This window comes from Eublepharis macularius, chromosome 9 (genome assembly GCF_028583425.1).
Source record: "Eublepharis macularius isolate TG4126 chromosome 9, MPM_Emac_v1.0, whole genome shotgun sequence".
Classification (NCBI taxonomy): domain Eukaryota; kingdom Metazoa; phylum Chordata; class Lepidosauria; order Squamata; family Eublepharidae; genus Eublepharis; species Eublepharis macularius.
Genome location: NC_072798.1, coordinates 50,578,618 through 50,713,122, shown reverse-complemented (window position 1 = coordinate 50,713,122; position 134,505 = coordinate 50,578,618). Strand labels below are relative to the sequence as shown.

At 41.6% G+C, this 134,505-nt stretch overlaps 1 protein-coding gene across 3 annotated transcripts; it reads right to left on the bottom strand.

Annotated features, from left to right (window-relative positions):
• Positions 1 to 15,276: 15,276 nt before the first annotated feature.
• ATP2B1 (ATPase plasma membrane Ca2+ transporting 1) lies at positions 15,277 to 107,831 on the bottom strand. 3 transcript variants are annotated; one of them, XM_054987724.1, is made up of 22 exons: positions 107,748 to 107,831; positions 76,531 to 76,959; positions 73,050 to 73,247; positions 66,469 to 66,723; positions 66,260 to 66,385; positions 44,729 to 44,872; positions 37,966 to 38,004; positions 37,223 to 37,378; positions 36,306 to 36,520; positions 35,677 to 35,919; positions 31,198 to 31,439; positions 29,546 to 29,783; positions 28,015 to 28,194; positions 27,853 to 27,940; positions 27,238 to 27,344; positions 25,129 to 25,320; positions 24,705 to 24,918; positions 24,297 to 24,508; positions 22,790 to 22,897; positions 21,535 to 21,717; positions 21,136 to 21,222; positions 15,277 to 18,476 (listed from the first exon to the last, which is right to left on the bottom strand). In XM_054987724.1, the coding sequence occupies exons 2-22, from the start codon at positions 76,733 to 76,735 to the stop codon at positions 18,162 to 18,164; spliced, it is 3,747 nt and encodes a 1,248-aa protein (XP_054843699.1). In that variant the 5' UTR covers positions 76,736 to 76,959; positions 107,748 to 107,831; the 3' UTR covers positions 15,277 to 18,161. The 3 variants fall into 3 exon arrangements, with proteins under 3 accessions (XP_054843699.1, XP_054843698.1, XP_054843700.1); XM_054987723.1 differs by lacking the exon at positions 107,748 to 107,831 and adding an exon at positions 107,369 to 107,435; XM_054987725.1 differs by lacking the exons at positions 21,136 to 21,222; positions 107,748 to 107,831 and adding an exon at positions 107,369 to 107,435.
• Between the last annotated feature and the right edge of the window lie 26,674 nt (positions 107,832 to 134,505).

Here is a 134,505-nt window from a genome sequence, read left to right as displayed (position 1 = left end):
CTGGTGAAAATGACTGCTTTTCAGAGTGGACTGCTTGGCATTTTACACTGCTGAGATCTTTCCATTCCCAAAACCCAGCCATCCTCAAATCTCTAGGAACTTCTCAACCCAGAGTTGGCAACCCTAACTCAAACATAAAAACCAGCCGGCTATTATTTGAAACAATAGGTCACTCTATTCCACCTCTGAACAGTGCATTTAAAATACACTTTTTGCCCGATTAGGGTCTGCAAGGTGGGTAACAGTTAAAAAGAAGATACTAATCAACTTTTAAAACAACACGTATATAATAACTAACAACACACTCCCTCAAGATCTTCCCCTCAAGCATTCTGGAAGCTCCTAGGAAGTTCAGCATGCCCTGTTTTTTTTAATTCACAGCTGCTGTCAATATTTTATGCTCAGATCTGCCAGCTCAATATTCAACGGGATTTTGGATTTCTCATTATTATTATTATTACAGAGACATGTTTTTCTATATACCTAGGGAAGCCCCTGTGCATGTAAAGATCTTTGGGCTGTAGATGGCCCAGTTTTGCTGTTTTCATGGTGAATCTTTGGTGTTTCCCAACCCCTTAGGATTTTTACACTATAAATATGACCTTCTGGAAATTCCAGTAACTTTGCATATTTTCCCTGAAAACTAGACTCTGACACAGCAGGCTCCTTTTTAAAGTGTTCACTTAACTAGCAAACTTTATCTCAAAATCCAGAATCTGAGACGTACAACCTGAGAAAGGTTTTCTTCCTACCTACTCCTCTGAAAATAGTCACTGCTTTAGCCTGCTTTCTCTCAAACCATGATCCCTCCAGTCTCTCTCTCAAGGCTCAGGTCCTGACAAGATCTGACAGTGGAAGAGAGGTTTTTTCCTTTCATTTCCCCCCTTTCATTTGGCTCCTTCAGCCATTCATGGGGCCTAATTGGCTGTTACCTCTAGGCAGGGCTTTTTTTCTGGGAAAAGAGGTGGTGGAACTCAGTGGATTGCCCTAGGAGAAAATGGTCACATGGCTGGTGGCCCCTCCCCCTGATCTCCAGACAGAGGGGAGTTTAAACTGCCCTCCGTGCTGCCGAGCGGCGCGGAGGGCAATCTAAACTCTCCTCTGGAGATCAGGGGGCGGGCCACCAGCCATGTGACCATTTTCAAGAGGTTCCGGAACTCTGTTCTACCGTGTTCCAGCTGAAAAAAAGCCCTGCCTCTAGGGTTGCCAGGCCCCCTCAACCTCCCAGCAGGGAATTGGGCCCTGGCACTTACCTGTTTTTTGGGGGGGTGCATGCGCTCTCACACGCACCCCCCACAAGCATGATGACGTCACTGAAGTGACGTCATCTCGCAACCTGTGCGTGTGTGCCTACGCTACACAAGGCCCCAAAATGCGCCAATTTCGGCCCAGATCAGGCTCATTTCGGGCCTGTTTTGGTGTGGTTCGGGCCTGTTTTGAGCCGCTTCGGAGTGCGGGAGCGCTCACAGCGGCTTGAAATGGGTCCAATCCAGGCAAAATGGGCACATTTTGGGCCACTGCAGAGCTCAGGAGCACTCCTGCACTCTGCAGCAGCTCAAAATGGGCCCAATCTGTGCCAAAACGGGCACGAAACAAGGCTGATCTGGGCCGAAACGGGCACGTTTTGGGCCCCTGCAGAGGGCAGGAGGACTCTGCAGTGGCCCCGATCTGGGCCAAAACAGGCCTGATCCAGGTGGCAGCAGTGCATGGGAGTGCACAGCACCACAGGGGAACGCGCATGGAAGGCGCACTCCCCCCTTCTGGCCAGGTAAGCAGGGGTGGGGGTGGGGCAGGGGATTCCCCCACCCCCAGTGGGGGTCTGGCATCCCTATTTACCCCTTCTGTTACCCCCGACAGGAATACGGGATTGGTGATTGAAAGAGGGAGCAGGACCTTTGCCCATTCATCCCAGCTGTGCAGGCAGATGCTTGGGAAGGTTTTGATCCACTGCTGGTGTAGACAGAATGGAGCTGACATTTGCAGAGCAGCTTAAGAGCTTGGGTAATCACAGACCCAGCCCTTCACTTTGAAAAGGTGGCTTGCTGGATAACCAAGGGTGCCTTCTGGCCACTGTTCTCTCAACAGCTCTCTCACTTCCCAGGTTCAGCCATGCTTTTGTAACATCATGCTTGGGCTACTGTAACGTACATTGCCTTTGAAGGCAATCTAGAAGTTACAGCTGGCTCAGGATGTGGCAGCTTAACATCATGAACACACACATGCCAATTTTAAAACAGCTTCACTGGGTACCAATTTATTTCTGAATTCAATTTAAAGTCTTTCATATTATCTTTAACCGTCTTTGTGGCCTGGGATCCATATATCAAAAGGACCATTTCTCCCCATATTCCCTGCGCATCACTTGTGATTTTCAGATTGCCACCTCCTGGTTGTTCCCTCCGTAAGTACCGTGCATTCGGCATCAGTAACAAAGGCCTATGCTTTCTTGTTCTCACACTATGAAATGGATTCCCCAAGGATCTGAGAGGAGCATGTTTCTTGGAAATGTTTAGGAGCTGCAGCTTTATTCACCAAAACCTTTAATGGAGTGCCGGTTGCTGGGATTTTATTAGTTTAGGGAGAATTTGGAGGTTAATGGATTCAATTATACCCCACCTTTCTCCATGGCTCAAGTTGGCTTATATAATAAATTATTTTAAAGAAATAATTAGAAGCATGATTTTGTTGAATGTGATCCACAGAAAGTACCACCCTGCCTTACCATCTTCAAATAGTATCTGTCATATGATAACAGATATTTACATAGCCTGTCCTACAAAATACATATACTGATATTGAACTTGATGTAGTACAATGGGCAGGAGACAAAGAATTTAAACCATAGAAAGGTCACAGTTGTTTGTATGTACTGAATCTGTAAGTCAGCATTTGATTTGTTGTTACTATGCAATAACACTCAAAACATCAGTGCAGTTAGCACAGTGCTAGCTTGCTTTTGAATTAAACTGTCACATGCATATATATTCAGAAGTAAATCACTGCAGTATTTAGTAAAGTGAATATCCCAAAGTACAGAGCATGTGAATAGTCTCCACAATGGGGACTTCTTGCCAAGTAAATGTGCCTGCAGTCAGTCTGCACAGGATAACATTTGCAGGATTTATTTCTAGTTTCCTTATGGCATAATGCAGCTTAGGTGGTGTCATTTTTATTACAATTCACAAAACGCATTTCATTTCACTTGATGCCTTACTACAGAAAGATGACCTTTAAATTTGTTTGAGAAATAGCCATTCCCAAGACTCATTAAGATTGTCTGTATGCCGATTCGGTTTCGTTTTCCCGGCCATGTTGGACACTCCTCTCCACAGGTCCGGGAGGAAGCGCCCAAGCAGCCTGACCGGGCGGTTGACCTGCGAGGGTTAACCCCCAGGACTCCCAGTGAGGGGGTCAGGGTCTGGAGCGCTGCGGGAAGAGCCCCCTGAGGTCGATGCAGGGGGTAAATTGCCCGTTTGCTCCTACGGAGGCCGGCAGACTTGCGCAGCACATCACGTGCTGCCGGGCCATGGAGAGGAAAGGAGAGTCTCTTGAAGAGGTGGTTAAACGGTCGGTCGCTGAAGCTATGAAGCCCTTTGTTGATAAGCTAAATGAAATTGGTCAAAGGGTTGGCTCAGTTGAGAACGAAGTGAAAACCATTAAAGACGTAGCGTCTGGGGCAGAGCAGTTTGCTCGGGAAAACGCAGTACTCATGAAAGCAACAAACAAAGAAGTAAAGCTTTTGGAGAATCAATTGATAGGGTTACAAGTGGATCGTGCTCAGATGGTATTGCGTCTTCAGAATGTGAAGGAGGAGGAAAGTGAAAATTTAAAGGATTTGGTGTCGGAGCTTTTGGCGTCATTCGCAAAGGCAACTAAAGAGGAGTTAAAAAGCGATATTCTGGAAGTCCGCCGGACATCTTCAAAATATGCAACGAAGCGTTAGCTGCCTCGCGAGATTATTATCAATTTTTCATCTACGAAGACTCGGGACACCATCTTATATAATTCATACAATGTGGACTTGGACTTTCTGGGTAACAAGGTTAAGATATTGAAGGATGTTCCATTTTTAGCTCGGAAAAGAAGATTCAAATATAAAAGGTTTGCAACTCTTCTGAGGAAGCGTGAAATAAAATACAAATAGCTATTTCCAGAAGGTATCTGGTTCAGTTATAAAGACCAAGCCTACAAGATAACATCGGAAGTACAGCTGAGGGACTTTGTGTTTAATCATCAAGAGTTTCAGCAAGGAGAGGATTTAGAATCTGAAGGGGGGAATGGGGAGGAGTGAGTGAGCACAGCCACTGTAGCTGTTCAGAGAGAGCTGCGACCGAGATGCAGGGGGGGGGGGGATAAGACCTGATCCTGACTGTAGTTCGTATTTTATAAGATCTACCAATCTAATAGCATATTAGAAAGTTTAACTCTAAATAATTGTATTATGAAGGGAATGCAATACTTGTAGATGTAGTGTGTGTTTTTCATATGTTGTTTCTTTCATTTCCCCGTGTTCCCTTTTTCCCTTTTGTAGTTTTTGATGTTAGTAATTAAAAATAAAATAAAAAAAATTTTAAAAAAAGATTGTCTGTATGCCCTTGTAATGTTTCTAATTGGCATGAGCCACGGTTTAAATTGAATGATACTGAATCCACACCCTGCTTGTATGATTGTTCTGCAATCTGCAGTAAGAAACATACATGCTTCAGTAAAGATCTTATTGTAAAGAACATGAACAAGAAATAAAAGAGATAGTGTACTGTTTATTTATTATTATATATATGTCAGTGTTTGATATTTTGCACTTGTGTAACTCAGGAAGGTATCTATGATGTTCTTGAAAACGATGGTTGTTTGAAACAGGATAAGAGCTAGCAACCTGTTGAACATGATGGATATTTAATGTGGGAGACAGCATTCTGACGGCTGAAGCACAGTTCTTTGGAATTTCTTTGAAATTCATCTGGTCAATCCGGAAAACCATATGAATGGGGAACCTGAAGGGATAAATACATAATAAGGAAAGTGCTGAAGTTTTGAAGGAAATGCAAATTACTGTTGAACTTACCTTTAAATTTGATGTGGTATATTTATGCTGATCTGTTGAACATGCTTCCGGATTCATGAAGACAAGCACAGAATGTTATGGACATAGGCGGAGTTTCTCTTACCTATATGGTTGCTTCTAAAGAGTTTTTTGAAGATACAGAGGATGTGAATATATATATTGATATTTATTGTAGTATTTATAGTAGTGTTTAAGAAATAGGATTATTTATTCACTGTGAGCACTCTGCATAAATTAGATAATAAATTACTACTGGTTTTTTTCCCCATGGAAGATCTGTATCTTATAACTGGCAGCTTGAATCTGGGGAACCCCTTGATTGTATGTTACCTGTATTCATTCTCAAGCAAGATGACAGAAGCACATGAGCTAGGCTGGCAGTCAAATCATGCCCACTTTTGACAGAAATTCCAATAATAAAAGATGTGATGTAGTGTTGGTGGCTGAACATTGTTTCTAGAAGCCCAGCAGAAAGCTTCATACATGATTATGTGGAACCTACAGTAAGGATGTGGCAACAACAGTTCATATAACTGTCTTTTAGAAGAATTATGTCTCTTCCCCATCCCACCATTTTTCTACCCACACAATTCCCATTCATCTTCCTTGCAAGCTCCATTTCCAAAATATTTAGTACTTCAAACTCAATGAGTCATTGACTTTTTTCATACAAACTTTCTAGACTAGTGGCTCTTAAACTTTTTGCCACCTGAGGACCAATTTTTTTATTTTTTCATGAATTCCTAGACTTCCTCCCCTCTTTCTCTCAGCATACCACATTCTAGACAACCTTTTTTGAAAGCATGTATAGCAAGCCACATATGTGCCTTGGAGGCTTCCATCTTCCAAACAATATAGTGACCCTTATCATTTACACTTTAAAAGCAACCTCATAGAAATGTTTGTGTTGACTGTGCATAGCCTATAAATTCAGATGTCTGGGAGTAGATGATTCTATAGGGCCACAACTCAAATGAGCCTGACCAAACTTCAAAGCACTCTTACTCTCTGATTGGAAGCAATTTTGTGCTGGAGACACCAAGATACTTCCTTATTGATTAATGTCAAGATATTCCAGCTGCATAGGACTCAGGTGAGTCCTGGAAAATGTTTCAAAGCTGCTCGTAATAACAGAAAAAGGTCAGCAGCTCATAAAACCTTTAATTGAAAACAGCCATTAGCTATCATTTTGTATAGAAACAGAGTGGCCTCTGTTTCTCTCTGCTGAAATCCTCTGCACTGGAAATACAAAAAGCAAAAGCCAGTTCAGTTGTACAATGGAAATAACTATGACAACTGCATTAGAACTGTTGCACCTTGGTGCCGGTCATGTAGAATTCTCAGGGCTGAGCGATTCATTCTGGCAACAAAACAGCATGTTTTCTGCCTATTGCGCTGAGGTGGTACGTAAGCTATGTGACTACAAGCTCTATGAAACTTCCAGTCTTTGAAAGATGGAGAAGCAGTTTGTCTCTTAACCAAGGTAGATGGTCCCAGCCTACATTCTGAGAAGACGGAGTGCTCTGATTCCATGTTGCCAGATGGCATGACAAAATCCTTGTATAACTCTCAGAACCCACCCTACCACCCCCAGCATACTTACAGATCCACAGCAGCTCTGAAGTAATTTGTGAAAAGCTATTCTAGGATGAACGCAGATAATTGCTCCCAAGCAAGAGATGTAGATTGATCCAGCTGTCTTCTACCCCAAAACTACGTATTCAGATCCTGAAAATGACCATATACCACAAAGTAGTTAGGGTTAGATAGCCTTTGGAGAAAGCCAAGATCAACATCAAACACCTCAGGACTGAGAAACACAAATTTGGTTGTTGATGTGCCCTTGTGTCTTTCTATAATGATAATCTGGGAACTGCATCTTATCTGTGATGGGGAGGGGGAGGCTGAGGGATAGTTTACTCAAATAAAAATTAAAGCAGTGATAAAAGCAGACAGATATACTCCATAATGCCAATCCAGTCATATTAATTCTTGACCATAGTTCAGAGGGTGATTGCACCATATGTGCTCATTAGAATGCTTCCAATTTTGCTAACATTTGTTTGCAATCATTAATGAGCAAACTTATTATTTAGAAAATTTATATATCACCTCTCCAGAGACCTGCTTGGGAAGTGTCAAATCAAAATATGATAAAATCATAAAAACAGCATACAAATAATAAACATTACCAAACCAGAAAAATCCACCTGGAACATAACAAAGTACAAAAAACTATTTGAGGGTGGCTAACTAGCCCAAATCTGTACTTTACAGTTCAAACTTCTAGATCAAATGTTGCTATTAATATCTTATACCATACCATCTAAGTTTGTTATGTATGAACCACATCTGCACTCCTCTCCCACTCAGAAAATGACGACAAGGGACAAACTACAAAGTCAATAGGGGGAAAAAAGTATTTGTATTAATCTACTGAGATCATAACTTTACTTTGCTTACAATACATTGAATGGGAAAGTGTTTCCAAAAAAACAGTAGGACAGTTGATGTGTAAATTTTATTATTTTGACATACAGCAAAGAATGGTGGTTATTAGTTAAACCCAATAACAATCCCATATAAAGTAAATGGCAAACATGGATTTGACAAAACACGGAAATCCTATCAGTTGCCATGCTATCAGTTTCTACCAAGATCAGTGATCTTACAAAAACAAATCCAGTTTCAAGTAAGACTGGAATTTTGACCAAAGAAAGCATATTTATGGAATTTCAAGGATTCAAGGGAGCATTTGCTAAGAATTATGATAGCAAAAGAAGAAAAAAACAAAACTTGGGGGAAAAGCTAGTGAGGTAGAATCAAAGAATTGATGGTTGCACTCAAAAATACATGTTGATTTTACGAAAGGAATAGTTGTGTAATAAATTTAGGGGAGTAAAAGCACTTTTACCGTAATATTTCACTAATGACAAATCTGAATTAAAACACCATGTTGTGAGGGACTGCTCTGTTTAATAACTGGTTTTGGAGTCAAAGTTTCCTTTACACAAGTGTAAGGCAACTCTAATTAGAGACTACAAATGAGTGAAGGCCCAGAAAGTATACAGAAAAAAAATCTTATCCCAGGACTTTCCCATTTTCCCAATGAAATAATTAGAAATTTGGGAGAGCACTAAGAATGAAAGTCCTCTGTTTTGGAATGAGTAAAATACTTTTTCAGATGACAAAGGGAGCCCTGTCTCTCAAAAGTTCATACCCTGGAAATCTGGTTGGTCTTTAAGGTGCTACTGGACCCGAATCTCTCTGCTACTACAGATGAACACGATTACCCACCTGAAACTATTTTCAGATGACTTACTTATTCAGCACATACAATATGAAGATTTTAATGCAGGACAATATACAGCATCAGTGAATAGTAATTCCTATATACATGTACTACAATCTATTATTTCCTCTTAGAGGCTGCTGCTGTCTTCACGAGAGCCTTTGGTGCCTTTTTTGCTTATGAATTGTGTGCCTTCCTCTAATTACCTGTTGAATAGCATTGAGCGTAATGGTTTGCAACTCCCTAGAAGTGTGGATATATTTTGGATTTTGCATGTAGAAAATTCATAAATATGCCTAAGCATGATTTTATAAGTCATGATATAAATGATTTTGTGTTGTTAAAGGAGTAAGGTAAAATTTGGAAAGAAAACAAGTACTGTATTTTCCCAGTTTTCATAAAAAAACAAGACAAGAAACTTTCCTCCACAGCTTCAACATTTCTGGACATTTAATCTCTCTACTTCTGTGTACTTTCAGGAGCTCACATGGCCTATTTTGACCAAGTTCTCTTACCTGCAGCACACATGCTCCATCACACTATTGTGGATTGTACACCAACATGCAGCAAGAGCTTTTCAGCAGCACGCAAGGGCAGCAGCGGGATTACTTCATTGTACAGGCAGCTCATTGGATCTAAACCACTAGTTACTCACAAATCCTTTCAAGTTAAAAGGTGATAAAAATTCATGGACACAGCTGTTATAATCCTAGATGGTTCTCTAGAGATCCACAGGCATTTCAAACAAGTACTACATGATAGGCAACAAAAACGAAGGAGACACTGGGTGGCATGAAGAGGGCTAGGAGACCTCTAGAACAGTGGTGGCAGACAACTGGTACAGAAACTGACAGTGTATGGTTTAGCATTCATTGGAAGACCTACAAAGGAGTGATGACAGCAGCAGAAAAATATTTCTCTGCTACCGCTGCACCAGCTAGTTCACAATCATCCCAACTGTAGCTGCTGTAGAGTAGTGGTAAGTGGTTGGGTTGCAAGTCAGCATTCTGTTAGTTTGAATTCCACAACTACCATGAGCCCAACAGGTGGCCTTGGGTAAGCCACTCGTCTCAGCCCCAGCTCCTCCACTATATTGGGAATTGCACAAACTGGGTTCCCCCAATCTCCTAATTTTGGGCTCTGATAATAGCCACAGCAATCAGGCGGAGAGGTGTACCTGTTCATTTATGAGACTTTTCAGTCTCTGGGTTCAAACTGAGGTGTACCCGTGTGCAAGCTATGAATCCAGACACAGGCTTAAATAAAAGTTATGTTTATTGACTTAAGTAAAGTTGGAAAGCATAAAGTACTCAGACACAGGTAACAGATACAAAACAAACTTTATTGTTGCTTGCTAAAATTTGCCTATCTAAAACTTATAGAGCTTCCTACCTAAACATCTCTGGTTGGCATTCTTGGTTACTTATCTCACCTGTTTGTTAACGTGTGAGCCCTCTTCCATGCCAGGCTGTGTAGAACATGCTGAATGAGCAGCATGGAGCTTCCAGCTTCTCTCTTACATGATGGCATTGAATTGAGCATAGAACAGGAATAAGGGATTGGAAGGGGCTGGGTGAGCTGAGAAGCTATGTTTTCAGGACTCAGTACATCACCTTACCAGCCAAGAGCCAATCAGGGCAAAGCTGTTAATTGGTGTTCCGGCTGTATGGAAAACTGGGGAGTGTAGATAGTGTTTCTGTGAGAGCAGTCTCCCAAGGTCGAATCACTAGGGAACAGAGACTGCGCTGCAGGTGTTTTCAATAAGCTTAGCCAGCACATTCTGAACTAGGCAAGAATCCCACCAACACAATTTCTGAACCAAGGTCCAGCCCTCTTACCAGGATTTAAGCTTTGCATGTAGGACATCTTTACAGGAATAATAACAACACTGGCTAGCACTCTGAGTAGGCATAAATCTCTCTAGAATAGTGGTTTACAAGCACCCTGTTGTTGTTATTAAAATATCTCAGCCATCTGATGACTTGTAAGTCTGAGTCTCAGAACAGGTGAGCAGTTGTGATGCTTTTGTAAATTTTTTTGCTGATAAAATCTCTAGAATATATTCTGATTTGGATGCTGATTGTAACAGCTCAGAAAGAAGATATGGCTAATGTATTGTCCGGTCCATTTATGGACCATTTTAGCCCAATGGATGTTGACAGAATCTTGGGATCTATGAAGGCCTCCACTTGTACTCTGGATCCTCCTACATCCTGGCTATTGAAATCATGTAAAGATCACATTAACAAACCTTTGGTGTCCATCATAAATCAGTCACTGACTCAGGGCGCCTTCCCTTGGCAACTTGCAGATGTTTATCCACCTACTAATTTCAAAAATCACTAAAGAAATATGATGTAGCCAATTGTCACCATGTCTTGAATTTGCTTTTTCAGGGCACAGTGATTGAGAACAGTGTCAGACCAACTCCAGGCCTTTTTAGATCCTAAAAAGGATATGTTGTATCCTTTTTAGTCTGGTTCCAGGCCAGGTTATGGGATGGAGACAGCACTGGTGGCCTTAGTAGATCTCTATCTGAAGGTGGATAAAGGTCACCTCTTTGTTGCTCCTTGTGGATTTACTGCAGCCTTTGATACAGTGGTTCATGCCTTCTTGTTGAGAGTTTTGGAGGCATAAGTAGATATCAGGGGATGTATTTGGACTCGTTCAAATCATTCCTTACAAAACAGTCTCAAAAGGTCGCTATTGGAGGCCAGTTTTCATGAGTGTGAGAATTGTCCTACAGGTTCTTCAGGGCACAGTGCTGTCCTCTTTATTATTCAAATTTTATGTAAAGCCCTAAGAAGTAATTCATAGTTTTGGAACTGGTTCTCATCAATATGCTAACGACACTGAGCTTCATCTCTTATTTATATCTCCGGCACCATGTTGGAGTTCATGAAGCACAATGTCATGTCTCTGTATATCTATGCCATGTTTGTTTGTTTGTTCTGTCACTGATGCCACAGTACATTGAATGTCTAATGTTTAACCTGCTGTATTCTCTCCCAGTAGCCATATTCTTTTCATATTATCAGGGTTTTTTTTCAAGGGGAACGCGGGGGAATGGAGTTCCGGCACCTCTTGAAAATACTCGGCAATAGTGCTTGAAAATAATAGGAATTCAAAGAATCCCATGTGTTTCTTCCTCATTTTTCTCTTCAGAGTTCCGCCACCTCTTTTCCCAGAAACGCTCCCCTGCATATTTTAACTGTTGTTCCTCCAGCCAGGATGGGCCTCATGTTATCTTACAGAACTATGCATCTCCAAGCTAGAAACATCCTTGGAGATTCCAGACACTTAAGAACATAAGAACATAAGCAAAGCCATGTTGGATCAGGCCAGTGGCCCATCCAGTCCAACATTCTGTCACACACAGTGGCTAGAAATCCAGTGCCATCTAAAGGACTGTCAGTGAGGCCAGGACACCAGAAGCCCTCCCACTGCCTTCCTTCCAGCATCAAGACAACAGAGCACCACCTCCCCACAAAGAGAATACCATCTATCTCCTGTGGCTAATAGCCACTGATGGACCTCTGCTCCATATATTTGTCCAGTCCCCTCTTGAAGCTGGCAATGCTTGTAGCTGCCACCACCTCCTGTGGCAACGAATTCCATGTGTTTATCACCCTTTGTGTAAAGTAGTATTTTCTTCTATCTGTTCTAACCCGACTGCTCAATAATTTCATAGAGTGCCCACGAGTTCTTGTATTGTGAGAAAGGGAGAAAAACACATCTTTCTCTACCTTCTCTAACCCGTGCATTATCTTGTAAACCTGACACTTGCCTTTGCTACTTTGCCCAGATGCTGGGAATTCATTGTGTACTCTCACTTTAGCCATAACTATAATGGGTTCTCACAGAACCAGAGTAACCCTGCGTGCCAAAACATAACCGTTACTGGAATGTGGGAAAACTCAAGTATAATATTGACCTGTTGTTTTGAATTGCCACTTCTACCAAGATCCGTGATGAAGTTCAGATCTGAATTGTAAAATCCTGAATAAAGCCTTTTCTATTGGAACCAGTGTGTGTTCACTGGAGAGGGACAGAGGGATCTACCTGGCAGGAACTGGCACACAGCCTAGTTGCTTTGGTTAAATAACTAACAGCGAACAAAATGAAACAATCCTGAGAAGACAGAAGTAATGCTGCTTGGGAAGGCTGAGGTGCTGAAGGCCATTTGTGATTAGGGGTTATAATAGATTCAGCATTACTACTGGAGAAACATGTAGCCGCTAAACATGCTTTCTTCCAACTTTAACCTGAAGATGTCATTGACTCGGTCTAGCAGACATCTAGATCCATGTTACATTAACTTTGAGACTTGAAATACACTCTGCAAGAGCGTAGAGCAAGCAAGCATATTACTCCCATTCTGTAGTCACTTTGTCAGCTGCCCATCAGTTACCAGGTTCAATTCAAGGCACTGGCTATCATATAGAAAACTTTACATAGTCTTGAACCTACATATCTGCAGTCTTCTCTCTCCTCCTATTACCTGCCATGACAGGGCCTTTTGTGGGTGGTGGTAGAAAATGCAGCCAAGTCATAGCTGACTTATGACGTCCGCTGCTGGGGTTTTTAGGAAAAGAGACTAACAGAAGTGATGCTTATACCCTGGAAATCTAGTTTGTCTTTACTTTAAGATGCTACTGGATCTGAATCTTCCTCTTCTACTACAGAGCAACACGTCAACCTTCCTGAAACCCATACACATGCATTCTTAGTAAGGCTTCCAAGCTTCTGTCATTCCACAGGCTATGGAAGACAGGATTGTTCAGGACAGCATTTCTATAAAGGTAACAGTGCTATATTGTCAAAGAACGGTTCATAAACATGTTTCATATAGGAAAAGGGGCTACTAATTAAACTACTACTGATTAAACTTAACTGTGTATAGGAAGTATTACCTATTTGTTGTATATATTATACTGCTGCCTCTGCATTATTTTCTAGTGATACAACACCATTTTGCATTGAATCTGAATCCTGTCTAATATTCTAGGCTTGTTTCAGTATGTTGCTCATTAAGATGTCTCATCTAATTGGCCGCATCAATTTACACTGTGTAATCCCCCTTCAGACTAAGTGAGAAATGCAGACTATAAACATAGTAAGAAATTTTATTTTTAAAAAATCCTTGCATCTTTTGAAATAATGCAACCAAAGACTGCGATAACCAAGAAATCAGACTCGTTTGCTGACTGTATTATAGCCACTAAAATGTAATATTGTTTGCATCCTACAAGTAACACTGGAGGATACTGGAACCTCAGCTAACCATAACTGTTGAGATATGGAAAGTTTCTCAACTAATGTTATGGTATTACTATTGCTAACATTTGGCAAGATGTATAGGAATTGTAGAATGTAGCAAAAGGGTAAAAGCATCTATAACATTTTTAATCAATATGCAAAATGGATGCTGGCCCAGAGAAAACACTGAAACCTTGAGATTCAGTTTTATTCAAGCCAGTTCACACGTAGCTGTTTAAACAGTAAAAGCTTCTCTTGCTTACTGGCTATAATAAGAACCTATATATTTCAAAAGTAAATAGATGCTTAGCAATTTCTGGAAAAAGCACTTGGATAAGGAAGGATAAAGATAGGACATAGAAAACAAATGCAGGTGGGTGACTGGGAGAAAAAGGCATTGCCATGCAAGGTCCATCTTTAGAACTGGTTTGTATTCTTGACCATTAAGTTACATCCCTTTCTCATAAAAACAAAACTTGGCTCATTAGAGCACAGCTGAATTAGAGCAAAAAATACAGCATACTGGAGGGGAGCACCACAACATTCCAGAGCTCACATTTGAATAATCATACTACTACAATCAGGCCACAGGATGCAACATTCAGCTGGAGCCATTTTTTCCTGACCACTTCTCTTCAGATAATTTGCTACTTGTTATATTTATTTTTACAGATGTCTTCTGTTTTTATTCCAGTGACAGAAAGTGGCTCCAGCAAAAATCCTATGCCTTTAAAGATCTTATACTTTAGATTCCTAGGATATCAACTTGTTCTGGTGAGAGCACTTGTTCTTTCATTTGTGGTATCAAGCATAAGTGCACTCAGTTGATCAAAACCCTGGTTGGTGTCTCAGAAAAAGAGAACTTTCTACTTGAATAAACCACTGACTTGCCTTGAACAAAAATCTCCTTAATGCAGGATTTTAGAGACACTGACATTCTAGAGAATTTAGGCAAGGTATGATTAACAATTATCGGTAGTGGTCATCTGCTGTAGTGTCCTGATGAGACCATGCTAATCTCTTCAAACTGTGTGCCAGACCCAGCATCTCAAACTGGTGCTTCAGTGACTGTAAGCTAGTAAGTACAGTTTTTTCAAACTCTTAAGGCTACAACTTAAGCACATTACTACTACTACAACGCCAATGTTTTAAGATTCTATACATGTTCAAAACTGCAACAAAGAGCAACTTCATCCTTAATATCTTGCTGCTCTGTAGATCCATGGGGAGATATTACAAAAATTCTGTGCTTACCACCTAGCTGAAGGAAATTAACAGAACAGTAGAAATATCAGAACAATGCTGGGAATGATCAGAAAACTCGTAAAACTAAGTCACCCATGTGTCCAGTTCTATGTTTAGTTCTGTATGTCTGTGTGTATGTACCTAAACCAGAACAAAATTAAGAAAGAGCCAGTAATTAATATGGAGATTAATTTCAAAAAGACTAAGAGGAAAAAGGAGAATATTCATAAAGAATATTTCATTTTGGAGAAACCAGTTATCAAGCAGAACCAAAATGGGGTTGGTAATAAATTCACAATCCTTTATATCCCTGTAGGATTGCTTTGGAACCAGAGATCTGGGGTTTTATTACCTCGTCTGAGCCCTTTCACTCAACCCACATCTTTAAAGTTTACATTCAATAAACTCACAATAAAATGCCTAAAAGAGCCAGTTCAGTACAAGTATACATTATCCAGCCAGTACAATACATATTAGACACACAATTCTTTAAAAAAAATGCAGAGAAGACTGCTTATGTAAAACAAAGTTATGTATTTCAAATAAAATAACTCTTCCAAAAATTTCAGTCCCCATTCAGAGACAGATAAACAGCACATTTATTTATTTAAGTTACAATGAGCAAAGTAAGTATGCTTTACAACCAGAAAAAGCAATGTGGGGCTCAGCAAGTAAAAAGCAGTAATTATTATTGATTTTATAACTCTCATGATGCCAAGGTTTGTTGCTTTCACAGTAGTGAAGTGTTAGAACAAGTATTCCTGATTTGAATATCATTTAACACTTGTTATTAAGACTCAATGTACTGCTGGTCAACAGGATCAAAAAAGAATAATTTGTACAAACATCTACATTCATGTTCCCTTCAAAGGTCTGAAATGTAGAATTCACAGTAGATTTTGACATTCAAATGTAGTTATGACTACTATTAAGACAGAAGGGGAAATAAACACAAGTTTGTGTTCAAATTTCAAGGTAAAGGTAACAAAAGTATTAATACACTGATTCTCAAAGATGTATAGTTAAGATCCACTCATCTCTAGATCTTGCCTACCTATAAATGTGCTTTGTTTCCCAAAATACAGTTCTTCGCAATTAGAGTGAGTAGCAGACAGTGAGACACAGTGCATAAAAACCTTGATGGCTCATTTATTGCCCAATGAAGCGTGGCTCAATTACAACAATCTTTAGTAGCTTTTGACAACTAATTTTGATGTGTCTGAATCATGTGTTACCATCTGGAAGTGCATCTCATACTTGAGATGTTAAATTCTACATCCTATGAAAGCAATTTTTCCAGTGTTACCTTTTCCCCAGCAATTCTTCTGACCTAGCCCCTGAAAAGTTAATGCTGGAAGTCACAGAAGTGCAGTGAGAAGTGGGAACAGGCAGCATCCACTACCGGGTTGTGTCAGTAGGATATAACCTGATTTTAATGGTGCATTTTCCCCTTCTCCTTTGTTAACATAGTTTCCCCAGAACTTTTCTCCTCCAACTGGGGCAAGTCAAGGCCTAACTTCATGGCTAAAATACATTCTAGTTTCCCTTGTGAGAAAGGCACAGCTCTTACAAAAGGAGTTTAAAATAAAAAAAAGATCATTCCCTGGGTGTCTTCAGCCATGGCTCTATACACAAAGGAGTTACTGTTAAGGATGTCCTTTCATTTTTCCACTTGGCAGTACTTTCAAACTATTTGAACTAGGTTTCTTCAGTATTCTTTCTCCTTGTTTGGCTCCGCTGGCAAAAGAAAAGTATCTAGTACCTTCAGGAAGAGAAAAGGTTAAAAAGGCAAAGAGAAAAGGAGGAATAAACTGTAAAAGACAGCTGCTTTAAAGAAGTCAGTTTGCAGATCCTCAACTGTGTTCATTTTCTTGCTGTTTTGGGACCCCCCAGAAGGTTATGCACAAGGACCATCAGTATTTGCCATTTAAATACAAGTCGAATTACTGATTTTTTAGAAAAATGCAAGTCAAAAATAACTTTATAGGAGAACAAAGTTTGCTATTAAGTCCTTTATGCTGGATAAGATCTCCAGCCTGACCTATTTAATGCAAACCTTTCATTTTATCAATGAGGAAACAGACAATTGCAAAATATTTTCTAAACATTCACCCTAAATGAACTCACCAAAATCGAAGCAATATTTTAAAGTTCTTAATCTTGTAAAGGTACTGAGTCCTGCAAAAACCATTGGTGCATAATTATTTTAATAAAAAGGGCTGATTTATTTATTTTACAAATGAGTTTCAAAACAAAAGAAAACAAGTATGCTACCTATTCATAATGTTCCAAATGCCAACAGCCTTCATGCTGTAAGGATACTAGATAAGAAAAATAAACAGCTCCACTCACAGTTCACCAAGACAGCACTAAGCTACTGAGTTTAGACAAAAACCAAAAGGACTAAGGTTCTGATGTATTTTGATTTAATCCATTTTGCCTGAGATAACAAAAGTATTTCAAGCAAGTTCCATCACATTGTCCTGCATTAAACAATCCTCTACTAAATTCTGAACAGAAGTTATTCATCAAGTTTCTCAGTTTTTAAAAATTCAACAGTTGTTTCAAAACCATTAAGTAGTAAATGTTTAAGAAACTAATTAGGACAGAGGCCATAACTTCATTAGAACACCACTGCTCATGGTTTTTACAAAGCATTAGTGTTACCTATTTGGCTATTAGTAGTAGCAATTTTATCTACAATATTTAACAAGGTAAATTGCAGGCAAAAATTTAGTACAGTTTCAATAGAAACACCCTTTTCCTGAAAATACAGCAGTATTCGATGGACTAATTTTTTTTCTTCTGCATCATTTATAAGGAAGCTTCCCATCTATGAACAGGAACAAAAAGTATCTACAAACCTTGTAAACAGATCTGTATCATTTATAAACATAAATAATCCAAATTATTAACAGCCAACAGCAGAAATTAAAAGTTATCAATTCAGTGATCCAGGGCTCCTTTGCCCTTCCCAGCCCTCTCTTCAAAAAGGAACAAAAAACTAAAGCTCTGCTTAACGCATTCGTAAGGGCCATTCTTAAGTACAGCTGATGATCCACAGGTCACTTATGCCAAGTTACTGTTTATCTGTCAGAGTTCATTATTACTCCCCCGCCCCAGCACCCTCAAGTCTGGCAGAAAGCTCTTTTTAAAAAAATAAATCTACATTCGTACAAGTGTGTATCTTCTTGTTGAAGTCCAAGACAAGAATACCATCTTGCCCATCACGAGTAGAAGACCCAAGTTTCAATTTGTTTCTTTACAATGCAGCTAATGTGTTAAACATTCTGCTTACAATCAGAGTGATGTTTCCAAACTATGTAGTGGGCTCCCTGGGGATGAAGAGGTAGCAGACTTGTTCAAGTCTGTTGTAAGATGAATTCCACTGTCAACCGCATTGTTATTTTTGTTAGGAGAGGGTGGAAGAGGAGTTGAGTTGCGTTTTGTTGGCGCATCATCTTCAGCATCAGTATCATCAATAAGGGGAATATGAGTCTCAGAATCTTCTATTCTAAACTCTGGATGCGTCATAAAGTTGTGGATTGAACTTCTTGACTCAGGTTTTTCTAATCCTTCATATAAAGAACTACGAAATGCATTCACCACTCGGATCTGTAAATATGAAAAACACCAAGGTCAGTGTACAGCAAGCTTACAATCAGTGGCATATGGTTTTATGAGTTTGAATCCACAAACAGCTAGACATGAGTGAACTGAATTTGTATGTAATGCAGTGGAATTTGCAATAAACTGTAAAAAAAATGAAGAGCATTTCAGTACAGCCCTATCACGATACAGTAGGGATAAAAATGATGTGCACTGAAAAAATGGAAAGCTCTACAAAATTTAATACTACACTTAAAATTAACAGAGATTGCTTTCTATTTAAAAGGCCAATCTGAAAACACATTACTTGATTTAATGAACTGGATGAAATTTGATAGTTTTGCAATACAAAGTGTGTGTATGTTTGTACTTTTACAGCCTGAGCAGATTGATCATTTTCCCTAATGTTGTGAATTAAGATGCTCCCATCTATAAAAAGCCAAGCAACATAAACCACATATCAAAGGGTTGCATTTTTCTCTATTATCATGCAAAAACAGCTCTACAGCTATAAATATTTGAGTATACACCATGCAGCAGAACACTTTCATAGTAACGTGCCACGAATTCTACCTAGGATTTGTAGAATCAAGAAGAAATACAAAATAATAGCATTATTTATCTGTAAGATACAGTTGTTTACTGTCTTCTACCTGCACACTATGAGATGCAACATTTCAGTCATATTATACATACATAATAAAATGAAGACAAAATAGAAACATATATGAAATTGTTAAGCAGACAGCAGATTCTCATACAGATGGAAACCTTCATAAGTTCAAACAATGGTGAAATTAATTTCTGCAGAATTGAGAAAAGACAACAAATACAAAGATTCCGTATTTTTCGCATACAACAGTCATTTTTTTTCTATAGCCAGGCTACTTGCACAGTTTATCAGAAGAGCTGAGAACCAACATCATTGTTAATGTAGTTCATCTAGACTGATCCCCCTTTACCACAGTGGCCATGTAAGACCAACTGCCCTGTAATAGAGAGGGAAGGAGGCAGAGTGAACCCATCACCACATGCCTACTCCTGGATCAGTTCATAGTTGCCCCTTCTACTTCTTCCCACTACATTGTCAGAGGAACTAAACTGTATGAGTTCAGTATTTTAAAATTCTCTTCTGTTCCCTCACCCATCTCTCATCAAGTTACGCAGTGGTTGCTTCCAGGCCTGGTCCCAATTATGCCTCCCTGAAAAGCCAAAACAAGTCTAGAACGGGCCCTGCCCCCTCCCACTGCCTTTTACTGATAGATACCAAGTCTTGAAGTCTGGCAGCACTGTGTAGTTGCCTAGCAATGACCATTGAGGGCGTTCATTTCTTAAAGCTACAGGCTCTATTATTATTGGGGGGGGGGTTAACCCCCTATTTTTTAAAAAAATAAATCAGATTTTCCTGTTTTTCAGGTCTGTAGAAAGATCTGTTCTCAGCTATAATCTACAGATCGGCCAGGTTGAGAATCAGATATATTGATAGTCTGACATTGCCAACGGCATTTTTACATAACTTTCCTTGGAAGCACTTTGATAAACAATTCATGATATAGAAACAATATTAATATTTGCACCTGCATATCTGTTACACATAAATTTTGACACAAATGAAACGGCCTTCAATTATTAATGGACCACCAGAACATACAATAACAATACTTAAGACAGAAGATGTGTACTGCTGAACATACTGGTTTTACTGGAAGCATATGAAAGTTGTGCGATTTCCTAGAACCGCATAGGCTGCAGCACGTACAACACTAATTTGTGTACAAAATCTGAAAAAAACTGCAGATCCCCCCTTGTAAGTGACAGTGCCCTTTGCTTAAACCTTAATTTATGTATTTTAGATTAGATATCCTTGTAATTCTAATCTCTAAAGGGGATTAAAACAGAATGATCTTTTCTGAAAAAATAAGCTAAAAGAAAAGTTATTTGAATTGACCTACAGAAGATCAAGTACAAGTGGCAAAAGGACCAAGAAAGAAACAAATCCAGCTAAAGATCTTTGTAACTTGGAAGCACCACTTAGAAGCAGAGTTTCAAGTATCAGCAGATAGCCCAATTCCTACAACTCTGCATTAAGCCTGGTACACAGGCAAACTTAATGCCTATTTTTGCAACAAAAGGTTTCAAGCCAAATGTCCAATCTGTAAATTGCAAACACTGCACAAATTATATTTGAAGTTTTATTTCCTATTAGTGAACCTCTTAAAGTCACCTCCTTACGTTGGGGCAATGTGAAATTTCTCAAATTATATTGCATATCTTCTTGTATATAGTTACAACTGAAGGCATATACTCAAATATTTACGTTATTTCTAAATCTAGTTGCATTTTTTTTAACATCTCCTCTGTGCAAGAACAAAGGTACAATATATGCAGGCTCACAGCATTCACTGTAATTCTTTGCTGCAACTGTTCCACCTGTGTTGTAGCCCTCAAAGAAAAAAGGGTTTTGAGGACTCCCATTTTGTGAGAAAAAAATGAGAAGCTTTAACGATGAATTTAAAGACTAGAGGAGAAAATGAGAAACGTTAGGTGTGCGGATTAGGAAATGTTAATTTCATGCACTTAGGAACACACACTCACACCCCACAGTAGTAGAAGCAGTAGTAGTAGAAGAAAACACTACATGTGTAGGGGTAGAAATATTTGTTACATCATGATGCTGGCTGGCGATGGAAGGTTGCCGCCTTAGAGCCCCCTGAATGGAAGTTCCACTCTGGAAAGCATTCACTACATCCATCTGCAAGGAATCAGAGATTGTGACAGCTTGCTCAGCAAGAGAGAGAGAGAACAAGAGAAAGGACCATCCCATCTATAACACATAAAAAAGTAAAGAAAAAAGGCACTTTTATAGAGCAGGTAAAGTGGCAAAAGAGGCATTCAGAGATGAAGTAAAGATGGTGCTTGAGGGATTAGAGTCATCCTTTTCCCCACACAGGGAACATTCACACAGTTTATGACTACCCCTTCCACCCCCACTGGAACTGAGAACAAAGGGAAGATTCATAATGCTTTCCACCCTCACAATCTCCTACCTTTTCCAAGACCATACCTGAGTTTGTATCCTGTTTAGGCCCCTAAACCACAAGATCTGACCACGTCGCAGTTCTCTTTCGGCATGATCAATCTCCTCAACGTCTTCTGCTAGCTCTTCTTCTGGAATCTCCTCTTTCTGAGTTCCATGGCCAGCTTCCTTTAGAAATTTTAAATGGCTGGTTGGAATTGACGATATCAACTACAGCCAATTGGGAAAAAATAGTTTTTTATTAAAACATTCAACATCACAGTGTCAGCCAAAATACAATTCCAAAATAAATTACTACAGATCTCCCCGCCACAATTCCCTTAAAAACTTTTCTTTATAAGAAAGCTACTTAGTTGATGGATAGATTGTAAGACCATAGGAAGTGGACTAGTTTTGAAAGAAAACATTGGTAGATGCAATAAAGGCATTCTTCTACTACTACTACTACTACTACTACTACTACTACTACTAGGTCACAGGCAGCAGAACGGGAGACTGTATCGATAAATGCTGCCTTTTTCAAAGCTGTCTGAAAGTTCAAAATAGGAGTAACATAGCATGGAATAAGTTGCTCACAATAGAAAGAGTTAACACTAGGGATGTGCACTTCAGGTTTCTGATTCAAGTTTTTAACCTTAATTGGGTCTGATTTGGAAAGATTTGGGATTTCCGAATTGGCCCCAGCACTGCTGAGCTGATTTGGGAATTCCGAAGCAAAGCTTTCTGAAGCAATTCATATTGCTTCCGGAAGTTTCAAGCAAAGTTGCAGCAGCCATGCCCACAGCACTTTTCTAGCTGTTTGCATTTCAAACAGCAAGAAAAGTACGGCTTGCTTTTGAACTTCCTGCCCCACCGCTCCCCGCCCCGATGGGAGGAGGTGGGTGCGAAGTTTGCAAGCAATTCTTGCAAGCAATGAAAAAAGTGTTGCTTTCAAACTCCCCGCTGCTTTTTTCACCTGATGGGAGGGGGAGGAGGCTCCACCTCCCATCGGGTGAAGAAAGTGGTGGGGTGTTTGAAACTTAAAGCAATACTTTTCTCGCTGCTTGCAAACGGCGAGAAAAGTGTTGCTTTCAATTACCCTGCCGTTTTCTTCACATTTTCTTCCTGAATCTTTACGGAGCATACCGAAGTGGTTCAAACATTGTTTTATGGCTTCAGGTAAACCTGAATCTTTCTTGAGTGCACACCCTAGTTAACAACCCTACGGTACATAACTAAATACATGTATAGAATACTAGCATTGTGCATTTCACTTGATGAAAATGCAGATATTACTACTTACCTGGCCCCAAAGTAGTGTTCCCATTCCTAGAAAAACTGACCATAGCCATTGTTCTACTGTAAGTTCTGAACAACTGAAAGGCTTTCCACCAAACTGCACAATAACTATCTGTTAAAAGAAACAAACAGGTTTGTTGGCTTGTGAACAACACACAATTTAGGTGTTCACTTCTAGGTTAGCAAATAGTGCTAGAAATGCTGTAACTAGGTAGAAGTACTCCTAACGGCTCTCAGCCTTTTCTTCCATGATGCAGTTTTTGAAGTATCTTAGTATCTTTCATACTAGTCAGAAGCTATGATAACTTTCAAGGAACACAGTGTGGAGGAGTGTTTTTACCACCTATACAGGGAGTGACAGTTTTAACATAATTTGGGAAAGTTCTGTATTGTAATAAAATAGCTGCTTCAATTTATACAGACTAAGAATAACTATGAACGCAATTGCTTCCCATTTTTAAATTTCAAGTTGCCAGCATATGAAGCTATTCACAGAATCAAAGCTTTGTTTACCTTAGAAGTATGCTTGTGTGTCACAAAAATAAGAATCTGAAAAAGTACTTCCTAATTAACTCTGTGACATGCCAACTTCAATTCTGGTAACTATCAGCTAAAGCTGAAAGTATTCAAGTCAACATCCCTCTTCCAAAAGTTAGCACCCAATTTAACAGGGTAAAATATATTTAGTCTAACAGTCAAATATAATTTCTATCTCGGATTGTGTAATTTGAAGCAAAACTAAAGTACGCTCATTTCATCAAGCATTCTAGACAGCGGGGGCCACTACTACTTCCCTTCCTACCCATTCACATGCATGTTCCCCCACCTGACTGTGCATTCTTCCCTTATTAACAAGCCCTCCCAACGTCTTGCACTCAAGTCACCTGCACTGCATTCATGCCCTTTCCCTGACAGCATGAGCTGGCGCATGCAGCTGGTAGTTCTGCTGCTGAGGCCGCCAGGAGTGCTGCCATTCTGCATCATCAATATGTACTTCCCCCACCAATTCTGGGAAGCCGAAAGCATGGGTAGTGGAGCATTTGAAAGCAAATGGGCAGAGAAGGGAACATAGACAGCTGGCAAGAGAGGTACAAGGACGAGGGATCAACAACTGTGGGCCCCAGCAGAAGTCCTGGGCCCCAGCAGTTGCCCCTCCTCAGGGAATGCTGATGCCAGCCCTGCTTCTAGTAATTACTTGGAGGTTGTGGAGCCCAGTTGTGTGCCTTAAAATCCACAAAGTAGAATGTCATTAAGAAAGACACTAAATGCTGGACTTATGAATACATTAGCATAATAGTGGCCCAGACTAGACATGAAGGTAGTGTACAGATTTTGTAAATTAATAATGCAGAGTGTCAAAAACATTGTTTTAGTAAGACTAATTTCTCCAAGTGACGGAAAAATTATATACTGTATTAGTTCCGGCCAGTGATACCTATTCTGACACGTGGAAAGCATCAATTACTAAATAAGTTTGTTGTCAGTAATTAGTTTATTAATCATCTACCCACCTGTACAATAAATGTGCCAAGAACTATAGTACAGAAGATAGCATTATTGAAAATTCCTTCAAATACATTTCTTTCACCATGAATTTTCCGGGCATTGATTTCATTAAAGAGCTGCATCATCACAAACGTATTAAATACAATAGTATAGTGCTCTGAAGGAGGAGCGTGCAGTGGTGCATTTCTTCCGCTATCAATGTCAAAGATTTTTTCACCTATGAAGGAGAGAGTGATATATTCTAAGTATCCAATGCCAATTCAGATTCCCAGGTAAAATATTCCCATAAAAATGGGACGCTGAAGAAGACAGCATACTGAAAGACTGCAATAGCAATTTTTAAGCGGCAGCTACAAGAACCTAGCTTTTGAAAAGTTATTACTGAAGCACATAACAAATTCTAGAATCCTTACCTGCAAATAGCAGTGTAAAAACAACCACAAGCTGGTAGAAAGCATGTCCCAGAATATTCTTCATCATTGTGCGTGAGATGAGAGGTTTATTTCTGCCGTATGGTTTTCGAAGCAAGAGAGACTCAGTAGGTGGTTCCGTCGCCAAAGCAAGAGAGGCCAGGGTGTCCATTATAAGGTTTACCCATAACATCTGCACAGCTTTTAAGGGAGAATCCTATAAAAACAATATGTTTCCTAGTATATAAAACACAAATATCCTAGAAGTCATTAAGTTAGATAGTTAAAAAAAAATACTGAAATTTGCTAACGTTCCTTTAGAGAGCACTTCTAATAAAGCACTCAAAAGATAATGCTAAACGTAACAGATTTTACATGAGGCACATTTTCAACACAACTAGCTGAAAATGAGCACATAAATACCTACTTGCGTAATACATGCTCCTGTAAAAGCAACAATTACAGCTACTACATTGACAGTAAGCTGGAACTGAAGGAACTTGGAGATACTGTCGTATACATTTCGTCCCCACATAACTGCTTTAACAATGCTTGAGAAGTTGTCATCTGTAAGAATAATATCAGAAGCTTCTTTAGCAACATCTGTTCCAGCAATACCCTGAAAGGAATGACCAAAAAAAAAAAAAAAACCAGACAAAAAAACACAACATTAAGTAGTAGTGGACCTTACCAAATTTTAGCTACATATACTACATTTAAGCTCTTAACACCAGGTGATTCTATATCATTGTGCTGTAATATACTTTAAAGCCTCGGCAGTACAAAAACTATCAAACCAGCATCCAGTTTATGCAGTCTCAAATGATAACATCTGTCATTCCTTCAGCTTGAAGAAACAGGTTAGTCACTACGGCAATGGTTTTAAGTACAGGTTGATCAAAGCAATTCATGATACTGTTTTCATCCAGAGAGTGTCTTGATTTATTGAAATGAGCAGCAGCAAACTTAGTGGACCTAGTCTTAACAAGTCTTGTCAACTTTCACAAGAAACCAGTCTTAATGAAGAAAGCCAGACAACAGCAGTAGTACTGGAAACTGAACATTTAAATATTCATTGTCTTCAGGATCTCACACATTTCTGCTTAGGTAGGAATGATAAAAGACTGGTTTTCTAAATATCTTTGCTTTGGAGAGCATACTTTACTGCAGTTAAAGTTTACTGCAGTTAATCCACACAGCCACTAGATGGCACAACAGCACAGTTCTTGAGTTTCCATATTAAAACAAATCTGCAAATGTTTTAAGTATATGGAGCAGAAACCATGTTAATATCCACACCAAACAATAAGGTTATTTGTTAAAAAGTATTTTGCCTCCTTCAAGTTAGCATCAACTAAGAAGGAAATTTTGACTTTAAATGCTACATGAAAATGGTATGGAAGGTATCTACAGCTTGGCCTCCCACAAGCATAACTAGACTGACTGGTTCTGCTCCTTGGAAAAAGCACTGTCACCTAGTCAACGTCAAAAAGAAAAAAAAAATATGCAAAGCACACAAGGTTCAGTGTCATGTAAGTGATCTACCTGACACCAAATTCTACAAAGATAATGTAGTCTAAACTGATCTTAGTTGCAGTGTCACAATTCCACTGCAACAAGGAAAAGGAAGAACAAATGAAATCCGATCTCAGAATTAGGTGCTCAGAAGAAGTATCAGTTTAGCATGAACCACGTTAACATCTCACAACACAACACACTTCTTAGTTAAATGGTCAAGGGTAATCATCTCCACCACAAGCAGCAGCAACGTATTTCTAAGGTTTTACTCCAATTCCCTGTCTTAGCCTCTCCCCTAGCCCTCCTTTTATACTCTTTTACTAAAAGTGAATTTTGTGTCTTCGTTAATCTACTAAAAAAGTTCCAGCTATTTCAATAGTAGCATATTTCCTCCACTATTTGATCAGTTTCTTGCACATTCTCATTCAGGCTTATATAATTTCAGATGTACTTAAAGACATTTTGGATCTAACTAGTCACTACTACTTTCCCAGAAAAGAAAATGCACCAGAACTACAGGAAAAGGATGAAAAGGTGCTTCTATTTAAATTGTCAGTAAACTGGCAGTTATAAAACAAACAGATGATAAGTTTCCAGATTTGAGGTTTGATCTAAATTAGATTTTTCACTAATGGAAAGGGAGGGACAATTTCAAACCAGTTCCTCCTACTCACTGCAGACCACCCACAACATCATCCCTCAGAATCCTCTATCCCCCAGAAGCAGCATTCAGAGGAAAACACTGGGCTGCAGTGAGATGGGAGAGGCAGGAAAGTTCCATTCCACTGATGGAAATTTTATTCTTGATTGTGCCCACGGACTTGTACACTTGTCTTCAGGGCCACCTGAGAACAGCATCAACTAGAAGCTAGGCAGGCAGAACAAGGTGCAGCCAATTCTGATCTTGCCAACACTTTTATTTAGCCATCACCATAGTTTAAATACTCACTACCCCCATCCTAGCAGTTTGCTTAAGTCGCTGCATTTGTACACAGAGGAAAGCAGTCCAATTCCTTACCATAGCAAAGCCAACATCCGCTTTTTTCAATGCTGGGCCATCATTGGTTCCATCACCAGTCACAGCTACAACCTGCCTCTGTTCTGAAACTGTACTGTCTATTATACCTAAAATCAAAGCACCATTAGTATTTAGTTCAAATAAGAAATTTATAGTGAACTCTATTATGAGCTAAAGTGGTGTAAGTATGCTATGTCATATTACAAGTTATAACTCCAGCTCCATTAAACAGCCATATTCACTACTATGAAGAACTATTTTGATGAGTCATTTCTAGATATCACTCCCTTTGTGTGCTTGCATCATGGACCAAGACAGTTTGGGATTTTTTTCTTTATACCCAAAGTTCATGCAAGAACTGGTATATTATTTCAGTTTTAGCTTTGCTTAGTTATTTATATCTGCCTTTTCTCCCCAAAAAAGCTTACAGTACTCTTGCATTTTATCCTCACAACCAGCCAGTGCCATGGGTTATGCTGAAAGTGTGACTGGCCCAAGGTCGCGCAGAAAGCTTCTATGGCAGAGTGGGAAATTGTATCTAGCCCTCCCAGATCCCCGTCCAACACTGACTTCTACAACAGATTTGTTCATATTAATGTAAAAGTACTTAGTTACCTTTTACTAGGGTGTGTTTGTCAGTAGGGGAAGACCTTGCAAGTACACGGAGCTTTGGCCAAATTTTGTCTATACGCTCCTGTTCTATCTGTAAAGATAGTTTAGATTAGTTTCATAACTAAGATTTCAACTGAAACTAGAACATTTATCAGTCAGACTCACCTCTCCTTTTTCATTACGTATTCGTCTATTAAATTCTTTGCCTTCTAAGCACAGGAAGTCTTCACCAGGATGCAAAATGCCGCATTTTAAAGAAATAGCACGGGCAGTGTTAATATTATCACCAGTAACCATACGCACAGTTATGCCAGCACGCTGGCATTTTCTTATTGCATCCGGTACCTGAATAAGAAAGAACAGCATGCACAAAAAATGGTTTGCTATTGTAGTTCTCAAGAGCAAGGAAATACTCAAATACTCTGTTCACAACACTGGGCCCACTCCCTGGCACACACAATGTTTTAGTGTGTATCAATGTCCTTCTGAAATTCAGCTTCACTTCTAGAGTTCAGTATGCGCCTTCATGTTATTAGGATTGTGTGTGTGTGTGCGCGCATGTGTGCGCACATGAGAGCACACATTACGTATGGTTTTTTTTTGCAAACACACCTTTTTGTCTTAAAAATCATGATTCTCTTACAGGTGATCCATTAGTTTGCTTTGTTAAGGAATTAACATTTCTATGGCTTATTCTGGCTGTTTTCTTAAATGAACTCATTACCACAAATGTATTTGCCTCACATTTGGGAGTGTATTAGGCTTAAATGGAGCTGGGACTGCAATTTACTGCACAGCTGTCACACACAAAAAAATCTTGCAATACTGAGGCCAAGGCCTAGCACTCATGATGCATTAGATGAAGCAGTAAACTTGCATCAGCTGTTCAATTTATGACTGTGGATTAGGGTTTACAATGACTTGAATGATCCCTCCATAAAAAACTCCTAAACACACAGAAAACTAGGTATTTTGTGTCGAGGAAGCATTCAGATCATACAAGCCCCCACCTGCAGACCAAAGTCTTACGGTCAACACAAGTTTACTGCCTTATCTGTTGTTAGCAAGAACTAGGCTTTAAATTTGTTTAACAAGACAGAAATAATGTCTTATTGTTAAACACAAATTCTTTATAAAGGTTCTTTGTATATCAAGATTTGTTTTTGAAATTTGCTTCTAAGATAAGTATCAATTCTGTAACAGAGAAAAGGGATATATACATTCACCCTACATGATGCACAATTGTAAGGTGTTTTCCTAGAAAAGACACAATTTGTAGTATTTACATTATTCACTCACTGAAGGGATTAGAAGATTGAGGTCAAATCAGTCAATATGAAAATGCAAACTGACTTTTCATTAGGTTAAACTACATCTCAGACATTATTTCATCAACACAAGAGGCAACTAAACAGTGTCTGGGAATTCTTTTATTTGTTCTTCCTCTGGGTAGAGACCCTAGAGAAGACAGCTGAATAGCTTTGTAAAGAATTCTTAAGGACACTCTGTAAAGATGAGAGTTTTATGTTGGTTGCCACAATGGGCTGCAAAAGAACAGCAAAATGAGTCCAGTGGCACCTTCTTCATCTAAAGAAGGGAGCTCTGACTCTTAAAAGCCTATAACCCTGAGAATCTTGTTGGCCTCTAACGTGCCACTGGACTCAAATCCTGTTGTAAAGATGAGATTTTTCCATACCTCAGGCCTCACAGGATCTTCAATGCCTACAACAGCAATACATGTAAGACCCGTGACAATGTCATTTTCATTGTCCCATTCTGGCTCAGGTTCTCCTGCTGGGAAGTCTCTGAATGCCAAACATATGGTTCTCAGTCCCTCTGAGGCCATTGGCTCAATCACAGTTTTTACTATGTCATCACGGTCCCTTGGTCTGAATACTTTTGGTTCACCATTAGCACTCAGTATCTTAAAGCACCTGAAAACAAAAATGCAAATTAAAAAACTTCCAAGATTTACAGATGTCCAATGAAGGCCTTGAAGATTAGGAACACTCTAGGATAGCATCAGATTTTTTTCAAATTTTAGAAACACTTAGAAACAAACTGCACATTGCATGAGAAAACAGTAAACCAGATGTTTAAAGACTTCAAAGGAGGCAGAAAGTAGCCTCAACTGAACTAGGATCATAGCACTGAAGGACAGCAGGCATACAACAGAAGGTACACACATGAGCAAATTTCTGATTGAACAGTCCTTGAAACTGCTAGTATATGTCTGGGGAAGAGAAAGATTGAATACTGGAAATAGCACATTGCATGGGATAATTTTCTTGCCCCTAGTCTCTCCCCACAACCTGCTATGAACAGATCCAATTACAGGTACCTTGAGTAGCATTTAAACTGGTCTTTATACATCTCCCAATACATGTACTATTACTAGTTACCACCTAGTATAAGAGCATTTTTGTCTCAGAGTTTAGTAGTCATGAAGGTAAGGTGGGAAGGAGAATACACCAAAGTTCACTATGTAAGATTTATGGTGTGGCCTGAATGTTAACCCCTCTTCTATGAGCAATTCCTGGGAGTCCCACCCCCTTTGCCTATATAACATGGCTTGGAAGGAACAAAGCTAACTTAGATGCAGCTGAGCAGGAAATGCTTCATATATGTCCAGCCACATATAAAGGCAAGCAGAATCAGGCTCAAGAGAGTAGCAAAATCCATTTGTTTTGTAAAACTTTAGGAAAAGAGTTAGGAGAATTGTCTTATCAGACTTCAGATTTTAAAATCGTAATTTCATATCTGTTTAAACATAGCATGCCTGTAACGAATTATGAATTGTCTGGTCAAAACTAATGTTTAGTTTAATTGGCATGTTTTTCCAACAAACAAGTTAACTCTTTTCTTTGATCCACCGACAGAATCATAAGATTCTATTTAGAAGAATAAAGGGACTAGAGCATACTGGGACTACTGGGAGGATAATGCAGAAAGTATTAAGGAAAAGGAGAAGGGATGATTTGGCTACTTAATCATGGAAACAGCTAGGTTAAATGGAAGATTATCCTTCGTGTAGCTAATCTCTAGCATTAAAGTGGTTACTGGACCATATTTATGCCAAAGTCTCCATGATGACTAGGGCAAGTTTAACACAGCCCTGTATTTATTGAAGAATTACAAAGATAGCTTGGTCTAAACGCAATGAAGCAGCTAAACCAGAATATTGATTAGACAGTTACTAATCTTATAGGAAAGATTTCTAAATTAGTTAGTTTTAAAAACCAGTGAAGCTAATACAAAAAAAATGCTATCTGAATGCCAGGATGTGATTTAGGAATGTAACTCAAAATTTAAGATGTGAGCGACGACCAATTAAAAAAGGTAACTTGCTTTTTAAGTACTATCTCCGAGGCACCCTTGCTAAATATCCGGAAGCTGCCATCAGCGTTTTTCAACACAGTACTCATGGATTTTCTAACAGAGTTGAAGGTGTAGACTTTGTAGAGTGTCTCTTCTGGTATTTCATTTCTAACATCCTGATAGTCTCGTTTCAGATCCAGAAGCAGCCCCAGCAAGGCACATTCAGTTTTATTACCAACATGGCGGGGTAGACCACCTTCTTTTTCAGGAGGCTGGAAGACAGAAAAAGCCCTTTTGAGAAGGAACTGTAGTAAAGAAGCTACAGTTAGAATGAAGAGTTGGCTACAATTAAAAATTTAACACCTCAGAACTGGATTCACAAGTTAGCTATGGAAATTAGATGAGTAGCTTACAGTGCAATAATACTGTCAGCAGAGTTTTAAAAAATGTGATTCCTCAGGGAGCACATTTATGAAGTACATTCAGTAGGCCATTAGACATTCCACAGGATTTTTATACTGAAGTCTGTAAAATTACACACAACACCATTTCGGGAGTACTTTATTAGCTCACTTTAAAAGTAGATCTGAGAGCCCATGCTTAGATTCCTTTCAGTGTCATGTAACAGTAAATGCATAGCCTCTTTCAACATTTGGCATGGGTCCAGAAAAAAAATATTTTCCATTAAGTTAACTGAAAGGACACATGGAAATTTGCTTATTAGTATTCAGCATTTGCAAAGAAACCAACAACCCCAATTTCTTATAGTATATTTTCATTTGTAAACACGTAGGTAGGAAATGGTACCAATGCACTGGTTTATACTTGTACTGGGGCTGCTCAACATTTGACCCATCCAAATGCAAGCCAAATGCAATCTTAAAATGGCTCGACATTTTTGCTTCTTGCTTGGAACCGCAAACACAGAGAAGCTGTTGGACAGCTGGCAGGCCACAGTGCATTGCTACTGTTGGGCACCCTTGAAATGTTGCTGCCCTTGGAAAGGCAGTAAGATCTGTTTTTTGGCAGACGCAAATTTATCAAACCATATCCTATGTTAAGGCATGAAATTATCACCTTCCATTTATTTTACTATCAGGGAAAAAGTTGAGTTCCACAGAACTACACTACTAACGCTACACTTGTATGACGCTCTAAAAGCATTAAATGATCTTTGAAGAATAAGCATGAACTTGTAGTTTTCCCTTTTAAAAATCAATTTTCACTTATCCATCCAAGAAAGTTCACAATCAAACACTATTAGAAGTGGTTTACATTATATTCCTAATTACTAAATTTGGAAGGAACACAATTGCTGAAACGTTTTTCATCAGCTCAGTAACATTTCAGCAATGTATGTTTTATACTTTAGTAAAATATGTACATTGAAAATAATTGCCCCATTATTCCCTCCAACCCTGGTTCTGTGCTTCTTATGAACTTGATCTGGTCAGCTCCTCCCACCTTTAACCTTTTACAGGAGGAGCTCTCAGCATTCTGCCCCTTTTTGAGCATTTTCAGTCCTCATCAGGCAGTTTCTTTTGGTTAATTTATAAATTCATTTTACTGCTCTCTTGGGATGTTGCCTTAAATAAAGACCGCCTTGTCTGTGGATGACCACATTGTGTAGCTTGTGTTATCCACACATGGGTTAGCTAGTTTTCTATTAGATACAGTGACAGGACTCAAGACAGGTTAAACAGGAGAGATGCGATACAATTATGAGTATAATGACACTCATAAAAGGGAATTTTCTGTCCTCCCTAGTTCTGTAGCAGTGTGACACTCCCTACAGAATTTTGCTGTTGGGGAGGGAGTAATAATAAGAGGGTGGGAACCAGTACTTGTTCTCAATGTCAGGTCTGATTCAGATTTAGGAATGCACTTACGAAGCCCTAGGCATCTAGTTAGCTTTCCAATATCAGGTCATTTAACTCACAGCAAGAGAACAAGAAGAGTCTAGAACACAAGTGATACTATTAAAGAATCTCTGCTTCCATTTTAATCTTTTATTAAAGCAAACTATTACATTTTTAACACTGACTAAATAAAAAAAATACATCACCCATTACTATTACATAGATAATTAGGGGAGAGAAATTATGTGTGTCCATAGAAATATCGTACCCCAAAGATAAGCAGGTCAAAAGCAAGAAGCTCCTTCTAAGAAGCATCTCCCAGTTAATTCAGCTTCCCATATGTGTAGGGTTTTTAAGGTAACTTTTTACTTATTATTTTATTTATTTTTCATATTTAATTTTAACAGTCAACTTTCAAAAAATAAAAGAAAAACAAATAGGTAACAATCTGGTGAATGAAGATATATACATTATAAGAATTAATAAAATACAAAGTCTAATTTTTTTGGCATAACAGTGTCTATGGTTGCATAGTTTGAGATATAGTCGAAGTATGGGAACCAACTTTCCATAAAGCTTGACTGAAAGGCTGAGTTGTCATTTATTATTATTTGTTCTGAAATTTTGTCCATGGCTATCATGCCCCGTATCTTGTGCATCCTCTGTGTGACTGCTGGTATTTTATTTGATTTCCACATTTGTGCCAACAAACGTTTAGCTGCCATCAACATTAGCGCTATCAATTCTTTTCTGAGGGTTGGTAATAATGAGTGATTCCAAAAGTGGTTCCAAAAGTTAAGATGTGTTACTTCAGGTTATTTGTAGGTTTTTAAACTAATCTAGGTCTTATAGGTGCTACTGGACTCTTGCTCTTTTCCAAAGTCTATTTAGAAACAGTGATTAGAAGTGTGATAGGGTGTTTGTTGTGGGGATAATAATAACATACTTTGTAAACCGCTGAGTGGGCATTAAGTTGTCCTGAAGGGCAATATATAAATTGAATGTGATGATGATGATTGTGAGGATCCTCCCTCACTGGCGCCCTCTCCTGATGGCCTGCCATCCTACCAGCTCTCCAGGCAGGTGTCCTCCGGCCTCAGATGGGCAGGGAAGGGGGCTGCACCACCTTGTTCCTTCTCCTGCCCTGGGAGTAGCAGCGTGCTCCAGCTGTCTCTCCCTCCAAAATCCTCCTCGGCCTTCACAGGAACCTGAATTTAAAGGCCTCCCCTGGCCCCACCTCCCTGGCTCTGGCCCCAATCGTCACCCCGTCTCCCTGACTGGCCCTGCTCCCAGCCTATCTGATAGGAGGGCTGGGCAGACTCTGTAGTCTCCTGGCCCCACCCACTCCATCCCCACCTAGGGTGTGGCATTTGGTCTGCTCTCTGCCTGGCTCGCCCCTGCTGCTTCTGAACCTTCCCCAGCGGCTCCCTTGGCATCTTGGGGCCTGCGCCTGCCTGACTTGTGCTGATGGCAACCTCCTGTGAGCTTGGATGAAGTGGAGCCATCTGGGCAACTGCAGGAGACAGGTGAGTCTGCTGAGTGGCTGCAGGCTGTTCCCCAGAGTGGTGCCTGGGTGTCGGCTGCAACTGGCCTAAGGGTGGGAGAGGCCTGGAGGCCTGTAGGGGCTCCTGCAACTGAGGTACTGCCAGAGGCTGTGCTGCAGGGCCTAAAGGGGGTGCCTGCTGTTGCAGGGCTGGTGGTGAGGGTGGACAAAAGGCCGGCGTAGCCGGACAATGATGATGATGTGAATATCTTTTGGCACTAAACCAATACACTCCATCTTTGTCTTCGCTTCTATAAAGCTGGACATTCTTGCCATTTCCATACACATCCAAACTTGGGCCTCACCACAAAACATATATATTGGTATAAGTTAAACAGCTTCTAATCTACATAAGGCCATGTAACTGTGCTACTTCTTTGTTTCTTGCCCTTCTCCAAGGCTATTCTACTCTGGGTCTCTAAACTCCCTTTTGGTATATTTAGCTGAGAGGCTACACCAGCTCTGTCTCTGGTGAGCAAAAACATCCTCCATGATCTTTTTGGTCAAGTACAACAACTGTTCCCCTATATTCCTGGCCATCTCCGTGACCCCTCAATGGGAGAGGGGTACCTGGTGAAAATTCTCGTCCTTTCTTCCATATGAAGCATAACAGTTTGGGACTAAGCCAGCAGTACTCACTGTGCAGCTCACGGGGAGCCACATTCACAGTTAACATCAACCAAAAGATCCACGTTTATTTCCATTCCTGGCATAAGGCCTACACCACCTTATGCAGCTTTTCTCATTCCTCTGGCTGCAGCTGTTTTAAGGGGAGAACCACTGGCAAACCACAACCCCCATACAGAAAGGGCCTTGCTCACTTTTTGAAAGATGGGCAGATGCCATAATGGGTAAATTGTGCTCAAAAGAGCAACAAGTGGAATGTCAAAGAGCCACATGTGGCTCCTGAGCCACTGAGTATCACTGATCTAAGATACAATTTACCTTAAACTGAGAGCACTCTAATGGTGTGCTAATTTCAGCTGAAAAGACATACACACATTCTTAACTCTCCCACTGAAAACTAGTGACAGAAGTGCTTAAATTTGGAAGGATTATGCCATGTGTGGTTGGTTTCAAGAAAAAAGCTATACAATATATACTCACCAGAATTTTGGTAGTATAAGCAGAGTTAACCGAGATTCCTGTTACAAGGTATGACAAAGTTCTCTCAGGAATAGCTTCTGGCTCAGGAATTTTTTTATAATGTTTTTCATTGATGTAAGCTTGGACCACTGTCATTCTGTTCATTGTCAGTGTTCCCGTTTTATCTGAGCAAATGGCTGTTGCATTTCCCATTGTTTCACAAGCATCTAGATGTCTGACCAAATTATTGTCTTTCATCATTTTCTAAAAAACACAAAATTCAAGTCAATCTGATCAGTTCTTAAAAACTCATTTGAGGAATATACCTGCTATCGTGCTTGCTCTAGCCAGCTTTCCTCAGTAAAGTACATGATAGAAGTCTCACAGCTAAGAGGCCTAACTGGATCCCAGCCAAGGCTAAGGATCAAGCAGCAGGATACATCTACTGTAAGAATTACGTACTGTAACTGACCCAAGAAGGAACAGCCTTATTCAGCTTGCCTACTGAATACTTTCCATGCACACTACTTGTGAATGTACATTATGGCTTAAAGAAATACCAACTATACAGAGTAAGTTCTGCTTAAGAAAAAATTCCATGGCTTATGACTTGTCAGTCACTAATCTGAAGACCTATTTTTCATACATACCTTTACAGAGTAAGCCAGAGAAATAGTAACTGCAAGTGGAAGACCTTCTGGAACTGCCACAACTAGGACAGTAACACCAATGATGAAGAACTTCACAAAATATTGAATATATATAGGCGTACATTCAGCAAGCCAAGGTCGTTTCTGAACCCAGAAGGTATCAATTACAAAATACAATACAAGAATGATGACTGTGACTGCAGACATCAGCAATCCTTTTATTAAGAGAAGAGAGAGAGTTAATTTCTGTATTACACATATACATAGTATAACATTATTACTCGGTTAAATACAAAATCTAAGATTGATGTTGTAATGCCTGACAAGTATTTTATCTAATTCTCAAACACTATCTGAGGAATAAAACTGCTATGAAGACATTAGTGAGATGCACAGCAGAATTTTATGATGACATTCTAGATGAGCTAACTAGATGTTAAGAGTCTGAAGATCATACAAGCAGAAAGTCTTGGCAGAACAGTCAAGGTATTTCCAACTGTGTATTTGCAGACAGGCATGTATACATATATTTAAAGCAAATCTGGGAAGTTATAGGGCAGCAGCTGGAAGGAAGGGCAGTTGAAAAAGAATCCAACATGAGGAGATGCGACAACAATCAAGTACCAAAGCAAAGAGAAGAGAAGCAAGAGAAACAAGTAGAGGGTCCACAAAGATATTCCTCTAAGTAATGAAGTAAACTTTAAAACAAAAAACATCTCTTCCGTGCCTAGTTCACACACCATTATATACAGTAATGTGATGAAATTTGCTAATTCATTTAACAGAACTATGTTAGTTTTTCAAACAATCAAATACCATGCATTTACTCTAGTCAGCGATAACAGAGTTAACAGAAAACTGCAAAATTTAGAAAACATTTAGTTCCATGCAGAGTTATAGAACTGAAAGAGCCATACCTGCTTTGCCAATCTGAACTGCTAGCTTGGTTAGCTTTCCTTGTAGGACTGATTTTTCTTTCTTGGGCATATTGTTTCTTTTTTTCTCATCACCATCACCACCATCTTCACTCTTTAGAGGCTGCATTTCCATGGCTGCACCATCCTGAGCTTTTGCTAAATTAGGCAGAATATATAAACAAACCCAGTTCTAGAGTAAGCTTCAACAGAAGATCCAGTGCTTTGAGATCTATTCTACATTTATAAGAATAAACCTACTTCAATGCTCCGTCTGAGAAACCAAATTTATTCTTTTTGATATCCAAATCAAATTAACTGACCTCATTTCCAGAAGCATATCTCATGTCAACTCAATGTGGATAGTTGGTGAATAATCAATCAAAATTTGAGGAACTCTGCCAGTCAATAATTGTGACCCACATCAAACTATATAAAAATAACAGGCTCTATAGTAATCATGGGTTTATTCGTGTATAACTTGCCCATTATGAGCATGGGGCCACTGCCAAAGTTTACCCATGTTCTAAGATGATGTGCATTCTGTCCCTCAATATCATTACATCAAGATATTGCAGAGGTGGAGATGGGGCTGGCACTGTTGGCAGGTTTCCTGCATTCTATTCTAGTTATGCATTCTAGTCTAGTTATGCCGTTATGATAGATGGGCAAAGATTCTGAGCTACTGCAGAATATTCTAGGCCACAGTTAAGAAAAAATGTAATAAATATTAACATTCTTATTACCTTTGTTACGATTTTCAATAGTGCCATCTTGTTTTTTACCTGCAACACAAAAAAAAACCACTTATAGATTTCAGAAGGCCTTGAGTCACTTTGGTTATCATTAAAGACTATCTTTTATATTATAAAGGGCACTGCTGGACTACTCATCATGCAATGAGGATAGCTTTATTAAATTTTGTAAGGAAGAAACCAGACCAGGCTGGCTCTTGGCAGTTAATCACCCAGTCTTTAGATTTCTGTGCAAACCTGAAATCCAGAAAATGATTAAAACCACTAAGTAACAGTGAACTAGATTATAGACATGGTGTGCTTTAGAGGACAGTTAATTTAAATACCTATATTTCAGTCACAATTTAGCACACTGGAATCAGACTAAACTCCTTAAAGCTTTCCAAAAGTTGAGAAGTCTTCAGACAGATAGGGGTTGAGCAGCACACTGATGGAAGGCAGTCAATTTCACAATTAAGGTTATAATGAAATGTAACATAGGTTAACAATCCAAATAGTTCATCTCTAATTCTCAAAGGCTGTGCCTTACTTACATGACAAAGGGCCGGGGATAGAGGATGGTTCTTGCTACTACAGTTCTTCAAATATTATGCTTTTGACAGCCTTTGCAATGGTTTACCCATACAAGCTAAGTACAGCTGAAAAGTTCAAATCCTCTTCACTCTGAACTTGTATTTCAAGGGATGCTGCTAGGTTTTGAATCCCGAAACACCAAGATCAGTTTAGGTAGGGTGTTTTTTTCCTTTGTTCAATTAATTATGCAAAATATAGAGGTAGATTCCACTACCATCTCCACTCCCCCCCCGGCCACATTATATTCACATTTCAAAAATTTCTACCAGGCTTTGGTTAATTAACAGCAGGTACAACTGAAAAAAAAACCCTGGAGTTTCTATACTGTTCTTCATCTAATGAATTAATGTAAATCTAATTTAGAGTTCAGGTAACCAACAACAATAGTAATGCAGATCATAACAAACCCTGTAAACACGGGGAATTATGTACTGTCTTTAAAATATTCTGTTCCTCTGCAGATTATAGCTGTCTTCCACACATGAACAGTAGGTAGAAAGGAGGCAGGGAAAGGCGCTCTTCAATTCCCAAATGTTGGTATTTAATTACCATGCACTAGAGAAAGCAACAGGGACTACAGGTATTATTGTTGCAAGTTCTCCCCTTAATTGATATTGCCAGTCAAGCAATGCAATATCAGACTAAGCAGAGATTAATGTAAAGTATTTGATATTCCACATTTCTTAAAACACTCAAGGAAAGAAGCATGCCAACAGGCAAATAAAATGGTTGTTTGCGGGCTCTCTCTGTTTCTACAAGGGATTTAGTGGAAAGCCCCAACTGCCTATCAACTACAACTTTACTAGTGGGTGGCAGAACCAACAAGAACACGGTCATGTGCCAGTGTTTCAAGGGTGTTTGTACCTCAGACTTCTGGATGAGCGTAGGATACTGACTATATTATTTCACTGGCTATAGCAAAAAACCCCACAAACATTGCAGAAGCACAAGACTAAGTTCTCAATCAGCGGAACAGATCATGTGCATGGGCCTTTTCAAAATGTCATATAAAATGATCAAACAAAAAAAATGTTTGTTCTAGAGAAATGCTCTTTCTTCTCTAGTCCTACAGCTGCAGATTTTTTGTACTGAGTTTGTATTGCTTACTTCTTTCCTCTCAGTAGTGGCTCCCTTCCAGTTAAAGCAGCATCCACTAAAAAGGATGACTTTTCATTCTTCCACCCGCTATAACCTAGAAGCCACTTTCAGTTCTGAATACAGGAACACAATACAAACAGAAGACAAGATGGGGATAGTCTGTCCACATTTTTACCCAACAGGATGTCAGCGTCATGGCCCCTAACATACTCTGGGGGTTTGGGGTTCACTGGTGTGCTGCAGGTCTGATCTTTTTTGGGCTTCTTTGGGAATGCTAATAGGATCTTTGACATACTTTGGGAGTGCTGGAGATGCAGCTTGAGAAGCTGTGAGATGCTAAGAAGGAATGCAGTTATCAGCATGGCCAAGGATTTTTAATCATAACTATTCTACTTTCTCTCACTGTACTTTCTTTCTCTGCACTGATGGGAACCTAGCAAAAAGGGAGTGGGGGTTAGGATAGAGTCGGTGGTGCTTGAAGAGTTTAATATACCTAGTAGGGGGAGGGAAAAGTTATTCCTATCAAGGAAGTCTTTTTGTACTGAACTCTTAGGTTATTAAAAGCTTTAACTCATGCATCTTTGGACGCATGCAGTGAAGTTATTTGAGATCTAACCTGGCAGTCTCTGACACAGGACATGTGCAAAGGTTCATACAATGGCAAGATACGGTGCAGGGATGGGTACTGGTCTTAAGCGTTTGTTTTTGTTTTAAGCTCACAATATCAAACAGACTTTATTGAGTGGGGATAACTGCACCACTCATCATCAGCCACAAGTACCTGCAACACTCATACAATCCTATTTCCTATAAGAGCAACAGTGCAAACTGCCATTTTCCTCAAACCAATATTCCTGCCACTTGAACAGCAAAATGCAATAAATATGTAACTGAAATGCTACCTTTAGATAACATGGCTACATCCTTTCCAAACAGCTACATATTTATTACGCTAAAGACTACTCAGTTCAAGAGAAAACTGTCACATCCAGGTGCTTCAAACTTGGAAAGCAAGCAATTATGCACAACTATCTGTGATTATTTGCAAACAGATGCAAAACACAAGAACAGACCTGCTGGATGAGACGAGTGGTCCATCTAACCCAGCATTCTGTTTCATAGTAGCCAACTGATTGCCCTGGAGGGCAAACAGCGCAAAGAGGCCAAAGCCTCCCCTCTGACATTGCCTTCCAACATTGGTATTCAGAAGTTAACTGCCACTGGATGTGGAGGTTCACTTTAGTCACCATGGCTAGTAGCCTTGATGGATCTATCCTCAATGAATCCATCTAAACTCCTTTTAAAGTCATCTATGCTCGTGACCATCACTATGTTCATTGCCAGTGAACACCACGGTTTAATTATCCATTGAATACAATAAAAAAGAGTCCAGTAGCACCTTTAAGACTAACCAACTTTATTGTAGCAGTTCTCTTCATCAGATGCATAGAGGGTAAGAAGAAACTGGTCATATATATAGGTGGAGAGGGGAGGGAGGAGTAGATGCAAACAGTAGCTTCTGATATGGAGATCAGTTTGCTTCCATTAAGGAAGTCAGTTACTTCTGATAATGAGATAACCATTCATAGTCTCTATTCAATCCCAGCCTGACTGAGTCAAATTTATATATCGCATTGGAGGATGAGCAGTTGTAAGAGCCAAAGACAGTGTAGTTGACGCCATATATCACATCCTCCAATGTGATATATGCCCTTATGTGCCAACAATGTCCATCTGCTCTGTACATTGGACAAACCAGCCAACCTCTGCGCAAAAGAATAAATGGACACAAATCTGACATTAAAAATGGCAACATCCAGAAACCAGTGGGAGGACACTTCAATCTACCAGGACATTCCATCAAGGACTTAAAGGTCACTGTAGTTCAACAGAAACCTTTCAAAAACAAAATCCAACGGGAAGCTGCTGAATTGGAATTCATATGTAAATTTGACTCAGTCAGGCTGGGATTGAATAGAGACTATGCATGGTTATCTCATTATCAGAAGTAACGGACTTCCCTAACAGAAGCAAACTGATCTCCATATCAGAAGATACTGTTTGCATCTACTCCTCCCTCCCCTCTCCACCTATATATCTGACCAGTTTCTTCTTGCCCTCTATGCATCTGACGAAGAGATCTCTGATTCTTGAAAGCTTATGCTACAATAAAGTTGGTTAGTCTTAAAGGTGCTACTGGACTCTTTTTGATTTTGCTACTACAGACTAACACGGCTAACTCCTCTGCATCTATGACCATTGAATACAGAATGGCTTACTTCTGTCAGTCCTGGAATTATTGCTAACAACCTTCAAGGAATGTCACAGATTATTCCAGTTCTTTTCTCACAACCACAAAATAAGGACTGCACTCTCTACACACTGAATACGCACAGCAGGAGTTGCTGGCAGGAGGGCAGGAAACCTGGCAACCCCACTACCACATGACTTGCGTATTTCACTGCGTCTTGGCTGCTTGCTACTGTTCAACAGTAGCCACCCCACTAAAACTAGTATGGAATAGTGGTTGGAGATTCAGACTAGGATCTGAGACACTGAGATCTGAATCACCATCCTGTCATGGTACTTACTGGGTGACTGATCCAGTCACTGATTTTCAGCCTAATGTACCTTGCAGAGTTGTTGTGAGGATAAAAAGGAGAGGAGAATGATGTGAGCTGCTTTGGGTCCCCATTTTGGAGAAAGGCAGCATACAAATAAAGTGAATAAATAATCAATATTGCTGAAGATGAGGGGGCAGATAAAAGTTGGTTGGCTGATGGTCAGGAAGTAGAAGAGGAAATGGGAAGATGAAGATAAAGGGGCTGACAGGAGAAGGGAAAAAAGAAATAGTATGGTAAAGGGAAAAGGGGAAACTGAGGTACTGCTGTAAGTCCTTGCAGGTTTTCCACTGCACAACTGTGCCCAGCCCAGCTAACACCATGCAACTTGGCCACAGCTTTCCTAGAGAAAAGATACCAAGCAGAGGGAATGAAGGAAAGCTGAAAGGGGGGCAGATAAAGGTAAGTTGGCTGGAAGACACCATACCAGTATAGAGAGTTCCAAAGGAGGCTGCACCATAGGTCTTTACAGGGGCATTACAATATTAAGCTTTTTCAAACCCTTCCCAAATACCTGACATGAAATCTGCCCTCTCCAGTGCTGCTGTATCAGGTTGCATTTATATCAAGCTGTAAGCTAAAGTCCCAAGACTGTCTTCTCAGTTCTTCTGACCCCAATAACATATTTAAAGCTAGGATGTTTTGTTTCTGGGCTCATCACCTTATGCTTTACTTACCCTGAACTTCATTTACTGAATAGCCACTTCTCACAGTCCACCTTGGTTTTCACCATCCTGAATATTAGCTATCTAAACTTGAACTATGCTGCTCATTCGCTATTTGAGATCACTTATCACTTATGAAGAAATTAAGTAGATCTGGCTCCAACAACTGATCCTTGTGGGACGACTCACTACTTTCCATTATGAGAAGTGCATTTATTCCTACTCTGTTTCATGTTGCGTAACCAATTTTTAAACACATAACAGAACCCATGCCCTTATCTGATAAAGTTTACTAAGGAGTTTTGGTGATGTACCATGTCAAAAGCCATTTGAAAGCCCAAACATACAAAGTCTACATTAATTCACATTTGTTAACTTCTCAAAGAACTCCAAAACGCTAGTGAGACAGAACTTCCCAGAGGTGTTAGCAAATTTTATTCTACTTTTTAAAAATAATGCTATCTTTAATAACAATTTCTATTAATTTACCCAGAAAAGATATTAGGCTACTTTCTGGATTCCCTAGAGGCTTTAAAAAAAGTCACTACAACATTTGCTACTCTGTAGTCCTCCAGTACAGAGACCTATTTTAGTGACAAGTTTGAAACCTTGTGTATATGCCATCCCAACCTAGAAGCTTATTACTTTTTAATTTGCCCAGTAGTCCTAGAATTTCATCTCGCATCACCTCAGTTCTTCAGACACAAGTTCCTGAAACAGCTGCTGGCTACATTCCCCACATTTTCCATAGTGATGACACAAAGAATTTAGCCAGTTTGGTGTAGTGTAGTGGTTAAGAGCATGGGACTCTAATCTGGAGAACCGGGTTTGATTCCTCACTCCTCCGCTTGAAGCCAGCTGGGTGACCTTGGGTCAGTCACAGCTCCTAGCTCTCTCAGCCCCACCAACCTCACAGGGTGTTTGTTGTGGGGATAATAATGCCATACTTTGTAAACAGCTCTGCGTATTTAATACAATTATGTTGATGACGCTTGTTAATCGGTTAAAAAGTGCATCCTGTCAAGTTCTAATGAAAAAAAATAAGGTGGTGGGAACGGCCAATTCCAAAGAGGAGTGGGGGACAGATCACAAAAAGGGAACCAACTACAGAATGAACATTGAATAATATGGTTTTATCTTAAGTCATGTATCTAAAGAATTCTCCTTCTTAATGGATACAAAAACATCCTAGTCAGAATTTGTCATTTACCTTCCACTGACCTACATGGAATTCTTCATAACATGTCAGTCCTCACTTAATGTCAACATAAGGACAGGAGGACTGATTGAAAACAGACTGCATCAAACGTGAACAGAAAACTGTCAGTTCCACTGGTCCAGAGCATTCAGAAAAACAGATTATGGATTTTTTGGACTTGTTTTGCCCTAAGGAAATGGTGGCATTAATTCTGTAGCCAGTTTGGTGTAGTGGTTAAGAGCGCAGGTCTCTAATCTGGAGAACTGGGTTTGATTTCCCACTCCTCCCCCTGAAGCCAGCTGGGTGAACTTGGGCTAGTCACGGCTCTCTGGAGCTCTCTCAGCCCCACCCACCTTACAGGGTGTTTTGTTGTAGGGATAATAAAAGCATACTTTGTAAACTGCTCTGAGTGGATGTTAAGTTGTCCTAAAGGGCAGTATATGAATAGAATGCTATTATTATTATGTACATACCTATGAAAGCTGCCCCAAAGCGTCATTTACTTGAATAATTAACATGCCAGAAAGAGATAATCTATCTTCACTCTGACAATATAAAGACAATTCAGTTATTTTTCAAAGGTTTAATATCAGACTTACTTTTCTTTTCCTTTTTCTCTTTTTCCTTCTTTTCTTCTTCATCATCACTTCCAGCACCAAGCAAGGTAAAGATAATTCCAGTTTGCGAGTTTATACCCACAGCAGTAACCACCATTCTTCCTGAACCTTCCATTACATGAGTACCTGAAATGTAAGTATGTTTTTATGAACGGTGGTTCTCTGCAAGCTTAAAATGAGGTCATTGCAAAAGCACAAGCAAGTTTTGTGATTAAAAGTGACCATTTTTATAGACTGTCTAATGACATTACCAGCAAGTTAGAGATACAAAGAATTTTAAGATATCTAATTCATTCAATGTCTAAAGGAATGGTAACTACGTGAAATTCCTGCAACCTCCCAATTTTCAGTTCCTAACTAACAATCATGTGGATGATGTGCTGTATGCACTTCCAGAATGCATTAGCAAATGCCTAAGTCTGAGAACTTTCTTCTTTTGCAATCTGCTAACATATTCGGTAACTAGTTCTTTTCAATGCATATAGAGTGATCTATTGCCCAGAAGGAGCTACCAGAAAACACAATTATTAACCTCCCAGATCTAGTTCTTGATGCCAGCTTTATAAATTTCAAAAGTTACAAAGTTTAGCTATAGACCAAGACCACACACTGGAAACACTGAAGCTTAATGAGAGAACAGATTGAGGTTCATGCTGTTCAGTTGAGTGGAAGCTGTCTATCATTAATGGAATTTAGTGTTCTGTGGTCAATCAAGTTCTCAGTATTGAGGCACTGAAGAAACAGCATTTATGCCTAAATTCAGATTTTAGAGGTGATTTCAAGAACTTGTCTAGTGCTGAATGCTAGTATGAATGTATGTTCAATCTGGTCAGTGTGACTTTGGTATCCAAACCTATACACACAATCCTTCTGTAATCCATGTATTATTTCTGAATTAGATAATCACATGAACTGGACCCAAGTGAGCTTTTCATCAAGATGGCTATTGATAGCAGTTCTATATCTGAAAGCCTTGGCAACTACGTTTGACTTTCATAAATATACTCTGTGCTTTTACCTTCCAAGAGTGCTTCTTAAAAGAATTCTCAAAGCTTTAAACTCACAGTTCAAAAAGCACTTTAATTTTTATTTATGTCATTTATAGTCTGCCTTTCTCACTGAGACTCAATGCAGATTACACAGTGTGAGATTATAAAATCAGTAGCAAGGACAATGGCAGGTATTTCCATACAGTGTCAAGAACATTTCCATAAACAATGTCATAGGGTAAATGAATACAAGTTTACAATGACATAGCATTAGCAAGGATCCAATATGGGGTTGGAGAATTGCTGAAACAGAACATAATCAATTCTAGGACTGACATTAAACAACATGAAGTCCAGGTAGTATATAGGAGTACATATTTAAAGCAACAGACAATATGTGAAGCAACATAATGGTGAAGTCTCTGGTTCCCAACCCACTAGTGAAACATTTGAGAGCCCCTCTCTACAGTACCACCCTCCTATCCGAGAAAAAAAACCTTTTTGCATAATTCGGTTTGGCATTGTTTGCGGAAAGCGAGGAGCACAGGGGCTTTCTTGACCTCCTCAGGTAGGCTGCTCCATAGGGTAGGGGCTACCACAGAGAAAGCCCGTGTATGGGCTGCTGTTGATTTTGCCATGTGCAGGCTGGCAGCTGCGAGAGATCCTATTCAGATGAGCGAAGCTGCCATGGAGGGACAATCATACGTGGAAAACAGATGAACAGGAAAACAGGGTGCACTTACTTATAACTTGTTCACTGAGTGGTCATCTGCGCAGTTACTCATAGGTACTGCACGCGAACTGCAGAGAAGTTTTTGATGCTCAAACACACATGGGCACTCCCCCACATTCTGCATTCCCACCTTTCCCCAGCATGATAAGGAGGGAGAGGAGTGCTCTTCCCTCATTTTCTCACTGCCATCACTGGAAACAAGTAGAGTCATTCAATATAGCCGCTAGAGGGGCAAGCAAGAGGGATGTGTGACTGTAAAGGTGACCACTCAAAGAACAACAATTACATGCAACTGTAAACATGTATTCATTGTCATGATACCTGGGCAGTCCCACATGGGAGATGGGCAAGCTTACTTACTAAGTCTTGGAATGCAGGTGTGAGCTCTTAGTTGAATAAGGACTGAAGCACTGCTCTTTCAATTTCTGCATCTTTCATGGAGTCAACCTCCATTGGGGTAATGCTTTCCAAATGTGCAGGAGGACTGCATTTATGGAAAGGCCATGATGAATTGCAGCACAGCCAATTTTGCTCAAATGGAATTTATACTGAGCTGTAAAGGGCAGTCAACTCACACAAGTTTAAATGCATGAGATGATCCATCTAGAGATGGACTGGGATGAGAGTCTGTAACCTGATCTAGACCTCAAGCAGGTTTGTGTCTTTTATGAAAGGTTTCGTTCTAGCAAGATAAAATAGCAAAAATCTGTGCATGTTCAGAGTGTAAAGAGTGCACAGCTTATCTTGTGGTTAAGGGAAAAGAACTGGCAAGGTGCTACCCTGGTTCCGATAGAATGTGGAGATCACTTCAGGCAGGAATTCCAGAGATGGTCATAAAATCACTCTGGTTTCAAAAAAATTTAGGAACGAAGGATCACAGCTGAAGGACTGATGTTCACTGACTTTTCTGGAAGATGCCATTCCTATAAGGAATATGGCTTTTATGGTGAATAGACAAAAAGGGCAGGTAATTGCTGGCTATCGGTTTTGTCAAAATAAGGGACAGACGGCACTCTGGGACTGGAAAAAGAGGGGCAATTAGTTTAATAGGTGCTACAAAACAATTTGGACTCCCTTTGAGCAAAAATTGATTTTCCTTTTAATGTAGGCATGAAAACACGCCATAGACACTAGGTGGGCCCTAACAGATTATCAGGACAGTACTCTGTGAACTAGATGTAGAAGGTACTCAAAAATTTATCCTAAGGAGCATGAGACTGAGTTGATGCTTTTTTTGTTTAGCCTAGAGAGAACACCCCCCCCCCCCGAGAGTGTGGATCCCAGGCTGCTTGGGAACTGAAGTTCCTGCACTTTTGATGCTGTTGGTAGCAAACAGGTTAATAATAAGTATGCCCCTGCTGGAATACTGGGAAGAGGTAGCCTCAATTCAACCCCCATTTGTGTGGTGCCAAAATACTGCAGCTGAGGAAGTCCCTAAACCAGTTATTGGAAACCGCTATGTGGACAACCTGGATGGTGGCATCAGAGAGGATACACCAGCCCTGTGCTTAGAGCACCAGGTGGCATAAAGCCAAAGAGGAACAAAATACCCTGCGGAACCACAGTTTTCTGTGCTGGGTGCATGCATGCATGCATAATGTTGCATGTGGAACTAGTGCTGTGTGGAGGCCATTAAGACTATGAACCTGTGACTGGCAACAGCTGGCTGGAGCTGGTGACAGCACAGTATTGTTAAGCAGATAGCTAGGATTCTATTCTGACGTGGAATAAATCTCACTAAGGACAACTATGATAGTTTTCCTTTGCACTGGTTGTAAGATGGACCGCATATTGCAGGTGCAGACTGCTGCACTGGAAGAGATATTTCTGGAAACATGGTCTGATTTTTACATGGAGTGAGCATTAGGAAGTCTACAATCACAAAAGAACCCAGACATAATGGAAGAAAGATGTTGAAAATGGACAATACTCTGTTCTTTACTGACAGGAATTTGCTGTGATTTCTTAGTTTGAGAATCAAATGTTTTTGTTCACAGGGAAGCATCTCCACAACAGGAAGCCCAGGTCATGATCAGGAGCGGTGCAGGCGGCAATGGCCGTCCCCCGCCTTCACCCAGCTGGGACCAGGTGTGGAGAAGGTGGCAATGCCCACCCACCCCGCCTTCACCCAGCTGGGATCAGGAGTGAAGCAGGTAGCAATGCCTGCCCCCGCCATCACCCAGCTGGGATCAGAAGCGGAGCAGGTGGGCAATGCCCACCCCCACCTTCATCCAGTTGGGATCAGGCACAGAGCAGGTGGCAATGCCCGCCCCCCTTCACCCAGCCGGTATCAGGAGCACTATGAGAATTTGAACTTTGTAAACTTTGATAATTAAAGTCTTAAGGGTACTGCTGATGGTCATATTTGAGATCCTCATTCCTTTATTTGGAAGAGAAGGAATGAATAAGGAATCAGTTTTCCTAATAAGTTTTAATGCGTGTCTTACATCTAATGTATGCTGCAACCTTTCCTTAGGATGAGTGGGATTCGAGCAAAACAATGGAAGACAGATTTCCTGAGATCTATGGAAGGGTGAATTTACCTTCAGTTTAAAGGTTGGGTCTGTTCTCACGACTTCTTTGACCTTATAGAAAATGCACAACTCAGAATTGACAGACAGCGCACCTAGTTTTGATACCCTCCTTGCTGATGTGACTGCAATAAGAAAACAGCGTTTTCATCCTCAGCCACGAATCGAAGGGATGTCTGGTGAGGGCTGATAGCATGGTGAGTAATTTCCATGTTGGAAACCTGTATGTTTGAAGTAGCACCCTTGAGAAAGTGACGTATATGGGGGTGTCTGTATAGGTTCGGTCCCTGGAATTGTAGTAACACTGTCAGAACTGTAACTTGTCATCTTAGTGTAGAAGACTCGAGTCCGCTAATGTGGCCATCTTGCAGAAAAAAATAGATTTGATCTTAGGTTTCAAGGGCTCAACACCTTTTCTTCTGCTCTATCTGAAGAAGGTCTTCCATGATATGTTTGTATATTCTGTTAGTAAAATATTTCCTAGAAGCTAGTAAGGTGTCAGTCACCTCACCGGAATAGCCTAGTCATAAGAAATTGTTCCATTCAGGCTGTTAATGTAGCCACTCTTGATGTTGATGACTAACTGGGTCTTATTGAAGCATGTCTGGAGATATTGGAAAGATTAGGAGTGGATGTGTTGACAGCTGCTGAAGGGTGGAAAAACCATGGACGCTGTGCCCAATACAGTACTACTACAATGTCTGCCTTCTGTTCTTTGATTGGAAGAACCAGGATCGGGGGAATAGGCAAACAGAAGATCACTTGACCATTAGGACGTTAAGGCATTGGTTACTTTTCCCTTGGAATGGTAGTATTTGGTGAAGTATCTGTTCACTTGATTGTTGATTGGTGACGTGAATAGATCCACCAGGAGAAGACCTGAAACAGATCTTCCTTCAGGGACCATTCCCCCTCCTAAATGGTCTGCTGAGCCAATCTGCCTGGATATTCATCAATTCCCTAATATGTTCTGCCTTCATGGATGCCAAGTGCTTCTCTGCCCATGCTAGTATCTACATTGCCTCCTTGTGTAATGCTGAAGATCTGATTCCTCCTTGTTTGTCGAGATAAGTTTTGGCCAACACATCTGTTCTGATCAGGATGTGTTAGTCTAGTATTCGTGGGCTGAAGTGTAGTAGGGCAAGATAAATTGCTTAAGGTTCCAGTGGCAAACCTCCTCTGATTCCCACTTGCCTCAAAAGTCCTAGCCATAAGTGAGTTGCAATTTGACAGCACTTTACACACATACAATATACAATATAAAATACAACATCCCAGACAAGGAAGAGGATGATAGAAATCCCAGATCAATCCCTAAGATTCTTTAAATCAGAGGACTACCAGTTTCTCCTATCCGATACCATGACAACCTTGGATCTTTACGAGAATCCGTCAGAAAAAGAAATAGGTCCATCCAACTCAGAACCCAAGGGCAGACCATGTGGAAAAACAGGGTTTCTCACCTGTAACTGTTGATCGTCGAGTCTCTTCTGTGCAGACACACATTGGGACTGCGCAGGCGCAGGCCAGCCGCGGAGAAGATTCTTTTAGCTTCTAGAAATGTGACGGGGACGTTCGGGCCCACCGCGCATGCGCGCCGGTGTTCCCGCCAATTTTGAAGTACAAGTACCCGAACGTCCCCGGCATTCCCTCAGTTCACCTGAGCCGCCTGAGAAACAATGGAGAAACCAAGCACTCACAGCGGGGCAGGTGGGAGGGAATGTGTGTCTGCACAGAAGAGACTCGACGATCAACAGTTACAGGTGAGAAACCCTGTTTATCGTCGTCGTCCTTCTGTGCAGCCCCACATTGGGAGAATAGCTAGCATCTCACCAATGGGGGCGGGTGTGAGTGTCTATGAGAACAGAGAGTGCAGAACAGCCGTGCCAACAGCGGATTCACGGCGTGCATTCACGTCTATGGAATAATGTTTAATGAAAGTGTCAGCGGTAGACCACGTTGCAGCTTGGCAGACGTCTTGGAGTGGCACTCCTCGCAGGAAGGCAGCAGAGGCAGCTTGCGCTCGAGTAGAATGAGCAGTAATCGACAACGGGCACCGAACTCCAGCTTGCTGATAACAAAGTTTAATTGCAGACACAATCCAGCGAGAAATGGACTGGGCAGAAGCTGGCGAGCCCTTGCGAGGGCCAGAGTAACATAAAAACAAGGCAGGAGACTTCCTGAAACACTTGGTGCGATGTAAATAAAACAATAAAGCACGTTTCACATCCAATGTGTGTAGAGTACGTTCCTCTGGGGAAGAGGGCGTAGGAAAAAAGGAAGGAAGGACCACCTTTTGACGCAGGTGAAATTTTGAAACCACCTTGGGCAGGAACTGCATACTAGTGTGGAGCATGACTGTCCCGGGGAAAAATTGCAGGAAGGGGGGGTCACACCTCAGAGCAGACAACTCCCCAACCCGCCTGGAGGAAGTGACTGCAACCAAAAAGGCCACTTTCTGTGTGAGCAGAGGCAAGGGACAGGTAGACAGGGGCTCAAAAGGGGAGAGCATCAGACGGGAGAGCACCAGGGTCAGGCTCCACTGAGGAATAGGATGGGCCCTAGGAGGAAAGGACCTTAGTAGGCCCTTCAGGAACTGTTTGGACAGCCAATGTGCAAACACAGTCCTCCCATCAATCTGCTCATGGAAGGCAGAGATAGCAGCCATGTGCACCTTAACACTGGAGAACGCCAGGCCCTGGGAGCACAGGTCCAGGAGGTACTCCAGAATGACAGGCAGCGGGCAAGTGAAAGGGGAAACCCCTTTGGGGGCTAACCACCTAGAGAAACGTGACCACTTCCTCTGGTAGGACAACCTGGTAGACGGTTTTCGGGCATTCAGAATCACATTAAGCACCCTAGTAGAGAGGCCTAGTCTGGGGCGCAGAGGAGCCAGGCAGTCAGATTTAGCACTGCCACATCGTGATGCCACACTCCGTCCCTGAGTAGCAGGTCTGGGGCGTGCGGCAGCGGGAGACACCGCCCCTGCGACAGGGAAAGTAAAAGGGGAAACCAATCCTGGCGAGGCCACCGAGGGGCAATCAGGATACAGTGGGTTCGGAAGGCCCTGATCCTGGAGAGGACCTTGTGAAGGAGCGGGAAGGGCGGGAAGGCATAAAAGAGCCCGGGAGACCAGGGTATCTGGAAGGCATCCCCCAGTGAACGATGGCCAATCCCGGCCCGGGAGCAAAACAGCGGGGCTTGTCTGTTGTGGGCTGTGGCAAAGAGGTCGACCAAGGGCGTGCCCCATGTGCGAAAAACCTTGTGGAGATAAACCGTGTTGAGGGACCACTCGTGCTGGGGCAAAAACACCCTGCTCAGCGTGTCTGCTGCTGTGTTGTTCTCCCCCGCAATATGAATGGCCCTGGGCAGGACGTTGTTGGCAATGGCCCAAGTCCAGAGTGTAGTCGCCTCCTTGCAGAGCTTGAGCGAGACCGTTCCTCCCTGCTTGTTGAGGTAATAGCAGGCTGTGGTATTGTCCGACAGGACCTGAACCCTCCTGTTCCGAATGACATCTGCAAAAGAAGCAAGGGAGTAACGGATCGCTCTAAGCTCTAACAGGTTAATGTGCATGCCCATTTCAAGGGAGGACCAAACACCTTGAGCAGACAGGTGTCCACAACGCCCTCCCCAGCCTAGATTGGAAGCGTCCGTGAAGACGGTGACCTCCGGCAGGAAGGGACCAAAAGGACAACCCTTGGACAAATTCTCAGGGTTAGTCCACCACACCAATGTCCGCTGTATCACCCTCGGGACGGAAAACCCACGGTGTTGACTCATAGTGAGGGGGTTGAAAACCCGAACAAACCAATTTTGTAGAGGCCTCATGCGCAGGCGTGCAAAACACACCACCCCTGTGGAGGAGGCCATAAGACCTAACAACGTTTGAATCAGGAGGGCAGTTTGGAACCGGTTATGCACGAAGTGGCGGGCCAGGGAGGACAGCCTGCTCAAGCGGTCCGGGGGTAGATAAGCCCGGCCCAGCAGAGAGTCAAAGTGGACCCCAATGAATCTAATGCTCGTACCAGGGGACAGGACCGACTTCCCCAAATTGACCACTAGCCCCAGACCGTCTAGGACGGACAAGGTGAGGGCGATAGAAGCCCGGAGGGAGTCAGAGGAGGGACCCACCAGGAGCCAATCATCCAAATAGGGATAAACAAAACAGCCACTAGACCGTAGATGTGCCACCACGGTGGCCATGCATTTAGTGAACACCCTGGGCGCCGAGGCCAGGCCAAAGGGCAAGGCCGTGTACTCATAGACAGCGCCTCCACAGGTAAAACGGAGGTATTTCCTGTGGCCCTCAAAGATGGAAATGTGGAAGTAGGCGTCTTTGAGATCCAAAATGGCCATCCAGACGCCTGACTCTAAGAGTTCCAACACCCGGGACAGGGTAAGCATCCTAAACTTCTCCACCTTCAAGTAGGTATTAAGGGCCCGAAGGTCCAAAATGGGACGAGACCCCCCATCTTTCTTATCCACAAGAAAGTATCTTGAGTAAAACCCCCAAGGGGAAGTAGAGACATTGACCACCCGGACAGCACCTTTGGCAACCAACTCCAAAACATTATTTTGTAACACAACATTACAACAAGAAGCACAACGGGGTGGGTGCGAGAGAGGGGGTGCAGTGGTAAACGACAACTTATAACCACGGGCCACAACAGAGAGGACCCAGGTATCCGTAGTAATGAGTTGCCAACGGGGCAAGAAAGGCCGTAGCCTGTCCAAGAACAGGACATCAACAGCGTCCTTGGAGACCAACTGGGAAGCGTCCTGGTCTAGTCAGAAGACCGTGGGCTTCTGCGCTGAAGTCGAGGGCTTGGGCGAAGGAGGCTGCTGTCGTCCCTTGGACCGGCCGGAGCGTCTCGAAGAGTGGCGCTGCTGGCCAGAGTAGGAACGGTGGCCATAGGATTGACCGGAGGGGAACCGTCCTTGGCGCTGGTGGAACTGCTGGTAGGGGGACTGATAGGACCGGAACCTGCCGTACCGATATCTCGGACCCGACTGCGGAACCGAAGGCGCAACCCCGAGCGACTTGGCCGTCTGCTGGTTCTTCTTCATAAGAGAAAGGGACTCATCCGTTTTCTCTGAGAAGAGCTGAGGACCTTCAAACGGAAAATCCTCGACCTTGGCCTTCTTCTCGGGGGGCAGGGCAGTAGATCGAAGCCAGGCGTGCCGACGCAGGAGCACTGAGGATGCCATCGCACGCGCCGCGGAGTCGGCAGCGTCCTTGCCAGCCGTCATCTGTTGCTTCGACAAACGGAAAGCCTCAGCCTGGAGAGCCTTGACCAAGTGACGGCGATCGTCGGGGAGGTCAGAGAGGTAGGACGACAGACGCTTCCACAAGAAAAGATTGTAAGAGCCCATTATTACTTGGAAATGGGCGATCCGGAACCCCAGGGAAGCCGAAGAATACACCTTCCGACCAATTCCATCCAGCTTTCTCCCCTCCCGATCCGATGGAGCCGAAGAGGAGCCCCGTCGGAACCGAGCCTGACCCTCCTCGGCCACGATGGAAGAGGGCTTCGGATGGGCAAAGAGGTAAGGGCAATCTTCCTGTTTGAGGCGATAATATTTCTCAACCTTCTTGGCCGTAGGCGGTACAGAAGCAGGGGTCTGCCAGAGTGCCAGGGCATTATCGACGAGATCCTCGACAGGAGGAAACGCCACCGAGGCAGGAGAGCCCGAATACAACGGCTCCAACAGCTTACTCTTGGGTTTGGAGGTCGTGGAGGCGACGTCGAGCTCCAGTGCTGCGGCCATTCGGACCATCTGCTCTGCAAACACCCTGTAATCGTCATTAGGGGACGATGAGCGGAGCTCCCCAACAGCATCATCAGGGGAAGGGTCTGAGGCCGCGTCCGACGAGTACTCAGACGGAGACGCCAAGCCCTCATCATCCTCGGAGTCGGAGAAAGCTGCCGGGGTCTGCGTCGGAACCGATGGGCGGTCAGCCGGAACCGAGGTAGAAGGCTGGGGTGCCGAAAGATGGCGACGCGGCTGAGTGGCAGGCGGAGCTGGAGGCAGAGTGGAGGGCGCCGGAACCGTGGCCAGGGGCACCGAAGGACCAGGCAGAAAGGGAGCGGACTGCTGAATCCAAGCCACGAAATCCTGCCAGGAGGCCACGTTCCCTAGGCCCGGGACAGGCTGCCAAGGAGGCAGAGCAGCAGGCAACGGAACGGACCGGTGAAACGGCGCTGGAACCGAGAAGACTGGCTGCGACGGAACGGAGACCTCCGCCGGAACCGGAGCACACGGCAGAGAGCGCTCAAACTCCTGGAACGCGTCCGAAAATCCACGGATCGACTCACAGTCGTCGGGAATCACCGGAGGAGGTGTGTGAGGAGGCGACGGGGTATGGAGGAGACTCCGGACGTCCTCAGGAGGAGGGGCCGGTCCAGGAGAGGAACCAGCCAACGAGGCCGGGGCCGGCGACAGAGCACGGCGCTTGGCCTTTGACTTGGCCTTTGCCTTCTTCGGCGGGGGCTCCGAAGAAGCCTCGGTGGCCACAGGTTTCGAAGAAGGCTTCGAAGAAGCACGTTTCTTCGCCTTTCGACTGGACGGAGCACTCACGGAACCGGAGGCGATCGAACCGTCCGGAGCGGACGCCTCCGTCGGAGCCGAGACGAGCGGTTCCGACGGGTGATGAGGAGCCGGCGAGGGGGCGACAGAGCTGGGCTTGCTCCCGGACGACCCCGAGGCTTTGGGCGGTAGAAGGTTGGCGTCCCAAAGAAAGGCCCGGAGCCTGGCCTTGCGGTCGTTCCGCGCTTTCGGAGTGAAGGCCATGCAAAACTTACAGCGCTCCACGACGTGCCCCTCGCCCAAACAGATGAGGCAGAGGTCATGACCGTCAGAGTGGGTCATTTTAGTGCCACACTGTTGGCATTTTTTAAATAAAGCGGAATGGGACATAGTGGAGGCGTTTCCCAGTCAGAAGGAAACGGCAACTCACAGGTAGAAGAAAGTCGGAAGACACAAGCGACAGCTGAAGAACCTTTTCGAACGGCGGCGAAAAAGGAACTGAGGGAATGCCGGGGACGTTCGGGTACTTGTACTTCAAAATTGGCGGGAACACCGGCGCGCATGCGCGGTGGGCCCGAACGTCCCCGTCACATTTCTAGAAGCTAAAAGAATCTTCTCCGCGGCTGGCCTGCGCCTGCGCAGTCCCAATGTGGGGCTGCACAGAAGGACGACGACGATCAAACAATTCTTCCCTATGTCGAGCATAGTTACCAGAGTACAGTATTGTTTTCCTTGCAGAAGACTGGGAAATCCAGTGATAATATCACAGTTCCCAATCGCAATGCATTACTCATGGTTAGACAATGCCACCAGTGTTGGGTCCTGGAGCCGTTGCCATTTGCAGACCTGCAAAATAACTTGATTGGCTCTTGCTGGGTCTTATGCCCATTGATTGACTTATGGATGTGAGCAACCACTCTGCAGCCACCTCCCGATCAGTTGGCAAGAATGCCCAAATCAATGGGGCCAGAAATGGCTGCTGCAGTTTCCCTGGATTAGGAAGAACAGTGCCTCTTTTTGGCATGCTTTTGAGCCTCTGATCTTTTTGCGCTGTGAATGGCAGTCGTTATGGTCTCTGAGCAATCTCTGTCGATTGTACTGGTGATGTTACCGGGAACATTGGGGGGGAGGGGGCTTCTAACTCTCCTTTGGAGAGGAAGCCATCACTGCCTTCACAGTTTTCCATTTTAGAGCGGCTGGGAAATGGCTGCTGTGACCGATAGGAACTCCTGACTGAAGAAGTCTTTTCCTGAAGTTTCTTTGTGCAGATACATGAAATTGATTATATAAGAGAAGGAATTAGAAGGAATTGAAAGGCACAAGAATATGAATCTAGAATTAGAAATTGAAAAGGACAGAAAAAATGAATAGGTGAGACAGCGTCTATTCTAAACTGCTCTCCCTGTCAAGGCAGGAAGAGAACTAAGGAGATGGGTGATTCCCACCAAGGAGGCAGGAAGTGGAAAGACTATGTTCCTGCTTCCCTGACTAGAGGGTGGGAATCACCCACCAAGATATTCTCCGACTCAGAGGGAGAAATGGTGGCTCATGATAGATAAGCTCATTTTTTGAAATGTAACACACTGAAATTGGAGAATGGTGATGGTGTTCTTGGAACTGGGATGATCTCTGACAAGATGGAAAAAGGATCAGTCTGGAACAGAGTCCTGAGGCCACGAAGGCATCAAAGTCAGATTAGAAGTCTTGCAAACAGCCTTTTAATATGTTTATGTTGAGCCTTTTTGGTGGTAGCTCTAAAGCACTTGTCTTGGGTATTGCTGAAATGGAAAGACAGGTCTTCATCAGCACTATAGCTCCGGAATCAGTCTTGGAATTGTGGAATCAATGACTACTTTCCTCTCCAGAAGTGGGAGAGGTGCTGTGCTTGGGTGACTTTCTAGGACTGAAGCAAGAGGGCTTTCCTATCACAAAGCTGCCTTTAAATGGAAAGCAGTATCACATTTTGCCTTGGGAGTGAACTCTTTACAAACACAACACTTGGAAAAAACAGTGTTTCACTTACTTGTAACTGTTGTTCATCTAGGTCTTCTGTGCAGGCACACATGGGACTGTGCACGTGCAGGCCTGCTGATTTTGGAGATTTCCATAGCTCAAGATCACTAGAGGGCGCTCTCGCCTCTCAGCGTGCATGCACGGCTGTCTTTCCCACCGAAAATGGCTCCTAAGAGGGAAAGGAGGGAGGGCATGTGTGCCTGCATGGAAGACCTAGATGAACAACACAAGTAACACAAGTAAGTGAAACACTGCTTTTCATTGACGGTCTTCCTGTGCAGTCCCATATGGGAGATTACAAAGCTTAATACCTGGGTGGAGGTACTGTAGACTCGTCACAGAAAGATTGATTGTAGGACTGCTGTGCCCACCGCTGTCTCCTTTCTGTCTAGGATGTCCATCACATAGTGCCTGACAAAGGTATCGTCTGAGGCCCATGTCGCTGCTTTGCAGATGTCTTGGAGGGGGACACCTTTCAGGAGAGCTGCTGACAACTTCTGGGACCTAGTAGAGTGGGCAGGAACCTCCAGAGGGCAAGGTAAGTTAGCAGTTTTATAACACACGACCTGAGTTTGATCCTGGCCAGGTTCAGGTAGCCGGCTCAAGGTTGACTGAGCCTTCCATCTTTCCAAGGTCGGTAAAATGAGTACCCAGTTTCCTGGGGGTAAAGTGTAGATGACTGGGGAAGGCAATGGCAAACCACCCCGTAAAAAGTCTGCCAAGAAAACGTCGTGATGCAACGTCCCCCCATGGGTCAGTAATGACTCGGTGCTTGCACAGGGGACTACCTTTACCTTTACCTTAGTATCATCTGTATGACCCATCGAGCTAAGGTTTGATCAGTTGCTCTCCTACCTTTCTTCTGCCCCCTAAAACACAGAAACTGATTGGAATCTACCCTAAAGGGTTTTACACGATCCAAATAAAAGAGAATCGCCCTACATACATCTAGTGAGTGAAGGGCTTTTTCTGCTTCCAAACTCTGTGTGCGGGAAAAAACTGGTAAGGATATCTCCTGGGAAAGGTAAAAACTAGACAGTACTTTAGGCAAAAACTCGGCTTTAGTTCTAAGAACTGCTTTTTCAGTATTAAGTAAGGGAGTTCAAAGGATAACGCAGCTAATTTCCCCACTCTCCTAGCTGAAGTGACGGCCACAAGGAAGGTTACCTTCATAGAAAGAAAATGCAGTGGACACATGGCCAAGGGCTCAAGCGTTTTAGACATTAACCGAGTCGAAACCAAAGGTGAGGACCATTGAGGGACAAAGGCCCTAATTGGGGGAAACAAATTATTTAGACCTTTCAAAAATAATTTAGCTGTGCAATGAGAAAAAAACGTTTTGCGGTCTATTGGAGGGTGAAAAGCGCTAATGGCAGCTAAATACATTTTATTTGAAGAGTTAGCCAACCCCTTTTGCTTGAGTTCCCAAAGAAAATCAAGAATTTCAGGCAGGGGGGAGAGGAAGGGGTCTGACTCCTTATCCCGGCACCAAGACAAAAACTTATCCCACTTAAACGCATAGTATTGGCGGGTAGACAGTCATCTCACATTTTGTAGTACGAGTCACTTCTGAAGAGAAAGTGTGTCCTGTCTGATCAGCCAGGCCGTCAGTTTGAGTTTCTCTATCTCATGGTGGAGAACCCCCCCTCCAGGACAGAAGGGAGGCTGTTGGGAGGCTGTACATATGAGACTGCAGCCGCAGGAGGGTGTGAAACCATGGTTGACGCAGCCAAAACGGGGCTATCAAGATGACTGATGTCCCGTCCCTCTGAATTTTGCTAAGGAGCCTGGCTAGAAGTGGAAATGGGGGGAAGAATGCATAAAAAAGGTGTCCTAACCACCTGAGTTGAAAAGCATCGCCAAGAGACTTTCGGCCTAAGCCTCCTCCGGAGCAAAAGTCATGAGCCTTGCTATTCTCTTCCGAAGCAAAGAGATCTATGTTTGGAAAACCCCATTCAGAGAAGACAGGGCATAAGTACGTGTCTTGAAGGGACCACTTGTAGTCTGCTCAGATGATCCGCTACTGAATTTTCTACACCAGGGATATGAATAGCCTGCAGCCATACTGAAAGGTCTATGGCCCACATCCAGATTCTTACTGCCTCAGTGCACAGAGTCACAGATGCCGTGCCCCCGTTTGTTTATATAAAACATAGTAGTTGTATTGTCTGTAAGGATCTGGACGGGCTTGTTCTTCACGGTATCTGAAAAGGGTATCAATGCATATAACACAGCCCTTAATTCCAGTAAGTTAATATGCTCTCTACTTTCTGAATCATCCCAAACACTATGGGCGTAAGATCCCTCACAATGGGCTCCCCAACCTAAAGGAGAGGCGTCTGTAGTGACCGACATTTGAGACTGCTTACAGCCAAAGTCAACACCCCTGAAGAGGTTCGAGTCAGCCAACCACCAATCCAGGGAGCTAATGACTCCTCTAGGGACATTAAACGTCCTACGTTGGGAATCCCTCTCCAGGGAAAAAACAGAACTAAACCGAAGTTGCAGTGGGCGCACATGTAACCTAGCCAGTGGTACTACCGCAGTGGTAGAGGCCATGCAGCCCAACAGAGTTTGCAGGAATCGAGAAGACTGAAAACAGCATCTATTCAGTCTCTTAATGAGAGACTTGATCTTCAGGGCTCTTTCTGAGGGTAAGAATCCTGCATCCTGGATGCCATCCAGAATCGTTCCTATAAATTGAATAGATCTGGCAGAGGTAAGTTTAGATTTCTTTTGGTTGACAAATAACCCCAAACGTAAGCAAAGTGTCAAAGTAATGGAAACCTGTCTAGAGACATCTTCTGCTGAACAGCCAACGACCAGCCAATCGTCTAGATAGGGAAAAATACAGCACCCCTGGACTCTCAGATGGGCCACTATTACCACCATACATTTAGTAAAAACCCTCGGTGAGGTAGCCAATCTGAAAGGTAGTACCCTGTATTGGAAGACACGGGGGCCATAGGAAAAACAGAGAAATTTTTAATGCTCCAGGAATATCGAAATATGAAAGTATGCATCTTTTAAATCTAAAACCGCAAACCAGGAATTTGAAGGCAACAAGGTTAAGATTAGTTGCACGGCAATCATCTTAAATTTACATATTCTAATGAATTTTTTCAGCTTTTGGAGGTCTAGAATAGGTCTAAGGCCCCCATCCTTCCTTTCTACCATAAACAAGTTCGAGTAGAACCTCAACCATGAGGAGTGGTCCGTAACTTCCTCAATAGCGCCTTTATCTAGAAGCGCTGAGAGCTCTGATAGTACTCCCAATTGAGGAGTCTCAGAAGTAAACACAAGGAGTCGTAAATAAGGTAACTGCAAAAACTCAATTTTATAACCAAACTCAACTATTTTTTAACCCAAACATCAGGTGTAATTGTATACCATTCAGCCCAGAACGCACTCAACCTAAACAGCGGGTCAGGGCCCTGTAACTGTCAGAACTGTTTATGTGCCTGGGGCTGCTCTTTGGCATGCTGCTGATGTGCGCCTGGCTTATTCTTTTGATTCTGCCTCCATTTGGAGAACAAGGACTGTGGGTTTTGATAAGACCTCTGGGCCTGGTAAATATACCCATGGTATGGTTGGTAGCGCTGCTGACGGGATCTTTGAAAAGATCGGTAATAGGATCTGGAAGAGGCTTGCTGCTGATGTTGAGGAAGGATTCCATAAGAGCGAGCCGTAAGGCGATCCTTCCATTTTTTAGATAGGTACTCATCCGTTTTTTCGGAAAATAATGAGTTCCCTTCAAAGGGGAAGTCCTTCACCTTAGTCTTGGTATCTGCAGGGAGCGCCGTCGTCCTCAACCAAGCATAGCGATGTAGGAGTTAGGACCTAGCAGAGGTGTCTGCCGTACTTCTGCTAGCATTAATCTGGGGGTGGGATAGGCGGACCACTTCTTCCTGGATGACCCTGAGGAAAATCTTCTGATCCTCTGGCAGCTTAGACATGAAGGTCGCCACTTGGTTTCATAGCAGGAGTTGATAAGCGGCCATCGTTGCAGCGTAATTTGCCACCTTCACCCTGAACACAGCCAAGGTATAAAACATGTACCCCATCGCATCTATCTTCCTGCTCTCTTTATCAGAGGGAACCAAAAGCGAGCCTTGCTTAGGCTTAGCCTGCATCTCCTTTGTCCTAATGACGATGGAGGAGGGTGAGCCGAGAGGAAAGGGCAGAGGTCATCTTTTGTTCGATACAGGTTTTCCACCTTTCTGTTGGTAGCTAGGGTGGATGCAAGCTTTAAGTTTAAGCCCTACCACAACTCTATAAAGCCATCAATCACTGGAAAAGCAACCGTGGGGGTAGAACCCGAATATATGTGTTACAAGATCTTATCTGTGAATTTCGGCTCCACAGATGTCACATCTATTTCCAAGGCCTTAGTCATACGTTGGAGCAGCTCATTATATGCCCAGATGTCATCAGTAGGAGATGCTTCCTCCGTGGGACCAATCTCTCTGTCAGAAGACAGATAACGGGGAGTCACTAGCCCGAGTATATTTGGTGCCTCTCGCCAAGTCTGTATCGGACAGTAGCGGGGTCCTTCTCGAATCTGCGTAAGAATAAGCCCGTAGAGATTGAGACCTGGACTCTCTCCTGTAAGGACGGTCTGAGTAAGAAGAACCCTTCCTGTGACGGTAGAAGGGAATGGGTTCATCAAGCAAACAATCATCCCTCAAACAACTTCTATAAGAGCAGAGGCTGTGTCCATGACTGAAGCGACCCCTCCACTCCCTAGATGACTTAGGTGACCAAGAGTCATGAAAGGATGATCTAGGTCACCCCGATGGTGTGTGGGGCTTTTCCACCACAATCACATCCTCATCCTGAATCGCCTTGGAATGCGGAGTACTGCATGATGAGGAATGGTCTCCTGAGCCCCTATTTTTCTTCTCCAGAGGTTCGGAACCGACATCCTCTGGTCGAGTTGAAGGGGAGGCCGAAGGTATACTCTCTAAGACAGCCTTGTCTTGCTTAGACGAATGCTTCCGCTTCTTTTTCTTCTTTTCCAGGCTGGATCCTGTTGATCTTGGAGCCGGAATCAGAACCAAGGGCTTCGGAACTGAGGAGGAATCCTCCTGATGTGAAGCCGGTGGAGTAGCAGCCGGCACCAAAAGTGTTCGACTCTGAGGAGTCTTCGAGTTGGGAGTCCTCCGAGGGGACGCAGAGACCGCAGTCGACGTCAAAGGTAGCCGTCTTCTAGGAGTCTTTGGAACCGAAGGTCTCTGTTCCAAGTGGATAGCCAGTTCCGACGAGCTTCAAACTGAGGTGGCGGCTGACTCCGGTGGTCTAGGTTCCGAATGACTCAGTGAAGGTCGGGAGCATGGTGTTTTCAAGCCAGTGGACTCAGGGCCAGGTCGATTAGCGGAACCGGACGAGGCAGTTGATGGTGCCGTAGCTGGTAAGACTGTGGCCGCCATAGCGCGCTTCTAGAGGAAGGCTTGCAGTTGACCCGCCCGTTCTGCCCTGGCCTTGGAAGTAAAGGTGCGGCAGTGTTTACAGGTTTGAGTGTTGTGGGTTTCCCCCAAACAGTACAAACAACTGGAATGGCCACCCGACCTTGTCATTTTTCTATTGCAGGATACACAATGCTTAAAGAGAGCTGTTTTCGACATCATGACAATCAGAAGAGCTGGGAACCTCTACTATAAACGGCGAAAGAGGAACTGAGGGTATGCCGGGGGTGCTCCGCCTCTTAGGAGCCGTTTTCAGCAGGAAAGACAGCCGCTTATGCGTGCTGAGAAGTGAGAGTGCCCCCTAGTGATCTTGAGCTGTGGAAATCTCTGAAATCGGCAGGTCTGCGCGTGCGCAGTCCCATATGGGACTGCACAGGAAGACCGTTGATGAACATTGTGTCCGTCACCCAAAGTAGACACAGAGTGTGGTCATCAAAAACGCTTTTTGAGCCATTATTTTATTGTTTGTTTTATAATATATTGTTGAAGTCAATTTTTCTGATAAAATAGTCAAATAAAGACCAAACACTGAGGCCTTGTTCACAAATACCAAAAGGAGAAATTTGTTCACAGTAGGGGCTTTGAGAAACCTCTCAGCAGTGGCAGAAAGAGAACTGAGAGAAGACCTCCCCCCTTTTAATCACACAAAAAGGCAGAAATGCATCATGGGGGAGGGAAAAGGAGTGCCATCTTATGTTGCTGAGCTTCAAAAACCTCTCTGCACTAGGCCAGTGCATGTGCAGTACGCCCATATGGAATTGCATAGGTACCACAATGATGAAACTGCACATGTGGACTTTCACTTCTCCTTAAACACTTTTCATATCAATTTCCTAAGGGTTGGGGGGGAGGGGGAGGAAGATTTAAAGAGCTGTTTCATATTCCTCATAAAGCATCTTCCCCCGTATCCCACAAATTAATCATATCAAAAGCTATGGTTCCAAAGTTACGTTGATCCCTCAATTATACTCAACCTTTCCAGAATTAGGACACAAAGAGCTGTCAGCACGTGAGTGACAGAGTTACACAACAGGAGGAGGTACATGGATAGTTATGACTAGTGTTAAAGAGTGAGAGAGAGAGAGTGTGTATGTGAGAAAGAGAGAGAGAGTGAGTGAGTGAGAGACAAGAGAGAGAGTTCAAAGCAGTAGGAGGTGTTGAACTTGCTCCCAATACATATGCAGACCACTGCACTCTGTTTTATTGATTTATGACAAAACTATAGGGCCCCAGAACAAAATTGCAAAGAAAACAGATATGGATACATGACTGGCTGGAGGTATAGTGTGGATGTTCCCCTAACATGGAAAGACTCCTAAAGGAAGGGGAGACTGAGGTGGAAAGTAAAGATGTGTGAGAGGCAGTCTAAATTGTATAATCAGGAATAAAGACTGAAGCACGTAATAAAAAAAGTATTTAAAAGCCAAGGTCACTGGGATACCGTTCATTAGAAAGGTATGTGGAAAGGCAACAGAGCACTTTGCTCATGTTTGCACACGATTCACAGTATGATTGTAGCCCCTTGATGAATTTCTAAATAATCACGGTTTGTTGCCCTTTCTCATGTATTTGTGGGAACAGATGTCCTTTCAAATCAATCTGAAGCAGGGCTGAGATAAAGCCTGCACTGGTATGTTCCCTTACTTCTCTTTCTAGATGCTGAGGCAGACAACTGACTTACATTTTAATAAGTTTACTGCAGCCAGCTAACCATGTGTCATGGCCATTCTTCTCTGAAATCTCCCAATACGCAAGAATTACTGTGAGAAAACCTCAGGTGCTGTTACCAAATTCAGCACAAAAGAGAAGGCAAAAGAAAATGGAGGAAACAGAACAAAAGTTGAGAGACGGGTTGCAGAGGAATAGGAAGGAGAAAGAAAAAGAAAATAACCGATAGGACTCAGAAAACTATAGTGGTGCAGAAAAAAAGGTAAAGTTGCAGATGATCTACAGAGACTAGTGGGTGGAAGACAGATGGAGGTCCAGGCCCAGAGGTCCGGACCCACTAGAAAGTTTAAAAGAGAGGCGTGGAGATAGCAGAGACTGCAGGGGGAGGGTAGAATTGGGGGGGAAGGGGGGAAATGAATGTTAAATGAATGAGTTAGGAATATAGTTAATACTTAAGAAGAACATTTTTCAGTGATTAATACAGTGCTTTGATCATGCTGAGTTTTAGAATAGCTGTCACAGGGCTCCTATCAAGGGTATGCTATTAATTTTATACTATATAAAATAACAAAATCTGAATATTCTTCAGGTTGTTCTTGCTTTATCTTGCTTATTTTTCTTATTTTCTCTCATATTTTACTGCTGACTACTGTTTTATTTAACGTATATTTCTAGCCACTTTAAGGGCTGATTTTGGAAATGTGTCCAAAAATATACTAGAGAAGTCCAGTTCATAAAGTAGACTAAAACCAGGAATGTCCTGCTTGAATTCAGTCTCTGCCACAAACTTCCAAAGTGGGCTAAGACCTTAGCTCCACGTGTAATATGGCTAACAGCAATACGGACCTACTATACAGGATTTTTGTAAGGAATACAAGAAAATAAGCATGAAGAGCTTTTAACAGTTGAATGAAAGCTCTGTATAAATACTGTTGTGTATTATTATATATTCAATCTAATTTTTAAAAAATTATAAGCCACAAGCCTCCTGTACAGCCCAACTTCACATGGTTCAAACAAACTACAAAGAGAATTTAATAAAGTTGGTGTTCTCATACCATTTGTTTTTTATTTATTATTTTAGTTTCTTATACCATTCATCCAGTTTCATATGGTCTGTAAAGGTAGGTGCCACAAGGCCGGGTAAGATGCAACCTTTTCAAAGATATCATTTCATCTTTGAAAATGGCTTCACTGATGACCAGCTTAATGTACATTTAAATGGATATTGCCTAGAAGGGTAAAGCTTAAAGGGGCATTGTAGCAGTATCACCAGTTTCAACTATAAAATTGTTTTCTTAATGATTAAATGTGATCATAGAAAGAGAAATTGCAACTATGCACACTTACTTAAACTAATTACATTAAGGATGCTTGTACGTCTGAAATCCTACCTGTTGTCAAGACCCATCTTTGTGGTTCTAAGGAGGTTAAAGGCATAATGCATAATACATTAGATCACTAGACCTTAGCATACTGTCACCAAGGAAGACAGTGTTTCACATAACCTAGTTTTAGAAGTAGGAAACTCTGTCCAGTTTCCAAATACCTCATACTGAGATCTTAGCTATCATTTGATCACGCACCTGAGAGCAACATAGGATCTCGATCCAACATTTTCTTAACATGATCAGATTCTCCAGTCAGTGAGCTTTCATCAATTTTGAGGTCATTTCCCTGGATAAGTACACCATCTGCTGGTAAAAGGTCACCTAAAAATAGAAGCCAATAGCTGTATTCAGAATCCACTCCATACATCAGTAGAGATGCCAGAAAAATAAATGAATATACTTACCATATTTTACTTGTGCAATATCGCCCACAACTATGTCTGCTATAGGTATCTGGATAACTTGGCCACCCCTGATGACAGTAAACTTCTGTTCTTGTTCAATGCGGCTCTGTAACCCCCTGAATTGTTTCTCTTTGCTCCAGTCATTGAAAGCTGTGACTAACACCACACAAACAACAGACAGGAGAATTGCAGCTCCTTCAATCCAGCCTGTTTCACCTTCTTCTTCTTCTTCTCCAACTGACACTGTTCCACATACTAGAAGAAGCAAGAAAAGTCATCACTTCAGGTTCAAACCTTCATTTTTTTAAATCAGAAAACTAACCAGAAAGACCCAAGCCTTGATTTTACAAGTTACCTCCTATGTACCTACTTGTTTATTTGAGAAGTTTGATGCTTCTCTCAAGTGCCCAGCTTAAGATACTTTCCTAGCTTTCATACAATGGAGGAATTAAAAGAAGAAAGGTTTTCACTGAATTTGACTACAGTAGGATTATTCAAATTAAATGCATACAGCAAGAGTGCAAGGAAGGATACAAGAGTTTGTAATAAGGCTCCTTTTCAAATTCTCCCATCTCATCCTATACTGGGCTTAGAGCTCTTGGAGTTAGGAAAAAAAGTGGACAGGGAAGATCAAGTGATTTGCATTATACAATATAGACATCTTGCAATTTGTCTGAGGACAGAGTCTACAGGTAGAGCAAACAGAAGATCAGGTCACTCTGTGAACTTCCTAAAATCACTTCACCATCTCTATTATGCTTCTCTGTGCAGTTTGGCATGCCCCGAGGAAAGGAAATCAAGTGAGAGGGTCACAGTACCACTTGATTTGAGATATATGACTCTTTGCTGCAAATTCCTTGGCAGTCCTGAACTGACATTTCTAATCTGGAAACAGTTTTCCCACCATCCTCACACACTATACTGCATATGGCTATTCAGGAATATGACAACATTGGCTTTCAGATGCAGCAGAGTTCTCCTCCTCCTTTCTACCCCCTCCCACCTCTCCCAACAAAAGCAACAGAAAATAGACAACATGAGAAATAGAAAATATTTTATTTTGTGTACAAATGGACCAGAACAATAAGATGCTTTATTTTTTTACAGGTTATCCCACAGCTAGAACAGATGAGTACTAATAGTAATGGAGAGGCTTAGATCAAGAACTACTTAATCACTGCGTTGTGATTACCATGGGACATTTTCAATAGCACAGAACTGATTTTTGAATCCAAGCAATTAGCTGTCCAAAGGTAACATGTAATAGTGCATAATAATGCTATCTTGGCAGATAGCTGCAGCAATTGTGTGTCTTTAGTGGCTACAAATGGTAGAAATCTTAATCTTATGCATTACTCAGGTATCTTTTGATACTTTCATTATATTGAGTATTGAATGAAATATAAACAAAGTATTTTGATACCTTCATTATACTGGGGAGGGGCAATGGCTCAGTGGCAGAGCATCTGCTTGGTATGCAGGGTCCTAGTTTCAATTTCTAGCAGCTCCAGCTAAAGAATCTGTCAGTGGGTGATGTGAAAGCTCTCTACCTGAGACCCTGGAGAGCTGTTGCCAGTCTGGGTAGACAATACTGACTGTTGGACAATGGTCTGATTCAGTGCAAAACAATTTCATGTGGGAGATAGCTTCTAACCAAGTTCTATACAGTCTTTTATTTTCCAAACTTCTGCGCATAAAAAAGCCAGCGATGTAACTTTCGTGCCTTTTTATTGGTTTTAGTAAGGTTACTGTTACTCCAGTAAATGCAAAATGACATTAATTAATGTGCCCACTTAAGAAATGCAAGTGAGTTACCTCGTCAGAACATGTGGTATAGTGGCTAGAGTGTTGGACTAGCATCTGGGAGACCCAGTTTCAAATCCCCACTCTGCCATGGAAGCTTGCTGGGTGACCTAGCGCCAGTCAAACACACTCATCCTATCCTACTTCACAGGTTGTTGTGAGGATACGATGGTGGAAGGGAAAACCATGTAAACTGCTTTGAGCCCCTTTGGGAGAAAGACAGGATATAAATGAAGTAATGAATCAGTACAAGCTACCCACACATAAGACTAGTACATGAAAGGTTTCCCCAATTCTATGGATTAAGCTCACTGTTCAGAATATCTTCAAATGTAAAGATGGATGGGTATGGAGAGCATGGAGAGAATGGGCATGTAATTAATCCTGAAAGGGAAACTTCTGTCTAGGCCTATCTCCCATCCATTCCAACAGGGCCTGAATCCATTCTCTGGTGGATTCAGATTAGATTCTAAGCATTCCGGACACATATCATTTGAGTTAGCTATTAGTTTTCACTTGAAAATAGATGACTAGTGAGAATATATGTGCAAAATGCTCCTTTAAGTAGTCTGAATTTTAACCCCAATTTGGAACGGAAATCTCCATAGCAAGGCTTAAGCATGACCTACACTAGAAGATAGACAAGAAGAATATGCCTCTCAGTGTTTCTGTACCTATCAGAAGCTTTTATGACGATGGCATCCTCCTAGATCACCAAGCTGATTTAAAGTCATTGTGTTCAGTGGTTCCGCTACCACTTGTCAGAAGGTAGTACTGGACAACTACTGCTCTACACCCTGAGACATACTGTGATGATCCACAAAGATCCATCTCATTGTCATTGCAATAGTTTCAACAGCTACATGAAGACATTAGCAGATGTTACGCAGAGATTTAGAATGAAAATACCCAGCTCAGTAGGTGAGGCAGTGAAATCATTCAACCATTGTTTGGTCAATGATTGACTGAATTAGGTTAAACAAACCAACTTAATCCAGATGCAATGATGATTGTATGAATTTACTAATGTGGGAAAATGGCAACGTTCCAGTTCTGAGTGGATTACTCTCCCCTAAAGGATCAAACATGCAAGACTGGGAGTACTCCAAGACCATGTGTTGCTTCTGGAATCTGAACTGGAAGACATGGCCAGGACTGCTTTACCAATTTAGGCTGGTATGTCAGCCACAGTTGCTCCTCGACCACAATTACCTTACCTCTAAGATGTATGCCTCAGAGTAAATGGTATATGGGGCTGCCTTTGTAGTTACAAATGCAGCAACTAGTATTAAGTGAAAAGCCTACAGCAGCACATCATGCCTATGCTAGAATAGCTATGCTGGCTCCAAAACAGTTGCTAAACACAATTTAAAGTGCTGGTTTTAACACTTATAGTTAGGTCCACATGCAGTGCTCAAATTACTCAAGAGGTGCCTCCCACTTGTGATGGACCTCCTTAGTTAGTCTTAAAAAGCACCAAAGAGAACCATTATCCACTCTCACCCCCCTCCCCACTTCACATACACAGTTCTCTGTTCAGGGGATCTTCCCTGCCTGGTTCTTTCTACTATGTGATTACATGCCTAGCTGAAAGTTGTCTTCATTACTTTATTTACTCTATCCAGAGCCACCCATGTTATACTCTCTCCTGTTTACCAACAACAGCCCCAGTTGTTTTAAAGTCTACTGCATACAGTGGCCAATAAAACTTTCCAACCAAATGGAAAGCATCTCACTGATTTCTCTTGTAACTCAGGCAAATGACAGGAATCAACAGAACATTGGCCTCCATGCAAACAGTTCATTGAACTCTAGCAGGGAAACAAAGAGGATGAAGTGTGTGTGTGTGTGTGGAGGGGGTGTCAGGACAATGGCCATCAGGAGCCACAATGAGAAGTTAATTCTGTCTATTTAGGTTAGAGCCCGGGAAGGCAAGGGGGAGGGACAGAAGTTCCACTCAAGAATGCCTGGGACTGTCTGATCACTTTGCTTCGCAATGACTGAGAAGGTGAAATAAAAGCAATGAATAATCATTTAAAATTATCTTCTGAAATCAAGGACTGGGGACACACCAAGGATATGTCCCAGCCAAGAACAAGGTGAGCCCCCTCTCCTTGATTATTTTCACTGGCTAAGATTTCACTGGCTAAGAGTAATTTGTGCAAAAATAACACTGTATATCTTATTATCCTGCGCCTTCCACCTTTGTATCTTTTGTGATACCCCTTCCTTAGGGTAGTCTATTGACTACCCTAGGGTAGTCATTCGAGGACAAGAGCAAGATTCAGGTTCAGTAGCATCATTTCCAGGTTGTGAGCTTTCAAGAGTCAAAGCTCCCTTCATTAGACAAGGTATTTCCCCCCCTTACTGGACCCAACCTCACAGAAGAATAGTGAGAATAGAAAGGAGATGGATTATTGCTGAAGGTTTTGAGTAATTCTTTTTTACAGGTGAGAACAACAGGAATCTAACAACAACACTCACAAGAACCAAGAGCATCAGTAGTGTAGTTAAACAGGTGTCAGAAGCTATCTTGATACTCTTTGTAGCATGAACTTCGTAGCACTTTGATTGTGTCTCACTCCCAGGATTATGAGGCAGATGCACAGCAGACCCCCCAGTATTTCTAACCCTTTTCCAAGCTTGCTTACTTCTCTACAGAAAGAGGATTGTTCCAAAAGCAAGGGAGGAATTCAACCATAGTTTACTCTTTTGGGGATAACATCTAAATGTACTATCAGTGTGCTCAGTTCCCCTAAAAGTGATGCCACTGCCAAAACCAAGACCATGCATGACTTCACCAACAGTAGCTTCCAAATCTCGTACAATCACAGTAAGTGATGCTGAAGATCTTCATTAATATTTGATAACATTCATGTTATCAGTGTTACCTTAAAGATGCCTCTCAACTTTTTTTGATAAAAATGATTTGATATGAATGATTTTACAACATTCTGCAGGAATGGAGCTGCAGATATTGCCTTACGAGGACCTGTTGGAGGAGCTAAAATTAAAGTCAGTAAGAGGGGCTTGTGAATTTCATTAGAGGCATTATCTGATAGCACAGTGGTTCCGGTAGTGGTGGTGGTCTGTTTTATCATAGGCTTCCCTGAAGGCTCTGTGGTGGGATTAAAAACTAAGTCAACATTCATCACTTATCCAGGGCCTGTTGCTTGATCATGTGACAAAATCTGCAGTCTGTTTTTACCCAGACCACACCATAATTGTAATCATTAGATACATTTGAGGTCACACTTAACTAGCATATAAGCCCAGTTATATCCTCCAAAGCTAGCACTACATATCTGAAGGGGGAGCCCCAAGTCACTGAACAGAGTCCTGGTGCATGTCCACAGCACATCTGGAGATGTACATTTTCCCTTTAGACTGAAAGTTTACCACTGGTGATACTACTGATGTGGGCTTTTGGGGGGAAAATTTCCAATGCAAATTTAAGTAATGTTAGCAAAAGGTGTAGAACCAGTGGGGTTTGTCCAAGCTTCATATTGCACATTTAATCCACCTAACAGAAGGGATTTGCAGAACAAGATCCCTAACTATAGATAACCAGATTATGTTTACATATACAGGGTGGACATATTTCCACGGAAAACCTTGAGTGTCAGAAAGTTTTCGTAAAATTTTCAGTCATACATCACTGCTTGCCACTAATAAGATTTACAAAGTGATTTACCACAGTGTTTGCTTTCTACTGTTAGGAGCATGTATAATTAGGAGTGAGCAGGCTTTGCACTGGCTTAGAATCATAGAATCGTGGAGTTGGAAGGGTCCATAGAGACCATCTAGTCCAACCCCCTGGCCAGTGCAGGATCAGCCTAAGGCTTCATTTCTTCTGCTGCTCATCTCATAGGGGAGAAATGAACACCACAACTAGGGCATACTGAATTCAAATAGCTGTGGGATCTTTCTTTTCATTTTTTCTCCATGCTGAGAATAACAAGAGCGTGCATTACTACTATTAGATCATATATCTAACCTTCACAGATGGCTCCATCATGCAGATAAAGAAAACACGTTAACCTAGATTTACAGAAACCAGTTGGGAAATTTTAAAAACCTTGAAAAAGTAGACAGTAACATCTGTATATGCACAGATATTGTGGGCAAAAACCATAACAACGTTCAGGCGACCAACACTGCATAGCACCACCAGGAGGCAAGGGGGGTTTGCAGGAGAGATCACTTGTTCTTGGCAGTTCTGAGGATAACTACAAAAGTGTGATGAAGCCAAGCTTGGTAGCTATACTCTGGTAAGGCAGAAACATAGCAATATTTTATTCTGTTCTCCACTTGTAATAATCCTGAGCTCTCAAATGATGAAAAAAAATCTACAAATTAACAAATGCAATTTTCAGAATTAATAGACCGTCCTACAGAAATGGGATTTAAATATGGCTGTAAATCTCAAAAATACTCACAAAAATATTTATAACCTACAATCAGAGGAACATACAGTTATGGAAAACAATCCTATCGATATTGCAGAAAGAACAACAACAAAAAAGATCCAGAGACTAGCTTACTTTCTAGACTTAAATTTCAGGAACGTGAAACAACTGTATGGATTTAAGATAAAGGTTTAAGTGCATTAAACGGGATTTATTTGTATGCAATAAAAAGTTATGCTTGCATTATGTTCTCTCAATAAACCTAGGGACCCAGACAATATTATGGCTTCTTTATACAAACCAATACAAAAATTTTGAAATATGTTTTCATGAATTAAAGCAAAATTGATTTCTTGATGGTTTACTTACATGCTTCATTTCCTCCTGGAGGTTGGTAAAAAGAAAGGCCCAATGATACTATGGCTGCAATTTCTAATATAATTAATGTAACATCTTGTAATGCTTCCCATACTAACTGAAGAAATGTTTTTGGCTTTTTAGGAGGTATAAAGTTCTTCCCAAACACAGCTGCTCTCCTTTCTATATCTGCTGGGTTTCCACTTAAGCCTAAATAATTAGAAAGAGAAATTTATTTTAGAGTAGTTTGCTGAAATCTGTCATCCCTCATTAAAAACCCCAACCACTTGTAATTCAATGGAAATATATATGTGCATGATACTTTAATTACTTTACTTGTATTTGTTTGCATGGCATATATTTAGGGATGCCATTTTCTAGCACATCAGAGAGGATGGCTCCACTGACTAACAAGCATTCTTCTGCTTAACCACAGTGCTACTCAACTATAATGTGCTTTATTTTCTGAATTTCTCAATGGCAGATACATTACAAAGACTAGAGTCTGACTGCAAAAAAAACAACATATTTTTAAACAAACATCCACCCCATCCCCCTCCATTCCCTCTGTCATCCCAATATTTGCTTTAAATAATTCCAGCTCTTGTCTACTTAGACTATATTCTCATTGTAAGGAATGGGGAAAACTGGATCATCATGCCTACCTAACTCAAAAACATGAAGTCCCAGTGCAACCCAAAACAAATCGGAATGGACAGACAGACAAGAGTTTTGTAGGCTGGTAACTGTTGTCAGATACTACCATCTGGCAATACCTGAACAACTGCTGAATCTTTCATCTAAGCAGGCTGTTGTAGAATGGTGACTAATGGCAGAAGGTTTGTTTGTTTGTTTGGCTTTGCAGGGCATTCATTTCTAGATGCAAGGCCACACCAGACTTTGTTTCTGCCTACCTAGTCAGTGCTACAGAATCAGTTCCCTTCCTCTACACATATCATCACTTCCTATTCTTATATGTGGTATTATCTGATCTTCCAGAAAAAAGCACTACAACAAGGCTTTTGTTTCATCTACATTTCAAGTTAATATATACATGTCAATGTCAAGTGCTTGGGTTAAAGCTTTGCAGATCTTCAACTCTATCTTTACTTCCCTGCTAAAATTGCCACCTGCTACCACAAAAACAGAAATGATGTTTTTCAAAAGTGGACAGCTCAGACCTAATTTGACAAGGAATGTGAGTCAAAAGACACAATCCCAATTTCTGCCTGGTTTCCAACCTCTATGGTAATTAAAGCAGAGGATTTATAAAGCTCTTTCATTAATAAGGAAACCCTACAAGCTGCACTGGTAAAGGAATGCTAATTTTAATTTATATCCCACTTCAAAGCAGCTTATCACATCATGCTCCCATTCTCTATTTTATCTTTACAACTACCACCCTGTGAGGCAGGTTAAACCCAGCAAGCTTCCATAGCAAAGCAGAGATGCAAACCCAGCTGGTCACAGGTCCTACTCTGATATTCTAACCTACTGCATCATACCTGGCTTCTCCTTACTGATCTTAACAGGTCAAATGCTATTTACAGCATTTGTGTGTTGTTAAGCGTACTCCAAAGGAGCTCTCAACCATTTTAACAACACACAAAAAACATAAGAGTAACCAACACTTGCTTTTTCCTGCTCCAGGGAGGAATTATTTACATTTCCTAACATCATGATGCTTTCCAGCTATTAGGAAGTCATTCTGTAACATGCTTAAGTGAAAGATTTAGAGGCTGCCCAAGTATTATAGCCTAGTAGTTCCTCTCAGATGCCAGCATGCAAAGCTCAGTGTTTATACATTTCAGGGCAAGGATTCCCCCTCCCTTCCTGGCAAACATCACAGAGATTATCTCAATGGAGGTAGTTATTCTAATCCAGGAAAAACTCATCTGAAACAAATCTCTCACTTGTCTAATTTTAAGATCCAACAAACTACCTCTGTTCAATAATTTTGTATCTGCCTGGTCTTTTGGAAGACAGGAAGCACATGCAGTCTGTATGACAACTTCATGCAAACTTCCAAATTAGATTCAATATTCAGGATTCCATCTGGCCTCACAGAAATATTTCAGATTTCACAAAAACCAGAGAAAAATAAATCAGAAAACATTTTCAAGTTCATTTCTCATAATCTACCTGGTACTAGTGACTTAAAACATTTACACAAAAAACTACACAGGATTTATAAAACCAAATTCCAGGGTTGTTGACATCATTTTCTGGATAAGATGTTTTTGACCTATATGTGGTGTCTCTGCCCAGTAGTTTATAAAATACAAGTATAAGCATTTCAAAACAGTCAATAATATGACAGGATATAACATTAATCTGTACTGAATTAATAATAATTGAATGCAAAACTCTGAAGGGCCTCAATGGAAATCTGTTGTTCCTAAAAACTGGAAGTTCGCCCAAATTGCCATCAGTTATATGAATGGGCATCCCGGTTTAGCAACAACAGACAAATTAACTTTGGGACATTTTAAGAAGAGTTAGGGAGCAATACTATTAATCTAGCAGTCTCATCTTTTAAAAAAAAGAATTTGTAAACAAAAGCTTAAGTAAAGCACCTTGTCTTTGACTACTGAATGATGTTTTAATACAAACTGGTGGTGTTACATAACTGGGTATCTTTACAGCTCTGCTGCACATAGACATGCACCATTGGTTTTTCTCCAAAGAAATGTCTAACAAATACATCTGAACACAAATTACACTAACATTTGAGTGACTCCTGCAAATTCACTACATATACTCTTTCTTTCTATGGCTCAGTTACAATTCATATTGGTAAAGCCAGTTTACAAGGCTGAGAATAGAATTTGGAAGTCAATATTTTATGAATTTCATTCCAAGTGTCAGCATATCTTAAGTTATATCTTTAGTTAAAACAGCAAGCAACATTTCTATACTGACACAACTTTAAGGTATTTAAAGTTTGAGAATAGGTTAAGATAGTTTCAGCTCCAAGACCTCTAATCATTTGCTTTATCAAATAAAACTGCAGTATGCCCAGCTCCATACCAGCAGGCTGCACATCATACCTATTTAAATTTTTTAAGTATTTATTATGATTATTTTAATGCACAGCACCCTAAAAGTTGACTGACATTTATAACCTGTAACTTCAGAATACTGTAAAGCAGCAAAGAATACAATCTGTAGACCAAGATTTTTATCTTAAATTTTACAACCACTGAATTATGAAAGAGATTACATTTTAAATTCAATAAGTTGTCTCAAGACTGATTTTTAAAGCTCTCTTCCCTACAAAGCCCTACAAAGAAAACAGCAGTTTCAGCCACCAGTTTTACCATTTGTAAATTTATTTTAGAATTAGATAGCCACTCAATAAACCAATCAAATATTGTTTGTCAGCTTCCTAGTATGCTCCTAGAGTCAGAACAGCCACTGGGCGAACCAAGCACCGAGTAGCTTACTGTGTCCCTCTAAACAAACACGTGCTCCCAGCAGAACTTGTCCTTACCTTCATTTGGAGAAGTTTTCAATCTTGTACAGATTCCATACACATCTCCATAGCATTCTTGTATTTTATGCAAAGCATCTGAAGCACGCAATTCCATAAGGTCACGAAGCTCTTCAAGTGTGATTCCAAAGTCTCCATGATTAGAATCTTTCATAGAGTATTTTACACCACTGTATGCTACTGAGTTGTTGGCCATGTCCCCCATGATGTACAATGTTCAAAAGGAGGAAATAGTTTCCAGTGAGGAAGAATTTTTTATTTTAAATATTTCCACAAGGAAAATAAATCCTTTCGATATGAAAACCATCAAAATAGCAGATATATATCATTCAAAAAAAGAGGGAGCCATAAGATACCCTTTCCTGGTACATTATCTTGAGTACAATCCCATAGTTGGTTCCTTCATTCCAGATGGAAAGAGAATACAATCTGCAAAAGAGAGAAAAACGTATAGTAACAAAGCTCAACACTTGTCACAAAACATCTACACCACAACTCCAAGAATTAACATTAAATACTAAAAGTGGTAAAGCAAAATACTAAAGTGCAGGATCAGACCCTATCTCACTCCTATTAAGTACCATCACTAATTTACATGCTTTGACTTTGATACCAGCCTATTTATACAGATATTGCACTAGGTTTGCTTAAGGTGGAAGCACTGATGTCAATGGCTTCAATCTTGTGCTTTCTCCTTTTTGATCCTTTCTGTTCCCATTGCAGCCTGCTGAGTCCAGTATCCTGCCCTCAAAGATTGGTGGATACCCAGGACCAGATTGGGGGGAAGAAGTAGGAGTGGAGGAACCAGCAAGGATAGCTTCCCCTCAATCCTCAGCTGGTAGAAGCAACTTCCATTACTGGAGAAACATAGTTAGGATCCAAGTCCATGTAGTCAATGGGGTACCATAAGTGAGTGAGTGTATGCACGTGTGCCTTTAGCACATTATTCATCATACAAGTGTCTTGGTGGAACCTCAGAAGAGGAACACGTTTTCCATGAGGAAATACCCTAGATAGCACAAGAAAAAGGTATGTAAATGAATAACTGACTCAGGATTGGTTAACTACAGTAAAATGACCCACGTTACTCTACCAGATATGCTGTTATTAACAGCCAACTGATAACCATTAGCTCTAACCAAAGCAGTACAGTTTTCAGATTTGAACAATGGGTTGGTTCCAGCCACATTTTCTGCTGGTGGAAAAAAAAGATAGGGCCCCCTTTGACCACTAAAAATGCTATGTTGGGAATCATGGAACCTGCATGGATGAAAGGCCTTGGGGGCTGGAGAGCGATCACATGAAAGATCTGGCTGGATCCAATACAATGTATTATATAAGGATCTATCATGCAGTCAAGCTGGCAGTAAGAAAACTTGCTGCTGCTACTCTCTCTCTCTCATTCACACACACGCGCGCGCGCGCGCTAAATGCATCCTGTTAGGACCAACACACCTGCAGACACAAACTAATGAAGGAATGAAGCATCAAACACACAAACATGGAGACAAAGTAAATTATTCTGAAGCTAGGAGACTGAAAGTGATATGGCATTTGGTTCCAAGGGAACAGATTTAGTGTATATACTGGAAACCTAGCAGAACAGTGAAAAGAAATAAGTTTCCTTGGGTTATTCAATCTATGGGAAGATGAAAGTGTGTTATAATTTTGCAGTCTTGCCCTGTAAGCTGAAGAGAACAGACACAAGCAATCATAAATCTTAGTAAAGGTGTAATCCAACAGGTAGAAAATAAAGGCCAAAACCAGTATTACTAGAGATGCATTATAATAACCAAACTTGGCAGAAGTCCTAGTCTCATATACACTTCAGATGTTATAATTTTCAGCCTGTTTGGGATTTGCCATTTATAAATTTGGATGTCTCACTGCTCATGCCTCTGCCCTCAAACCAAGGAAGTCAAACTAAGTGAATGAACCAAAAATAAAATTCTAAGCAAACAAGTAATGCACATGTTGAAAAGAAAATCTTTAGCTTTGTATATGTATGGATTTAAAAATGTGATGTGACAGTATGTGAAAGCCTCAGGGACAGAACGTAACAGGGAGAGAGCACAATTTCTCTCTCTCGTTCACTCCTTACTATTGATACTCTCTCTGCACATGACTTTTGGGAACTTAGAGGAAGCCTGACAGACATACTATGAAATATGCTCTCAGAAGGAAAATACTTTTTCAGATGAGGCTTCAGAATACTGTTTTTAGCTATGTAACAAAAACATAATGCAACTACAATTTCTATAATACTGGGCCTACATTCATAGGCTAAATGGGTGAGCATCTAAGACAAGGCCTTTCCTGTAGTGGTACCCAAGTTCTGGAACTCCATTCCTACAAAAGCTGGTCTTGTACAGAAATTACAAGCATTTAACTGACAAACTTTTATACTCCCAGGCTTTCTAAATCTCCTTAACCTCTTGAGTTTTATCAGATTGTCCTTTTTTAATTCTTAAAGGTTTTTTAACATGGTTTTCCTAGTTTTATATAACTTTCAAAACTCCAAGACTGATATTTTATTGTATTTGATTTTATCCTTTTACTTTGCTCTTTTTGTTTTACTCTTTCTGGAGTTTACATTGTTTTATATTACCGCATCATATTTATATGAAGCATAATTTTTTTAAACACACAAGCAGGATGATATGACTATCAAGAAAGAAGGAAGCTAAATAAGGTATCTTGAACATCTATGGGTCTAAATGCATCTTTCCTTAGTACAAATAAGATTCTAGGAATGGTTGACAGGAGCTAGACAGGAGTATTAGAGGAAGTTTGTAAGAATAAATGTTCATTCCAGTAATGGTGCCCTCCATGCCATCCTACATAGCGTAGTTCTATGAACAAATAGCAGATTGTTTCAAGATTTTCAATGGTTTTCTTTTTCAGACTTTCAGAATTCCAATGTTGAAGCATCCTATATTCTAGCTATCCCTAAATCAGGCTTATTTTCTTATGTATGTTGTATGCAAGGAAGAACAGTTCAACTGCACATCTCGGGGGCACATTCTAGCCTGCAACAGTTTTCCAACTCACTAACAATCTCAATCCATAAACTATCCCTTATCCCCAGCTTTGCTATTTTAGCAGTATGACACTATGCATATGAAGAGGCAACCAAACACATGAAGTCTGCGGCACAGAAAGTTTCACTGACCGTCTCACTATTCTGTTGAACTTAACTTGCCATCTCAGCTAGATCAGCAGTTACACACTTTCACAGTGTGTCCTTGTCATACACAGGTGCTTAAAATTGCAGCTAAATATTTTGAAGCCATTAAGAATGAGCCATTCCAATAATTCACTCCATTAACTTATAGTTTAAGCTTCAGCCAATACACTGCTGAAGGTATGACCTTCAGCTATACAATATCAGCAGCCCAGCTTCAGAGAAGCCTTCCAGAGTGATTATCTCAGGAAAGCCTTTACCCAAATCTAATTAGCTCAAAAGACCTCACAAATCTGAAGTATCACATTGCTGCCATCTACTAAACTCAATTTCTGCTTAAACAGACTTCAACAGACCCATCTTTAACCACTGAAAATGTTTAATCAGTATGTAAATGCAGCTCTAGCATGCCTTAAGATGGCTAGGATTTTCAGCAATTTTTTTTTTAAAAGAGTGCTATTGTTTCTCCTCTCTTCAGAGCTCTCTTCTCTCCATGTGTGTATGTGTGAGTATAAAGTGCCATCAAGTTACAACTGATCTATGTGGACTCTAGAGGGTTTTTAAGGCAACAGATGAACCGAGGTAGACTGCCATTGCTTGCCTCTATAAAGCAACCATGGGCTTCCTTAATGGTCTCCTATCCAAGTACTAATCAGGGCTGACATTCCTTAGCTTCTGACGAGATCGGGGTAGCCTGGTCTATCCTACTAGCCAACAATGCATTTTATTTAGGGGGAGAAATTACCTTTACGCCAAAATAAGACAAACTGTGCAAAAGCACAATCAATTTTGTTTCTAGGCTACAAGCCATGATTCTAAACCAGATTTTAATCCATGTGAATCCCGCATGCAAGGGAAAGGAGTGGAGAGTACACAAGCCTAAGAACCTTAGAGTTCGCAAGTAGGGGACCCACAAGGACTTACAGGGGGCATCTCACTTCCTCCTCCCCCACCATGGCCTCTTTTCCTTCTCTGGCTATCCCCATAGCCTCTCCTCTTTTCCTGCTTCCTTCTCTCCTTCCCACTCACTTTTGTCTGCTCCCATCTTCATTCCCCCTCCCTGCCCAACAGCCTCTCCCCTATAGCCCAATTGCATGGTGCTGGCTGAGCCAGGCTCAGCTGCATGATGGAGAATCTGCAAGGACTTGTGTGTGGTACTTCACTTTTCTCTATATTAGGGCTGCCAGTCCCCCAGTGGGAGTGGGGGATTCCCCACTCCCATCTTCTGCCCCCGCCACCACTCACCTGGCTGGCAGAGGGAAAAGGCACAGGGAACGAGCCTGGGAGGCAAAATACCACCCGGGCAAGCCCGCAGTAGGCGCACTCCCAACAGGGCATGATGACATCACTTCCAGGAGTGACATCATCACACTGGTGATGGGAATGGTCCTGTGATTCACCTGGGGTTGATTAAAGCCCCAAATGGGCTAATTCTTAAAGAGCATTCCCACAGGCAGGCAATGATATCACTCTTGGAAGTGACATCAGCACTGGAGGCACATGTGCAAAAATTTTGAAACTGGTAAGTACCAGGTGTCTCCCCTTCTGACATCATTCTTGGAAGTGATGCCATCACCGGGAGTGTGTGTGCAAAGATTCTGAAACTAGTAAGTACCAGGTGCCCCTTCTGCTGACAGTAAGGGGACCTAGCAAATCTACTCTGTATCCCCTTCTCCACACTATTTCCTCTTTTTCTTCTGGCAGCCTCTATATGCTCACCTTTCTCTATGTCCTTTTCTTCAAACCCATACAACTTACCTTTTACTTGTCCCCCACCCTCATCTATATTCATTAATTTACTTCATTAACATACTGCTTTACTCCACAATGTGGACCCAAAGCAGATTACATCATTCTCCTTGCTTCCATATTATCTTCACAACAACCCTGAGAGGTAGGTTAGGCTGGGAGTTTGTGATTGGATTAAAGTTATCCAGTGACATTCCACAGCAGAGTGCAGATTCAAACCCTAACCATTACACTACTTGGGGGGAAGGGTTACTGTTGAACAGGTGCAAGCAACTGGGCCCAGGTCATGTGGTAGTTGCTTTTGTGCCTGGCCCCAATGAGTCTTTCCTCAAAGGCCAAAGCTGCCCTGGAAAGGTCCCTGCCCCTTTCCCCTACCTCTGACTGACACAAACCAAGCCTTGAATACTGTCTAAACTGTCACTCTTGTCTAGCCACTGAGGGTATCTGATTCTTAAAGTTACAGGGGCTCCTTTTATCATTTTTGGGTTTTTAAACAAATGTTTTTTATATTTCTAATTTTTCTGCAAACATATGGCATTTTTCAGGTATTTAGGCAGATCTGTCTTGTCCATTTAAGGCTCCGATCTCCAGATTTATGTATCCACAGATTAGTGCCACTTGGCTATTAGTATTTAAGATTCTCATCCTGAACAGTTTGTGACATCTGATTGAAAGCCAGTTACCTACAAGCAGCATATCATTCACTCCAGACACCCAGCTCACTGTTTCTACAGTTCTTCAGAATCTAATGGAAAGGAGAGCATATGTGTACACTGGATGCCATCAGTATCTCAACTGTGCTACACACCAAATCTCCAGATGAGTTTACTCAGAGGCTTCATGTAGGTGTTAAATAGCATATGGGACAACCTACAACCCTATGAGACTCCATTAACCAGAGGTCCAAGAGGGAAAGTGGTAGTCCTGCAGAATCACCGTCAGTTATCTCCCAATCATGAAACAGCAGGGTCATCATAAAATTGTGCCACTCCTAGTTCTACCCTAGCTGGGCAATCCAAGTGCCAAAAGTTGACCACCCACCAAAACAAGAACAGAAATGAGCTTTCTATCTAACAAGACATCTGTCCCCAAACTGGGTCTAATTTGTATTATCTGGAAATGCCCAGAGTTGGACCACCCAAATGTTATCTATTCTACCAGACAATTTTTTTCTTGCCATTCTACCAAGCAATTTTTATGTCTTTCTAGAGATCAGAATATAGCAGAACAGCAATGCTGGATAGCACTGGCCAGACACATTTGTAAAAAAAAGTTCTTGCTATCACTGTAACAGAGTAGGCTATAAAATGAGATTGAGCATGTGTAGATCAACTTTGACAGGAGTATTCCTTTACCATTGGTCTAGCAGTTGCCTCTGCTGTTTCACTGATCCCCTAACAACGATCTGAGGGGGAAAAACCCACAGATTTTTAAAAATGCAAGGAGCTGAACAAACTTCTGTGGAGGGGAAGGCACTTAGAAACAGTCAGAGCTCTGGAAATCAACTGAAGCAGTCATGCACTGAGATGGAGGGACCATGTTAACTGATCCCTCCTCTGCAGTGGTGTCAGGTTCCCATGATTTAAATACTACCACAATTGATTTTTCTGTGACACAACTAATTTTCAATTCCATCAACCCCACTCTTTTCCACAACAGAAAGCCAAATAAAGAATAAAACCAGTTAATGTAATAGCCTTCTAAACACTACTATACAATTTCTATACATTTCACAATTTATAACAACTTACTGGAATATGACATTTCTAGGTAGAAAACTATTTCACTCAGATGGCAAACTTACACTAGAGCAATCCTCAACCTTTCTGAGCATGTAGGCAACTTTGAGACAGGGTGGTAAGTGCCACAAATGGCAGTCACAGGAGGCAGAGCCAATCTCCAAATGGCTGCCTTCTTGTTTTGCAAAAAAATAATTTTTAAAAAAATTGCAAAATGGGAATAAAAATGAAGAAAAGAAATGAAGGAAAGCCCAGTGGGAGGAAGGGAGAAATGAGTATAAAAATAAAAAGAAGGAAAGCCTGAAGGAGGAATGGAACCACACGCCTCTTAATGTTCATGTAGCTGCTGCTGCTACATCCCTGGAAACCCCTTTCATGTCAATAAAAACAGCCAACAACAACCCCGCATTACAACGGCCTTGCCAACTTTCTAAAAAGCTCAGTGGTTACCAGGAGAATTACTGTTGGACGCCATGTTGGGGAGCAGAGCACTAGAGTTTGGCATTCACACTAGACACACAGCACTGTCAACATTAAAGCTATCTAAGTAATGCCCTTAAGCAAAGTATACAACTTATTTTGCAATAAGCATTATAAAAGATAGTAAGGAACCTATTTAAAGCTCTTAAGTACAAGACCACCATTGTACTGGACTATTTAAAAATTTCTTTAATGAAAAGTGGTGTTAAATTGCACATTAAGGTACCGTTTACACACTTTATTATATCTTAATATACAGAGAGCCTTGGATATGTAACACCTCTTATCAGAAGAAATCTGAACAGTTCTCTTCCTTCCTCCTTCCCTCCCTCATTATATGTCATGATCGGCATGCTCTATGCTGGAATTCTGGCAGCTCTCATGAGACAACATACTCATGTTTGAAAGATTACAAGAGGACCAGTTTTCAGACTTTCCTAATACTTGGGAGTATTATTATTTATTCGATTTGTAGTCCACTCTCCCCATGAGCAGGCTGAGAGTGGATAGCACACAATACAAGACAGACAATTAAAACTGGTAGTATTATATATACACAATATAAACTGGTAGCATTAAAAGAGCAGCTGCAATTTCACAAGCCTCCCTCAGCAGTGCATATTGCACAATCCCATATGTAATCATTGGGCCCATGGTGGTAGATGGCAAACATCAAATAAAAGCAGAAAACGGGAAGGGGTACTACCCCCCCCCCAGTGAGAGGCCAGCTTGCCTCAACCACCAAAGGCCTGGTGGAACATCATCTTGCAGGCCCAGAGGAATGATAATAAATTCCGCTGGGCCTGGGTTGTCTCAGATGGAGAGTTCTACCAGGTTAGGGCCAGGGGCAAAAAGGACCAGGCCCTGGTTGAGGCAAGACAAACCTCCTTCGGGCCAGGGACCACCAGTAGGTGTTTTCCTTGAACTAAGTGTGGTGGATCCCACTGAGCAAAGTTTGAAGCCTTCCTTCCAACTGAAAAACCACTTACATTGGAAGAAAGCTCCTTGGGGAAGTTTGAGTCCATGTGTGTGCGTACTACATTTCAGCTATCCATTTAAAACCAAGATGCTTTCATCCCAGTAACTGCATCAGTAAAGTTCAGGTATCTTTTTTATTGGAAAAGCATACTTATGTGGCTCATGGTTGCAACTAAAAATCTTTCCTCTTCATACTCAAGACTGATTCAAGAACATGAAGGAAAGAACTGAATACTAAAAGCCAAATTTTCCATCTTACTTTGGCATGACTCTGCTTATAGGCAGATTACTGCCTGCTAGCAGCAAACTATTTGTTCAGTTCCTAGGCCACCTGTCTAGGATAGATCCTGAAGTAGATTATAAAATATGAAAAAATCACAACAGCCTGAAGTCACTAAATTCTTAATATTCATAATTCAAATTCATAATTCACCAAATATAAATAGAAAACTATGACTTTCCCAGAAGCAGGATGAATGGGAAGGCTCTGCAACATTTGAGGGAAGAAGGGAGCTGGAGTTCATTTTTGAAATACCAAGCTATGTCTTGGAATCACTCTTGAACCAAGTAATAGCCTGGAAACCCCTCTCAGTACAAGTAGCTTAGGTCAACTATATCACATCAAGTCTAATCCCTACATACCCAAGACTTCTCTAGTTAAACCTGTTGTACAGCTTGCCACTCATCTAAAGTAGAAAAAATTCCTTCCAGACAAATATATCAGGGTTGACTAAGGTCAAATACTGTCCAACAGCACACCAAGTAATATTCACAGTTCTAGGAAAGCAAGAAAGCCTTTGTGTAAGTGGCAACTATCCTTTATACTGCAACACAAGAGCAACAGACAGCAATGGTTATTATTACCCTGGGGGGAAAATCAGGGGTGGAAATACACATAATTCTTATTTAGAAAGTGCGCCCTGAACCACTTTGCCCACAAAAGCTTCTCCCCTTTGCCCTCCCAATGACTCCATACGGCCTAGTTTCACTTACTGGTAACAAACTGCAAGTATCTCTGAAAAAGAACACTTGATTTATAAAGTCTGGGAATTATTTTAATTAATGAGTTGGATCTAGACTAAGGTTCCAACAAAGAAATGGGAAATGTGATTTCCACCAATTTCCCCTTCCTGCTTGCAACCCCCAATTTGCTCCTCATGCAATTCCTGAAGGTTCCTTGTTTCCCAGGATCATCATTTTGAGGTGTACAATGGGCTACAGTGGGAGAGGCAGATAATTTCTGTTCCACTGACAGAAGTTCCTTTTGTTAACAGTAAATTTAGTCTGGAACCAATGTGTTAAAAATTAGAGCAAGCTTTTCTTTTTCTGTATTTTTCAATTGACCTTTTGGGGGGCAAAGCTGCATCAAACATTTAGCCACTGCACTGGTCTTATAATACTGCGTTACAAAATGAAGATGCAAATATATTACAATGAACCGTTAATTCCTTCATCAAGACCTGAACATCGTTTCAAGACATTAAACCACAAACCAATTTAATACACATACTCCTTTGCAGCAAAATGCAATTAAAAACCAGAAAGGAGTTATACAGGTGTTTCTGGGGCTGCCAAACAAGCAGACACCTCATAAATACAAGTTAATGAAGTTGTCTGTTGCCATTGGCAACCAAAAAGGTGTTAATTGAAGTTTTGTCTCCCCAGTGCTTGATACAAACACAAAGAATAGGGACAAAAATGGCAGAGTCAGCAGAGGGCATTATTAAGCATCTGGCACCCATCTCTTCAATATCGTATAAGATATAACATTCCTAATATGTACTGTTCCACCTTCTACATGCCTGTTCCACCTTCTATATGCTTGTATACCTTTATACAAATCCCTGAATGTAAAAGCTTGTTTGATGATAAACCATTGGGTATATCTACATTTCACGGGCAGGTGTGTGTGGGTGGGGGGAGAATCCTCTAAGAAAAGAAGGGGATATGGAAGCTTGCAATAGTGTGTCATTTATTAAAAACCTGAGCAATAACGTGCATAAAAGCACTAACAGTTGAAAATAAATCCTAGGAATTAGAACATTTATTTCTCAGAGTATTAGAAAAAGGCCCCCTAGGAGCAGAAGCAAGTTACTGAAAAAGTCTACCCAGTGAACTCAGTCAAGCTTGAAGGATTAGATTTTTATTGATAAGCAGAGAAACATCTGCCTTATAGCAGATGGCTAAGGAATCTGATTTTAGAATGTGAAAATGGACAAAATACTGGTGTGCAGCATTTGTTTCCAAGCTCTGTTGAAACTTAATACTATAATTGGCAAAATGGAACAACCTGCCACATCTCATTATTAAAAATAGCTCCTCTAAAATGCTATTGTTAGTCTATATTCTTAGCTAAGAAGCCTTTGGCAGTTCACTCTCCATTTCCAAACCATAATCAAAATTGAAGCTCACTGATCCCACATTACAGATCTTTGTAAAAGTACTCTAAACCACGAGCCGAACATTTATTACCAGCTTTTGAAAACCAGTAGAGGGAGCACAGATATTAATTTTCTAGGATCTTTTCTGCAACAGTGAGAAGTTCCTTTGGAAGGAGGGAGGATGATACCAAGTTTATATAAAGGAATATGCTTAGAAAATACAGCCTTTAAACTTCATGATAACTGTGATAATTGGAATACTGACCAGGTCAACAAAACTATAAGCAACGAGACTTCCTTCATTTGCTTTTTCTCATGAGTTTAGTAATGTTCATACTAGATTGAAGAATTACTGCTGGTTTGGTTTGCCTTTCAAGAAAGTCAATCCAAATTCAGAGATCACCTGTCTTCCTCCACAGCTAGTCCCAAATGCATTACCTGCCTTGTCAATTTAATTTAAGGAGATGTATTTTATCAATTCACAACAGTAGACACTTCTGATACAAATAAAACACATTTGTTAAGCTGAGTGAGCAAGGAAGATACCCTATTATGGCAAGCAATAAAATGTCTTTTAAGAACAGTTTAGTGGAGCCCACTTAATGTCCACTCTCTACTTCAGACTACGGCTGAAGAACTGCAACAAGTTCTTCATTTTACCCTTAACAGCAGCTATCAGACACTATCCATTTCTGTGCTCCATTTAACGTATACAGAATCTGGGCTCAGATCTACACACTATTTTAAAAAAAGTTTCAATAAGGCATCTTGAAAATTGGGGGAGGGCAGAATGCCAACTATTTCACTAGGAAGTTAATAGTGCAGTGGATCCGTAAACATTCTACTGAACAAAGTCTTAAACTTTCTCCAGCCCATTTCTTCCTTTGGAGGAAGGTTCCTTAAACGATGGTTGGATTCACCGCACTATATATACACAACCTCAAACTTACAAAGTTCTTTATGATTTTACCCAGCAATTAGCCTTCTCTATAGGCAATATACGTTAATTCTGGACCAAACTAGACTTCACACTAAGTTTAGTCTATTTATATGCTGCTGCTCTATCTTATATGGCCCCTCTCCACCATTCACTCAGTGATCTTGGCAACGTGATCAAATTTAAACCCACATCTCCTTTATCCTACTCCAACACTAACCCTGACATTACACTGTACTTTATTCCATATTACCTGCATAGAAAATTTTGATAGGTGTTTGTTTTTAACCCAAAAGCAGCCATGACGCATTGTCAGTCTGTGCAAAGGAGAGGCAAGTGGAGAAAAGGCTACTTAATCCTTTGTGAACACACTCCAACTCAGACAGGCAACCTGTCAAAACTGCTTCTGGCTTAAAAATCATGAAGTAACATTTCCAGACCATTTGACAGCATAAACATAAAACAGCATAAACTACATAGATTTGCTCTTTTAAAACTCAAAAATTGCACCAAAAGTACTTGGTGACAGTAGATTCATACACCAAACAATCCAAAGATTAAGGAAGTGTGCTACAAAACATAAGAGGACACAGTGCAATATAATCAATTTATATCACCTGTAATGTGTTATTCAAATTAATCGCAAAACCCACATACTTAAGGGACATACATAATTAATAATGATAATAATAAGTGAAAATCCCGGAAGATGTCCGATATCAGGGAGAGGAGCAACTTCTAAATGGAAGAAATAAACGGCAGAAGATTCAGCGGGGCGCATCCCGTTTATTTCTTCCATTTAGAAGTTGCTCCTCTCCGATATCGGACTTCTTCCGGGATTTTCACTTATTATTATCATTATTAATTATGTATGTCCCTTAAGTATGTGGGTTTTGCGATTAATTTGAATAACACATTACAGGTGATATAAATTGATTATATTGCACTGTGTCCTCTTATGTTTTGTAGCACACTTCCTTAATCTTTGGATTGTTTGGTGTTTGTATTGGAAGAAGTGGTTCTTGACAGTAGATTCATAACAAAAGTAGATTTCACACAGTACATGATTTTACAGTTTGAGGGCCACTAACTTAGATGGCTTTAAAGGGAGATTACACAAATTCATGGAGGACAGTTCTGTCAATCTGCCACCTGTCACCACCCTGAGCCAGTCTGACGGGGAGGGCGGTCTAGAAATGTAATGTAATAAATAATAATAACAACAACAACCACCACTAAATGGAACCACCATATTCAGCAGCAGTATAACTTCAAATGCCAGTTGCTGAAGGTCAAACCAAGGAGAAGCCATTGCTCTGTGTACTACTTGTTGCCTTCCAAGAAGCCAATGAGAGACAGGAGCCTCAGTCTGATCTAGCAGGGCTCCTCTTATGTTCTTATAAATTAGGTTAACAACCAACTCTGCTTCTGTAAAAAAGAAATCTTACCTTGCTAGTTTTTAGAAATGCAAGAAGATGTCAAACAACCAAGAAAAAAAAGAATTATCCAAAAAGTGTGCTATACTTAATTTTCTTAGGGAAATATAAAGTCATAAAACACTCTAATGCAACAAAGAACAGTTTCTTCAATAAATGGAGGAACACTGTGTCCCCAAAGGATCTGTAATGGGGCCAGCAGCATTCAAATTATGAATAAGTGACTGTCAGGGGTATAAATAGTGGTCAAGTCTTCAGATGGCATCAAATTTAAGTAGGCAAAACCACAAGCAGACCAAGTTACTCAAAAGTCCCCCTGAAATGCAACATAGTATGGCAGGGAAGTTATACTCTGAATAACATATAATGGAACTATATTATAGCCTACCATACAATAATGAGCCGTAGACATAAGGTATCTGCTCCGTGTGTAGGAACTGTGAAAGTAACTATATTTGGAATTAGAAAAAAGTAGCTGAAAACAAATCAAGTAATGCCATTATACAAATGTACAGAATAGCCACATCTAGAAACACTACTGCACAATTCTACTATCTAAATGGCATTTTGAAATACAACTGTACACTTTCAGTAGAGGATATAGGAGAAAAAGAGACAAACCTAAAACTGAAAGTTGTTTCAAATGCATTGATGAAAGGCTGAAGGTTTATATTTATTTAAAACAGCATTAAAAAAAGGGACAGTTTATACAGAGTTGAATATAAGGAGAAATAACTGCTTCCCACACACAAGAGCTCAGGGTCTTCCAATACATTTCAGTGGCAGGAGTCTATGGACAAAAAAAGGAGAATTTTTCAGGCAATGTGGGAGTACAGATCTATCTAACTTAAAAGTAGGCCAAGGTAGCAGAGACCAAGGGGACAGCTGATCTTCCTCATGCCTTGTAGTGGCTCTCTCTGTTCCCGGGAGTCTGAATGCTGAATTAGATGGGTTTTTGTTCTGAAGCGGCAAAGTTATTAATTCATGTTCAATTCATGTTCAAATCCTCAAAGTACTATCAATATTTTTCGGTTGCAAAGCCTTTTCCTACAGCATGTTACTCCATGTTCTTGCTAATTTACTGTGTAGAATACATGGAAGCATTCTACATATTTAACTTCAGATGTTACTTTAAGACATAGGTACTCATCCAACTTTCTACATGCTCTATTCAGTCATAACTTTATGACTCAAAGATGTGCCTTAATGCCTAACACTGTATTGCCAAAACATACAGTGAAATAGGTGCTTGACCACAGTAGGTTATGTTCCCACGTTTCATGACAAAATAGTTGATGTACACTAAAAAAAGGCTGTTGGTGTTAAATCTAGAGGTAGCTGTATGCCCACAAAAAAAAGCAAAAAAACTACAGACTAGTAAGTATTTAGGAGTCGGACACATTGCCTCTATCTCATTCACGAAGAACAGGAATATTCAAATGTTGTCTGTCTAAAAATGCAATGCTATGTAGAGTTACTCTGGATTTAAACAGTGCAATGCTATGTAGAGTTACTCTGGATTTAAACAGAAGCAACTCTTCAAAGGACTGTGCTGTAAAGCACACTACCAAAGTTTTGTTTAATACAATGCACACAAACACTAAACTGAAGTGTATAACAACATCATTCCAAATGGCCATTCTCAAGAACCTATATTAGAAGAGCTTCCCCCAAACCTTCCTGATTCTTCTAAATTGTTTATTGACAGTGTAAATTATGCTTGTACTTTTCACACTGCTTGTAATGCAGATGAAATGGTACCTTTATAAACACTCATATTTCATGTGACATAACTAGAACAATAAACACGTTTTGACAGGCATACCAAACCTAAACTCCATTATGTAGGAATGTCACTGCATTTTTAAAAGAGCTTTCCAAGTATGCATGCTTAAGCTACCATAATATAATATAAAAAGCTTTAAAAGACTTATTTCAGTGGAACTGGTTTCCCAATGCAGATGGCTTAGAAAGCTGTGCTGATGGCTTAGAAAGCTGTGCCGTCAGAACTTTTAAATACTACAGCTTTCCATAGGAACCACAACCAACAGCCACCACAGGACACACATTCCAGGATTCCTACGGATTAATCCTGGTTTAGAATCCCAGTTTGTGGGCAAAAAATGATCCTAATTTGACCAGCAGGATTTGAGTCCAATGACACTTTAGAGACTAACAAGATTTTCAGGGTGTAAGCTTTCCTGAGTCAGAGCTCCCTTCTTCAGACACGAGCTCTGACTCTCGTCTGAAAATCTTGTTAGTTTCTAAGGCGCCAATGGATTCAAATCCTGCTGTTCTACTGCAGACCAACATGGCTACCCACGTAAATCCTAATTTGACCAATTACCCATATTCAAAGGGTTAGACTGAAAGTTTCCTGGTTTCAAAAGTCTTCAACCATGTTCTGCTTGCAAAGGGAGGAAGTATGCAAGCACAACAAGCAAGGCTTGTGGCGGTCATGAACTGTTTGTGGTGTTCAAATCAGTTTCCCTACTACTTTAGCCAAAGCAGAGGAAGGAAATTAAAAGTTCAGCAATTTTTAAAAAGCAGCTGCTGGTGCATCTCCAAATGTTAAGTCTAAAGGTGATTTTCTGTCACTAAATCACTTCCACCAGCAAAGCGGATGGGCAGTTTCATTGATTCTCCCTTCTGTTTGAAATCCACTGCAAGAAATCATGTTCATGGAGCACAAAGGACCATCAGAACTGCATGGCAGTAAAGCAAGGGTCTGCAGTGGTAAACAAGCCTACAAAAATTGCTGCTCCTATTTACTAGCAGAAAAAAAAATCTATGCTCTTGCGTAAGTTATCTACTAAATAATGTCAAGGAAGACTACACTCCTTACAGGTTTTTACAGACATGTTAGCACATGCACGCTGTTCAAGAGAAAATTAATTTTAGAGGAGCCTAAAGTACTTTTCATGAGTTAATGCAGCTCAAACTAGAATACTGATAACAGTTCAGTAACTGCCTTTCACAAAGAGGCATTATTCATCTTCATTTCCTAAGACTGCAACTTATATATTGATTTAAAGTATTATTTACAATACAGAAACAGGTTTTAGAAGCAAAGCTGTGTACTAAAACCAGATAAAGGCCTATTTTCCCTGCCCTACTGTTAGACAAGTTACTGTGATGCTTCTAAACATCCAAAAGCATCCTTAAGCTCAGGGGGAAGCTGCAAGTAAAAGAATGTTCATCAACAGTGCAACTTTTCTGCAGGAAGATAGGGTGAGTTTTGTAGTGAAAATTTTTTTGCATAGGCCCTAGCGACAGAAGACCTGTATGCTCTTGGTTGGGTGGGGTGTGTATTTTGAAGACTAGGAAGGGTTGAAGAGCTTGGGAACGGAGATGGGAAAAGGATGGTGCAAAGCAACAGATCAGGCAGCGGCTGCAGAAAGAAGGCATAAAACTGTCAGTCAACTGAATTGTTATATATAGTCAAATAAAGAATATAAAGCATGGGTCCCCAATGAGATTCCTGCTGATATCTTTCTTGGTGACCATCAAATGTTTTCAGAAAGTGAGTACAGCAAGCCCAGCAGGGCTTCTGATTGGCTGTGCAGATTAAAATATCATTGTTTCAGCGATAGCTGCCAGCACAGTGTTTGTTTTATTCTCTCTAACCCCTATTTTGCAGTGTATCTTTAATTACCCCTCTTCTTCCATACACCTGGGCTTCTGCTGTATGTGATATCAACACAATGCAGACATTTATGGGAGGAAGAGTCTCACACTGAGACTAGCAAGAGGGACTGTGTTAACAGAAGACAGTGGATTTTTTTTTAATCATCCAAGGTCTGCAGGGCAGACTAGTATTCCCCTACATTTTTAAGGAGCTTGTACCAACTTTTTTTTAATCCTAGGCTGAAATACAAATTACTGAATACTACCAAGGGAGTTTATAGCTGAATTAAGGTTTGCACCTAGATTACTAAAGTCCATACGCATCCTCAGATACCATAACTCTGACAAGGCATTTTGCAGAATGCCTTGAGAAGAGAAGATGCCTTGCGACTTGAGAAGAGCAATATTAACAACATTAACACTACAGTGAAAGGGCTCCAACCATTTCACATGAAACTCTGCAACATATTACAATATAGACAATGTGTGCCTATTATTGGAAGGAACATTCTGCCCCACTCTTACAGATCATATGCAAGAATAAGCAGATACAGTCTTCAGAAGCTGTGCTCGTTAAATTAAGCTGAAGTACATGCAATCAAAATGTGTTATTATTACAAGTCTCCATACCTCAAGCCCCAACAGTTTTAATTTTTTCTATACGGTATGCTGGTTTCTCTTGCTTTGAAAAAAAACTGAAAGTAGACATGCTATTTTGATTTTAAATTTTCAACTACAGTAATTTTAATGGCACCCCCCCCACCCCCCAGGCCAGAGTATCTGTAGTCACATACTCAGCCTTCAAACCACAAGAATTACTATAACCAGGAGTTTTACAAGATACATAAAATGGAGCTTCACACAAATGCTTATAAACTAATTAAACTCAAACTTGATTTTGTTAACCCAAAACATTTCTATGCCACCTCCCCACCCAAACAGAGTCCCCAAGGCATTGATCAAGACATTAAGACATTTAACATTAAAACAGCTTTCAAAACAGAGTGTACATATTTTTTAAAATTCCATAAAAACATATAAACACACACAAATACACATAACATATCAACCGGGGAAGAGGACCAATTACAGTTATTGAGGGTACACTAAACCAACCTAAAAGTCTTCACCCACTGGTGGAACAGAACTTTCCAGAAGAAAAATAAGTATCTTATTTACTTTTTAGCAACAAACTAGAGTTGTTATCACAGAAGGAACTCTAGATGTTATTTTTGAACCCTAAAAAGCCAGACCTATTATACTTTCACGTTAATGAGGCAGGGGGAAGAGACTAAATCAAAGTCACCACTCCTCCCATATATTAAGTGGCTTTCTTTCAATTAATCACTGGAGTCACTTAACTGCAGAAACTCCTTTTGACTATTTGTTACTAGTGATGGACTTTAAGCTCTAGTTGCATATGCATACGTGCCATCAAGTCACAATGGACTTATGGCAACCCCAGCAAGGGCTTTCAGAGCAAATGAGAAGCAGAGGTGGCTTGCCATTGCCTTCCTCTGCAGAGTCTTCCAAATACCGACCCTGCTTAGCTTCCAATATCTGAAGAGATCGGGCTATACCATGCTGCCATCCCTCCAACCTCTAGTTACAAACAGAAAATTCAGAATATGCACGAGATAATTACATGTACACTCAAGTTTGTTACACAAAGCCAGGATCCAAATATACAGACTTCTTAGCAGTCTTTCACATGAAGCCTTCTATGATGCCCATAAAGGAGGGACATCATTTGGGGAAGAAAAACACAAGATTCAGCAGGAACAAAAAATTAACATACCACTCAAACTACCCCTCCTTCACACATATAGAAGTATCTTGTACACAAGAGTGGAACAGGATCCTAGCATTTCAGTATTCCATTAATCTGAACTACAGAAGCATTGCTGTAAGATTTCTGATTTTATAACAGCAGTCTGTCAGAGATTAAGTACATATTTGTCTATGTATAACCATGGGTGATTCCGCACTAGTGGTTTTCTGCTGTTCAGCTTCCAAATGACCTCGATTTTTCTTTGTGTTTCCACACATGGGAAGGCAATCCTAGCAGCAGCTTCGAAGTCACTGCAGGTTTTGTTCCTTTTTTTCCATCCTGCTTTTCCCCGACTTATTTGTCCATTTGTAGCAGATTAGGGATTTTAATCATGCGAAATTCTTTATCCGATGTTCTCCCCACACTTGCCCTTTTCTCTCGCCCTTCAAATCAACTTAATTTGATTGGCCAATCATGTTTTCTAAGCCACACCCACTACCTTTCCCTTCCCCCCCCTTTTTTTAAATTGTAAAAAACATTGCAATGTTTCTACAAGTCTATGCAGAAACATATCCTGTATCATGTAACAACAGCTGACCAATAACGGTCTGTTTTTCAACGTGCCAAATTTGTTACTTCTTGCTCGCTGACAGCTTCTGAGGCACAGGGAAAGCGGGGTCATCAGTAACAATTTTCCCTCCAAATGTCAATAACCAATACTCACTCCACAATATCGGTCGGAAATGCTCTGACCTATCACATGTGTTTGTTTGATGTAATGTTTGTAAGTAGCAACGTTTTTTGGGGGGGGGAATAAAAAAAAAGAAGAACATGCACGTCTCTCGACACTTCCCCCAGAAAAAGCAATGAGGAATCGATTTTTATACTGGCAAATTCCGCACGATGGACTTTGAGCATGATGAAATGAAATGTCAATGCGAAACAAAAGCCTTAATGTGAAATCGGGGAGTGGTGGATTCGTACGACTCCACTGCAGCACGACTGCTCAGAAAGTCCGATCAAAATCGATCATGCGGAATCCCCCCATGATTGCAATACTGAGCCACTGTACCACAAAGAGTTCCATTAATATTCCAGACCATTTCTAATTCAAGCAATTCACATATTCAGCTGTAAATTACTGAGTAGCAAATAGCAAAGTATGGACATGCAGGTATGAATCAGCCCAGAGGAGAGCTAAGTACTTTGGGATGCAACCAATGACTGCCTTCTTCTGGTAGAAAGCACCATCATTAGTTTGAATGCAGTCAATGGATGCAATACACTATTTGACTATTTGACAAAGTTAAGAAACCAAGTATTAATTATAGACAATTTTGCATGTTTCCAATTGTGTTTATCAACTCTAATCTTACAGGCTTCCAGGCAAATTCCAGGAAAAGGAATCAGATGCTTTGGATTCTTTTTCCCCCATAGCCAATCATAACAGTCTCATTAGGATTAGCATGAGTGTTTTCCCAACAATGAAGTAACTGATTGTTCTACAAAGCCAAATCAGTCTGGTATATTATCTCTGTTAGCACCAAACAGGTTAAGGAGACAAAAAAATCAAGTCCATCATCAGGCACATCTCAGCAATGTTCCCTCTCAGCCAGCAAACCGATATAAGAAGTTAATGTTGACAGTAGCTATGTATTTATTATTGATTTAAGAACCAGTTAACATTCTCTGCTTACCACATGACCATACAGCAGCCAGCCCTATATTAAGTATCATTTTTAACACCAGCCACACCACTTTTTGCAACAAGCACTGTCAGATCTAACAAAAACTTAAAATGCTTGGCAGACACTTAGGTACATATTCCCTGTCAGCCACACAACATCTAACAAAGCTCATCTATAAATTAGAAACATTAAGTACCAGCTTAGGTACATGTGGGCTAAAAGTCCAAGTTCATGTCTCAGCAGTGGTGGGGGTGGGGAGGACCCTCTTATGCTCCTTTCCTATTCAGGAAATGAAAGGAGGAACTCAACATGCCCAATGAATAGAATAGGAATTCTGAAGTTAAGTCATGCTTCCTTGACTAAATAATGGAAATTACCCATGCTAAGATGCCCTCCCACTCAGAGTGAGAAACACACAAGTGTTATGTTACTTATATGATCATCCTCCTGCAGAGAACAATAAGCAGCTGTGAGGAGAGAGTATTTAAATCAAAGTTAACTCGCACACACACACCCTTCAAATCCATAACCTGGACCTGGGCCGCCAACAGCTGCTTTTAGCACTCATATTTCATATAATGTGTTTGGCTACACAGAATAAATGTGACTTTTAAAAAAACTGCACAAGCATTAATATTCTAACATTATATGTAGAAATTTCACCAAAATGCTCAGTTAAAAGGGTACTGAAAACTTAGTATTAATTGACAACTTGAAACTTGCCTCCTACTTTTTTCTTTCCACTTTATATCCATTGCAGTGTTCTAAAACATGTCTGTGCAGGAAAATAGAAGTCTCATCCTACAAAGTGATAATTTATATATTTAGCCCAGTACAGATTTTCTCAAAAAATTCCCAGTTGTTGCTTCCAAATCTACATTAATGTTATTACTTATATCCTATTTTCAAATGATGAGGAAAAAGGATTTCATAAATGCAAGAGTAGAATTTCTGCATGTCATACTATAAATGAAAGTGCATTCACCTAAATAAAATGGCAGTAATCAGAGTTATACCTTATGTGTCCCTCTCAACATCTAAACATTAGCCATATTCATTCCAACTTTAAACCAATCCAGCTCAGATGCTATTTTTCACCAATTTATTGCACATTTAACTGTTCATATAGCACCTACTTTCCAATCAATGGTACTGAGAAAGGGGGAAGAAGGTGACAGTCTGCATCACAGTGATCAGCTTCTACAGAACAGGAATGCCACACTTCCAAACATGAGCAAGATCACGTATTTTGTTCAATTCTCAGAACACATTCAAGTCTACCATGCACCTGAGATCAGCACGCTCAACCCCAGGATACTTAAATTATCCATCCAATGCTGAACAATCATCTACTGAGAAGAGGGGAAAGGTTAGCAATTATCTGAAACTTTTAGTAGTATTAACACATACTGGGATGAATCCTCCCTCTATCGTAGCACTCTGAATAAAATGTGAAGCCTTCTTCCAACTTAAGTGGAACTTCTTCTAATTGAAGAACCAATTAGATCCATACATTATTCCAGTGATCCATACATTATTCCAGTGAAACGGACAGATGTGTTCTATCGTGAGCGCTGTTAGCAGACAAATCTGACAGCTAACTTGAATAGGCATCCAGATCCATGCACAAGGTGATTAATAGAATGATAGCATAAATCATATCTGAAATACCTTCTGTGAAGCCTGTAAACATCTAGCCCTCTCTAAGACACGTGTCAATCTGGAAGCCCTGGCAGGACAGATTACATTAAAAGCTAATAATTGTTTCCAAAATGTTCATATAATGAACACTGCTGTAGAGCTCTAACTCGCCCATCAACATTTGTATTCTGGGACACTATCAATTAAGTTATCAATACTAATACTACCTCTTATACCAGAAGGTAACATTCAACAGATATTGGATCTTTCCTTTTAATTAACTATAGAAGAGCATTGCAAATGAATGCAAGAATGATTGTGCCACAGGTATTTCCTTTAAGGTTTTTTAATTGCAGTTGATGGAACTGATCTGAATTTTGAAAAGAAAATTTGAGATTTTTTTTAATCGCTAAATCTTCCATTTCTGGAATCTTAATGAAGAATCAGTTTGACAAAAATGATGGATATAGATTTGGAGGGTTTTTATATACGTATTTTTATATACTAAACCTATGCTTTTTCAGAATTACATGCTTTGCACTTTTTCTATGCTCAGGAGCCAAAGTAGTACTTGTAATGTAACCTGTAAGAATTTGACACTTGAAACAAGAAACAAAAGTCATAGGATAGAATAAAATGGTTCTATAAGTCCACTCACTTGGAATGAATGCCCCACTATCCTATACTCCCAGAAAAAAAAATGTCATTTATACCCTAATGGGGACCCAAGTGGCCTACTTTGCTTACTCCTCCATTTTAATCTCACAACCTCACATCCCTGTGAAGCAGATTAGGCTGAGAATGTATGACTGGCCCAATGTCACGCAGAAAGCTTCCATGGAAGAGTGGGGATTTGAATCTGGGACTCCCAGATCCTAGACCAACATTCCTCCATTTTCTGTGACAAAAGGGACATTTGTTTTCCTTGGGTTAAGCTCTCATATCTAGTAAATGGCCAAGAGTTGGTCTCTAGATATTTAACAAGTAGTATCGGAAGGAAGACATCAGCACTCTGGTGTAATGTTTTTAGTTCTATAGCGTTTTCTAGTGCTCAGATGATATACAACTTCTCTCTCATTTTATTTAGTACAATTTTATCCTGCCCTTCCTCAAAGTGGTGTAGGGCAGTGTTTTATGGTCCATATATTTTTACAACATTGTGAAGTAGGCTAGGCTGAGTGACTGGCCCCAGGACGGCCAGCAAGCTTCATGGCATAGGGGGGATTCAAAACTGCATCAGCCAGATCCCAGTCTAACACTGTAATCACTACACTATCCTGCTCTTTTATATTAACATACTTATAACTTAACAGCTATTTGAACCTGGTCATTCTGTACACAAAGTTGACTATCCACTACTGTGGCCTGTTCATGTACTGAAGAATCAGGAAAATGTGTGCAGGATGAAATGGAAGACTCTCAAGTATAACATCAATAATATAGCTTAGAAGGTAAATGTGGCTGGATAGGAAGAACTTTTGAGAATGTAATTGGATAGGGCTTTTCTAGAAAAGACAGGAAATTTATTGGTTTCTATGTCGAAGGCATTGCTGAGGCCTCATTGCATCATGTTCTGGTCATTCACATTTAAGGAATATTAAAGAGACATGCAAAGGCCATCAACTAGAGCAAACACAAAAATGAAGCAACCATCTTAAGAGAAAGGCTTAAGTCCTCTTCAGCTTAAGCAACAGACGTACTTGGACAGGTCAGGTGAGCATTTAATGCAATCCACTGCTTATAAATACTTCTAAAGACATGCACCACCTCCTTCATCTGCCTGTACAACAGTAGAACTGGCAGAGGGGAACAGAACCTGTCTCACAGGTACCATTTGTTATACTCTGACAGTACACAGATCCTGTGCAAACAGTCTCAGAAAAAAAGCAGACAATACTCAACAAATGTAAGAGAGGAAGAAGAGTCAGTTTAACACAACAGGGCAAGTTAGCGTTACTGGGGAGAGGAGGACCTACTGTTATCTACTGGCTTTAAACAAATAAAGGATGGAAGATATTTGTATAGTTGAAAAATTCTGGGACAGAGTTGAAAAATTCTGGAACTCTCTCTCAAACAGACTATCAAGAGTCATTGCTGGAAATAGAATGTCAATATTCTATTCAGATACATTACCTATGGTATCAGGAAAAGCCATTACCCCACACCCAAACTTCTCTATATGCAGCTGCTGCAGGAGTTCAAAAAATTAAGTTACTTTATCTGCATTCCAGCCCTCATACTGTCACAACAGGGTTACATTACGTTATAGGTTACTCCTTTTTCTCCCTTAATTCACAGGAATACTTGGTACCAGTTTTTCCATTCTGTTGCAGCAATTCTGCTTCAGCTGCACCTCAGCATGGGGAATCTTTCACTCTCACAGAAACTATGTACTATTCCCCATATGATGAGAAAGGGAACAAAAAGTAGCATTGCAGAAAGATCCACAGGGGAAGGAAAAAGTGAGCATCAGATGGGGCAAAGAATTTGTAACAAAGTGCAAACGACAGTGAGGGGTGTGCACTAGAAGGTGGAGAGAGGAAGAAGGAGCAATACAGCCTAGGTAAAGCTGTGAATGCTATACTCACAGCTGGTAAAGCTGTGAATGCTATATTGTAGTGATAGCCATTCACAGCTTGCTCTTTGACATGCTACTTACAGTTTTTCTGAGCACTGTTCCCTAATGTGACGCCTGCTCCATGTTTCAGGAAAGTGGGCAAGGCCATTATGTAGTGAAGCTTGTGGCTGGCAGGTGGTTTCCAGCCAGCAATAGCATCCACTGAAGGAACAGGTAATATATTTGATATTTGAGCATTTACCAGGACTTCTGACCATGCTTAGAATCCAAAAGAGATTTCTCTCTAGCATGAGATCAGCTGGCAAAGCTAGTGATTTGTCATTTACCTACTCATTTGGCCAGAGTTGCAAATGAAACTGGACACACAGCTAATGACAAGCTGCACACTATCTATTCTCACCATGAAGAACTATGAGACCTTTAAGGCCAGAAGCATGAAACAGAGCATGTGAAAAGTCATTGAAACAGTAAGCTTTTTTTCTAGCTACACACAATTCTAGCTGCATTCAGACATCCATACAAACCTCTGATCATGAAGAGCAGGAACTCAAGTGTGTCATGCTCACACACTCCCCCCTCCCTCCTCTCCCAAAAATGATTCAAGTCTTCACAAACCTAAAAATCTACAAACTCCCATTTGCTGTGACATCACAGGTTACTGCTTTGTGGTAACGAAACTAACTCCAATTTGCTCAAGTGCCTTTGCATTTGAACATCCCAGCAAACTGGAGTTTAATTCAAGGTTTCCCAAACCATGCTCAAGGAGATGAGAGAAGAGAGCAAACTCAGTAAGCTGCATTTGTGCCTATCACAAACAGAAGTTTGAATTCAGCCTATGGCAACCACAGCAACAAGAGAGGGGGGGGGGGGAAAGAGACAAGCAGCAGTAGGGCAGTTTAAACTGAAAATAAGAATGAAAGAGCCTTAAGAAGTGCCCCTTCCAAAATTCAATTCAAAGCGGACCTGGGGACTCTGAAGGTTTTTGCCACTTTATTGCAAGGACTACCAACTTCACAGAATCACAGAGCTGGGAGTAGGGCTGTGCGATTCGGGTTTCGCTTCGGGTAAAGATACCCGAAGCAGACCCGATCCGGAAAGCTTCGGTATTCCCGAAGCAAAGCTTTCCGAAGCATTCGGAAAGCTTCTCCCCGCCCATGCACAGCCCTAGCTGGAAGGGGCCTTACAGACCTTCTAGTCCAACCCCATGCCCAATGCAAGATGAGCCTAAAGCATCTCTGACAAATATCCAGCCAGCCTGTTCATGAAAATTGCCAGTGAAGGGGAGCTCACTACCTCCCTAGGCAGCTGATTCCACCTTTGAACTACTCTGACCATGAAAAAGTTTTTCCTAATATCCAGCCGGTACCTTTCTGCATGTAATTTAAGCCCATTACTTCGAGTTCTATTCTCTACTGCCAACTGGAACAGTTCCTTGCCCTCCTCCAAATGACAGCCTTTCAGATATTTAAAGAGAGCATGTCCCCCCTAAATCTCCTCTTCTCCAAACTAAACATTTCCAGGGCCCTCAGCCTTTCCTTGTAGGGCTCAGTCTCCAGACCCCTGACCATCCTCATCGCTCTCTTCTGCACCCTCTCAATTTTGTCCACATCCTTTTTGAAATGAGGCCTCCAGGACTGCATACAGTACTCCAAATGCGGCCTGACCAAGGCAGTATAGAGAGGAACTATGACCTCCTGTGATTTCAATGCAATGGCCCTTTTGATACAACCCGAGACTGAATATGCCTTTTTTGCCACTGCATCACACTGACTGCTAATATTTAGTTTACAGTCCACTCTTACCCCAAGATGTCTTTCGCATACACTACTACCTAGAAGTGTATCCCTCATCCAGTATTTGTTTCACATTTTTGTGGCCCAGATGTAATACTGTGCATTTATCTATGTTGAATTGCATCCTGTTCACAATCGCCCACTTCTCCAGAGTATTCAGGTCTTGTTGAATTTCAATTCTTATCTTCTTGGGTGTTTGCCACTCCTCCCAATTTGGTATCATCAGCAAATTTAATGAGTAGCCTGTTTACCCCTTCATCCAGATCACTGATAAAAATATTGAAAAGTACCCTGCCCAAAACCGAGCCCTGCAGCACCCCACTGGACACTTCCCTCCAATCTGATGAAACGTCACTGACCACCATTCTTTGGGCACGGTCCTCCAACCAGTTCCCTATCCACCGAACTGTCCTATAAGTCCAGTCTGTAGTCTTCCAGTTTATCCATTAGAATGTCATGGGGAACCTTATCAAAAGCTTTGCAGAAATCCAGGTAAATCACGTCGACAGAGTTCCCATGAACCCGTAAGCTCGTCACTTGATCAAAGAAGAAACCAGGTTGGTCTGACAAGATCTGCTGGGGACAAGACCATGTTGACTTCCCAATAGATCTTGTCAGACCAACCTGGTTTCCTTCTTTGATCGAGTGATGAGCTTCTAACTGCATCTCAGAATTCTTGTCATTTCTGAAACAGTATTTCACAGGAGGAGGATTGGGCCAGATACATTAAACATAACCAGCTACCAAATACAATAGTTAAATCTTGTACTGCTTCCGAAGAGTAATTCAGGATAAGGTTCTCAGTACCTCTAGAGGAACAGAGATCCATAAGTATGAAATTACAATCCAGACTACCTCTTTGTACCCATTACAGTATCTTCTCTGAAGGAGGAGTGAACACAGTGCAGTTCAAGAGATCATGCAAGCACATGGGGAAGACAGCGACCTCTCCTGTGTTGGACCTAAAACTAAAGACCTTGAATGCTTTATAAGAGTGCCTTAAAAGTATGCCCCGATGACTGTAGAAAACCACTGCATAGTACGGGAAAAAATGATCCAATATTCCTCCAGTTTACCAGTTTGCAGGATGAAAGATGTTCTGCAACAGCAGAAGCTTCTGAACAATCCTGGTAATGTCATATGTAGAGTATTACAGAAATTAAGTCTTGAGGTTACAAAGGCACAAATGCTGGTTGTTTGACTTGAACATGTGTAGATAACCTTCACACCTGACAATGTTGGCTACTATTTATAACCACTGCCACAGCTTTTTAAAACAGACTTTAGAGAAACTGTCAGAATTAAGTGAATTTAGAAATATAGTAGAACCAAATTATTTAGCATACAACATGTCAGACATTAAGATCTTAAGGAAAGATCTACTTCATCACAACCTGAAAAATATCTAGCTAAAGTTTAAGACAAAGTTTACTTATTTGAAGTCAATGTTCTAATTTGGAAATGAGGAAAAGATTCATATTTTTAAGATACAACTTGAATTGTTTGCCAAGGAAGTATATCCATGTGGGATGAACTAATTATTGAGACTAGTCTCCTGAAACTATAAATCAAGGATAAAAAATCATCCAATAAGAATTACCTGGCTCTAATAAAATAAACACCAGGAAACTGGGACTATATCCTTCTAAAATGTCCTCAACTCTTACTACTCTACTAGAGTATTGAAGAAAAGACACCTAATTCCCCTAATTTGCAGAATACTACAAGATTTACTCTCAATCTACATAACTAAAAGTCATTACAATGTCTTAAAGACTGTATTCACTTTGACTCACATTAGTGCTTCTTCCTGGAAGAGTCTCCACGTAAAGTGCTTTGTACCATTTTGGGGGCCCCAACTGGCAAGTCCCAACCCATCCCAACCCTTCATCTTTTCATGCCAGATGAATTAAACCTGATGAGTAAAACCTGAAGGAATACAGAAGTACTTATTATAGAAAACTGACTATGAATATACTTTAGAAAAGAGTGCTTTTCTCACTCTAGAATTTCATCTTACTTTGACCAGTAGTTTCATTTTAATCCTAACTTTTGCACACCTTCCAATTTGTTCTACTTAAATCAGCAATGCTAGGCTACAAATCACAAGCATGGAATTTCAATGTAATTTGAATTTATTGAGAAAAGCTGTTTGTAGACTGTGGACTCCAACAGAATATAGCAGCAATTCAAATGCAATGATTATGCATTCATTTAGCATTGCCATCTTCTGCCAGTAACAGGAACACAATTTAGAAGGCTTAGTTTTCCCATCTTTATACCCATTCTCAAATCCAGAATAGAATACTGTCTAGAAATAATCATCAAGCCCAGAAAACAGTCAGAGTTGTATTACCCATGAAACATACAAAGAGCATGCCACTTGCATGATGACAGAAGACAAAGGTTCTGTGCTAATTAGTAGTCATCTAGTTTTATGTTGCAAACTTTCGAGTCTCACTTTCATTCCCTCATTTCATAAGAACAACATTCATTCTCTCTATTCTTAGAAATAACTAGAAAATTGGCAGGTTTTAAATGAGAAATTACTAATCAATACCATAAAAGGAGAAAAAATTGAACATACTTTAATAATCATCAATAAAAGCTATCATCCATCATATCTACTGCATAAGTACAAACTATGAGTGATTTCTGATACCACTATATTAACTCAAGAAACAAGTACACTCAGACCTCACAATATCCATTCCAGATATATAAACTCCTAGTTCAGAGGTTATTTCTCTTAGTTCTTCTGAGCAGACCCCTTTTTCCATTTGCTATATAATATATGTTTAAGTTTGAGAATAACCTAAACAACTTGTATAAAAAAATTTATCAATGAACTGAAGATCACATACGTTTATTCCTACAATATGTCTGCAGTTGTTCCATAAAGTTCACACCTCAAGGTACTAAGAGGTGTATATTATGTGACTATCATAAGTCAATTTTCTACAAAACTATTTTAAGATCAGCTGCCAATACTTTTATAGACCAAGGTCTTCACAGCTCAAATTGCAATACTGGCTGAGAATATTAAACACAAGGTATGTGTATATTAGTGGCAGTTTGTGTATTCCTATGCTGAAGACTACATTATTTATGCTTCACAACATCTGATCTACATCTCATTGCCAAAAACCTACCCTTGTAATTGCATTCATAAAGAACAGAATACAATCCCATCACACAGGCTTCGTGCTCTGAGAAAAAGTAATACTTTGCAGTTATATTTCAATACATAAGTCATATGGGCTGGGATGGGCAAGAATCAGAGTTTGCTTAAGGCCACCTATTTCAGTGCAGAAATCAGATTTCAAGAAAGGACTTCCCACCTGATAGCCCACTAAGCCACATGAGCTTTTAAACTGACAAGCAAACCATCCCTGAAATTTTCAACTGTTCACAAGGATCAAAACCATTGTGAAAATCATTGTCAAAGAACACCTTCACATACTTGAATTCAGAGAACACAATCAAAGGTCTGTTACCTTAACAGCCCCCTTATTGCATGTGAAAATGAGAGTGTAGAAAGAACAGGGCACAGTAGAAATGAATATAGTTCAGAGGCTCTTACAACAGAACTAGGGAAGGTAATTACTTCAATCTCCTACCTTGTTTTAATGAAACTGGATCCTTTCCAAGACAGTTGTCCTCTACATTAAAGTAGATACAATACTGACTAGCAAGCAACATCAAGATCTGAAATACCAGCTATCATTTTGATTCCAAGCGTGCTGCTTTCCAAAAGTATAAGTACTTTTTCTTCCAGTTATGTCCAGCTTTTTACATCCATGAGGTAAACGTGCACCCATTTACAGAGGCTGAACATGCAATCCTTTATGGGACTGGAAGCAGCCATCTCCAGTGCCAAGGCTTCTTCATGAACTCACCTGGTCTACAACAGCCAAAGGTCACGCATACCCCCTTGGCCAGGGAGACCAGTGTCCTACAAGCGACGTCTTTAGGAAGCACTTCCTGTGAAGAACAGGGACAAGTCCGGCCCCATACCAACACAAGCCCCACATGCCGCTTCGATCAACAGGCCGCCCTGCATGTCAGAGGCTTCCTAAATGCCAGGAATCAAGGCTGGAAACAGCCACAACCCACGTTGTCCCATTCATACCGGGATAAACGCGCAAGTCGCAGAAAGGAGGCCGTCAAATCCGTTTTATTCTCGGTTGCTGCCCTCCAACTGGGAGCACCAAGCGGCTTGCAGGTGGGAAGAAGGGCTCCCGGGAAGCCAGCCCCGAGGTACCGCCTCAGACTCCCGGACAGAAAGAGCTGCCCCCGCGGGCGTTTTCTGTCTCCCGCTGGGCCGACTTGGCTGGGAAAGATAATGCCGGGCGGCTGCGGCACTAATCCCGGCTACTGAGCCCGGAGGCGCGAACCGGGATGGGAGAAGCGCCTAACGGGTGTCCGGCGGCTTATTCGGGAAGGGAGCCGCGCGGCCGCGAGCAAGCAGAAGGGGAGCCAGGCGGGAAAGAAGCCCGCGCTCAGCTGCCTCGCTCCTGAGGCACCGGGGCGGGGTGGGCGGCCAAAGCTCGGCCGAGAGCGTCGCTCCCCGGCTGCCCTCAAGGTCACACGGCGCTGCTCTTCCAGGCGGCAGTGGCGTGGGCTCCCGCGGCCGGCCAAGGAGGAAGAGGAGGGGGCGCGAACTGCCGCGGCGGCAGCGGCTCCCTCTTCACTGCCCCCTCCCCAGCCGCCGCCTCCGCCTTCCGGCTGGCTAATCCCCAGCCCGCCCGGCCTGCGCGACTCAGTTCAGCCCCACCACCTGCGCCGCCGGTAGCGAGGCATCCAGCGCCACACGACGCCCTCTGCTCGCGTCCCCCGCCCCGCTCGCTCCTTACCGTAACCGTCGCCGCCGCCAAGCCCCACCACACGCGGCACCCGCCGCCGCCGCCGCCACACAGGGTCCCCCGCCCCGCCCCGCCGCGCGCGAGCCCAAGCCGCCGCCAAGCCCGCCTGCGAACGGGGAGGGGAGAAGGGAGGCGGCGGCGGCAGCGGCGGGAGGAGGGGGAGGCGGGTGGCGGCTCCGCCCTCAGCACTAGCCGGCCAGCACCTCGCGCTGGTTAGTCAGCGGCAGGCGGGTAGGCGTGCGGATGAGTTCGCCTCCCTCGCCAGAGCGCTGCGCCGGGCAAGGAGCAGCTGTCTTTGCCGCCTCCTGCCCCCGCGAGACGTAGCGGCCACGCGCGTCGCTGCCCTCCCCCGCAGGGGTCTCTCACTCACTTGCCTGCTCCACTCGCCCTCCACGACGCGACCACGACGACGACGGCAGCACCCGCTGCTGCCGCCGCCGCCGCCGCGCTCCGAGCCACCCCGGTCCCCGTCACGTGACAGGGTCTCGCTTGGGTTGCAGGAAGAGGAGGGGGTCGGAAGGCTCAGCGCCTTCATGGGTGGGGAGGGGGCGTCGGAGGAAAGGGAGGGGCGGGGCTTGTGAGCGGGTCCGGCGCCCGAAGGGGCGGTTCACCTTGGTTTCCCCGCCTCCCGCTCGCCTCTCATTGGCTGTTCCTGCCTGACGTGCTTTGTTTCCATGACGTAAGAGGGTCGGGCTGAGGCGTTTGATGAGGCCCGGCGGGCTGCGGGTCGTTGCCTTTGCCGCTGGCGGTTGCTTGAGGAGGGCGCGGGGCAGTGGGAGAGCGCACCCTGCCCTTCCCCGGAACATCCCGCCTTTCCTTCGCCTCGATCTTCCCCCCGCGAAGGGAGCGCCTGTTGCTCTCGACGGTTGAGGGGGTGGCCGGATGGCCGACGGCGGGCGGTTTTAAATGCCTGAAGGCCCGAGGAAGGGGTCACTCAGTAGGAGAGCGTCAAACGGTCGCCGTCGCATACGAGATTTCGGCCGGGCGGCAATCCACGTCCCCGACCGGCTGTAGGACACTGCGACGTGCCCGGGCGACCGGCGGTCTGCTTGCCAGCCTCCCTTCTCGTGGGCGGAGAGAAAGATGCGCAGGGAGGCTCCCCCCCCCCCCAAGCGTTCTCGGGCCATCTAGAGGGCGGGAACAGAGGGGGTAGAGGTGGCCGATTTCTTTCGGGGACACTTGGTGAACGCTGGGAGGCCCCTGCAACGTCCTAAGAAGTAGGATAAACGGACGCAGTAACTTCTGAGTAATTCCGCTGTAGTGTCAACCAGGTGCGTAGGAGGCATGCCAGATGTTGCTGTTCTCACAAACCGGCGTGCTTTTAAGTTCCACATCGGTGTCTTCCCAGCAGCACAGTCCTAAATCCATGTCATACATTCACTAACATTTCTCCTAGATGTGTATATGATGGTCCGATTGCACTCAAACACAAATAAGAGAAGGCATGACAAACAGATTTTCACTCAGATTTCAAGTTAGAATTTCCAGGATCCTGAAAGCAGGTAGGAGAAGAAAGAGATGGTATGCAAATATCAGGCTGTGTTAAGTTTGATGATTCATGATTGTCTTAAAACAGGTATTGGTATGCTGTTGCACAAGGCCAGAACTATAGAAAATAAAAAAAGTTTAGATAATGCATAACCAAGCTTTGCATTACAGTCTATAATGCATTATAAATTGCAGCTCATGGAATTTTCTGCTGCCTTAGTTTGCATCTGAAATAAGATTTGAGTCTGAGGAGGCAAGAGACAGTTCCTAATGTAGTAGTCTGGGGTGAAGTTTTGCTTACTTCATCACTGGCCCAATAACTGCTTAAAGTTCAGATGCTACCTTATACCTGGTTTCATTATTCACTCCCTGGCTTTCACAGGATTTATGTATTCCTTTGGATCCTTTCATTTTGTCTTTTGGGTAGATCCAAATATGATAACTTGGTGCACTGAAAATCACCTTCGAAGATACATGGAGTATGCCAACAAATCATGGGAAAATAGAATTTAACAAACAGAGAATATATACCTTTTGAAAGTGATCTTCAGTCTTGTAACCCATCACCATGATCCCCTGCCTGTACAAATAAAAAAAAGTATCCATAAAGATAAATTGGTACAACACAAACAATATGGGGAAATATGGCAGCCATCCTGTACACAATTGAGAATAAACCAGTTGGATAAAGTAGGACTTCTGAACGTACATGCATAGGATTGTACAGTAGAATATATTAATGGCATCCTGCTCCATGTTTAGCTATGGAAAAGGGCCCCCAAATCAGTCTGTATCTAGCTCTAAGTGAGGACCAAGCAGATGTTGGAACTTGTGCTTGACACAGTTCACCTGAACAATTCCACAGCTGTACATAGTCCAGAAATCATAAAGCCTTGGGAAAAGATGGGTTTTTTCCTCAAAGGCTTTTCTGGGGAAAATGGAAATTTGGGGTAAAAATAAAATAAATTCTTATTAACCTTATGTTACTGCTTCAGGAAAATAAAATATAACTAGCATATAAATTTGTACTACTTGGTATATTTATGAAATTTAAAAGCATTAGTGTTCTCAGTTTTGCTTAGACAAAATTATATATATACCCCACAGTAGAACTAGAAAGTGCTGGACCTTTGCTGTCTAAGTGCATATATGAGGTTTGCCATCTGAGAAGTAGGCAAATATTAAAGTTGAAAATAGAAGTTATAAATTTTGTAAGAATGCAGTATATTGTTTGGACAGTTCATATAGCCACAGCAGAGGACTCACTAATTTGGATATTAAATTAAACTTGACGTTGAAAAACACGACTTTTTCAATAGTGTTTTATCATTAAACATACAGTATGTCATATTAATTTTATACAAAATTGGTCACTTCTAAACATCTAATTGAAAATATTCTATATAGATCTACATTATATCTACTGGAATTCTTGGACTGGATTCAGCCAGCTTTTTTTTACTCAATCTCACTCCATTCTCCTGCTCCCATCTTGTTGTTTTTGTACAGGCAGATCCTCTGATTTTCAGTATAGCCTTTTTAAGATGAACCAAGGTGATGGTTGCTTCCTTTTTTCATAAGCAGAAATGCTGGTTGGATCCAACCCATTATCTAGTGCTATGGACTAGATCGAGAATCTTAAAATCTTCCTACTAAACAGTTCTTGAAAAGCATTTTGAGTGAATAAAGCCTTGCTTTGATTTTTACAGAATGAACTGATAGCTCAAAAGGAACATCAGTTTTTCCTAATTATAGGAAAACAAGAGAAAAAAACCCATTTGTTTCCTTTAGTCCTGTAGTTAACCCATGAAGAAAGGAAAAGAGAAAAATGCAGCAATGTAAAGAGAAGCAAAACAGTAAATATAAGTAGTTGTTTTCCATGTACATACATACATAAGTAGTGTGATAAAACAACAGTTAATAAAAATATGCTTACGTGCTTGAAATAATAATTTATGGTACTTTGGCTAAAGTGAAAATTCATTCTTGAGATTAATGGTGAACCAATGATGAATTCAGTATAATTTATGATTCAGTAACTTGTTTCCATCTGTGCTCCTCTTTATCCATTATAGAGGTGGTCAACTACAATGGAGCATACATTCCTTTGGCACTAGACACTTCTGCTCACACAAGACAAAGTCTTTCAAGGAGCTGAAAAATGCCTAGCATACGAAGGTCATGTTCTGCAGCAGAGGACAGCCTCTGTAAATGACAAAAAAGAGTTCAAGCAGAAACAAGGTATAGGATACAAGCCTATACTTCAATAGATTTCCTTTTTAAAATTAATGCTTCAGATTCTTCACCACAAGCAGTGAGAGCAAAATTTAAAAGTTTTTTACTGTTCACGTGCTAGTGGTATGATAGAAAAGAGCAAGAGTCCAGTAGCACCTATAAGACTAACAAAATTTGTGGTAGGGTATGAGCTTTCGTTAGCCAAATCTCACTTCTTCAGATACCAGATAGTGGTATGATAGGTTATCAAAATCGTAGTGTGAATTTTCTGAAACTCAGGAAGAGGCTTAATTGCTTAACAACTTTGTTGTTCTGGGGCTGTTGGTTATGCTATTGAGCCAATTTCATTGCACCATTTACCTTTCAAAACAGGAATTTTTGATACTGAGATATTTCTGTTTGATAATATGCCTGTCACATGATCACAGAAACTTAAAGCTCTTGGTAATTGGGCCTGGGATGATGTGACACTAGCAGTGCCTGCCATCCTAAGCAATGGGTCATTCTAAGGCGATTGCAATCAATGGGTTTAGAAGGGTGTAACTTTCAATTCTGTGCCTTCTTACCTGGGAGTCTCAGTAAACACAACGGGGCATAATTCTGAGAAAACATGAAAACAATTGCTCTGTGTGAAAAACAAGAGTGTTTAAAATTGCTACAGTAATGGGACAGGGAGATTAGACATCTGCTGTTTGCTGGCCATATGTAACCTGTCAGCTTCATTATGTTGAATATGGCACCAGAATGTAAAAGGAACATATATAAGTCATTATAAACCAAGCTAGAAATACCCTAACAGATCTATTTTTGTTACTTTATTTTTTTTCATTTGGCCTGGTCTGATCTTGTTACTCTGTTATCTGACCTAGGTTTGCCACTTTACAAAAAAATCCTGTTTTAAAGAATGCAGAGTTTTTAACAAGCAGAATTTCTGCAGTATTTGTCTCCTGCTGTCTGAATGCCTCTAAGTATTACCTTATGCCAGATATATTTAGGTCAACAGAAGAATCAAAACAAGGAAACAAACATATATTGTAGTCTAATATATGGGATTCTCTTGCATGTCTTCACAGTAGGAGAAAATAAAGATGCATCACAGATCACATACAATTCTTTCCCTCTGCAACTCATTGTTCTCATCTGCCACCGATCATTGCAGCTCAGCAAGACTTCCTCAGACAGTTGAAAATTGCATTTTCAGAACACATATTTGGTTCTGCTGTGCAATAGTTCAGTAGTGTGATACTTGAGCTGAAGTTGGACTGATCGTTGGATATCCTATTGGTGGAAAGGGATACAGAATTTTCAATCCTCAAGACTGCAGAGTCAGGATACATTATAGTATATGTGGATGAGAACCATTTGCCACATTCTTCTAACGGAGCTGAATTCACAGTGACAACTGATCTAAAAGATGCAGAGACTGCTTGTGAAGAATTGGTCATTTGGTTACCTGCAGAGACCACCAGGGAACCAGCAGGTCCACCTTCTCAAGAGACTACCCAAACAGAAGAGGAAGCAGGGACTGGACCAGAGGAGACAGAACTTGCAACAACTGTGAGAAGATCAGAAAGAAGCGATAAAGGAAACCCACCAAAGAAATGTGGATTTTGTGAAACTACAACTTAAAAAGAACCCAAGAACTGGAAAGAAATATATAAAGTGCCTGCAGAAGAAGGAGACAAATGGATTGAAGCAATGGAAGAAGAGTTGCAATCCATAAATGAAACAATTATGGACTCTTACAAAGTTACCTTCAGACAGAAAACCTGTTGGATGTAAATGGGTATTCAAAAGCAAATATAACACAGATGGGACTGTGGAGAAATACAAAGTGCGTCTAGTAGCCAAAGGTTTCTCACAGGAATATGGAACTGACTACTTTGAAACTTTTGTACCAGTTATCAACCACGCAACATTCAGGATGCTAATTAGTGCCGCAGCCTCAAGAAACATAGTAGAGCTTCTGGATATAAAGACAGCTTTTCTCAAAGGAGAATTATCTGAGGAAATCTATATGGAGCAACTTGAAGGTTTCCAGATCAGAGTACCAGAGTCTAGTTGACTAGACTGAACAAAGGTCTATATGGCTTATCAGAGTTACTACAAAAGCAAGGATTTCAGCAAGGAAAAGCAGAACCTTATCTGCATACCAGAGTTAAAAATTGTACGGTACCAATATATTCTTGTTTACGTTGATGACTTGATCATATCATGTCAAAACTGAGAGGACATTAAAGAAATAGTTGATAGACTAAACAAAGAAGTGGAACTCAAACAACTTGGAGATGCAAAACACTACCTCAGGATACAAGTTGAAAGATTTGAAGATGGAACTTTTCTTTTGAGCCAGAAAAGAAAAATACTGGACTTTATAGACTCTGTTGGTATGAAAAACTGCAATGTGTCAAGTATACCACTTGAACCTGATTACCTGAAAGAAAGGGATGGACAACCACTATGTTGGTGAATACCGAGAAGCAGTTGGAAAACTTCCATACTTGAGCAAAATTACAAGGCCTGACATTACAGCAGCTGCCGGCATCCTGTGTAGCAAAGTAAGTTCACCTAATCATCATGATTGGAATGCAGTAAAGAAACTAGCAAGATACCTGAAAGGAATAGCGGACTTAAAACTGAGAATTTCGCCATCTGAAAAGCCAAGATTGACTGAATATATGGATGCTAACTGGGGAGAAGAATCAAGTAACTACAAATCAACCAGCGGATACCTATTTTTTTATGGAGATGGACTGATAGACTGGACTAGTAGGAAACAACCTATTGTAACATAGTCTACAGCAGAAGCTGAATGTGTGTCAGCAGCAAGTGCCTGCAGTGAACTAGATTTTTCACTTTGGATTAAACGAACCTATACCTGTAGTTATGTTTGAGGATAATCAAGCTTGCGTTGCCATATACAAAGGAGAAAGTAACAAAGCAAGAGGCAGATCTATTGGACTTAAATGTGAACTTGTGAGAGATGTGTGCCAGAAGGGACTAATCAAGATTGAACATTGCCACACAGAAGAAATAGTGGCTGATATCCTGACTAAGCCACTGTCTGTGTCAGATTCTAGTGCGGGCGCCACAGTGCTGTATGCCAGCGCCCCTGACTTCGATTCCAGGCAGCCACCAGGGATATTGCAGTACCTTGCTCCATGGCAGGAGGAGGGTATACCTCATCCTCGCTCCCTCTCAACCCACTCGCAGGCCTGCTCAACCTAGCTGACTCCCAGCTGCCTCCTCCTGCTTCCAGCTCGTTCCTTCCCTTCTTCAGCCCCTCCGCTCTTCCTCCTTCTATCTCTCATGCTCTCCCTCTCCTCCGCTCCTAAACAACTCACCCTCTCTTGTGGGTGGACTTCCCTTATATCTCTTCACCCATTCCCAGCTCTACCTGCCAGCCACGCCCTTCAGCACTCTAGCCTCAGCCCTGGCCGTCTTAGGCAGCAACACCTGGGAATACTCTGCTGGCTGCTCTGGGTAGTCACACCCGTGCCTCCTTCGCTGGCTGCCGGGCTTCCTTTGCTGATTGTCTCGGGCAGCCCCACCTGAGATTGCTCTGTTCCCAGCCTCTCCAACCTTCTCTAGCCTGCCTACTGGTTGAGGTGTGGCCCAGTGCTGTCTTTGCTGTCCTTCAGCTACTGCTATTGAGTTTGCTGGTGATCTTGCTGTCTGGTCATCTCTGATGCCTGTGCCCTCTCCCTCCTGGCTTGGGCTCCTATTCTCCCACCAGAGGGTGGGGCTAGCTGGCTTCCCCCTGCCCTGTTTGACTCTCTGGGGCATGGGTGTTTCTTTTCTTTCCTTTGTTGCTGGGTGTGGCAGGGTCTTGGTGTCTGTCTGGGCAGTTGGAGCTGAGCGGTGGTTGTCTGGCTGTCTCTCCTCCCCTTCTCCTGTTAAGTCCGGGGACAGAGCCTCAGACCCCTGACAGTCTGAAACGAAAATTTGAATATTTTCGTGAAATGTTGAATATGTTTGATCCTAATGCTGAGATAAAGGATGAATAATGTTTGTTAGATATGGATGCATAATGACTTCCATGTTAGACCTTGAGAAGAGGTATTGGAATGTAGGCTGCACATTCTGTCATTATGGGGTTAATGTGTTTACCCAGTGTGCTGTTGTTTGCATTGACCTGGAAGGGAAACCTGGCAGAGAGCCAATAGCCTAATCTAACTCAAAGCCTGGGAAACTGAGATGTGTTTGTAAACTACTGTTGGTCAGTTGTTCAGATGATTTCCTTTCTAGGGTCAAGAAAGAAGATCGCCATTACTGGTGTGGTCTAATTTTGTACTTTGTATAGTCAAGATGTAGATGATAATTTTCTTCGTTTTGTAGCAATCTCATGCATCTTTTTCCTTTAGAAGTAAACTTTTCTTAAAAGCAACCAAAGCGTCTGACTCTCTATTGCTTCAAGATCCATTGCAATTCTGAATTTAAACTATTTTAACCCTTTTTCCAACAGAAACTTCCATATTGGTTAATAACTTTAGACAGAAGCTAGATGAACAGAAGGTTCTTACAAAGGACTCACAGATGAAGAATACTCTTAAAGACCCTCATGGCTTCACAGAGCCAGAGATGTTTCTTTAGCTCATATACAGAAACCATAACTGTGTGAACACCAGTGAGTAATGTTCTTTAAGTTCAGGCACTGAATCAGGACATCTAGATCTCTTCAGAAAGTCACTTTCTGCTATCATTTTGTATCTCAGGACTGGAAATGTTTGATAGAGGAAAATGCTTTGTTCAGCAACCAAGGTAATCTGTGAACCAAACCTACAATCTGTTAACTTGTCCACTGTGCGTGATGAACAGCTTTGCAAGATGCACAGTAAATGCTGTGGTGGAGTTTCATTTCTGTGTGGGGTCTTATGTATCTGCACAGTAGTGAGATGATTCTACCCAGGTCATGGAAGATGAAATTAAATTATGGAGGGGGGGAGATGACATCCCATAAGGTTGTGTGAAGGTGCACAAGCATGAAATGACATTGATAATATGGATGCAAATGAACACCAAACAGAATTTTTTGAAAAATACGTTGTTTATTTGCACGTGGAGAAACAAAGCCTGCTGAGGCAAAATGTTTATTTACTTCATTTATCCTCACAATCCTGTGGGGTAGGTTAAGCTGAGAGTGTGACTGGCCCAGGACTGCCCAGCAAGCTTCCCAAGCAGAGTGGGGATTCAAATCTGGGTCTTCCAGTTTTAGTCTAAAAATCTAACCTAACCACTATAACATGTTGAAAGGTATGCAGAATTTGTAAAGGAAAACCCTGCCTCACCAAACCTGGAGCTCTTTGAGAGGGTTAACAAGCATATGCCCTCCCTACTAGTGACACCTCCATCTCTCATACATCCCTGGCAAAATACTCTGGAGATGGCTAAATAGGGGGTTGTCTGGATTATGTGTCTCTGTGTTTACATACATACATACACATATATATGTGTGTATGTGTGTGAATATGTTTACATGTATTTTAATCTATGTATTAGGATGTTTTATTATTTTAAATTGTATATATGATGAAATATGTTTTTAAACTTGGTTGTGATCCGCCCTGAGCCTGCTGATGTCGGGAGGGCGGAATATAAATTAAATATAAATAAATAAATATGGATGTGTGATTTGGTAGACATAATATACTTGTATTTCAAAAAGGCTTTTGACAAGGTGCCTGTCCAAAGATTCATGGGTTAAGAGTTCAGATTCTCTTATGGATTAAAACTTGTTTAAAGACAGAGTAGGAATAAATAAATGTACAGTTTTCGCATTGGGAAGAGGTAAGCAGAAGAGTCCATAAAGATTGGTACTGGGACCAGTGCTATTTAATTTAGTCATAAATGACCTGAAACTGGGGATAGGCAATGTAATAGCCAGTTTTGTGAGTGATAAATTATTTGCAATGGAGAAGACTGAGGTAGATGGTGAAGAACTCCAGGACCATGTTTCTAAATTGGATGAATGGACAATAATGTGCCAATTGAAGTTAAATGTAGGTAAGCATAAAGTGATGTACAAGTGGAACAAAAAAATCAGTTTGAGTATATGATGGTAGGGTCTGAACTTGCAGTGACGGGGCTGGAAAGAGATCTTGCAGTTGTAGTGTAGGAGTCAGTTAAAATGTTGACTTGGTGTGTGGCAGAAGCAAAAAGACAAACCATTCTGGGAATTATTAAGACCAGGTTGAAAATATAATGCCAAATATTGTAATGCTCATGTATGATACAGCTTCCTTTGGAATATTGCCTGTTGTGGTCACTTAAAAAAAAAAGATACTGAAATGTAAAATGTACATGTTTTATATATGTAAAGAATGTATAAATAGCAGATGAGGGGAGAAGGGAGGTGGCTGATGGTGAAAGCAGTATGAGAATGTTCATGTGCAAGCAGCTTTGCTTGTGCAGTTAATATGCAAACTGATTTTTTTTTAAAACCACCTGTTTGTCTAATGCTCACTTGTGCTGCTTATGGTTTGTAGACTGTAAACCAAACTAACAAAGAATAGAGTATCCCTGCTTTGGATGTGAGTCTGGGTGTGATGGGAAGTACTGTGCATACAAAAATCCATGTACTTCTGTACAATAAAAGTAAACATTCCTAGCATGTGATAATATTAGAAGTGCGGAGAATTTTATGGCAGGTTTGGCCTATTTTTCATACAGAGACATGCAGATAATGAAAACACAGTAACCCTAACGGGCTGAACCTTCCTCTAACATACTTTGACTAATAGTTAATCCAACACTATGTATGTCTTACCCATCTGCAAAAATCAGGAAAATACTACAAATTAGTACAGTGAGTCAGTATAAATCCTCCCTAAAGCTTAGTACAGCAACAGTGCTTGCCTAGCCTAGACTTTCATCCAGGATTTTTTATGAGGAATTTGTAATCATGTTACCAAATCTAGAAAATGAATTATAAAATTCGTTATAAAATTTAAAAGGTTGTGTCAGCCTCCTTTATTGCTCTTCTCATGGTAGGTAGAAAAGGTTTATCACATAATACTTTCATCTTGGATAAGTGGGAGTAGAGAGATTGCTGTCTTCACACGATTTTCTTGTCAGGGTGAATAGTTTGACATAATTAATTACTACATGAAATAATTTACCGCTTTTTCTGAGTGAAATGGGTATCTCACCGTCAATTTTTTTCTTACAGTCTTCTGAGGAGGTAAAATGGCATGGGGCCAATGTGCCTAATCTACCAAGAAATTCTCTTGTTTAAGCCCAACCAAAATGAATGAGAGCTGTGCTGTTACACAGCTCCTGTTCATTTGATTGTGGCTTGTGCAGGAGAACTTCCTCGTGGATTGTGATGGTGGCTTCTAAGAATCAAAATTGAAAAGCTGTCCTTAAGTATTGCTGTATCTGAAAAGTCATGTTTCTCCAGAATAGCTGTGAAAATCTTGTGAGATAGGGTAACTATCTTTCAAAAGTAAATTTACAATTTAGTATGAAAAAGCTCCTCTTAAGAGCCAATCAGTACATATGAGCATACATTTTTATACCTTCTATGACACTGTCCAGTAATGTTTTTCTTCTGGAAGGAAAAAAGTAAAGAGTCCAGTAGCATCTTTAAGACTAACCAACTTTATCTCCCCGACAAGCAGCTGATCCGGGGGTTTAAATGCCCCTTTCCCTGCCACTGCTAAGTGGCCGGAGAGGGACATTTAAAACCCACGAACCGGTTCGTGAACTTGCCCCAGTTTGTGGGAGTTCGTGGCTCCTTTGTCGTGAAAACGCCACAAACCACGAACCTCACGGTTTGGTTTTTTCATAGTTCATGCCCATGTCTAGATTGGAGTAACTATGCTTAAGATTTCACTGCTAGTTTAGTTCTGCTAGCTAATAGCTGAATGTGGAGGAATCCAAATTCCAGCCAACCACTTTCCCCCAAGTTAGAACCATCAAGGAAGTTATGATGCCTTAAGGAGTCCAGCAATGTTACCGTTATAATCTCACTCATTTAACAAGCAGAATTTTCACAGAATGTCCAATAGTGGTTGTTGCAGATCTCATTACTGGTTGATAGGATTGTTGTCTTCTTTTTCTGTCAAGGCACCTTTGCCTTAATACAGGGCTTGACAAACCCCAGGTACCAGATTGCAATTCTGCCTCAAAAATACTTCTGTCACTTCCTTCCTTTCCCAATTCTTTTTTCGTAGCATGGCAAGAGAGCACCCTGATGCAACCATAACCATTAAAGTCAAAGTCAGCACAGCATTCTTCACAGGATGCTGATCAAGAAAGGATCAGGGCCTAAGAGCCTCCCCCACGCCCGACACACAGACACTTTGTTTTTTAACATCCAGCCTGATGAAGAATGATGAAGAGTTGGAAAGCTGATGTTCTGTTCTATGTTATTTTGGTTGATATTTATAAATGTTATTGAAAGTTATTGGCATTCTTTTTTTAAAAAAATCAGTTTCTGTTGTGCATTCAGTGAAATCTGAACTCTGATTTTCCATAGACTCTTTTATTTCTTTTCCACACCACATATTTTGGAAGATGTGTCTAATGCCCTTTATTGCAATATATTTGGCAGTAATTAAGTTATACTACAAAAAGGCCATGAAAAGGCAGCCATGTTTCAAGCCAAGCCAACTACAGTACACTGAACCGTAAATATTCACAAAGCCATGGGTTAGCTCAGATGTTAAGGGCTATTTTGTGAATGAATTTCTCTGTATTCCAGAATCAGAGTCCAGTAGCACCTTTAAGACTAACCAAGTTTATTGTAGCATAAGCTTTCGAGAACCACAGCTCTCTTCGTCAGATGCATGGAGGGCAGAAAGAAACTGGACAAATACAGGGGAGGGGAGGAGGAGAGGAGGAATGTAAACAACTCCTTTGATATGGAGATGCAGACAGCTCCTTTTGGTGTGGGGATCAGTTTGTGTAAAGGTTCAAAGGAGTTTGCCGTGTTAGTCTGTAGTAGCAAAATCAAGAGTCCAGCAGCACCACCAAGACCATACAATTCCACTGCAGCACAAGCCTTCGATAACCACAGCCCTCCCATGCTGGAAATGTAAAAAGCATGAAGGATCTTTGTACCATATGTGGTGGACTTGTGAGGTAGTCAGGCAGTACTGGGGGGAAATAAGAGTAATAAGTGAGATTTTACAGTTTCAAGTCAATAAGAACCCAGAACTCCTGCTACTGAACTTGGGAATGGAAGATATTCCAGCACAACATAGGACATTGCTTTTTTACATGACAGCAGCGGCTAGACTTTTGTATGCGCAAAAGTGGAAAGTACAAGAAGTGCCAACTATCGAGGACTGGATTCACAAATTGCTGTACATGGCGGAGATGGATAAACTGACAAGAAAACTAAGAGACCTTGATCCAGGACAGTATAACACAGATTGGGAGAAGCTGAAACAATATTTGGTGAAAAAATGGGAGGTGGGAGGAGAACTGGCAGTTTGAAAATTATTGAAGAAAAACAAGAGAGAGAAGTGACTATACCGGGGGGAGGAGAGTTAAAGAAGAATTACTAAGCAATTATTCTATTTGATTATTCTATACAGTATTAAGTAATAGTTATTATGTGATATATAAGAATAGAAATTAATTAATTATGTTGCTGGCAGATAGGGGTGTAATTGAGAATTAACAGAATTAAAATTCATGAATACAAGAAGGGGGGGAATGAGAAGTAGCATATAGAATATAGGTTAAATTGATTGACTTATGCTGAAGGTATTTTTGGTTATAGCGATATTTAGAAATGTGCAGAACATGGGTCAAATTGATTGACTTATGTCGAATGTATATGGTGTTTATAGGTATATTTAGAAATGTGTAGAATACGAGTCAAATTGATTGACTTTATGTTATAAAGATAAGAGATATAAGAGGAAGTAAAGAGTAACATATAGAGTATAAGTTAAATTGGTTGACTTATAAATGTATTCATCACTTATGAGTACTCAAGTTATGTATAGGGAGGGATAAATTGTTTGTCCCATATTGATGACATTAGAATGAATAAGTTAGAGTACAGGATATTGAGAATATTACCAGTATTATTACTATTGAATAATATGCCAGGAATGTATTAGTTAGTTGATAAGTGAAGGGAAATTGACTTAGCACTGTGTTATAATAGACTAGCTTAGAAGAGTGTGAAAGTATATGTTTAATTGACAAAATAAGTTGAAATGAGTAGGGGAAGAATAGACAAAGGGTTGGAAAACTGTTGGAAGTCAACAAACGGGGGGGGGGAAGGGAGGGGGTTAGAACTGGAATATTAAAGTAATTTGATTGTTATAAATGACAAAATATTTCTAATTCCAATAAAAAAATTTTTTAAAAAAAGAACCACAGCCCTCCCAGCCAGATGCATCTGACAAAGAGAACTGTGGTCCTCGAAAGCCCAGGTCAGGTGCCACTGGACTCTCCCTGACCCCCGCCTATGTAAATGAAATCAGTTACCCGTAATAATGAGATAACCATTCATAGTCCCTATTCAGTCCCAGCTTGACAGAGTCAAATTTACATATGAATTCCAATTCAGCAGCTTCCCGTTGGATTTTGTTTTTGAAAGGTTTCTGTTGAACTGTATCAAAGGAGTTGTTTACATCCCTTCTCTCCTCCTCCCCTCCCCTCCCCTCTCCTTTATATTTGACCAGTTTCTTTCTGCCCTCCATGCATCTGACGAAGAGAGCTGTGGTTCTTGAAAGCTTATGCTACAATAAAATTGGTTAGTCTTAAAGGTGCTACTGGACTCTTTTTGATTTTGCTACTACAGACTAACACGGCTAACTCCTCTAGATCTGTATTCCAGGTTTCCCTCTCCCTCTCTCTGCTCTCCCTTCTATTGTCTAGATTGTAAGATCCTTGGGGCACATGCCTGATTTTAAGGTTTCTTCTATTTTTCCACCTTATATTGCAAAGCACTATGTGCATTTATGTTGCAATATTAAAAAGTTTATCATCTGCCTCTGAGTTGCAATCGTCTTTAAACAAATGTTAAAACTGGGAAAGTATGCACAAAAAATACAATCTGCAATTTTGTTTTGTTTGTAAAGCTACTTTTGTTGGTTAGGACATTGCCAGAAGAAGGTGTAGGATATTTACAGTGAACTGCTGTGTATGATTGTTGCAGAATAAGTCCACTGAAGTTAATGGGCTTTGACCTGAGTAACTCTACGTATGATTGCATTGTCAGAAAGTATTTCCTCCCTTCCCCAACCTCTTTCGCACTTGTCATGCCCATCATATGCTTGTTTACTAGGAAATACATACGCCCAGAATAAGTATGTTTAGAATTGCAGTCTGCAGCTACTTATTAGCAAAGTTTATTCATATTAGAAACAAAATTAAGAAAAAAATTGAGAAAGAAGCCTAACCTAGTTACTACTGTGCTGAATGTGTGCCTCCCCCGACCCATCCCATCTTCCTAGGATGGAAGAAGGTCTGGACAACTCACAAATGACTTCAGCATTTCCATAAATGCCTTTTACCACCCAATACAGGGTGGACTCTATTGATGGTAGGGAGATGGTTCTGGGCATAGCTGGGGGGGGGGGGAATTAGCCTCCTCAATCTTTGAGCTGGCTCCTAGACCCAATGAAACTTTGTCAAGACCTGTCTTAATAGCTGCCTGCAAATTAGAAATTCAATAGATGTCTTCCCCAATGGCTTCCTCTCCCATGATTTCATTATTTGTCATGCAGCTGTTAAAGATGCAAAGGAAAGTTTTTTAAAAAGCCCTACCATTAGATCCCTTCAGACTTGATTCTTACTGCTTGGTAACTGCAGTACACTTTAGGAAAAAGACTGTAGGAAATGGCCATGAGTTTTCTCTTGTTCTTCTTGGTCTGTCTTTCCTTCCACCTCTCCAAAGTACTTTCATATATGGCTAGTACAAGAAAGCTATTGAGCTAAATAGTCTCTGTGAGTAAGACAGAAATTCGTTTGTTAATGTTATCGATCTATTAGAGATAAACACTTTGACTCCCACATTCAAATTAATCTCCATATGTTCAGTTATCACAGTCACACATGCACATATTCAAAGGAAAAATGCAGGAAACAATTATAGTTGTGTTGTAGTAATGTTTCTTGAAGCTGCTAATTTTTATCAACATTAAAGCACCTACATAATTAATATTTTTCATGCTATGCTCACAAAAAATAATTTCTTTGCTTCTCATTAGAGATTTACCATAGACAAAACAAAGTAAGTTTTCAGATTAATAGAACTTCTACATTTTTATCTCAAATGGAAGCTACGGTGCACTTGACCAAAACATCTTTGCTACTTTTCTCAAATTCCTTTACACATGAAGTGTCCTCCTGATGAAGTTAATGTGCCCTGCCTAGCACCAAATGCTTTGAGAATAGGAGGCTTCAGGTAGCCTTGCTGGTCCAAAGCTAAATCCAAAAACAATATAATACCTTTTATATAATACCTGCTGCTATGTTGCACCCTTGGCCTTCTGCAAAGAAAATGCAAATCTGGAAATATCAATATATATACAATACAAAACCCAGTAGGTGGTCAAATGTTTATAACACCAAATGGAACAAACAGATCCTTGAAAGAGGAAAAATGTGGTTGCATATTACATGATCCTATATGTATATTAACAATACTGGAGATTAATTTTAGATGATACATTAGGCAAGAGTCAATGGAAATCAAATTGGGTAATATTATCTAGTGTCTGTATGTGTATGTGGGAGGCAGGGGTGATCCCATAAAACCCAAGATTTTTCCCCACCAAGATTTTTGTCCTCTGGCTGAACAATCCCTTGCTTTATCAGCTAAATTCAGGTATTTCAATGTAGATAAAAATTCCACAATGCACCATTTTATCTATGCAAATTTGCTTTGCCTTCTACACAGAATGAGATCATGGCCTGAAACATCTCCCTTTCCCACTTTTTTAAACATACAGTCAGATGAAGAGTTCTGGAGGACTTGTAAATTTGCACACAGTTTTATGTTGTTTTGATCGTTCTAAAACATATTACATGACTTTTATTTGAGACTCTCCAATTGATTATCCTTAGTCATCTTCATTATATGTTTTATTTCCCAGACAATTAAGAGAGAAATTCCTTAATATGAATTGTTGATACCACCAAATATACCAAAGTATCTTTCCCTGCAATTCCTTGTTTTCTGTATAGTATTGAAACCCAGCTGAATGCAACCCTCCAAGTCCTCAAACATATAACAATTTGCCTGGATATTTCTTATGTTTAAATAAAATAGGAAGCTTGGAAGAAAAGCAAATATGAGTAGGTATTAGGGAACTTAATTCAGACATCATACCTTCCATATCTTTTAGTTTGCCAACATATGAGAGAATCAACCTGAGTTTAGTTTAGAGTACAATCTGTGGACTGAAGATTCACCTTGCCCCCCCCCCTCCCACACACAGACAGAGACAGAGATCTTTAGAATGGACTTTATCAATATAGAGAAACTTTGTTTTGTATGAAGAAATCAAAGATTTCTCTCACTTCCTCTGTGTGAGCTGCACCACACCCGCTCAGTTCAGCAACATAAATTAACATACTATGATTTACTTTCCACCATGTGATGGTGTGGACTAGTTTAGTGCAATGCTTCCTGAACTAGAACTGCTGTCCAACCAAAGAAGCACAGAACTGGGCACTCAATGGGGCTGGAAGTGATTATTCTACAGGTCATCAAAATTATAACTTTTTCTGCTAGCCAACCAGCACAGAGAAATAACTATCACCATGTGAATTACAGAAAATTCAAATACCCAACTAAAGCCAGTGTTCCAAAGCAAAACCAATTGGATAGACATCAAAGAGATATAGGACAGCGATGGAGGGAAAATGTGAGTTTCATTATTTGTGGCAAAAGGATTTACAGTGCAAATAAATAATATAGTAAGAAATAGTTCAAGGGAATGTATCTACAAAAGCCTTACAGCCTGATGTTATGCATATTTACTCCGAAACACTGGTTTCAATGGTGCTTCTAAATGAATGTGTGGCCGTATTGAACGTAATAGGTGTCAGGCAGGTCATTAGTGTTGATTTGCATTTCACAAACCAGACTTCAGTCTGTCTTAAATATCTTATTGTAGATTTTCTGGATCTACAACACTCTTGCAATAAGACTGCAAAAGGTACTAGCCCTTGTAGATTTGTACTAGTCAACCTGCATATATGCAGCCTAAAAGAAATTTACAAAAACTCTCTTAATATTTCAGTGACGAGTTGCTTGAAGATTATTCTTACTTGCCATGTGGAAAGCTTGTTATTAAACAGTTTATTACATTTATAATCCTACACTTCCTTCAAGGTCAAGGTTGTGTGCATTGTTTTGTGCTCCACCATGTTGTCCTCACAACAACCCTGTGAGGTAGATTAGGCTGATAGAGCCAAGACCACTCAACAAACTGTATGATAGAGTAGTGATTTGAATCCGAGTCTCCCTGATTCTAGTCCAACACTCTAACCACTATACGACATTGGTGCCTTGGATATAGCAAAGAAGCAGCTCATTCTCCTGGTTACAATAAGTGACACAGTTTTAGGAAGAGAGAAAACAAGTATAGATTCTGGGGAAATTATTATTGAAACTAGTTATGTTAAAACCAAATTTACTTGTATGTTTGAAATAAGTCAAAGGCATTAATTGACCATAATAAATCTGCCTGTTTCCTCAGGTGATGGGGGATTGTATCTGAATTTTTTAAGGATCCATTTTATGCTGACAATACATGTTAAACAATCTTGTTCTAATGACTCAGTCATCCTACACATTGAATTTAAAACAAGGAGGATGTCTCATACCTTAAAAAGTCTTTGCAAATGGTCTGAGATTTCTCACTTGACTCAAATATCCTTCCCTAAACAACAGCCCATATATTTGTTGCTGCATATATTGAATTGGATGTGGTCTGATATTGTACTGGTGGTGATCTCAATCCACCACTCACATATCCAGGAGCCCCTTTTTCTCCCCCAAACCATTTTGAAGGTGACTCGAGTACAGTTGGAGGTCCCCTCCCATCTCAAACAAGTTTATTGCACATATAACCAGAACCAGAGACCTGCTACAAGGTACTGCCAGCAATATTTTAGCTGGAAAATACATTAATCTCACACTTGATCAGAGTTACAATATTGACCATTAAATATTGATTACCTTTGGCTACAATATATATCATTTTCTTTAATTTGAGGAAATAAATTTGTACATTATTTTCTTTATTGGTTCTGATTGTTTTGGAACAGAAGGTCAAGACTTGCAATTACTTACACAGTTATGGTCAATGTGCTGTTCAGCTTTTTAGCTTTGTAGGCTTATATGGAGATGCCTTATCAGAATACAGTTCATCAAGGCTGTACCATCTAGGAGAAACTGAATGAGGTCTCAGACAGATGTGTCTTACAACCCCATTATCTTTTAAGTAGGAATGCCATAGATTGAATTGGAGAGCACTTAAAAGTGAAATGTGTTTGCCACCAAGTTATTACTCCTTTATAAATTGGTGAATCATTTATTTATTTATAGTCCACCTTTCTAACTAAAACTCAATGAATTACAAAATCTAACAATGCGATAGGAACAGTATAAGACATAAAAATACTATAATAAGACTAGATTACAAAGTCAGGAAACAGTGCAATAAAAGCAGTGTAAGATGTAACATAAGAAATGCAAAAACTGGGTTGCAGAAATTAGAAAACAACTCATTAAAAACTAGAAGTGCATACAATAAACAGTGGCATAAACTACAGTCTTGTTGTTTTGTACTACAGCACAATTCCTTTTATAAAAATGTCCTTGTTTACACATTTTGCAGAAAGATAGAAATGTTGGAGTTTTCCTGACTTTCTCAGGCCAGTCATTTCACAGTGTGGGAGCCACAACAAAGGCATGGGCAGCTGCAGGTCTTACCCATTTGCAGGGTGGCACCTTCAGCAGACTTTGCTCAGATGAGCACTGCTGTCATAGTGGGGCATATTGGGAGAGTTTATAGGAAGGCAGGTAGGTGGATTTATTGTCCGTGGTCATTGGCCTTTACAAAACAAAACATATATAGCAAATTACAACCATAATTTTTTTTTAAAAATTCTAAAATACCAGACAACATTAAAATTATTCAAGTCACAAGCAAGACCCAAATTTACTGCTCAGACTGATGAGATGCTTTCTTAGATACCTCATTTGCTCTTATTTTTCTAGTGCCCAAGGCAAAAAGTGCTACTTTAAAGGATACAGAGGCATCTACATCAGATAACATGTAAACTAATTTATCGGAGTCAGAGGAGTATATGTTATTTAGGGTCTTGGTCAGAAGTTTCTTTCTGGGTTGTGCATACAAAGGACAACCCAGAACATAGTGAAGAAGGTCCTCTACTGATCTTCCACATAAACAAATGCATTGCTCCTTTGGTTTTTTGGAGTATTGGCCTAAAAGTAACTCAGTTGGCATTGTTTGGAATCTCAATGATGTAAATGCCATTCTAAGGTTGTGCGCAGTAATATCAACCAGGTAAGAGGCTCTAAGATGGTCTTTTAAAATAAATATATACCATGGGGAGACTTTTGTCTGAGTAATTGACACATTGTCAATTAAGTTGTCACTTTTATAAACCCATTCCCACAGGTCGAAATTGTTCCCTGAGAGCGGAAGCAGATTATCTGGGACAGTGTAGTGGGAAATAATGTTATTAAGAAATTCTTCTCTTTCTTTGACCTTGTGTTGTGAGAATGGGGGGGCGGGAGGAATGAGCCTCTCCTTCTCTCTCTCCTGCTGGGTCTCCCCCCCTGCAGCGCCTCGGTTCATTTGTTCTGATGAGCCACTTACCAAGGCTTATGAGGCGTGGATGGAATAACCCCTGACTCAATTTTGTCTTCCCCCCCCTCGCTGCTCTGTCTTCAGTGACGTAAATAATCACCTTTGTACAGGGAATATTTTAACTAGCATCAAGGTTTATTCTGGCTGACAAATGGTACATTTAAAGTGCAATCCTATAGAGAGTTACACCAGTCTAAGCCCATTGAAGTCAATGGGCTTAGACTGGTGTAACTCTCCATAGGATTGCACTGTTAGTCTCAAGACCAGTCGCCTCTGGTCTATCTGCCCTTGAATGTTACAGAAACAGAGCCAGACCGATAATGGTACAGAAATGCAAGTGTGCAGTTAACAATATCTTAACCTATGGATCTTATCCTATATAGAGAGAACTAACAGAGTACTTAACTTTTAATATAAAACCCTTCAGCAAATCTTCTATCGATTCTATAGTAAAAATCCCCTTAAAATCCTAACTGCTTAATCCTTAACCTATACTTATGTATTAACTTATAAATCCTTAACTTAGAAGCAAATAGTACATTAAAACCTTATAGCAAAGTGACTAAAACCCCACAGAAAAAGCCTTTTCTGACTTACCTCCTGGAGAACCCCTGGACCAAAGTGGGTCTCTTATGGGTTCCCAAGAGGAAGTTTAATGGCCACCAGTTGGCAGACACAAAAAGACTTGTGCCTTCCCAAGGAGTGGCGAGGACTAGTTCCTTGGTCAGTGTCAGACTATGGAATCCCAGTTATCCAAAGTTCGTCTCCCCCCTCTGCAAGAAGCGCAAGGTTTCTTGGTTTCAAAAGGTTTATTGGAAGATTATGCTCAGGATACAGGTGTCCACATTCCAAGGGTTTGCGACTCTTGGCTGAACGAAAGCTTTGTTGAGAATGACACATGAAATGAAAGTAACAACACTTCAAACACCCATTCCCAGCCTCCCCCCTTAGTCCTGTCTGTGAAGGCATGGGAAGACAAGGACGTCAAGGTCTTCAGCCGGAACGGGCTGATAAGAATACTTCGCTCCCATGGATATATGTGGCCTGGGCACCACCTGGACCTAGAGGGAGGAAAACTAAACCGCTTCAGATTATAGCAAAGTAAAATGGCGTAACTCTGGTTAGAGAGCTGACAAGCAAACTGACACTCTGACATTCTGCCTCCCTTAAGACCCCTCCCCTCACCCTTCAGCCCCTGCTTTCTCAGGGTATTTTTTATGGAACTTAGTGAGTAGCTTAGGGGTATTTACATGAGAAGCCTCCACCCACTCACGAAACCCCTCCTCAAAGTCCTTCCACCTGACCAGGTAAAAAGTCTTGTTGTGTTTGCGTTTAGAATCCAAGATTTCTTCTATCTTGTAGTGGATTTGGCTGTCTATCACCGTTGGGTGGGGCAGTGGCTTTTTGGGATGCCACTCATCTGGGGGAGGTGCCTTCTTGAGCAGGCTAATGTGAAAGGTAGGGTGGACCTGGCGCAGATTCTTTGGCAATTCCAATTCTACAGTCACATTGTTGATTGCTCGTTTAATTGGGAAGGGTCCTAAATACTTTAACCCCAGCTTTTTACTGAATTGCTCTGATCTGAATTTTTTTGTAGAAACAAACTTTATCTCCGGGGTGTAATTCCCATTGTGCCACACAATGGCAATCGGCATATTTTTTGTAGTCTGCTTTTGCTTTAGTCAAAGTCTTTTGAATGACAGTCCATTGCTCTGTGAGGGAGGTCCACCATTCCCCCAAGTCCCCCGAGCGCTTGGATTCTGGCTGCACTTTGAAGGGGAACGCAAACCCCTCATATCCATGTACAATTTTAAATGGGGTTTCACCTGTGGAGCTATGGACCGAGTTGTTATAGGCATACTCAGCCAGATGAAGAATTTGAGTCCAATTATCTTGTTGAAAATTAATATAACATCTGAGGAATTGCTCTAACACCTGATTAGTTCTTTCTGATTGTCCGTCGCTCTCGGGATGGTAGGCGGAGCTTAATCCTTGTTCAATGCCTGCCCCTTGCAAAAGCTCCCGCCAGAAGTTGGCAACAAATTGTACTCCTCGATCCGATATCACCTTGGAAGGAAAAGAATGCAGCCTTACAATGTGTTTCATGAACAAGCTGGCAAGTTTCTTTGCTGACGGTACAGTAGTGCAAGGAATAAAGTGCACTTGTTTTGAGAATAAATCTACCACTACTAGAATGCATGTGCAACCTGCAGAGGGGGGTAGCTCAGTGATAAAATCCATGGCAATGACTTCCCATGGCCTGGAGGGGGTTTCCAGTGGTTGCAAAAGTCCTGGGGGCTTCCCCCTCCTAGGCTTTGCCATTATACAAGTAGGGCAGGAAGCTACGTACTGGGACACATCCTTCCTGATGCTAGGCCACCAGAACTGTTTTTGTACTAAATGCAATGTTTTTAGGTATCCGAAATGGCCGGCGGTCCGGGTGTTGTGGCACTGTTGTAGCACCTCTTTCCAGATTCTTATCTATGAAATTTCTGAGCTCTTGTCTCTCTGCCAGGCTCATAGTATATAATTTCCCTTTGGGGAGCCTTTCACCCGGGATTAATTCAATGACAGAGTCTGTATTCCGATGAGGTGGCAGGCTATCCTCCTCCTCTTCACTAAAGGCTTGAGCCAGGTCTCGGTGTTCTAGAGGAATGAGATTTAGCTCCTCTGTAGATAAAAGGGCAACCTCCAAACTCGCCGGGGCCTCCCCGCTCCATTCCGATCTCCAATGGTGTTTCTGGCAATATTCTCAATCAAAGACAATTATTCCTTTGGCCCAATTGATATAGGGGTTGTGGTCCCAAAGCCATCTACTTCCCAGGATGAGTGGATACTTGGCTGCTTGGCTTACAACGTATGAGTGACTTCCAATGCTTGTCCATCCCCGTGGGCACCCACTCTGTCTCTAACATGGCTGGATTAATGTTAGAGCCATACATTTGCTCAAAAATAATTGGGACTTTCCGCTCATGGGTTTCCAACCCCAAACCATTCACTAACGCTGGTGCAATAATGTCCCGGGAACACCCTGAGTCAATTAAAGCTTGCATTCGGACATGGGTCCCTCTTTTCGGGTTCACTAGCGTAACTGGAATAAATAATATGGCCCCTCTTTCTCTAACCTCCTCCGGGGTGGTCTTCTCTTCGATCTGCCGTTGGGGCCTCCTCATGACAGATCCATCTCGTTTCCCGATAGCGGGCTGGCAGTTTCAGGATCCTGAAGCTGGACGTCAAACTCCATCAATACTTCCTCAGCTTCTAATCCTGTCTCCGGATGCCCCCTCTTAGTCGCTCCTCGACCTCTGTTGGCTCGTGGGGCCGGAATGGGACAAGATGGTGGCTGTGGTTGAGCTTGCGCCTGGCGAGGGCATTGTGCTGCGAAATGCCTGCTACTTCCACATTGAAGACATAGACCCTGTCTCCAGCGCGTTTCTCTGGCTCCCCTTGCTATTGAGGTACCTCGACCCGCTCTTGGAGCTGGCGGGGCTCTTCGGATTCCCGAGGCTTGCTGTTGTTCTACTAGCCGGACAACTTGGGTGCGGTTTTCCACTTCACACGCTAGTTGTATCCACCCCAGGAGCATTGGGGGGTCATCCTGCATCAGACCTCTATCGAGCAGCCTAGGATTCATCCCGTTACGGAACAGTACCACTTTCGTTCCCTCTTCGTAATGCGGGCACTTCGCGGCCAGTTGGCGGAATTTGGCTGCATAGTCTTTCACGGATTGAGATCCCTGTTGCAAGGTTTGGAGCTCAGTGCAGGCCCTCTCCCCTTCCAGCGGATCTTCATACTGGGCTTTCAGTGCAGCGATGAACGCTTGCAAACTTCCCAATTTGGGGCCCCCCGAATAATAAAGAGTCACATACCATTCAGCTGTGATGCCCTCTAGGCGGGCCGCTAAAAGCATTACTCGGCTTTTTTCGTTTGGGAAAAGGTAGCCCCACTGGTTAAAGAATTGTAGTGCCTGAACTACAAAGAATCCCAATTTACGTGGGTCCCCATCGAAAGTTGCTTCTAGTTTAATTCATCCCATAGGCAATTCGGCCCCACTGCCGGCCATTGTGTCTGCGGCTTGAACTGGTTGCAAGGGCGGCATTTGCGGTGCAGGACCCCTAGGTCAAGGGGCACAGGTCTCAATGGCACCCCTTGTTCTCCGGGACGTGGTTGCAGACGGAATGGGGCTTGTGGTCGACCCAGTGGTCCGGCTCCTCTGGGAACTAGCTGCGGTCGTGGGTGAGGCGGTGGTGGTAGCGGGCCTTGCGGCTGAGGCGCACCCCCCTGGGGCAGTGGATCTGGTGCAGCTGGCCCGCCCGGAACTATAGGGCCAGCCAGTACTACGGGGCCGGCTGGAGGTACCACTGCCCCCCCCGGTGCTGGTCCGGCCAGCGCAGTCCCCCCAGGTGCGGGGCCAGTGGGTCCTGGCGGCAGTGGCAAAGGAATAGGCGGCCACTGGGCCGGTGGTGCAGGTGGTTGTGTACGAACTCTAGGAGCCAGCAATGCAAGGAGTGGCCGGGGTCCTGGCTGGGCCGGGCCTCCAGGTTGGACTGACCCGACCGCGGGGCCAGGCCTCGGTTGGGCTGGCAGTCCCATACCGCCTCCAGGCGTTGCGCCCAACTCTCCTTGAACCATCAGCCCTATGAGATAGGTGGCTTGCGCTAAGTCCTCTCTCATTGCCTCCATCTGCTCCTCCAGGGCTTGGTAGCGATCTTCTGCCTGGTCGCTGGGGTCTGGTTCGGCCTCTTCCTCCTGGGTTTGTTGGAGAAGGCTCTCCTCCCAAGCTCGCTGGTGGCGATCAGCCCTCTCCACTGCCTCCTCCGAGAATCCGGCCCCACACGTTTGGGGCTCTGAGGCAGCGGCTGTCCCTGAGGCGGGTGGGCCTGGCATCTCCGAGGCACTGGCGACCCAGCCCTTGACCATTCCCATCACAGCCAGTATTCCGTACTGCAACACTTGGGCTTGATCCTGCAGATTAGTCCAACGACCCTCTCCCACCGGGATGCTGGGCCACCAGAACTGTCTTTGTACTAAATGCAATGTTTTTAGGTATCCGAAATGACCGGCGGTCCGGGTGTTGTGGCACTGTTGCAGCACCTCTTTCCAGATTCTTATCTATGAAATTTCTGCGCTTTTGTTGAGAATGACACATGAAATGAAAGTAACAACACTTCAAACACCCATTCCCAGCCTCCCCCCTTAGTCCTGTCTGTGAAGGCATGGGAAGACAAGGACGTCAAGGTCTTCAGCCGGAACGGGCTGATAAGAATACTTCGCTCCCATGGATATATGCGGCCTGGGCACCACCTGGACCTAGAGGAAGGAAAACTAAACAGCAACAGATTATAGCAAAGTAAAATGGTGTAACTCTGGTTAGAGAACTGACAAGCAAACTGACACTCTGACATTCTGCCTCCCTTAAGACCCCTCCCCTCAGTCTCATTCTTCCAGGTTCCGGCTGAATCTACATCGGCATAGTCCCAGCTCATTAACTCCATTTGTGGCGTGTTCCAGTCCGGGAGACTGCCAGTCTCCTCCGGCGGATTCCATTGCACAAGGCAACCTGCTCCCTCATCCCAGCAGTACCAGGGCTGAGTGCTGGCTCTGGTTGGTCCCGCTGAGAGCATGGATAATCGGCCAGTTTCCCAAACTTGGCCTCTGGTTGGCCCCAGGTCCTCCGATACCGGGGCTAGATTCGAATCGATCATGGAGCATGAAAACATGGTGCCGGCACGCCTTTCCCTGGTGTCCCGGGATCTTGAGCCCCACTGTTGGGGCGTTGGCAACGACAGCAACGTGCTGAAGCCTCGTCCCGAGCTGACTCTCAGCTGTGCACCTTCACTGCTCACTCGTGCCTGTCCGGTCCTACTGTCAGGCAAAGTAGCTGGCCCTGCACCCTCCATGCCAGGATCAGACGGGTCTGTCGGAATAGATCTGGTATCCATCCTTCCCAGGTGAGGGGTCGGGGAGTACGGGCGATTCTCAAAAAATGTCAGACTATGGAATCCCAGTTATCCAAAGTTCGTCTCCCCCCTCTGCAAGAAGCACAAGGTTTCTTGGTTTCAAAAGAATTATTGGAAGATTATGCTCAGGATACAGGTGTCCACATTCCAAGGGTTTGCGACTCTTGGCTGAACAAAAGCTTTGTTGAGAATGACACATGAAATGAAAGTAACAACACTTCAAACACCCATTCCCAGCCTCCCCCCTTAGTCCTGTCTGTGAAGGCATGGGAAGACAAAGATGTCAAGGTCTTCAGCCGGAACGGGCTGATAAGAATACTTCGCTCCCATGGATATATGCGGCCTGGGCACCACCTGGACCTAGAGGGAGGAAAACTAAACAGCTACAGATTATAGCAAAGTAAAATGGCGTAACTCTGGTTAGAGAACTGACAAGCAAACTGACACTCTGACAGTCAGACTTTTTATAGAGTAGTCCTCAGCTTTCTGATTGGTTGATGGCTGATTGGTTAGTAGCACTCTGACAGCTGATTGGTTAGTGGCACTCTGACATGGGTGGTTCCAGAACCCTGCTGCCATATATGGCCCAACAGTACTTTTGCTCTATCTCGGATCTTCAGGTGTTCCT

Excerpts from the sequence above, each read along its gene's own strand:
- ATP2B1 (XM_054987724.1), bottom strand. The coding sequence starts at position 76,735 with ATGGGGGACATGGCCAACAACTCAGTAGCATACAGTGGTGTAAAATAC. Across the intron at positions 73,248-76,530 it reads GAAAACTTCTCCAAATGAAG|GCTTAAGTGGAAACCCAGCA; the intron begins GTAAGGACAAGT and ends CTAATTATTTAG. Across the intron at positions 21,718-22,789 it reads GAACACTACTTTGGGGCCAG|TTGATATCGTCAATTCCAAC; the intron begins GTAAGTAGTAAT and ends AATTGGCTGTAG.